This window comes from Dendropsophus ebraccatus, chromosome 2 (assembly GCF_027789765.1).
Source record: "Dendropsophus ebraccatus isolate aDenEbr1 chromosome 2, aDenEbr1.pat, whole genome shotgun sequence".
Classification (NCBI taxonomy): domain Eukaryota; kingdom Metazoa; phylum Chordata; class Amphibia; order Anura; family Hylidae; genus Dendropsophus; species Dendropsophus ebraccatus.
The window spans coordinates 210983415-211127593 of NC_091455.1; the positions used below are offsets into that span (position 1 = coordinate 210983415).

General features: G+C 45.6%; 5 protein-coding genes and 1 long non-coding RNA gene across 6 annotated transcripts; 2 read left to right on the top strand and 4 right to left on the bottom strand.

The window, feature by feature from the left end:
- Window positions 1-6578: 6578 nt before the first annotated feature.
- LOC138783982 (serum paraoxonase/arylesterase 2-like) lies at window positions 6579-20510 on the bottom strand. Its single transcript, XM_069959376.1, has 9 exons — window positions 20371-20510; window positions 18694-18764; window positions 18384-18439; window positions 16926-17094; window positions 15428-15554; window positions 13079-13279; window positions 10311-10392; window positions 7510-7638; window positions 6579-6823 (listed from the first exon to the last, which is right to left on the bottom strand). Exons 1-9 carry the CDS (start codon window positions 20442-20444, stop codon window positions 6662-6664), a joined length of 1071 nt encoding a protein of 356 aa, XP_069815477.1. The 5' UTR covers window positions 20445-20510; the 3' UTR covers window positions 6579-6661.
- Window positions 16369-17141, top strand: LOC138783988 (uncharacterized). The gene is made up of 2 exons (XR_011361781.1): window positions 16369-16457; window positions 16900-17141. It is a non-coding gene; the product is annotated as an uncharacterized lncRNA (long non-coding RNA).
- Window positions 20511-24362: 3852 nt separating the features above from the next.
- LOC138783984 (serum paraoxonase/arylesterase 2-like) lies at window positions 24363-41494 on the bottom strand. Its single transcript, XM_069959378.1, has 9 exons — window positions 41407-41494; window positions 40089-40159; window positions 39309-39364; window positions 29683-29848; window positions 28275-28401; window positions 27376-27576; window positions 26474-26555; window positions 25130-25258; window positions 24363-24612 (listed from the first exon to the last, which is right to left on the bottom strand). The coding sequence occupies exons 1-9, from the start codon at window positions 41454-41456 to the stop codon at window positions 24451-24453; spliced, it is 1044 nt and encodes a 347-aa protein (XP_069815479.1). The 5' UTR covers window positions 41457-41494; the 3' UTR covers window positions 24363-24450.
- Window positions 41495-44494: 3000 nt separating this feature from the next.
- LOC138783985 (serum paraoxonase/arylesterase 2-like) lies at window positions 44495-62401 on the bottom strand. Its single transcript, XM_069959379.1, has 9 exons — window positions 62334-62401; window positions 61304-61365; window positions 60442-60497; window positions 58603-58771; window positions 57184-57310; window positions 52969-53169; window positions 50571-50652; window positions 48349-48477; window positions 44495-44742 (listed from the first exon to the last, which is right to left on the bottom strand). The coding sequence occupies exons 1-9, from the start codon at window positions 62381-62383 to the stop codon at window positions 44581-44583; spliced, it is 1038 nt and encodes a 345-aa protein (XP_069815480.1). The 5' UTR covers window positions 62384-62401; the 3' UTR covers window positions 44495-44580.
- A 2181-nt stretch (window positions 62402-64582) lies between these two features.
- LOC138783986 (serum paraoxonase/arylesterase 2-like) lies at window positions 64583-90992 on the bottom strand. The gene is made up of 9 exons (XM_069959380.1): window positions 90882-90992; window positions 78185-78243; window positions 77368-77423; window positions 72665-72830; window positions 71600-71726; window positions 70042-70242; window positions 68587-68668; window positions 67138-67266; window positions 64583-64830 (listed from the first exon to the last, which is right to left on the bottom strand). The coding sequence occupies exons 1-9, from the start codon at window positions 90929-90931 to the stop codon at window positions 64669-64671; spliced, it is 1032 nt and encodes a 343-aa protein (XP_069815481.1). The 5' UTR covers window positions 90932-90992; the 3' UTR covers window positions 64583-64668.
- Window positions 90993-93361: 2369 nt separating this feature from the next.
- SDHAF3 (succinate dehydrogenase complex assembly factor 3) lies at window positions 93362-119246 on the top strand. The gene is made up of 3 exons (XM_069960623.1): window positions 93362-93538; window positions 94696-94879; window positions 118947-119246. Exons 2-3 carry the CDS (start codon window positions 94709-94711, stop codon window positions 119148-119150), a joined length of 375 nt encoding a protein of 124 aa, XP_069816724.1. The 5' UTR covers window positions 93362-93538; window positions 94696-94708; the 3' UTR covers window positions 119151-119246.
- The last annotated feature ends 24933 nt before the right edge of the window (window positions 119247-144179 follow it).

Consider the following 144179-nt stretch of genomic DNA (forward strand, 5'->3'; position numbering starts at 1 on the left):
CTCAGTGTAGGGAAATGTCCCCAGAACAAAGGAGCAGCTGGGGGTGGCGGGCACTGGGGGTGACAGAGGGAGCAGCTGGGGGTGACGGCTGGGATTGACACTGGGAGCAACCCAGGGGATCAGCTGGGGGTGGCAGGGGGAGCAACCCAGTGGAGCAGCTAGGGGTGACAGGGAAAGCAGCTGGGGGTGGCAGGGGGGAGTAGCTGGGGATGGCAGGGGGGAGCAGCTGGGGGTGGCAGGGGGGGAGCAGCTGGGGGTGACAGGGGGAGCAGCCATGGCGAACAGCTTGGGAGTGATAGGGGAGCAGCTGGGGGTGAACGGGGGAGCAGCTGGGGGTGACAGGGGAGCAGCCCAGGGGAGCCCCTGGGGTGGCTGAGGCATCAGTGACCCCCGCATCAGCTCCGGCAGACGTCTTTGGTTTTTGAGTGTGAGGAAGCTGCACAGGGACTGCTGCTTTGATCCTCTGTCCCGCCCTGATCCACAACCCCACGGAGCGCATGAGTGACGTTGCCAGTGGGAGCAGCCTCTTGTGGCCGAAGGCATAATGCTGCCTCCAGCTACAAGAATGATTGACACAGCGGGGAGCCTATAGCTTATGCTCCTCACTGGGAGCGCCTTAACACTAACACTGTTATCTGACTGGGTAAGTGAGAGCCCAGTCAGATGACAGCATTGATAGAGCACAGCACTATATCAATGTCTGGGGGCCCAGTCACCTGACAGTCAGTGTGCCGCATGCGTGCCGTGTTTAGCAGCAGAATAGGTGTCATTTTACATCAGTGATTCACCAGTGTCCACAGCTCTCCTGGGTGAAATTAACCCTGTTGGTCTCTTGTTAGGTTATGTTAGACGGCCTTTTCTAAAACAGTGTCTGGTAGTAGAATAAGTGTCATTGTCAATTAGTTATTCTGCTGCCAGACCCGGTTTTAGAACAGACCACCTGATGTAACCTGGCATGTGCTTCACACAGTTAACGTCACCCAGAAGAGCTGTGGACAGCAATGGATCACTGTAGTACAATGATCCACCAACGCCCACAGCTCTCCTGGGTTATGTTAACCCTGAGACCCTAAAAGAGTATGTTGACACACTAATAAAGTCTTGTCACAGGCCGGTTCCTTTAACTCTCCAGATATAACTCTCCAGATATAACTCTCCAGGTCCCAGCATAAAACCATTAGATAAAAGGAACCCAGCGCAGTAAATACTGACAAACGTCAAATAGTAATAATGATATAAAGTGATGTATATATTACTGCATGTAACATCGCTCACATGTAACCCCCCAGAAAAGTGAACTGTAATAGCCACAGTGCCAGTCACAGATCCCTTCCATAGTGCCTTCCACACATACCCCCTCAATGGTGCCTGCCACACATACCCCCTCAATGGTGCCTGCCACACATACCCTCTCCATGGTGCCTGCCACAGATGGATGCTCACCATATTGTCAGAAACAGATACCTACCATAATGCCATCTACAGACACCCTCCAGAATGCCAACCACAGGTCTCATCATAGTGCCAGCCACAATCCCCTCCATAGTGCTTGCCACAGATACCCCCTATGGTGGCAGCTTCAGATACCCCTTATAGTTTCAGCCAAAAAACCCCAAACATAGTGCCAGTCACAGAAAGATTACAAACAGTAGTGCCAACCACAAATATCTACATTGTGCCAGCCATGGGCAGCTACCCCCCTTTTAGAGAGTCAACCACAAATGTCCGGCTATCATGTCCACCCTAGACCTCATCTCTCTGCATTTAAAAAGTTGCCAGGTCATCACGTTCTGTAGTTTTAGCTTCTTGACCTGTTTCTGCAGCTATCCTAAAGGGAACTATTTTTCCCATCATCCACTGCTCCCTTGGGTGTTGTGAGCTGGACTGGGGTGCTGGGCTTCTCTCTATGTAAGACTGATTGTACCGTCTCTTTAAGGCTATGTTCACACTACGTAAAACAACAGCCATAGTTTTTTACCGCAAAACTACGGCCGTTGTTTTGAGGAAGATACAATATAGCAATTCGTACGAACTACGGTCATACAACACAGCATTTGAAGACTACGGCCGTAGTTCGTACGGACCTGTGAAAAATTAACATGTCATTTATTTGCAGCCAGTAATGTTACAACTACGGCCGTGAATTTCAATGCGGCCGCACGTGTAAAATTTATTTCGGACAAATTAAACTTGATTTTAGGGCTAGTCTCAGTATTTCAATTAAATGACATGTTTCAGCCCGCTTAAAAACATGCTAGGAGGCAATATTAAACAACGGCCGTTGTTTCACGACCAGCCCGTATACTCGTAATTCTATGGCCGTTATTTTGACCGCAAAATTCCGGCCGGTGAAAACAATGGCTGTTGTTTTACGTAGTGTGAACATAGCCTAAATGTGTGACTTTTGTTGTCTATCGATCATTGCCAGGGAGGGTGTGTCTGAACCCTCCACCTGAGATCACAACATCCATAGTCTGCTCTTAGATTTAACTCACCTTCAATCATCTCCTCTGTCATTGCATTTTCCTATGTAACAGTACAGTAGAGAAGAATCTAGTAGATTGGCCTTTTTCTCTTCCTCCTCCTCCCTTACAACCCGTTATTTCTGAAAAAGACTTAATTTCTTAGTAAACCATCAGGACAGGAAAGACAACCGTATCACCAAGGTTTTGACTTTAAGGCTATGTTTACACTACGTAAAAATAAGGCCGTAGTTCTCGCCGCAGAACTACGGCCATAGTTTTGAGGAGTTGAACATAGCCTTATGTGCAATGGGATCCCGGCCGGAGTGTACACACATCGTATGCACTCCCGTTGGGATCCTATGCGGCGCCGGAAAAAACTGACATGTCAGTTTTCTGCGGCCGGAATTCAGTGAATTGCGGCCGCAGAAAGACCTGTCAGTCACGCACTGTGTGCTATGGGAAGCTCTGATGCGGGCGCATGCTGATGCGCCCACATCAGAGCTCTGCGGCCGGACGGATCATCTGGCCGGTACTTAAGTACCGGCCGCGATGATCCGGGCACAGACCGGCCGTTCCGTGACCCAGCCGGGGTCACGGAACGGCCGTTCTGTTACGTAGTGTGAACATAGCCTAAAGAAGAATTGGAAACAGTTGTAACAAACGTTCAGCTGGGAACGCAGCTCTGCAAAGAAAACTTAAAGGGGATGCAGGTAAAAAGTGATGGTGCATCCAACAATATTCTGGTTATTCTGAATCCCCTTTAACTCTAGAGCCTGTAACCATACAGAGAGCGGGAGTGTTGTATTTTCCATGATGACTTCTCCATCACTATCCGGCCACAAGGTGTCACTAGAGATTTATATTTGACATTAGTGGCTATGTAAATGGTTTTGATTTTCTTTAAATCATTGAGTAATAATACGTTCTATAACTCTATAATATACTTTGTGTTTCATTTCCTGCTTTTTTTAAGATCTCTACTTGTTTCAAATGGGAACATAGTTTTTTTTACATCCAGAGATAGAAAACCTACACAGACCTACAGCAAAACTTCCTGAAGCTTATATCTTTCTGCTATTATTAGTCTAGACCAGTGCTTCCCAACCTTTTCCACCTCGGGGCGCCCCTACTAAATAATGTTCTACAAAATAAGAAAACCGTCATACAGTGACTCACAGGTGACGTCTTCTTTGATCTGAGGAGTCACTTTCCCTTTTCCTCTCCATCCGCCATGATGATTTCTTCCAGCTACTTTTCATCTCTTCAGAACCTGCGAGACAAACAATTTAGGCTCCGCACATTTATAGCAGCTTCCTATCCTTTCTCCCTCCTGTCGGCTCCCATAGTAACTGCGCTGTTTGGTGTTATGGCAGTAAAGCGACTAGGAATGTGGGATGCCCCCTGTATGTAGGATCCCCTGCTGTGCCCCCTGTATGTAGGATCCCCTGCTGTGCCCCCTGTATGTAGGATCCCCTGCTGTGCCCCCTGTATGTAGGATCCCCTGCTGTGCCCCCTGTATGTAGGATCCCCTGCTGTGATAAACTAATAATGCCCCCAGAGGTGCCCCCATATACTAATAATGCCCCCAGAGGTGCCCCCATATACTAATAATGCCCCCAAAGGTGCCCCCATATACTAATAATGCCCCAGAGGTGCCCCATATACTAATAATAACCTTAGAGGTGCCCCCATATACTAATAATGCCCTTAGAGGTGCCCCCATATACTAATAATGCCCCCAGAGGTGCCCCCCATATACTAATAATGCCCCCAGAGGTGCCCCCTATGAACTAATAATGCCCCCATGAACTAATAATGCCCCAGAGGTGCCCCCATATACTAATAATGCCCCCAAAGGTGCCCCCATATACTAATAATGCCCCAGAGGTGCCCCATATACTAATAATAACCTTAGAGGTGCCCCCATATACTAATAATGCCCCCAGAGATGCCCCCATATACTAATAATGCCCCCAGAGGTGCCCCCATATACTAATAATAACCTTAGAGGTGCCCCCATATACTAATAATGCCCCCAGAGATGCCCCCATATACTAATAATGCCCCCAGAGGTGCCCCCATGAACTAATAATGCCCCCAGATGTGCCCCCATATACTAATAATGCCCCCAGAGGTGCCCCCTATGAACTAATAATGCCCCCAGAGGTGCCCCCATATACTAATAATGCCCCAGAGGTGCCCTCATATACTAATAATACCCCCAGAGGTGCCCCCATATACTAATAATGCCCCCAGAGGTGCCCCCATATACTAATAATGCCCCCTGCTCTGCCCCTAAAAAAAAAAATATCCTACTCACCTAATCCGCGCTGTGGCTGCAGGAAGCAGCTCTCCTCCTCTTCGGGCTCCATCTTGCGAGCCACGGGGGCGGGACTTCCGGCAGGCGTGATGACGTCACATCATCACGCCTGCCGGAGAGGTCACGTCCCGGCCTCCCATAGGCTGCTGGCATGAAGTGCCAGCGGCCTATGGGAGTGAATATAGGAGCAGGACGCTGACACTTCCTGCTCCTATATTCTGCTTACTTTAATGTTCCGCCCGCTCATAGTGCGGGATGCTTAAAGGGATGCTTAAAGAGACAGCGCACATTTCCCACCGGGATCCTGCGGCACCCCTGGCGGGTTCTCTCGGCACACCAGTGTGCCGCGGCACCCCGGTTGGGAAACGCTGGTCTAGACAATGCTCTGTGAGCTAAACAGACTAGACTCCAGACTGATATATACACAGCTAGTCAGCTGAGAAGTGATACAGTTGTATCCAGTGTGGACAATGCTCTGTGAGCTAAACAGACAAGACTCCAGACTGATACATTGTACATAGCTAGTCCTGCTCTCAGCTGTATCCAGTGTAGACAATGCTCTGTGAGCTCCTTTTTTCTTCTGCTGTTCTGTTTCAATCCTTTTGTCCAATTACAGTAAATGATGGCCTATCAGCACGGATCAAAGAATCCTGAAGTCCTTTAGCTTCAAGAAGCACGGCATGGATCATAGGATAGCATGTAGTAGTATGATAGTATGAATTTGTCTTAAAGGGATATTCCACTCAAATGTTCCAATCAAATGTTATGTTGCTGCCCATGGTGAGACTAACAATTACTTCCATACTTGTTATTATCAATTCAGTCTTCTTCCCCCAGTTCTCAGCTGCTGCTTTCTGCTGAAAACACAAAAATCTGTGTGTGAGCTTTTCTCTCCGTCTCCCCCTCCTCCCCCCTTCCTTCTGCGACGGTTGATGTAAACAAGTCTTGTTAACATCAGCTGTTTTAGAAGGGAGGGAAGAAGAGGGGTAGACAGAGAGAAAAGCTCACACACAGAATTTTGGGATTTCAAGCAGAAAGCAGCAGCTGAGAACTGGGAGAAGGAGACTGAGTAGATAATAACAAGTATGGAAGTAATTGTTAGTCTCACCATGGGCAGCAACATATCAAAAGTTATGTTTGAGTGGAATACCCCTTTAATCCTTGAGTTAGAATAAAAGACTGAAACACGTCGGTCGTGTTGGGGATCTCTAATAGTTTTTATGACTTCTATACAATGTTTGAAGTTGGATGTTCCCTTGGTGCTGGACTTCACGTCATGTCCTTCCGATGTGTATTTTCCACGTATTTCTTCGGCATGGCCTCCTTCTCCTTATCTTAGCTCCTTAGCTGTATTGGGAGCTCTGGGAGTCAGGAAGTGACATTACCATGTTATCCAGGAAGTGACATCACTATGTTATCCAGGAAGTGACATCACCATGTTCTCTAGGAAGTGAATCCTTGATGGAGTAGTATGTGCATTTCCCGTAATAAGTGTATATTGGTGATTTGTATAACTTTTGGGGGCAATACAATACTTTAATAAAATTTTTGGCAGAACTTTTCCTTTAAATTGCAGTGAGCTCCCCCTACAGGTGTCTACAAGCAACACATTTTTAATGAATTCATATCTATTGTCTTTGTATTGCAGTAATTGCATATAACCTCCCCGACCTTTTCCATTGCATTCACCATTATGCTCTGTGATTTCTGTTTGGATAATAATGTGCGGTGCAGTAGAGTCTCAGGCAGTGCACCACCTCTGTCCATTGAGATGCATGGATGGCATAGAATCATTTTAGGAAGAAGAATTTATTTTGGTTTACAGTTCATAAAATTTTTTACAGCTTAGTATCCATCATGCACAAGGTGAGACGTCTCAGTGCAGCGGGCAGTGCAGGGCTCGATGGAATACTGTGCCCACCAGCAGCTGCCCCTTGTACACAGATGCACAGGACGACCCCTGGATCACTGACCGATTGTTTGCATAGACTCTGGTGATGACGGGGTTATCTGAGTGGATATTCTGAACACGGATCACCTGACATGGAAAATAATAGAAGAAATGTGAATAAAAAGCAGCACAAAGATCACATACAGCCCATATGGGGGGCAATAACATAGTGATGGGGTAATATACCTGTATCCATCTGGCTATACAGTATAGATGGGCTATAACCTCATATGTCTCCTGCACCACACATAGGGGGCAGCACAGAGCAGCACTGCAGGGGGCACTGGTGAGCGCTGAGGTAGGAATAGTGGCTGCCTCTGTTATGGGGGCACCTGTACCTGGCACTGGGACTGGCTCTGTTATTGGGCTCTGCCTATAGGTTTGTGTTGGGGGTACTGTGACTAACCCTAGGGGGCGCTGTAGTTGGTTCTGCAATAGAATAAAATACACTTTGCCCGGAGCTGCTCTCCTTGTACTGGTACAGACTATGGTGGTGGCTCAGTACACTATACAATAGTGGTGTTTGGGGTCTTCTGAGCAATGAGACATGTCAGACCGGCACCAGGTAACAGATTGGTGGTAAATAGATCAGACAGATCTCTCCAGCTCACTTATCTACCCTTCTCCCATTAGATGTGTCAGCCAACAGTGGTCACAGTAGCCCCTCTCCTGTGTGTTTCACTCAGGTTTCTTAGTAACTGTTGGACTTCCTGTCTGGGTGACCACCATTGGATTCCATGCACAATAGTATATATCATAGCTGATGGACTGACCTCTGAACCAGGGGGGTCTTCTGGATTGTATATGAAGAGTTTGTACAAGTTTGGATGACCGCCTGTCCAGATATCCCCAGTAACTGGATCCACAGACAGATTATCCACAAGGGTATTTACATCCACTGACTAGAAATAAATAAAAAAAAAAGATTGTGAGACTAATGCTGTGAAACAACATCATTTACTGTAGAGACCTGCACTGACTATTAGACTAAGGAGGAAATAAAAGATAGATAGATAGATAGATAGATAGATAGATAGATAGAAAACTAGATAGATAGAAAACTAGAAACATTTTTACATTAAAAGTGCAGGGTCGTTAACAGAATACAGACAGTGCAGCACAGCAAAACGCAACATTTTAGCGGCATTGCACCAACATTTTCTCACTTGAAAATGGCACATTGCCGCTGAAACATTGCGTTTTGCTGTGCTGCACTGTCTGTATTTTGTTAACGACCCTGCACTTTTAATGTAATAAATTTTCTACTTGGTTTTTTCACTAACCTTGGAGTGCTGTGGATAATCTGTGGAGTGGCTAAACAAGAGTCCGTGGTCGGGACTGACCCGCTGGGACCCATTCACATTACGGGAGTGCTGCTCACTTTCCAAGAACTAACTAGATAGATAGATAGATAGATAGATAGATAGGTAGGTGGTGTCCCACTGTTAAGTGCCTTGGGCACCTGTTACAAAGTTCTCACTCCAGGTTAAGTGGTGAATAAGGTAGTATTCTATAGTTTCACCACTAGGTGTCAGTGTTATTTATAAGTCTTGTTGTTCCATGCACAGCTGAAGTTAGCAATGGGTTAATGTTACTGTGTTCCAATGTGTTCTGTGATAGCCAATAGGAGATGCTCTCTCTTCTTCTACATATCCCTGCTCTCCACACACACTAGAACTGTAGGAGGAGTTAGTAAGCTCCGTGTGGGAGGAAGTCAGTTCAGTGTGGTCTAAGATGCGAGTGTGTACAGATGTGGTTAGAGATAACCAGTTCTTTCAGTCCTTATACTATATCTACTATACTGTGCTAAGCACTTTATGGGAGAGAAGTCCAGGGACACCCAAACCCACTTCATGAACCAGTCTATCAGGTGCAGGGCAGTATCCTGAGACACAGGAAGGAGACACAGGAAGGAGACACAGGAAGATCTACGTATCCTATCTCGCAGTGCAGGTAACTGGGACACCCCCGGAAACTTAGCTTCGCCCAGATAACCACGACTGGGGCTTGTATCACCCTATTAGGACGGGTTACTTGACACTGTAGGGCACAAGGTGGTCAGACACAGTCTAAACACAAGAACAAGTAAACGTCTCACTCTACAAGTATTCTCAACAGTTGCTACATTGGGTCAGGGCTCCCTCAACAAACTCTTCTCCTCTCTTCTGCTCAACTCTCCAAGCACTGCTACAACTACTTCTCTTCTACTCTACTTCTTAAGGCACCTCCTCAAGCATAAGCAAGTTTCAGCACTAAAGTCTGTGTGAAGATTTATCTATTTTACTAAAGTGTATTGTATTGCTGAGAGACTTTGTAGTAAAGCTGTTCTATTTTTGATATCACTGGAGCACTGAAGCACCTATACACACTAACGCACACCTTGGGTTATTTTTCCCCTTTCTGTGGGTGGCGATATCGATAGTCCGAGTGGGTCAGTTGCCACTCAGGACTACTGTGACAAGAGCCCAAGGAACCCATCACAACCCGGCAGGTCACCGACCATTTGGGGAACACTGCCAGCCACAACACAAAGCAGGTATCACCATCACACCTGTGTGCTGGACTAGCACTGGCCCTCTCTGGCTGAGCTGTCACAACAACACCTACACCTGTAACCTAACATAATACCACCACCAGGTACCTCACCACAGATGGATAGATAGATTAGATAGATAGATAGATAGATAGATAGATAGATAGATAGATAGATAGATAGATAGATAGATAGATAGATAGATAGGAGATAGATTAGATAGATAGATAGATAGATAGATAGATAGATAGATAGATAGATAGATAGATAGATAGATAGATAGATAGGAGATAGATTAGATAGATAGATAGATTAGATAGATAGATAGATAGATAGGAGATAGATAGATAGATAGATAGATAGATAGGAGATAGATAGATAGATAGATAGGAGATAGATAGATAGATAGATAGATAGATAGATAGATAGGAGATAGATTAGATAGATAGATAGATAGATAGATAGATAGATAGGAGATAGATTAGATAGATAGATAGATAGATAGATAGATAGATAGATAGGAGATAGATTAGATAGATAGATAGATAGATAGATAGGAGATAGATTAGATAGATAGATAGATTAGATAGATAGATAGATAGATAGATAGATAGATAGATAGATAGGAGATAGATAGATAGGAGATAGATAGATAGGAGATAGATAGATAGGAGATAGATAGATAGGAGATAGATAGATAGATAGGAGATAGATAGATAGGAGATAGATAGATAGATAGATAAATAGATAGATAGGAGATAGATTAGATAGATAGATAGATAGATAGATAGGAGATAGATAGAAAGATAGATAGATGATAGATAGGAGATAGATAGAAAGATAGATAGATAGGAGATAGATTAGATAGATAGATAGATAATAGATAGGAGATAGATAGATAGATAGGAGATAGATAGATAGGAGATAGATAGATAGATAGGAGATAGATAGATAGATAGATAGATAGATAGATAGATAGGAGATAGATTAGATAGATAGAGTAGATAGATAATAGTTTTGAGCTATAAACTACATTTTTACCTTTATTGGGGTGAGAGACCAATCTTCATTCTTTTTAAAGACATTTATTGTATGAGCCGTGATATCCGCAGCATAGATGTATCTACAAGACACAGTAGAACAGTGAAACCGAGGAGCAGAACAACTGCCTTAGCCGCCATTGTGTCTGTTACAGGGCCCGCTTCGTCAGGGGGCCCCACAGCCTGATCATGTAATAGACCGTTCCCCCTAAGCTGACGACTGAACAAACAGTTAATACATTACCTCTTCACACTCTGGGTCTCCTGCTCTCTGCTTGCTTCCTGTTCCTGTGGCTGCAGCTATAGAGCGGCCTGTCTGAGCTGACAGGCAGCGGCGGTCCCGGCCAGTGATTGACTGAGCGGGCTGTCAGCTGAGACAAGCCACTCTGAAGCTGTAGCCACAGGACTGGGAAGCATACAGCACCGTATATGGCAGCATGGTGGCTCAGTGGTTAGCACTGTATATGGCAGCATGGTGGCTCAGTGGTTAGCACTGTATATGGCAGCATGGTGGCTCAGTGGTTAGCACTGTATATGGCAGCATGGTGGCTCAGTCGTTAGCACTGTATATGGCAGCATGGTGGCTCAGTGGTTAGCACTGTATATGGCAACATGATGGTTTAGTGGTTAGCACTGTATATGGCAGCATGGTGACTCAGTGGTTAGCACTGTATATGGCAGCATGGTGACTCAGTGGTTAGCACTGTATATGGCAGCATGGTGGCTCAATGGTTAGCACTGTATATGGCGGCATGGTGGCTCAGTGGATACCACTGTATATGGCAGCATTGTTGGTCAGTAGTTTGCACTGTTTATGACAGCATGGTGGCTCAGTGGTTAGCACTGTATATGGCAGCATGGTGGCTCAGTGGTTAGCACTGTATATGGCAGCATGGTGGCTCAGTCATTAGCACTGTATATGGCAGCATGGTGGCTCAGTCATTAGCACTGTATATGGCAGCATGGTGGCTCAGTGGTTAGCACTGTATATGGCAGCATGGTGGTTTAGTTGTTAGCACTGTATATGGCAGCATTCTGGCTCAGTGGTTAGCACCGTATGTGGCAGCATGGTGGCTCAGTGGTTAGCACTGTATATGGCAGCATGGAGTCTCAGTGGTTAGCACTGTATATGGCAGCATGGTGGTTTAGTGGTTAGCACTATATGTGGCAGCATGGTGGCTCAGTGGTTAGCACTGTATATGGCAGCATGGTGGTTTAGTGGTTAGCACTGTATATGGCAGCATGGTGGCTCAGTGGTTAGCATTGTATATGGCAGCATGGTGACTCAGTGGATACCACTGTATATGGCAGCATGGTGGCTCAGTGGTTAGCACTGTATATGGCAGCATGGTGGCTCAGGGGTTAGCACCGTATATGGCAGCATGGTGGCTCAGTGGTTAGCACTGTATATGGCAGCATGGTGGCTCAATGGTTAGCACCGTATATGACAGCATGGTGGCTCAGTGGTTAGCATTGTATATGGCAGCATGGTGGCTCAGTGGTTAGCATTGTATATGGCAGCATGGTGGCTCAGTGGTTAGCACTGTACATGGTAGCATGGTGGCTCAGTAGTTAGCACTGTATATGGCAGCATGGTGGCTCAGTGGTTAGCACTGTACATGGCAGCATGGTGGCTCAGTGTTTAGCACTGTATATGACAGCATGGTGGCTCAATGGTTAGCACTTTATATGACAGCATGGTGGCTCAATGGTTAGCACTGTATATGACAGCATGGTGGCTCAATGGTTAGCACTGTATATGGCAGTAAAGTTTAGTTGGGGGGGGGGGGGAGCCAGTCAGAGTATTCCAGTCTGCATCTAACTGAGTATACCTACTAAAATTTTTCCCAGGACCCATTTATAAGACAATACCCTGAGTCAGGGTGTGTATTGAGATCCCCTTCTTCAGCACACTTATTCCCTAGCCATGTCGAGCTAGCGCTGTAAAAGGACACGGGTCAACCCTATCCATGCTGGGCACCTATCTTCTCTCAATAACTTGCCAGGAAGAAACAGACAGTGGCTAGGTAAGCTCAGTTGAAGTAAAAAAAAACACAAGTGTGAGGTCTCCCTAAGGGTCGCCCTGATAGCTAGCTGTACATAAGAGGTGGGGCCTATGTTCCTAATGTAGTGTCACTCGGTGGCCACAGACAGCAATAGGCTGAAGGTCATACCTGTGGGCGTAGGTTCTCTCTTCTAAAGCCTAACAGCTGAATAGAGCCCCAACTCTCCTCATCCTACTGGCAGTCCATCATCACCACTGCAGAGTAATAAACAAAGTAAAGTCTAAAGTGTTACAAAGATTTAGAGACTATTACAAAGATTTAGAGACTATTTCTATACCACCAGTGAGAGGTTGAGATATTGTCTATATTTCCAACTTTCAAAGTATTTCTATATATGCTGTGAATTGTCAGAGTATTATATAGCAACAGTAAAAAACCTATTTCTTGTATACCCTGCACTTTTGTAAAAGAGAGGGACTGTTATAGTGTGTACTGTGCCTTTAAGATGTCCTACAGTAAAGTGCAACTGTTTACGTTCACCTGAGACTCTATGATTGCTCACACCTACACCTGCACCACGGAAAATGTTCCACCTAAAAAGTGTGTGTTGGTACATCCAGGGGTGGGCACACACCATTCCTGGCCACCATGACAAGTGCCTAAGCCTTACCATCTTGCCCCCAGCTAAACACCACCTGGCTCCCCTGGGTTACCCCAGGTACAACTAGTCAGTGACAAAGAGACGTAGCAGCAGACCACTTACTGTTTGTCATTAGAAATGGTAATTCCATTGGCACCGTCAAATCCTTTGGCCACTTCCCTCACATCACCAGGGCTGTAATACACGACGCCCGTCCACCCGAGTCCAAGAAATAATTCCATAAAGCTCATGAACACACTGGAAAAGTAAGAATCGATGGTGGCGTAGAAGCTGTCAGGCCCAACGGCAACTATATCATTAACACTAAAGAAAGACAAAAGCAAAAAACAATATAAGTAATTTTGAAACAAACAAGATTCGCATGACATCACGGAACCTAACAGAAACAAGGAGACATGATGTCATCAGAATCGCAGAGCAGCCTCCACCTTGGATCGTATCTCAGTATTTCAGTTCTCTCAAGAGTCTTCAGGAAAAAGAGGAGACCCCCAGAAGAGCTGTTGGCCATCCCTAAATACCTCTTCACCCCCTGCACCATTGTAGGCAATAGGGGAGATTTGTGAAATTGTGTTCAAAGGAGCAATGTAGCAGTTGCCCATAGAAACAAATCAAATTGATTCTTTTGTCATGTCCCAGGACTAGGTTTCATTCACTGACATGTGTCTGTGTTATTTTACATTGCCTGTTATTAGTTTGTCCCTTCTGTCTTCCTGTACCCTATCTATAATGTTATAGCTCCTCCCCTCTCCCTCCTGTACCCTAGCTGTGATGTTATAGCTCCTCCCCTCTCCCTCCTGTACCCTAGCTGTGATGTTATAGCTCCTCCCCTCTCCCTCCTGTACTCTAGCTGTGATGTTATAGCTCCTCCCCTCTCCCTCCTGTACCTTAGCTGTGATGTTATAGCTCCTCCCCTCTCCCTCCTGTACCCTAGCTGTGATGTTATAGCTCCTCCCATCTCCTTCCTGTACCCTAGCTGTGATGTTATAGCTCCTCCCCTCTCCCACCTGTCTTCCTGTACCCTAGCTGTGATGTTATAGCTCCTCCCCTCTCCTTCCTGTACCCTAGCTGTGATGTTATAGCTCCTCCCCTCTCCCTCCTGTCTTCCTGTACCCTAGCTGTGATGTTATAGCTCCTCCCCTCTCCCTCCTGTACCCTAGCTGTGATGTTATAGCTCCTTCCCTCTCCCTCCTGTCTTCCTGTACCCTATCTGTGATGTTATAGCTCCTCCCCTCTCCCTCCTGTATCCTAGCTGTGATGTTATAGCTCCTCCCCTCTCCCTCCTGTACCCTAGCTGTGATGTTATAGCTCCTCCCCTCTCCCTCCTGTACCCTAGCTGTTATGTTATAGCTCCTCCCCTCTCCCACCTGTCTTCCTGTACCCTAGCTGTGATGTTATAGCTCCTCCCCTCTCCTTCCTGTACCCTAGCTGTGATGTTATAGCTCCTCCCCTCTCCCACCTGTCTTCCTGTACCCTAGCTGTGATGTTATAGCTCCTCCCCTCTCCTTCCTGTACCCTAGCTGTGATGTTATAGCTCCTCCCCTCTCCCTCCTGTACCTTAGCTGTGATGTAATAGCTCCTCCCCTCTCCCACCTGTCTTCTTGTACCCTAGCTGTGATGTTATAGCTCCTCCCCTCTCCTTCCTGTACCCTAGCTGTGATGTTATAGCTCCTCCCCTCTCCCTCCTGTACCCTAGCTGTGATGTTATAGCTCCTCCCCTCTCCCTCTTGTACCTTAGCTGTGATGTTATAGCTTCTCCCCTCTTCCTCCTGTCTTCCTGTACCCTAGCTGTGATGTTATAGCTCCTCCCCTCTCCCTCCTGTACCCTAGCTGTGATGTTATAGCTCCTCCCCTCTCCCTCCTGTACCCTAGCTGTGATGTTATAGCTCCTCCCCTCTCCTTCCTGTACCCTAGCTGTGATGTTATAGCTCCTCCCCTCTCCCTCCTGTACCCTAGCTGTGATGTTATAGCTCCTCCCCTCTCCCTCCTGTCTTCCTGTACCCTAGCTGTGATGTTATAGCTCCTCCCCTCTCCCTCCTGTACCCTAGCTGTGATGTTATAGCTCCTCCCCTCTCCCTCCTGTACCCTAGCTGTGATGTTATAGCTCCTCCCCTCTCCCTCCTGTACCCTAGCTGTGATGTTATAGCTCCTCCCCTCTCCCTCATGTTGCAGCCATTTCCTTCTACAGTTCAGTACAAGTTTTCTGTATCCTGCTGTAGACCTTGGTCATTATATATTCTTTTCACACCGTTGTAACCAGCATTTTGTACAAGATTTCTGCCTGGAATAAACTTGAAACCTTTGAAGTGCATGAAGATTAATTGCAAACCCCACCCGAACTGGAGACGACAAAAGTGGTGCTGTCTCTGGAAGAAAGTGGCCATGTTTTTCTAAGACTGGATAACCCCTTTAAGAAAATTATATAAGTCTACGAGGAGGGAAGATTTTCTGTACCTGGTGAAAAGTTTGTGTGTGACCGACTTCAGATGGACAAGTAACTTTTCTTCCTTTACAAATCTGAATATCTCAATAATTGATTGTAACTGTGGATGATTCACCACAAAGAGATAGACCGTACCATCTGCAAACAGAGGGGGACAAAGAGAACTAACAGACACAGCATAAGTGCACATCTACATAAATGGACACCATGACGGAAACCCAATGGATACCATTATAGTCAACGGGAGCTATTGGGGACTGCTGGTGCTTGTCATGTTTTGGATCTGGCACTGCTCCATTCATCTATTAGTGAGGAGGAATGGGGGGGGGGGGTGTTCAGGACATTTAGGTTTGAGTCCAAACTGGACCTCCATGATAAAACCTGAGAGATACTGGAAGGGGACATCATACAGTAGGAGATGTGCGACCAATGATATCTGCTTCATTTGATAAAAAATTAAATTCTTATGCAGACCTGTGTGTCTCTACGGTTACAGACTACAAACAAACCCTGTGTAGTCTGACCCTGCAGTCACGTATCTTTCCCTTCCATCTGTCATCTCTCCTATCATTTTCTGATGCCCATAAGAAGGAAGTAGAAGCAGAGTAACACGACTGTCGGATCAGACTACACAGGGTTTGTCTGTAGTCTGTAACCACGGAAACACATACTTCTACATCGTAACTGTATACACAAAACTGTAGAATATCTGTTTTAGCAATTGACAAGTAGTTGTAAAAGTTTATGTACTCTTTAAGCTTCACTTTTCGGCACTAATTAGAATGTTGAAAACTTGTTTGTCCTCATGCGGTCCTTAGTTTTTCCCCTCAGCTGAACTTTACCATGGCTGGTGTCCAGTATTTGATTGGCCGTTTTCGGTGACATTGATCTGTGTCCTGTGGTATAATGATCTCGGCCTTGTGCTTGGGACATCAACGTTTATTATGAGTGACCTTTACCATGTGCTGTGCTGGAGAACCTGGTGCAATACCTTTCTACAGGAGCTTCAGGATGCGTCTCCTCTTCTCCTCCTATCCCCAGGTATATATGTGATACTATGTGTAATGTCGGATATATCAGGCCTCGTCCTATAATGTCTCTTTGAATGCATTTTAGCCACAATAAGTGCAAATATAACACATGTAATGTATGTCCTATTATTATCAATGGGAACATGTAGTGTAGATGACAGAGCACACTGGGGCACCTGGTATACGGGGCAGATATATCACATATGCTGGAATAGGGGACGTGTCATGTACCTGCAGGAAACACTGTAAATCCAGGATGGGAATTTGTTCCATTGATTGGTTTCACACTGAGGACCTTGTAAGGTGGCGGCCATGGAAGTGAGTGACCGTCCCTATAGACATGAGAGTGTTGGTGGATCCTGTAACTCTCATATCTCAGGAGCTACAACCAGACTGGCCCCTATTCTCTTCCCATTTGCCCCAGTTCTGATCCCCCATGTTGTTTCTATTAGGAAGGAACCGATAATGAACGTCTCACCCTTCTCATCGATGTACGTGCTCAGCCCATGGGGGTTAAAGGAAGACGCATCAAATCCTTCACTGATGCTCAGAGGGGAGGGAATGAGGCCGCCATCTTCCAGGTCTAACAGGAGGATTTTTCCAGGTTCATCAGGTGCAAAGCTCTTCATTCCGGGATACTTCAAACCCTTAAATATGGAAGAAATAAGTATAAATACATAGAGATGTATACAGACAGGTTGTGTATTTCTGGCATCAGCTGAGAAGTTATACAGTTGTATCCAGTGTAGACAACGCTCTGTGAGCTCTACAGCCTGGACTCCAGACTGATACATTATAAATAGCTAAGATATATATATATATATTCTGTAAAATGAGCTCTTATAAGTCTCTGGAATATACACTAGTCCACAAAACCCTAAAAACTCCAGTAAAATCCCGGGGAAGGGCGTCACTGCTAGGGGAACATGTAATAAGAGCAAGGAAGATATAAAACTTATTCTGCAGTTTCTTAACCCATCAGCAGGGTTACATTAGATTATATATACATCCACCATTGTGTGTATATTCATTTGGGAAAACCTTTTAGACTCCACCCCTGATCCTTCCAGTAATTTTGAGGCATATTTGGGTGATTTTGTTTCCCACCATGAGATCTGATAGTTGGTGAGTTATGGATATGCCACAGATGTCATTTGCATAGGTAAATCAAGGCTTCCCTCTTTTCTCAGACCACCCATCTGGGGAGCTGTCCCTTGTGTTGCTCATTATCAGCAGCAGTGTAAGACTTAGGCTAGGGCTATTCATCCCCATTACATTGCCAGTCTGTTGAGTTCAGTTTTTGTGTTGTAATTGGCCAGAGAAGAAAAAGAAAGGATGGCCAGATGTAAGTACTGCCAGCAACCAACCCAGCCCTGGTCCTGGCACCTGAACAAGCAATAGCTGTGCACCATGGATGGGGCTCTCAGGGGCTCAATAACAGCAGTGACAGCCCTAACATCACCTGTCACCACTCTGAAGGGTTAAAGGGAATGTATAATTTCTCCTAAGGTATGTTTTCTATCACCTGGTCAGCATCGGCACGTAGAACCCGGCGGCGCAGTCCATTTACAAAACTGCCGCCCAGTTCCTGTGCTATGTGTGCTCTGCAATTAGGCCCGCTCGGTGCACTGGAGATGGGCCCAGCACCCCCAGTTCACCTATATGGGTACACTGGGCCCACCTCCAGTGCATCGAGTGGGCCTAATTGCAGATGGAGAAATCGGCACAGATGGCGTGGATCGGGCGTCGGTTTGTAAAATGGACCGCGTGACCGCTGACCAGGTGATATTAAAAAAATTCGGCAGGAGGAAAGGTACATTTGCTTTAATGTAAAAAAAAACAAAAAAAAAACAGGTTCTAAAAAAAGTCCATACACCGTACAGGTAACTAAGTCATAGTGGGGGAGTCTATGACTCCAGAAACCGCAAATACTCACTGTACTTATAAAGGCCAAACCATTAGGAAGAACATCGATATCCTCAGAACCGGCCTCTGTGATGGAGCAGAATAAAACATGAGGATTAAGGAGCTTTTATACTCCAGAGCTGCAATCACAATTCTGACGGCTGGAATCTCCCAGCATTCCTTGTATAAAGCCTGAGCTGGTGGTTTGTAGGTTGGGGCCTGTAGTCTTTGTATCGGACGCTGCAGTGGGATCTCATGTAGGAAAAACTACCTGCATTATAGGAGCTCATATATAACACACATAATAAATACATAGATAGTATTCCCATATAACAACGTACCTATCCCCTTCAGGAGCTGACAGCCCGGGAGGTCGACAGGCTCCACCTCATTGAAAATCAAGGCTCTATTGCTGCCAAAAAAAATTATGTTGGGTGAATGTACAATGGAAAATTACCGATAGTAAACTAATAACTTCTAGCACTCAATGCCAGTCTGCTGCATCAAAAGCCAATGCAATAGTCACCTGTACTATAAAGGTTAATATTGTAACACGGATCCTCTGTATATGTTACACTATGTTAGAGAAACCTTTACACCGGGCTTGAGCGGCCTGTGTGGGATTTGTACATATTACATAACGTTCTAATATTGTATGAAGCCTCATGATGTGTACAGGATAATATACTGTATGGCTGCAGTGTCCCATAGCGGGTGTCCACTGCTTTATCTATACATGTATAGGTCGGTACTGTATGTATTATATGCTCTGAGACTGAAGGTTGTAGTATGCTGCTCCCACCACTTGATGTCACTGTAACTTGTACCTTATATTGCAGAGCTGAAGTAGAAACTATTCTAAGGGTTAACTGTCCTATGTTTACTGTAGGTGTTTATGCCACTGTCTGATGACTCTAAGTTCCACCAATCCCTGAGTTAGCTACCTCAGAGGGTCTCCAGCCCTATCCTATGGGTTCTTTAGTTCTAATTAAACCCCCCCTGTAGGTGTATATATAGTGGGGTTGGGACTAGTTTAGGCAGATTTTCACATTCCAGTGATTCCAGATCCCTGATCCCAGAGTTTTCTAAGTAGACTCTTCCCGGGCCTGGCCTGGAGGCCAGGACCCATTCCTGGGCTACTACGCTGAATCAGAGTGTGTATGCAGAACTTTATTTAAAAGTTTCCTTAACACACCTGATTTCCTAGCCATGTACAGCTGGCTTGGGACAATCCCTATCCATACTGGGTGACATTCTCTCGGATGATCACCCTAGGACAAAGTCAGTAGCTAGGAAAGAGCTGATTGCCGAAAACTCTACTGCAAGTGCTAGGTTCCCTTAAGGTTTGATGAGGCGGCTAGCCTAGTTGGTGCAAGGAAAGATTTATTGTTTCTACTTGACAGATCTAAAGGCCAAGACCACTGATGCGTCTATCACTGAGGGTATCCAGACTGTAATATACAGTAATCCCAGTGCCCCCCACAGAGCCCTCAACAGGGGCAAATGCAGGAATTCTGAAAGGTCCATAGGTGCCCCTGCTGGAGATGCATAATGCCCCCCACTATACCGACAGTGCAGGAATGGAGGGGTGACTGGTGACCCCTTTATCTCATGCTGTAGTTATTTGTAGAGTTACAGTCTTTACCCGGTATTTATACCCTCGATGGATCACTATGGGGGGAATCACTGATGATATATAATGTAATAGTACTCAATGCCAGTCTGCTGCCGCTAAAGCTCACTGTGTTATCTTGTATTAAAGAAGTGATGGCTTCACAAGGAGGAACATATATCAGCTTCTCATCATGATGTAAGAATTATTATTACCCTAAAAGTAGGGAGGACACATGGGGGATATCCAGAACCCCATATACTGTCCTGTTATGTATATAAGAGGAGCTCAGATTACAGCGACCGGCGCTTCTCTGTGCTGGAATCCAGGAGAAAGGTCACTACTATAGAATCCCAGGAACCTACAAATCAAGGTTAGTGCAGAAGAGCGAGAACAAGACCCTTACCAGAAACTCATGAGCCTTTCCCCCAGGACGGCCAGGAAAACCACCAGGAGGGTCACCCTGCCCAGAGCCCCCATGTCTGCGGTGATGTCCCTGCTGTCCTGATGATGAGCGTGAGGTCTGTGATCACAGCAGCACAGGCTCCCAGCACTGAGGGTTGTGTAAGCGGCTGTGTCCTTCTGACCTGTTCCTATATACCTGTAAGAGGAGTCTGTATCTTCTGTTATCTATACGCTCCCAACACCCAGACCTGCTTAGTATACCATTTATGACTTATTGACCCCATAGCAGTCACATGCTCTGTCTTTATGATCGTTCTGTTAATGTAATTGCCATATAATAATGACTTGACAAAAAAAATTAAAGTATAAGCATCAAAATTTCTACCCTACAACTACTTTTACATGAAAACCAGCACAGATGATTCCACCCTACAACTACTCATACATGAACGCCAACAGCAATGTTTCCATCCTGTGACTACATATTTATAGATTGTTAGTAGAGATGAGCTTGCTTAAGTCCGATCGTTCAGAATTTTAATATCGGTGGCTGAAGAAGTTGGATGCAGCCATAAGCCATAGGCTGTATCCATGTTTTCCAGGACTGCCTAGGGCTGCATCCAACTTCTTTAGCCACCGGTAATCAAATACCAAACAATCAAGGCATGGTTGAGTTGCGCTTGTCTCTAATAAACATGAATACTTTTACATGAATGCCAGCAGAAATCCCTCCAACTACTTTTACATGAATGCCAGCAGAAATCCCTCCACCCTCCAACTACTTTTACATGAATGCCAGCAAAAATCAATCCACCCTCCAACTATCCAACTACTTTTACATGAATGCCAGCAGAAATCACTCCACCCTCCAACTACTTTTACATGAATCCCAGCAGAAATCTCTCCACCCTCCAACTACTTTTACAGAATGCCAGCAGAAATCACTCCACCCTCCAACTACTTTTACATGAATCCCAGCAGAAATCTCTCCACCCTTCAACTACTTTTACATGAATGCCAGCAGAAATCCCTCCACCCTCCAACTACTTTTACATGAATCCCAGCAGAAATCTCTCCACCCTCCAACTACTTTTACAGAATGCCAGCAGAAATCCCTCCACCCTCCAACTACTTTTACATGAATCCCAGCAGAAATCTCTCCACCCTCCAACTACTTTTACAGAATGCCAGCAGAAATCACTCCACCCTCCAACTACTTTTACATGAATGCCAGCAGAAATCACTCCACCCTCCAACTACTTTTACATGAATCCCAGCAGAAATCTCTCCACCCTTCAACTACTTTTACATGAATGCCAGCAGAAATCCCTCCACCCTCCAACTACTTTTACACGAATGTTGTAAAAACTCAACAATCAAGCATAAATATCATTATTTCCACCCCACAGCTACTTTTACATGGACAATTTAAAAAAATTAAGAGTAAATCAAAGAGAAGCATCTATATTTGTACCCCATACTGACAATAAGGACCATGCACCCCACAACTACTTTAACAGTAATGTAATAATAAATTACGAGTAAGTATGTAATGTAATAAGAATTACAAAGTATAGGCTTCCACCATATAACTACTCTTACATGGAAACCAGAAGCAGCAATCTTACAGCTACTTATACCTGAATACCAGCAGCGATGTTTCTGTAGTGTCCCGGAACCAATGTGACCCTACAATTTTCCAAACTGCACCTTTACTTTTTGGTGAGTAGCGCACTACCATCCGGCACATGGATCCACAAAGCAGTATAATATATAAATATATATATAGTAATACTTACCCATGCTTCCCCAGTGTCCTGGTGCTTTTTCCCCTCGTTTCCTGCTCTCCGCAGCCACCGCTAACACTTCTGGCCCCGTCTCTTCAATGGCAGGCTTGTCATTACACATACGGGGCCAGAAGTGTCAGAGGTGGCTGCAGAGCAGGAAACACAAGGTTATGGCTGGAGGGCCCCCGGGGAAGCCTGGACAGGTAAGTATAAAGTTTATTATCTTCCTTACAGGGTCATCAGCCGTCAGACACGCATCACTATTACACATAGAGCACGGTTGGCAGACGATGATTAAGAATGAAAGACTCAAACCTGTCAGTCATGTTGGTGATCTCTAATATTTTTTATTACTACTATACGATGCTTGAAGCTGGACGTCCCCTTGTCCCCTGCAGGACTTCACATGTCATGTCATTCTGATGTGTATTTTCCGCTTACTTCTTTGCATGACCTCCTTCTCCTCAGCTGCCATGGATTATGTAATAACACGGGATAGAATATCCGTGCTCACCAGCAGCTATTGTGTCCTGTACAGTTATCCAGCCCGTAATATTGTCATGACCCGGAGAGACCGGGAGAATTTATCCTATTGGCAGAAAGTTATCGGAGGACGATAGAGAAGAATGGAGAAGAACGCCAGCGCCCACTATATACTGATCTTACCCTCAGCTTCAAGCCGGTGGTCTCCCATCTCTACTGCTGGATATGCCCCCCTGATTGTTATACTCTATTATTAGACCATTATATTCACCATCATTCCTTCTCTTAGTGTTTTTGGCCACGTATCTTGTTGTGTCCTTTGATACGTTTCCCGATGTTCACAAACACCTGACATTTTTTGTCGCTCGCTGCTGGATTGTGTCATCACACACCTGGCTGCATTGGTCAGCACAGGAAAATCTTCAAATGCAGAGAGGAGAAGGGCTGTCACAGTGTGTAAGTGCCGGCACCCCCTCTGATGTCTGTATTGCGTAGGTGGTCTGATTCTGAGGTCTGTATTGTGCAGGGGGTCCGATTCTGGTGTCTGTAACCTTTAGCCATTTTAATTTTGACTCCTAAATTGCAGTGAGCTCCCCCTACAGGTGTCTGCAAGCAACACATTTTTAATGAATTTATATCTAATGTCTTTTTATTGCAGTAATTGCATACTTTCCCACTTTTATCAATGCATTCACTATTATGGTGGACTCTAAAGAGACTCTGTCAGCAGGTCTATGGTGTCCTATTTCAGGGTAGTATAAACTAGTGACAGAGGAGCTGAACAGAATGATGTATCACTTACAGTGTTCTGTGCAGCTGATCCAGAGATCTCCTCCTGAATAACATGGACAATAGGTAGTCCTCTCCATTATGTGCATGAGCTCAGCAGTCCTGGATATTCATGAGAAGCAGAAAACTCCACCCACCAGCTGCTGATTGGCAGTTATCTATCCATGCTGTGTATAGGCAGTCAGCTGACAATTAGCAGCCGGAGGGCGGGGGGAGGGGTGTGGCAAGAATCTTTTTCTCCTGCATATTAGGAGAACGGCTGAACAGAATGATGGAAGTAATACACAGATCTGTTCAGCATTTCTGTCACTAGTTTATACTGCCCTCATTTAAGGTGGAATAAACCTAGTGACAGATTTCCTTTAATTCTCAGCAGAGGGCATTCTCAGTGGAGCTCACTGTAATCTGTCTAGATGATATGGCCTGTGCAGTAGGGTCTTAGGCAATGATGAGACCTATAGGATGAAGCTATCAGTGCACCACCTCTATAGAGATACATGGATACCATAGAACCTTTACAGCTTTGTTTTTAAGGGTGTATATGTGGTGTCCCACCATGGATGTTTCTTGTAATTCACCTGTTGCAAAAGCCCTTTTTTCAAAGGCAGGTGGTGATGAAGGTATTTATTGGTTTCACCACTAGATGTCAGTATTTTGTATGTAAGCTCTTACTTATTGCACAGCTGTAGTGAACAAAGGGTTACTGCTCCTTCTGTATTATGTATTTTGTTGTTCAATGGAGAAACTCCTTCTCTCTAATCTATCACTTTCTCTCTCTCTTCTTATACACATTCTTCTCCACCACTCACAGGGCCCCGTACACACCCCTGTAGGAAGTAGTCACTTGGTTGGAGAAAGTGTGTCTTACACAGATTCTCGTGGGAGGAAGACACACAGAGTAGACATCTCCGCTGTAGTTAAGCCAGGGCCTGGGTTTTAGGTAGAAGATTTTATTTGGGTTTATAGTCTGAATAGAATTCACAAATTAGTCTCCAGTTCCATCATGCACAAAGTAAGACGCCTCAATGCAGCGGGCAGTGCAGGGTTCGATGGAATACTGTGCCCACCAGCAGCTGACCCTTGTACACAGATGCACAGGATGACGCTTGAATCACAGACCCGTCGTTTGCATAGACTTTGGTGACGATGGGGTTATCTGAGTGGATATTCTGTACACGGATTACCTGACATGGAAAATAATAGAAGAAATGTCAATTAATAGTAGCATAAAGACCAAATACAGCCCATATGGGGCACAATAACATAGTGATGGGGTATTATACCTGTATCCTACTAGCTATACAGAATAAAAGGGCTATCACCTCATCTGTCTCCTGCACCACACATAGGGGGCAGCACAGAGCAGCACTGCGGGGAGCTCTGAGGTAGGGATAGTGGCTGTTATGGGAGCACCTGTACCTGGCACTGCTATTGGGACACTGGGGCTGGCTTTGTTATTGGGCTCTGCATATAGGTTTGTGGTGGCAGCGGGGGGGGGGGGGGGTACTGTGGTTGGTTCTGCAATATAATACAATACACCTTGCCTGGAGCTGCTCTCGTACATTATACAATACTGGTGTTTGGGGGTGTTCTGTGTGTTTTACTTGTCTTTCTGAGCAACTGTTGGACTTCGTGTCTGGGTGACCACCACTGGATTCCATGTCGTTACGTAATAGTATATATCATTACTAATAGACTGACCTCTGAACCAGGGGGGTCTTCTGGATTGTATACGAAGACTTTGTACAAGTTTGGATGACCTCCTGTCCAGATATCCCCAGTGACTGGATCCACAGACAGATTATCCACAAGGGTATTTACATCCACCGACTTGTATAGAAATGAAGAAAAAATAAAAGATTGTGAAGACGAATGCTGTAAACTTCCATCATTTACTGTAGAGACCTATACTCACTATGAGAAAGAAGACGGATAGATAGATAGCTAGATAGATAAATAGGAGATAGATAGGAGATAGATAAATAGGAGATAGATAGGAGATAGATAGATAGATAGATAGATAGATAGATAGATAGATAGATAGATAGGAGATAGACAGATAGATAGATAGATAGATAGATAGATAGATAGATAGGAGATAGGAGAGATAGATAGATAGATAGATAGATAGGAGATAGATAGATAGATAGATAGATAGATAGATAGATAGATAGGAGATAGATAGATAGATAGATAGGAGATAGATAGATAGATAGATAGATAGATAGATAGATAGGAGATAGATAGATAGATAGATAGATAGATAGATAGATAGATAGATAGATAGGAGATAGATAGGAGATAGATAGATAGATAGATAGATAGATAGATAGATAGATAGATAGAAGATAGATAGATAGATAGATAGATAGGAGATAGATAGATAGATAGATAGATAGATAGATAGATAGATAGATAGGAGATAGATAGATAATAGGAGATAGATAGGAGATAGATAGGTAGATAGATAGATAGATAGATAGATAGGAGATAGATAGATAGATAGATAGATAGGAGATAGATAGATAGATAGATAGATAGGAGATAGATAGATAGGAGATAGATAGGAGATAGATAGATAGATAGATAGATAGATAGATAGATAGATAGATAGATAGATAGGAGATAGATAGGAGATAGATAGATAGATAGATAGATAGATAGATAGATAGATAGAAGATAGATAGATAGATAGATAGATAGATAGGAGATAGATAGATAGATAGATAGATAGGAGATAGATAGGAGATAGATAGGAGATAGATAGATAGATAGATAGGAGATAGATAGATAGATAGATAGATAGATAGATAGATAGATAGATAGATAGATAGGAGATAGATAGATAGATAGATAGATAGATAGATAGATAGATAGATAGATAATAGGAGATAGATAGATAGAAGATAGATAGATAGATAGATAGATAGATAATAGATAGATAGATAGATAGATAGGAGATAGATAGATAGATAGATAGATAGATAGATAGATAGATAGATAGATAGATAGATAATAGTTTTGAGCTATAAGCTATATTTTTACCTTTATTGGGGTGAGAGACCAATCTTCATTCTTTTTAAAGACATTTATTGTATGAGCTGTGAGATCTGCAGCATAGATGTATCTACAAGACACAGTAGAACAGTGAAGCCTATGGGCAGTATCTGTGGTAAGAACTGATATGTACTTTGTGTTGGTAGTAAATTTTGGTCAATACTATATATTTGAGAAAAACTCTAAAATGTCATAAAGAATGGAAAAACTTTGCCTTTTTCTAGGTTTCAAATTCTCTGTGTGTTACAAATATATCACGCAACACAAATGAGATAATGATTCACACTTGCAATATGTCCACTTTGTGTCAGAATTATTTGGTAAAGGTCCTATCTTTTTTTAGAATGTTATAGGGCTTAGAAGTTTGGCAGCAATTTTTTTCAAATTTTACATACAGCGGCGACAATCAGGTACAGTAACAGGAGCGAAGATCAGGTACGTCAACAGGGAACATGAACCACTATCCAGTACAGTAACAGGGGTGACTATATGTACAGTAATGGGGGATAATGGAAAGTATCAGGTACAGAAAAAGGGAACAGAGACAACTAGGTATAGTAATAGGCATAAGGGAGACTATGAGGTGCAACAATAGGAGATAAAGGAGACTATTAAGTACAGGGACAGGGACTACTATCAGATACAGTAACAGGGTTCACTATAGGTACAGTTATGCGGGATAAAGGAAACTATCAGGAAGAGCAAAAGGGGACAGTATAAAGTATTAATCACAGCAACAGGGGGAAGGGACCACTATGAGGTACTGTAATGAGAGATAGGGGAGAATATCATGTACAGCAATGGGACAGAGACCACTATCAGGTACAGTAACAGAGGATGGGGAGACTATCAGAAACATCTAGTCAGTGACGTAGCAGTAGACCACTTACTGTTTGTCATTGGAAATGGTAATTCCATTGGCACTGTGAAATTCTTTGGCTACTTCTCTGACATCACCAGGGCTGTAATAGATGACGCCTGTCCATCTCAGTCCAAGAATTAATTCCATATATTTCATGTATATATTGGAAAAGTAAAAATCAATGGTGGCGTAGAAGCTGTCAGGCCCAACAGCAACTATATCATTAACACTAAAGAAAGACAAAAGGAGAGGACAATATAAGAGGCGGAGAACATCTGACAGAAGCTAGGAGTGTTATGACCTGGTGGTACCACTCACTCAGACAAGGGGCAGGGAAGACACAAACAGTGGACCCTGCACTAATCCCCGCCCAATGTCCCTGCCTACTTGCCACAATCAGTCCTAAGCGGCTGTGGACAACTTGGCAACAGTCCCTAACTTAGAGTATGCGGCACACTAAACACAAACAAGACACATTCACAATAAAGAAGTATCAGAAAGCTGAGGTCACAACAAGAGGACAGCAGAGTTCAAGAGGATAGTTGGTTCACAAAGCCAAAAGGTCAGGGCAGGTAGAAAACCAAAGTAGTCACAATACAGATACAGAAATCAGATAAGCCAAAAAACCAACACAAGATAGATACAAGGACCACCGAGCTTGCTAGAGAAGTAGATAGTAGGTGAATACATTGGAGATGTTTTATAGGAGATCAGGGGTCTGTTGTCTGCAGGACAGGGTGGAGGTTCAAGGACAGGTGAGTATCTGCAGAGTCTAGTCTGGAGCCTGAATTTAGTTTAGGGGTCTGTCCTAGTGATCTGTATTAATTTAGAGGTTCTAGTCTGAAGACTGCAATCATTTAGGGGGTCTGTTCTCGCAGAAGGGTCTTCTATACATTTCACCTTTTAAAAAGAAGACATTTTCTGTACCTGGTCAGAAGTTTGTGGGTAACCGACTTCAGATGGACAAGTAACTTTTCCTCCTTTACAAATCTGAAAATCTCAATGATGGATATTGGCCCCGGATGATTCACCACAAAGAGATAGACCGTACCATCTGCAAATAGGGGGACAAAGAAAACTCACAGTGCACATCTATAATAATGGACACCATGATAGAAACCCAATGGATATCGATATAGTCAACGGGAGCTGTTGGGTACTGCTGGTGCTCGTCATGTGTTGGATCTGGCACCGCTGAATTAATCGATCAGTGAGAAGAAATGGGGGGGGGGGGGGGAGGGGGAGGGGGTTCAGGACATTCAGGTGAATAATGGTCCAAACTGGACCTCCATGATAAAACCTGAGAGATACCGGAAGGGGACATGATACAGTAGGAGATGTGCGACCAATGATATCTACTTCATTTAATAAAAAAATTAAGCCCTTATGCAGATCTATGTGTCTCCACGGTTACAGACTACAAACAAACCCTGGTGTAGTTGGACCCTGTATTAACGTATCATTCCATCTGTCATCTCTTTTTTCACCTGATCCCGATAACAAGGATTAGAGTAACACACGACTGTTGGATCAGACTACACAGAGTTTATTATAGTCTGTAACCATGGAGACACATAGGTCTACATTGTAGCTGTATACAGAAAACAGAATATTTGTTGGAGAAATTGACCAGAATTTACAAAACTGTTTGTACCCATAAAGCTTCACCTTTACCATGGCTGGTCTCCAGTATTTGATTGGCCGTTTTCGGTGACATTGATCTGTGTCCTGTGGTATAATGATCTCGGCCTTGTCTTTGGGACATCAACGTTTATTATGAGTGACCTTTACCATGTGCTGTGCTGGAGAACCTGGTGCAATACCTTTCTACAGGAGCTTCAGGATGCGTCTCCTCTTCTCCTCCTATCCCCAGGTATATATGTGATACTATGTGTAATGTCGGATATATCAGGCCTCGTCCTATAATGTCTCTTTGAATGCATTTTGGCCACAATAAGTGCAAATATAACACATGTAATGTATGTCCTATTATTATCAATGGGAATATGTAGTGTAGATGACAGAGCACACTGGGGCACCTGGTATACGGGGCAGATATATCACATATGCTGGAATAGGGGACGTGTCATGTACCTGCAGGAAACACTGTAAATCCAGGATGGGAATTTGCTCCATTGATTGGTTTCCCACTGAGGACCTTGTAAGGTGGCGGCCATGGAAGTGAGTGACCGTCCCTATAGACATGAGAGTGTTGGTGGATCCTGTAACTCTTATATCTCAGGAGCTACAACCAGACTGGCCCCTATTCTCTTCCCATTTGCCCCAGTTCTGATCCCCCATGTTGTTTCTAAGGAACCAATAATGAAGGTCTCACCTTTCTCATCGATGTACGTGCTCAGCCCATGGGGGTTAAAGGAAGACGCATCAAACCCTTCACTGAAGCTCAGAGGGGAGGGAATGAGGCCGCCATCTTCCAGGTCTAACAGGAGGATTCTTGCAGGTTCAGATGCATCGCTCTTTATTCCGGGAACCTTCAGGCCCTTAAATTTGGAAGGAAAAAGTAGAAATACATAAAGATTAGTGATGAGCGAGCATGCTCGTCCGAGCTTGGTACTCGATGGAGTATTAGGGTACTCGATGGTACTCGTTACTCGGACGAGCATCTCGCGATACTCGAGAAAATCTCATCATCCGTTTCCTGTAAGTTTTGGCGCTATTTCTCAGCCAATAAACATGCAGGAGACTCTTTGGTACATCCTGCGATGACGTGGGACCCGTACATGTCGATAGCAGCGATTGGTTGGCCAGATCAGATGACCCTGCCATATAAAACTCGGCGCCGGCAGTACTTGCTTCAGACGCATGCTGTGAGAGATCAGGGACAGAGCTGCTGCTGGTCAGGGAGAGTGTCAGTGTAGGATTTAGCGTTCCAGTAGGCAGGGTATATACTAGCAATACAAACAAACAGACCTTTTCAGGGCTTAAAAGCTTTTATTAATACTATTACTACAGACTGCTGGCTGGGAGTTGCAGTGCTGCTACCGCAATTTAACCAGCACACTGTGGTGACCGGCTGCTGGCAGAAAGGGGACATTAGGTGTTGCATACAGACCCCTAAGAAGTGCTCAGTGTACCCCTTTTTGATTTTGGGGCTGGTGGTCCTGCTGTACTACACTGTATAGCTGGGATTTGTAGTACATCCTGCATAGAACTTCACTGCTCATTGTATAGGGGTGACAGAGAGTGTGTCTAGTTCCGGTGAATCCCAGATTGTACTGTACAGCCCCCCCTAAACTAGTGGGTACTACACTGTATTGCTGGGACTTGTAGTACATCCTGCATAGAACTTCACTGCTCATTGTAAGGGGGTATCCCAGCATGTGTCTAGGTCCAGCCACTACCAGATTGTACCGTACAGCCCCCCCTAAACTAGTGGGTACTAAACTGTAGAGGTGGGGGAGAGGTGGTGAGTCACATTATGCAGGGAATGTTACCCCAACTGCTGCAGTCAAATTGAAAATCGAAAGGGTGCTGGGGGTAGAAGGCTACTTGTTGGCCACTGCTGGCCCTTTACTGGCATCCATGTTGACTACTGCTGTGCCTGCCCTTGCCCCCATTTTGGCTACTACAGGGCCTTCACTGGCATCCATATTGACTACTGCTGGGCCTTTACTGGCATCCATGTTGACTACTGCTGTGCCTGCCCTTACCTTCCTTGTCTTGTCCATTTCAAACCATATTATCTGTGGATGTCATCTTATCTTACGGGTGTCCTATGCCATTCTTTCACCAGTACCTTCTACCTTTTTTTCAATGTTGTAGCCGTTTTTAAGGCAGGATTGACCAGACCAGTAATGGACATCCATGTTGACTACTGCTGTGCCTGTCCTTGCCTCCATGTTGGCTATTGCTGGGCCTTCACTGGCATCCATGTTGACTACTGCTGGGCCTTTACTGGCATCCATGTTGACTACTGGTGTGCCTGCCCTTGCCTCCATGTTGGCTACTTCTGGGCCTTAACTGGCATCCCGGGTTTGTGTGTAATTAGCAGTAAGCTAGGTTGCGTGTGACAAGGGGCGGAACCTGGTGGCGGCTCTGCAACTCGGCAGCCTCACACATGTACCATTAACACCTATATTTTCCACCCCCACAAGAATAATAAAAACAACATACAGAGATATATATCAAATATACATTTTATTAACACAAAAATCCATAATAATTAAAAACACCCATTAAAATACGGATAGGGGGGACTAGGTACCTGTATATACAGGGAAAGTAGGACAGACTAGATAAGTAAAATTGTCCAATATTAATTTAACTAATAATATTTTATATAGATGGGGTCTGAGAAAATACCTAAAAGTTATAATATCATACAAAAATACAGATATCTATAAGCTGTGCCACACAACCTGTAAAAATATATATACAGAGAGCAACCTCAGAGCTCACCATATATCCTAAAGTACAAATAAAGTGCAAGTGCAATGAGGTAGAACAACTATATATAGAGGTAAGTAGCGATAGGTAGCAATATACAGGTTAGATAAACAGAATTAGGCACACAAATATTAAATCCAACTACAGACCCAAGTCATATGCCCTGTGCCGGACCAATGTCAGAAACCCCCATTACCGTGTGCGCCTCGACGCACGTTTCGCTGCTTGCTTTGTCAAGAGGCTGAGCCTGGCCCACGTCTTCAACCTAGTGTTGCTGCGGTTCCTTAAAACTTACCCCAATGTGGCTGACTTGCTCACCAAGGTGCACCGCATATGTGCGCATTTCCGCAAGTCAACCAGTTAAACTAACCCCAACTGCTACAGTCAAATTCAAACTCAAAACAACGGTGGGGGGGAGAAGTGGGGAGTCACATCATGCAGGGAATGTTACCCCAACTGCTACAGTCAAATTCAAAGTCAAATTCAAACTCAAAACAACGGTGGGGGGAGAAATGGGGAGTCACATCATGCAGGGAATGTTACCCCAACTGCTAGAGTCAAATTCATAGTCAAATTCAATTTACCTTCCTTGTCTTGTCCATTTGAACCATATTATCTGTGGATGTAATCTTATCTTAGGGGTGTCCTCTGCCATCCTTTCACCAGTACCTTCTACCTTTTTTGGAAGTTGTAGCCGTTTTGAAGGCAGGATTGGCCAGGCCTTTCACCAGTAGCTTCTATCCTTCTTTGGATGTTGTAGTAGCCTTTTTGAAGGCGGGATTGACTGGGCCTTTCAACAGTACCGTCTACCTTCCTTGGATGTTGTAGCCTTTTCGAAGGCAGGATTGACCAGGTCTTTTTAATAGACACTTGCCCTCTCTTAGAGACTCTTTAAAGGATTGAAAGTCAAAAAGACAGAAATGGCTGCACATCGCACCCATGGCTGACACGAAAGCTTGCTCAGCTACATTTAAAACCAACATCAGAAGTTAGTATATAATTTGGCCAAACCATATTGCCTCATGTACCACGTGCAGGTCTTCTGATACACATGAGTCCCTAACCAAACATCGTCACTGTGCCGGTCAGCGACCACAATCCCCGCAAAACGTGCGCAAGCAGAGAAGAGGGGCCACGGAATGGCCCTGCAACCCCATTGTCACAGGACCAGACCCAAAAGGGCACCCCAAACCCCGCAGGCGCCACCGGCGGAAAAAGTGGACGCCAAGCAACACAAGTGTGAACAAGCTGTTACCTCTCTCCATTCCTCTGCAGGTAGAATGGGAAAATACTAGGAGATCCTCCCCTTATGTACACAGGTGCTTCCTGCTAATTTGGATCACATGGGTCTTACACAGCACGAGTGCTAGCCACAATGAAAAAAGGGACAGAATACATAAAATATGCACAAGCCAAAAAGACAGAAATGGCTGCACATCGCACCCATGGCTGACACGAAAGCTTGTTCAGCTACATTTAAAACCAACATCAGAAGTTAGTATATAATTTGGCCAAACCATATTGCCTCATGTACCACGGGGTCGCAGGGCCGTCCCATGGCCCCCGTTCCCTGACTGTGCACGCCTGCAGGGTTGGTGGCCACTGACTGGCACGGTGTGGACTTAGTGTAGGGACCCATGTGTATCAGATACCTGCACGATGGTACATGGGGCAGTATGGCTTGATCAATTCATACACAAAATTCTGATGTGTTTTTTATTTAGCCTAGGGGCACTAGTATCAGCCATAGGTGTGAGGTGCAGCACTCTTTTTCTTCCCTGAACCGCATTTTGTTTATCTCTTTTCTCCGTGTTTTGCACTCCTCCTGGTGAGACCCACATGACCGCAATTAGCAGGAGACACCTGAGTGCACATGGTTTTAATCCCTCCTGTCTTTTCCCATTCTGTCTGCAGCAGCTATGGTGAGCGCAATACCTCATCCAGACTTGTGCTGTTTGGGGGCGGCCTTCTCCGCCGGCGGTGCTGGCCGGGTTCCGGTGTGGTGTTTTTGGGTCTGGTCCTGTGGCATGGGGGTCGCAGGGCCGTCCCATGGCCCCGTTCCCTGACTGTGCACGCCTGCGGGGTTGGTGGCCACTGACTGGCACGGTGTGGACTTAGTGTAGGGACCCATGTGTATCAGATACCTGCACGATGGTACATGGGGCAGTATGGCTTGATCAATTCATACACAAAATTCTGATGTGTTTTTTATTTAGCCTAGGGGCACTAGTATCAGCCATAGGTGTGAGGTGCAGCACTCTTTTTCTTCCCTGAACCGCAAGGATTGAAAGTGTTTTCATTCATTCAAATCAAATTCCGGGGCCTCTTAAGAAAACTGTATTGTTATTCTTCGTCCCTACCTCCAAAGATATGCCTCTCACGCACAACTGCATGTGGGTGTGAGGCTAAATCTAGCCATAATTGTATTGTCTTGGTCTGGGTCTGTGGTGTCAGGCTAAGTTTTTGGGTGATCCATATGCTATCGGTGTTTGAATGGTTCCATGTGTTCTCACCGCCATGCTGTGTCAGGCAAAATTTTGGGTTGATTCAAATGGTAACTCTGCTTTAATTAAACTCTGTGTCCTCACTGCCATGCTCTGACGTCACACTACGTCTGCTGAGGAGTGGGACTGGTTGCCGGGGGCCCAGCCAGCTGTTTTATTATTATTTTTTTTTATTCTTACTCTACTGTGTTAGGCCTAATTTTTGTGAGGTTCCACGCCTGTCTCATCTAAAGGCCGGTAATAGCCACTTCATGTTTTTTATTTTCTAACCTTCAATTTAAATTTTAAAATCAAATCGACTTCAATTCAAGTGCAATTTTGCAGGGCAAATCTGGTCATCTATTGTATCTCCAAGATACACGCCACTGTTTAAAGGAACAGACAGTGATAATGGTGGATCCTAATTTAGCATCCTTGTGTTGTCCATTTCGTACCATATAATCTGTGAATGTCAACTTGCGGGTGTTCTCTGCCGTCCTTTCATTTTTTAGCTCGAGGCCTCTTAAGAAGACTGTATTGTTATTCTTTGTCCCTACCTCCAAAGAGATGCCTATCACGCACAACTGCATGAGGGTGTGAGGCTAAATCTAGCCTTTTGAAGGCAGGATTGACCAGGTCTTTTTAATACACAGGCTTACGCACTTGCCGTTTCTTAGAGACTCTTTAAAGGATTGAAAGTGTATTCGTTCAAATTCTGGGGCCTCTTAAAAAGACTGTATTGTTCTCTGTGTCCTCACTGCCATGCTCTGACGTCACACTACGTCTGTGGAGGAGCGGGACTGGTTGCCTGGGGCCCGCTGATTGCGCCCCCACCAACCAGCCAGCTGTTTTATTTTATTTTTTTGGTCAAGCCGTGGCCGGGGCCTCACCACCCCGGTCGAGAGGCATCAAGTGTACCCTTGATGGTCAGTGGTGACTGACAGCTGGCCTAGCCAGTTAGCTGTCAACACCCGGGTTCATGTCCACTACATATCCCAGCCCCTGGACTCACTCCAATTTTTTGGTGGGCTCACTTGCTTCCTCACTTACTTGTAATGGTTCTCTGTGTGCTCAATGTGCTGCAGTGTCTGGCCTAATTTTGTGGAGGTTCAGTTGCTTCCTCACTTACTTGTAATGGTTCTTTGTGTCCTCACTGCCATGCTGTGTCTGGTCTAATTTTTGGGAGGCTCACTTGCTTCCTCACTCACTTGTAATGGTTCTCTGTGTGTTCAATACCCTGCAGTGTCTGGCCTAATTTTAGGGAGGCTCAGTTGCTTCCTCACTCACTTGTAATGGTTCTCTGTGTGTCCAATGCCATGCTGTGTCTGTCCTAATTTTGGGGAGGCTGACTGGCTACCGCTTCTACCTTGTTCACTCTGTCCTCACCGCCATGCTGTGTCAGGCTGAATTTTTGGCTGGTTCATGATATGCTACCTCTGTTTTAATGGTTCCCCGTGTTCTTAAATTCCAGGGCCTCTTAAGAAGACTGTATTGTTCTATGTGTCCTCACTGCCTGACGTCACACTATGTCTGCGGAGGAGCTGGACTGGTTGCCGGGGGCCCGCTGATCGCGCCCCCTGCCAACCGGCTAGCTGTTTTAGTTTATTTTTTTGGTCTAGCCGTGGCCTGGGCTTTACCACCCCTGGTCGAGAGGCATCAAGTGTACCCTTGATGGTTAGTGGTGACTGACAGCTGGCCTAGCCAGCTAGCTGTCAGCACCCGGGTTCGTGTCCACTAAATATCCCAGTCCCTGGACTCACTCCAATTTTTGGGTGGGCTCACTTGCTTCCTCACTCACTTTTAATGGTTCTCTGTGTGCTCAATGCGCTGCAGTGTCTGGCCTAATTTTGTGGAGGTTCAGTTGCTTCCTCACTCACTTGTAATGGTTCTCTGTGTCCTCACTGCCATGCTGTGTCTGGCCTAATTTTTGGGAGGCTCACTTGCTTCCTCACTCACTTGTAATGGTTCTCTGTGTGTTCAATACACTGCAGTGTCTGGCCTAATTTTGGGGAGGCTCAGTTGCTTCCTCACTCACTTGTAATGGTTCTCTGTGTGTTCAGTGCCATGCTGTGTCTGGCCTAATTTTGGGGAGGCTGACTGGCTACCGCTTCTACCTTGTTCACTCTGTCCTCACCGCCATGCTGTGTCAGGCTGAATTTTTGGCTGGTTCATGATATGCTACCTCTGTTTTAATGGTTCCCCGTGTTCTTAAATTCCAGGGCCTCTTAAGAAGACTGTACTGTTCTATGTGTCCTCACTGCCTGACGTCACACTACGTCTGCGGAGGAGCTAAACTGGTTGCCGGGGGCCTGCTGATCGCGCCCCGCCAACCGGCTAGCTGTTTTATTTTATTTTTTTGGTCTAGCCGTGGCCTGGGCCTTACCACCCCTTGTCAAGAGGTATCAAGTGTACCCTTGATGGTTAGTGGTGACTGACAGCTGGCCTAGCCAGTTAGCTGTCAGCACCCGGGTTCGTGTCCACTAAATATCCCAGTCCCTGGACTCACTCCAATTTTTGGGTGGGCTCACTTGCTTCCTCACTCACTTTTAATGGTTCTCTGTGTGCTCAATGCGCTGCAGTGTCTGGCCTAATTTTGTGGAGGTTCAGTTGCTTCCTCACTCACTTGTAATGGTTCTCTGTGTCCTCACTGCCATGCTGTGTCTGGCCTAATTTTTGGGAGGCTCACTTGCTTCCTCACTCACTTGTAATGGTTCTCTGTGTGTTCAATACACTGCAGTGTCTGGCCTAATTTTGGGGAGGCTCAGTTGCTTCCTCACTCACTTGTAATGGTTCTCTGTGTGTTCAGTGCCATGCTGTGTCTGGCCTAATTTTGGGGAGGCTGACTGGCTACCGCTTCTACCTTGTTCACTCTGTCCTCACCGCCATGCTGTGTCAGGCTGAATTTTTGGCTGGTTCATGATATGCTACCTCTGTTTTAATGGTTCCCCGTGTTCTTAAATTCCAGGGCCTCTTAAGAAGACTGTATTGTTCTATGTGTCCTCACTGCCTGACGTCACACTACGTCTGCGGAGGAGCTAAACTGGTTGCCGGGGGCCTGCTGATCGCGCCCCGCCAACCGGCTAGCTGTTTTATTTTATTTTTTTGGTCTAGCCGTGGCCTGGGCCTTACCACCCCTGGTCAAGAGGTATCAAGTGTACCCTTGATGGTGAGTGGCGACTGACAGCTGGCCTAGCCAGTTAGCTGTCAGCACCCGGGTTCGTGTCCACTAAATATCCCAGTCCCTGGACTCACTCCAATTTTTGGGTGGGCTCACTTGCTTCCTCACTCACTTTTAATGGTTCTCTGTGTGCTCAATGCGCTGCAGTGTCTGGCCTAATTTTGTGGAGGTTCAGTTGCTTCCTCACTCACTTGTAATGCTGTGTCTGGCTTAATTTTTGGGTGGACTCACTTGCTTCCTTACTCATTTTTAATGGTTCTCTGTGTGCTCACTGCCATGCTAGGTCTGGTATATTTTTTGGAAGGCTCACTGGCTACCGCTTCTACCTTGTTCACTCTGTCCTTACCGCCATGCTGTGTAAGGCTAAATTTTGGGGTGTTTCTTCATATGCTACCTCTGTTTTAATTGTTCCCTGTGTTCTCACTGCCATGCTGTGTCAGGCTGAGTTTTTGGGTGGTCCATATGCCTACCTCTGTTTTAACCAGGCTGTTGCACAGACTTAGGCATAATGGTGCCATTAGGCAGCCTCAGAGGCGTGCATATATGCTGCCCCTGCTGTTTCCTGTCCATTTCCGTGGTGTTTCCATCCATTTTCTGAGGTTGACAGGTTTTCACACGACCTCCCCCCTACCGAACTTGGGTCCCCTGCAAAAAAGCTTGAGTCTCCCATTGACTTCAATGGGGTTCGTTACTCGAAACGAGCACTCGAGTATCGGGAGATATTCGTTTTGAGTAACGAGCACCCGAGCATTTTAGTACTTGCTCATCACTAATAAAGATGTATACAGACAGGTTGTTATTATTCTGCCCTCAGCTGAGAAGTAATACAATTGTATCCAGTCTTAGACAATGCTCTGTGAGCTCTACAGCCTGGACTCCAGACTGATACATTGTACATAGCTAGTCCTGCTCTCAGCTGTATCCAGTGTAGACAATGCTCTGTGAGCTCTACAGCCTGGACCCTATACTGATACATTGTATATAGCTAGTCCTGCTGTCAGCTGAGAAGTGATACATGTGAAGGAACATGTTAGGCTCCACCTCTGATCCACCCAGTAATCCTGGAGCCTATTTGGGTGATTATTTCCCTACATGAGGTCTTGATGGTTTGGGGAGTGATGTATATGCCACAGATGTAATTTGTGGTAATCCTTTAAATGGACACTAACTTTTCACACAACGTATCCTCATCTGATGAAAAAACTAGTTTATTCTCTTTAAAAGGGTTAATTCTTCCCCTTAAATGTTTTTAAAGCTTCAGCAACTAGGGGTGAACCTTTTACTGAATTTGCTGTTTACTGCCTAACAGGCTCTAGTAAAAGAGATACCAAGCTAGAACACAGGAAGTGGGGCGGGGCTTAGCTAGTGCCATGTGCAGGAGGAAGCTCAGACCTTGTGCATGCAAACCAAGCCTGTCTGCCTCCTGCAGGGGGTCCACACTGTGCCCAAAAGGCAAATAAAAACTTCCCACTTATTTCTAACCAACTATAAAATTCTGGGTAGCTCTCCTTTGTGTTGGTTTCACCAGTAGCAGTTAAAGACTTTAGGGCTTAGACCAGAGCTGCATATATATAAAGTAAACCTCTCTCTTGCTGTGATAGTTTAGCTGTCTCACTTTCTGCTCACATAGCACCTTGCAGAGCCAGTGCATCAATAACCCCCTTCTCCCCTGACATGTCATCTGTAGTAATGTACTCTAACTCATCCCCCAGCGCATCGCCAGTCTGCCCGGTCCACCTCACTGTCACTACACTATATCATAGCATAGCTAAGAGGAGTAGATGGTGTATTTCAAAATTTGGCAAGTGATATGCATGCTGTGAAGCTGATGTCTTCCCTCTATTTGCTGAAGTCATTCTTAATGACATTTATCCAGAAACGGCAAATACTCACTGTGCTTATAAAGGCCAAACCATTAGGAAGAACATCAATATCCTCAGACCCGACCTCTGTGAAGGAGAAGAATAAAACATGAGGATTAAATAGATTCTATACTTCAGAGCTGCAATCACTATTCTAAAGGCTGGAATCTGCCAGCTTTTCTTATTGTATAAAGCCTGAGCTGGTGTTTTGCAGTTTGGGGCGGCACATGTAGTCTTTGCATTAGACACTGCAGTGTGATCTCATGTAGGTAAAACTACCTGCATTATGGGAGCTCAGGTAAATTTAGAAAATTGGGATCCATAATGGTTTACATTGGGACAGAGTTACTAAAACTAATTCCTGTCCAGTAAACTTAGACTAGACAGGTTTATCAATGTAGAGGGATTTGGAGAAGCTGGAGGCTTGGGCAGATAAATAGCAAATGAAGTTTTCTCCCTGTTATGCGTCAATTGTCATCATTGTCATTGTCGGCAATTGTCATTTCTCTAGGTTGAACTTGATAGGCTCTTTTTTTCTTCAAACCTTATTAACTATGTAACTATGTAATGTAGCTCAGCCTCTCTGTCTGGTTTAGTTCATCTTTAGTCCATCTGGTCCAGGTTTAGACCAACTATTGTAAAGCTTATATTATACCAAATGTGTCAACGTTCTAGCATGCTAAGTTTGCACGGAAGCACACCCCCTTGTTCACAAACCACGCCCCCTTTTTACACCCCCTTACCAAGCATGACGCAAAACGCCTAAAACACAAAATAAATACATAGATATTATTGCCATGTAACAACGTACCCATCCCTTTCACGAGCTGACAGCCCGGGAGGTCTACAGGCTGCACCTCATTGAAGAGGAAGGCTCTATGGCTGCAAAAATAAAAAATCATGAATGGAGAAGCGAAACTACAAGGACTGATGGTAAAGTAATAACTTTTAGCACTCAATGCCAGTCTGCTGCATCAAAGCCAATGGAACAGTGACCTGTGATAGAAAAGTCATGGATCCTGTGTAATAGCCGCAGGTGCCTCATTGCTCTGGAGCAGTGGCGTCCTGGTCTGGACCAGACATCGGCCATGAACCTGGACTCCTGGGCTTTGGCTCTGATGCATCTATGGCCACAATCCATGATTTGCTCCTCAGTATGTTACACAATGTTAGAGGCACCTTCACCCCGGGCGGCTTTGCAGAGTTTGTGGAGAGGTTTGTACATATTACACAACGTCCTAATACTGTCATGTGTCCGGGATAGTATACAATCATTATAGTTTCTCCTCACTGGGCTGGAATCACTTTGGGTTATTCTGCTGCAATTATTGATCACAATAAATTCCCTACATTAGTACATTGTAATATACTGCGTCTGCGTAAGTAGATCTATAAGTATGTGTTTTCCTAATACTGGACAATTCCTTTAAGTGATTGCTATATATAGTGCACAATGTCTGGGATAGCTGGCTGACTTTTAGGCACCTGTGATTCCTGTGTTAAAGCTGAGACACAGTAACAAACCCTCAGTTCTGAGAACGATCTTTTGTATTGTGCCAATCCAGTTTATAGGACCCTAAACTTACATTCATTTAAAGGGAATCTCCATCTTTTGACACTATTATTTTAGCTCCAATGCTTTGTACTGGTTAACTTTTATAGCATGTTGAGTTATGTTTCTTCTATGGCGCTCCACATATCTCTTCTATATACATTCAGCTCCATGATACAATTCTGCCTGCAGCCACCAGTAGGGGGAGCTGAGGAGCTTACTGTATACTATTTCATCACTCATTACAATGTATAGACTGTATACAGTAAGATCTCTGTGTCAGAACATGTACCTAATAATACCATAGAGTTTGAGACCTATAAATGTGGACATTCACCCTTCTACAATGGATCCTATTCCTTGAAGCTCCCCAGACATGGGACTGTCCACAACCCCCTGCACAGTTCTGTCATGTATATAACATGCAATTCAGATAGTAGTGACTGACGCTTTACTGTGCTGGAATCCAGGACACCGATCACTATATATATATATATATATATATATATATATATATATATATTATAATCCTATAAATTGATGTTAATGAAGAACAAAAAAAAATCAAGGCACTTACTAGAAATTCAGGATCGCCCCTATAAAGGTTATTACACGCAGAGCCCCCATGTCTGCAGTGCTGTCCCTGGTTTCTTGGCTGGACTTTATAATAGATGGGAAGGGGGGGGGGGGTCTGTGGGTGCTAAAGCTTGTGTAAATCGATTGTACTTCGGAACCTGCCTGTTACTATATACCTGTAAGAGGAGTCTGTATCCCCTGCTATCACACTGATGTTGGCTTTATATGGCAGCAATGCACCCTCAATGAATTAAAGCATAAGCGATATTTCTACCCTACAACTACTTTGACATGAGTGCCTGCACAGGGGATTCCACCACACAACTATTTTTTACATTCCAGAAGCAATTTTTCCACCCTACAGCTACTTGCCCATTAATGCCATAAGAAACTATTAATAAAGTATCAGCATTTATATTTCCACCCTACAACTACTTTTACATGAAGGCCAACAGCAATGTCCCCACCCTATGAATAAGGTAAGCATCAAGTATCAAGGTTTGTACCCTACCCTAATAATTATTCTAATGGTGGAGGAGGAAGAGAAAAAGGCCAATCTACTAGATTCCTCTCTGCTGTGTTTACATAGGAAAAGCTTAAAAAGTTTGTACCCTACAACTACTTTTATATGAAAGCCATAAGAATGTATAAATAAGTAAAACATATGTGTAGCCCCTGCAGGAGGAGTTGGTACTGTTAACTACAGACAGGGATTTACAGCTGCAGACATTGGTGCTGAGGAGAGTTGGACTACATATGCCATGAATACTGACTCTTTTCTGTTCCCTCAGCACCTTGTGCAACAGCCAAGAGACCACATCATGCAGTAAGAAGAGAGAGCTTAGTGTGGGGTCCCACCACTGGTGTTTCTTTCTCTCCTGTGCACCTGTCAAAAAGCTTTTTTCTCTCAGGTTGTAGTGGATAAAGTATTGAGTTTCCCCACTAGGTGTCAGAGTTTTGTATCCTTATTTATGCTTATATGTATTGCCCAGCTGAAGTAAGTCATGGGTTAATGTTTTATGTTGTACCATGTGTTCAATGCTGACCACTAGGAGGTGCTCTTTCTTAATCTATGCTTTTTTTTTATGTCTTTCTCCTACATACAATCATCCCCACCACTCACAGGCAGGCATACAGAAGGCCCCTGTAGGAGGAGTTTTAGTGCTGGAGGAAGTACACTTCAGTCTTATCCAGATTCTCAGAGAGGACGGACACGAAGAAAGCAGCCCCTGCAGAAGTTAAGCCAGTGCCTGGCTAATGCCAGGACCCCTTTCAGGGACAGGAGTTGAGTTGAGTCTAGCCACGAGTGTGAACAGATGCAGTTAGAGACCAACGCTTCTTTTATAACTGCTACTACTATATTTACTATGCAGTAGTCACCAAGGAACACCCTGACCCACACGAGGAACACATCTAAACAGAGTAGGGCAGTATCCTGAGCAAGATAGGAACTAGCCTCAGTAGGACAAAGCAATCGGTATATGAAGGTCTACGTATCCTACTGCGCAGTGCAGGTAACTGGGAAACCTCGGACACCTAGCTGCACCCAGATAACCATGGCTGGGGCTTATACTACCCTACTGAGACGGGTTCTATGCTACTAGAGGGCAGAAGGCGGTCAGACATTGTCTATATGTGAGTACGAGTATCACTTCACTCAAGATATATCTAATAAAAGGTTTCGGCAGAGTACACAGCTACACTGGGTTAGAGCTCCTCTGGCAAACCTTTCTCCTCTGCTCTACTCTTCACTCTACAAGCACAGCTACAACTTCCTCTCTTATGTCTCTTAATTACCTCCGCCAAGCATTCAAGTGTGCCAAGATTTATTACTTGTGAAACTATGTTCTATAACCTGCAAAGTTCTACAGTAAAGCTCTTATATTTTTATACTAATGGGACTCTGTAATCCTCTGTCTGCACCGACACCTATAAACACACCACCATAGACCTTGGGTTATGTTTTCCCCTTCTGTGGGTGGCAGTACCAACAGTCCGGGTGGGTCATATGCAGGGGGTCTGATTCTGAGGTCTGTATTGTGCAGAGGATCTTATTCTGGGGTCTGTATTATACAGGGGGTCTAATTCTGGGGTCTGTATTATACAGGGGGTCTGATTCTGGGGTCTGTATTATACAGGGGGTCTGATTCTGGGGTCTGTATTATACAGGGGGTCTGATTCTGGGGTCTGTATTATACAGGGGGTCTGATTCTGGGGTCTGTATTATACAGGGGGTCTGATTCTGGGGTCTGTATTATACAGGGGGGTCTGATTCTGGGGTCTGTATTATACAGGGGGTCTGATTCTGAGGTCTGTATTGTGCAGATGATCTTATTCTGGGGTCTGTATGATGCAGGGGGTCTGATTTGGGGGTCTCTATTATACAGGGGGTCTGATTTGGGGGTCTCTATTATACAGGGGGTCTGATTCTGGGGTCTTTATTATACAGGAGGTCTAATTCTGGGGTCTGTATGATGCAGGGGGTCTGATTCTGGGGGCTGTATTATACAGGGGGTCTGATTCTGGGGTCTGTATGATGCAGGGGGTCTGATTTGGGGGTCTCTATTATACAGGGGGTCTAATTCTGGGGTCTGTATGATGCAGGGGGTCTGATTCTGGGGTCTGTATGATACAGGGGGTCTGATTCTGGGGTCTGTATGATGCAGGGGGTCTGATTTGGGGGTCTCTATTATACAGGGGGTCTGATTCTGGGGTCTGTATTATACAGGGGGTCTGATTCTGAGGTCTGTATTATACAGGGGGTCTAATTCTGGGGTCTGTATGATGCAGGGGGGCTGATTCTGGGGTCTGTATTATACAGGGGGTCTGATTCTGGGGTCTGTATGATGCAGGGGGTCTGATTTGGGGGTCTCTATTATACAGGGGGTCTGATTCTGGGGTCTGTATGATGCAGGGGGTCTCATTCTGAGGTGTGCTGCGACCTATAGGATGACGCTATCTACAGTGCACCACCTTTATCCATTGAGATGCAGGGATACAATAGAACCTTTACAGCTTTGTTTATAAGGGTGTACAGACCCTAGAGGCAGCACAGGTGACAGATCAGAGACCATAACAGAAGACCCCAATCAGGTAGAAGAATTTATTTGGTTTTATTGTTTGTAAAGAATTCAAAGCTTAGTCTCCAGTTCCATCCTGCACAAGGGGAAACGTCTCAGTGCAGCGGGCAGTGCAGGGCTCGATGGAATATTGTGCCCACCAGCAGCTGCCCCTTGTACACGGATGCACAGGACGATCCCTGGATCACCGACCCGTTGTTTGCATAGACTCTGGTGATGACGGGGTTATCTGAGTGGATATTCTGTACACGGATCACCTGACATGGAAAATAATAGAAGAAATGTGAATAGATAGTAGCACGAAGACCACATACAGCCCACATGGGGCGCAATAACATAGTGATGGGGTATTATACCTGTATCCTCCTGGCTATACAGTATAGAAGGGCTCTTACCTCATGTTTTTCAGCACCACACATAGGGGGCAGCACACAGCAAGGCGCGGGAGGCACTGTGGTCAACTGTGAGGTAGGGATAGTGGCCGAGCACCTGTACCTGGCACTGCTATGAGGACACTGGGACTGGCTTTGTTAATGGGCTCTGTGTCGTGTACCCCTGGTGATGTTAGTTGGAGGAGCGGCCGGTCACCTGCCAGATGTTGTAGTGTGACACCACTTCTATGGTGGATGGCCGAGACACAGCCAGACCTGGAGGTGTTGTCACATAACGCCAGTGCCTGGTGGGCACACAGGTGTGATGGCACGCCTGCTTTTATCAGGTCGCTTGTACCCTTTTCCCCTGTGGTCAGTGTCCTGCCGGGTTGCTACTGGATCCCTTGGGGTTTTGTCACGGATGATGTAGTCACAGGTGGCCAGAGTGGTATATGTCATTAGACACTTGATAAAGAGACCGGACTGGTCTCGAAAAGCGATGTGTCGCTGGCATAATTCTTTTAATAAATTTTATGATATTTTATATCACTATTACCCCTTGGACCTGCGCCTGTTTTACCCGCCTTGGAGTGGAGGAGGATACAGAGTGGTATAATGACCGTCCCGGATAGTAGGACCCGCCACCCACAGAAAGGGAAGAATGTCCCAAGGTTGCGGTGTGTGCTGTGTCGGTGGTTGCGAATAATCACAGAGTCTTGAAATAAATTTGAGTTGGTTTACTACTTGTAAATGTGCAGCAGGTAATACAGAAAGTCTCTGAGACACACTTGACAAAGTTCCAATAAAACACTTGATAAGAGAACGACCAGATCTGTAGGATAAGTGTGGTGTAGGATATAGTCGTGTTTGTTGAGTTGTGCTGAGTGAGAGTAGCAGAGAGGAGGATGCCGTGAGAGTCTCAACCCATGTAATACTGTGCTCTGCCGGGATGTTGGAGGATGAGGTAGAATACTTGTAGAAGAAGAAGAACACCTGTGCCCGAGTATTGACCTTTGCTTCAGTCTTCACGCCACCTTATGCCCACTAGACTCGGCTGAACCTTCCTAATGGGTGACACAGGCCCCAGACCTTGTTACCTGCGATGAGCAGAGTGCTGAGGGTTCACGTGATGACACCCTAGGCTACTTGCAACTTTGCTCTGTCCGGATCAGTTCCCGGCTCTGTGGCTCTTGTATGGATACTGTCCTGCTCTGTGACTTCTCCTTGTCCTCAGTGTGGGTTGAGGTTATCTCTGGCTAGTCCTCTCCTACGAGGAGCTTAACAGTGCATAGTGCTTTATATCAGTGCTTCTCAATTCCAGTCCTCAGGCCTCACCAACAGGTCATGTGTTGAGGATATCCCATACAAAGCACACCTGTGATAATACCTGATGAGTATAATTGTATCACCTATGAAATACTAAGGAAATCCTCAAAACATGGCCTGTTGGTGAGGCCTGAGGACTGGAATTGAGAAGCACTGATTTAGAGTGTAACTAGTGAAGGAGTGCGTAGCAGTGTAGTGTCTTGCATCCTTCCCATGCGGGGTACTGACTTGTTGGTACGGGAACCTGGCAGAGGGCCAGGGCCCGGATAGGACCACTGTGGAGAGCTGTCTGGCTTGCGTCCTCCCTCCACAATGTCCAGAATGAACGACTCTGCCCCTCCCCCACCAATGGGACTAACTTTCTCTACAGCATGTGTGGTGCGCTGCGATTGGATGAAAGAGTGCAATAGAAGAACAAAGGAGGCAGATGATAGGAAAGAAGTAAGCAGAAATCCTACTGGTCTACAGATTCTGGCGACACACAAACACTAACCCTTTGCTATCTCTTAGCTGTGCAGCTTCCATATATACATACATAATACAGCAACATCAAGTGGCTAACTTTCAGTACTACTTTTACCACAATTAAAATACAAAAAGAAAAGATTTTTGCGAAGGGTGTATACAATAGTGACACCCCTAGTGGGAGACCACACTCTGCATATAGGTTTGTGTTGGGGGATACTGTGACTAACCCTAGGGGGCACTGTAATTGGTCTACCCGCCTCCCATAAGATGTGTTAGCAAAGAGTGATCACAGTATCCCACTGGCGTAGCTACCATGGGGGCAGGGTACGGCGTCGCTATGGGGCCCGGGGGTTTAGGGGGCCCGGGGGGCCCGGGCCCCCGCGTTAAAGTATGCCCCCGCCCCCTGTATTGCCGCTCACTATGCATATGCATAGTGAGCGACCCTGAGCCATCCCCTCCGCCCGCCCCTTCTATCGCTGCTCAGCTGAGCCGATCAGAAGCCCGGAAAAGTGCAATGAGCAGCACTTTCCTGGGCTCCTGATTGGCTAAGCGGCGATGGAGGGGGCGGGCTGGGCGTGCGGAGGGGATCGCTGTCCTACTCACCTGTCCGCCGGCCCCAGCAGCTCCTCTCCCGACACTCCGGTCTCCCGTCATCCTCCGGGCACAGGCAGCGGGGTACAGAGACGCTGCCTGTGTCCCGGAAGTGTTCTGCAGCGGCAGTCTCTCTGTCCCCCGCTGCCTGTGCCCGGAGGATGATGGGAGACCGGAGTGTCAGGAGAGGAGCTGCTGGGGCCGGCGGACAGGTGAGTAACCTGTTTGTTGTTTTTCTGGTCGCAGGGGGGATTGGCTACTATGGGGGGCACTGTATGGGGCATTGGCTACTATGGGGGCACTGTATGGGGCATTGGCTACTATGGGGGCACTGTATGGGGCATTGACTACTATTGGGGGCACTGTATGGGGCATTGGCTACTATGGGGGCACTGTATGGGGCATTGGCTACTATATGGGGGCACTGGCTATGATGGGGGCACTGTCTGGGGGCATTGGCTACTATATGGGGGCACTGTATGGGGGCATTGGCTACTATATGGGGGCACTGGCTACTATATGGGGGCATTGGCTACTATATGGGGGCACTTGCTACTATATGGGGGAACTGTATGGGGGCATTGGCTACTATATGGGGGCACTGTATGGGGGCATTGGCTACTATGGAGGGCACTGGCTACAATGGGGGCACTGTATGGGGGCATTGGCTACTATATGGGGGCATTGGCTACTATGGGGGCACTGGTTACTATATGGGGGCACTGTATGGGGGCATTGGCTACTATATGGGGGCATTGGCTACTATGGGGGGCACTATATGGGGGCATTGGCTTCTATGTGGGGGCATTGGATACTATATGGGGGCACTGGCTACTATATGGGGGCACTGGCTACTATATGGGGGCACTGTATGGGGGCATTGGCTACTATATGGGGGCATTGGCTACTATGGACGGCACTGGGGGGCGGGGGGGGGGGGCCCAAATCAAAAGTTTGCTATGGGGCCCAGCTAGTTCTAGTTACGCCCCTGCAGTATCCCCTCCCCAGTGTGTTTTACTCAGGTTTTTTAGAAACTTCCTTTCTGGGTGACCACCATTGGATTCCATGCGGTTACATAATAGTATATATCATAGCTGCTAGACTGACCTCCGAACCAGGGGGGGTTTCTGGATTATATGCGAAGATTCTTTGCAAGTTTGGATGAGCTCCTGTCCAGATATCTCCAGTGACTGGATCCACAGACAGATTATCCACGGAAGAATTTACATCCACCGTCTTAAAGAAAAATAAAAGATTGTGAAGACTAAAGCTGTGAACTTCTATCATTTACTGTAGAGATCGACATTCACTACGAGAGAGAGAGAGGACAGAGGTAGACATGTGTCACTGCCGGTTCTGTGTAAGGTCAGCACTGAAGGTAGATATGTGATTGGGTATCCTGTGGATGGAGTCTTGTATTACTGCATTTTGGTCACTAGATGTCTCCCTGTATTTCCTAAAAGCACAGCCGAAGGTACATGTGAAAAGGGATAATGGTGTACGTGCCTAGACATATGGTTCTTACCTGTCTGCCACCAGCTGAGATTTTGCCTGCTATCCAATCCCTGCAGAGATCACCTCACAAAAGTTACTTATTGTGTTAAGCCTATCAGAAGCCAGGCTCACTGTCTTCCTGTGCTCCCTTCACCAATAGCTGAGTACTCAAAATCCATAATCAAAGGTGCAGTGGGCCATGTGCTTCAGTTTTTTTTTGTCTAGGCAGTCCAGTGGTGGCTTAAATGTACCTTCCCCCCTCTCTCCCCCAGTGCTGTAGCTTGGTCCCCCCTCCGCCCCCAGTGTGCTGATGTGGGACCCTAGAGGGACTGCGCCACCTCCCTAGCAATGGCAAGACTCGTTCGGTGAATAACACATAATCAAGCCCAGGGGTGTTACTGAAATGCAAAGAAGCAAAGAGGAAGCAGTCCCCCTAAAGTGGATGGCCCTCTGTATAGTCCCCCTACTAAAGTAGATGGTTCCCTGTATAGTCCCCCTATAGTAGATGGCCCCCTGTATAGTCCCCCTATAGTAGATGGTCCCCTGTGTTGTCTCCCTATAGTATATGTCACACTATGTAGTCCCCTATAGTAGATAACCCCCAGTGTAGACCCCCTATAGTAGATGGTTACCTGTGTTGGTTCCCCTACAGTAGATGGCCCCCTGGTTATTCCCTTTATAGTAGATGGCCCTGTGTAGGTCCCCCTTTAGTATATGCCCACATGTCGTCCCCCCTTAATTAGCTGGCCCCCTGTGCAGCTCTACTTAATTAGATTAACCCCCATGATGGCAAGAAATGTTCCCCTGTTGCTGCAGCTCTCTCAGCATGCATTCTCCTATGTTACGGATGGTGCCTGTGCCGGAAGTCCTGTCCCCCTATCAGTATAGTACAATTGATAGAGCACTGACAGGCAGGTGGCACTTTCGTTGCAGGCAGCGTCAGTAAAGCACGCCGTCTGTGCTGGAAGACCGAAGAGGACAGCATGCACTGGGAAAGCTGCAGCAATGGGGGTGCGTGGAAGGTGAAATGTTTTTGTTTCGCTTTTTTCCCCCCTATTTTATGTGAGCGGATTGGACGGCCAGGGTCCCCAGGAGCCTCAGACCATGGGCAGCTGCCCAAACCGCCCACAATATAATCCGCCACTGAGTCAATCTTAGAGCACGAGAGCTGGTAATCTAAGAGACTTTCCTGGGCCTGGTCAGCAGGCCAGGGCCCTATGCTAGGTCCAATGAGTGTATTCTGACGTTCTGTTTCCAGTGTTCCTGTATACTCGCCGTGTCGAGCTATTATACCTCACGTGCGACTTCTGTTAACATGGGAATATGAGAACATATCCATGGCTATCCTGATCTATGATAGATAGATAGATAATAGATAGATAGATACAGGAGAAAGCCGCACGTCCAATTCCTCATGAAGCGGATGCTGTACAAAGTCAGTCCCCCGGCTTGGGGATCCCCAATAGTATGCAAAGATATTTCGCAGCACACCAGCATACGTGGAAAAGGTAATTATTTATTGCAAAAAGTGCAGAAAGTACAAAAATGCGACGTTTCGACCCTCTCACAGGGTCATTATCAAGCATAAAGCATCATGCTTGATAATGACCCTGTGAGAGGGTCGAAACGTCACATCTTTGTATTTTCTGCACTTTTTGCAATAAATAATCAGCTTTTACACTTATGCTGGTGTGCTGCGAAATATCTTTGCATAGATAGATAGATAGATAGATAGGAGATAGATAGATAGATAGATAGATAGATAGATAGATAGATAGATAGATAAATAGATAGATAGATAGATAACAGTTTTGAGCTAGAAACTAAATTTTTACCTTCACTCGGGTGAGAGACCAATCTTCATTCTTTTTAAAGACATAAATTATTTTACCTGGGAAATCTGCAGCGTAGATGTATCTACAAAACACAGTAGAACAGTAAAGTCTATGTACAGTATCTGTTCTGTGTTAAGCCCTCTAAAGGGAATCTGTCAGCTCCTGGGCCCTACCTGAGGTACTGACAGTGTGCTGTAGCTGGCAGCCCCCTAGTGAGCATGGTGACTTCTGGTAACTTGTCAGTGCAGTGGATTATGCACAATCTCAGGTCTCCTACTGTAATGAAGTGTCAAAGAAGAGTTGAGGCTCAGTGTTTGTGCCGCACTCTAGCACACTTCACCACTCCATCCTCCTCCCTTTTCTTCATGAACAATGCTGCCTGGCCTCCTGCTTGCTCAGCTGTCAGCCAGTGTCTCAGATTGCAGATTGGAAATGAAATATAGTTATTTTTTAATTTTTTTCTCATTACTGTATCATTTTATAGGTGCAAAGAATTCCCAATCAGGTCCAAATTTATTTTAAAATTTAAAAAGTTTGATTAACTTTTAAAAATGATACATGAATGATAAATAAATAAAAAATAATAACTATATTTTATTTCCATCAGCAGAATCAAACCAAGGATTAAACAGCTGGTGGTCTCTAGACAGATGAGCTACCCCTAGACTACAGCTCCTACAAAGGTTAGGTGATTCAACTATATCTGATTGCAGATCAGTCCTCTGTTGGTAGATACTGACTGACAGCTGAGCAAGCAGGAGGCCGGGCAGCATTGATTATTCCTCAAGAGAAGGGAAGAGGAAGGAGGGGTGAGGTGTGCCAGAGTGTGGCACAGACAACACCTCTTTGATTTGAGATTGTGAATAATCCACGGCACAGACAAATTACCAAAAGGCACCATGCTCACTAGGGGACTGCCAGCTACAGCACACTGTCAGCACCAGTGGTAGGGCCTGGGAGCTGACAGATGCCCTTTTACTTTGCAGCCAGTTTTGGCATTAAAGGGGTTATCCAGTGTTGGGGCACTTTTTTACTGGGACCGGGGAGGAGGTGGCTGAGGAAAAAGACGTCCACTCACCTCCCCAGTTCCAGCGGCGGGTCCCGCACCGCATTAGACACCCGGAATGGCCGGGAACAGGGCACCGGAGCGCCGCAATGCGGGACCCGCCACTGGAACTGGGGAGGTGAGTGGACGTCTTTTTCCTCGGCCACCTCCTCCCCGCTCCCAGTAAAAAAGTGCCCCAACACTGGAGTACCCCTTTAAGGAGCGGTCCCTATTTTTCTATTTTTCTCCTTTTATGAGCTGATAACTTTGTGGAGCTCAAACTTATCCAAGTGATTCTGAGATTATGAGTGACAAAATGTTAAAGGGGTTAAACATTAAAGGGGTTATCCAGATAGGGAAAACTATATATAGATTGTTTCAGGTGTATGTAAAATAATAAAGAGCCTATGCTTACTTCTCTGCACTCCCCTGAGGAGTCTCCAGGTCCTCCACTGAACAATTCCGCCTCCATTTCCGAGACTCTTCTTGGGGGTGACAGCCTGCTCAGCCAAAGTAATTGGTTGAGCAGGCTGTCACCACCGAGATGAGTCCGAGAAGTGGAGGCTGGATTGTTCAGTAGGGACATCGGGGGGAGCACGGAGAGGTAAGCACTTAAATATATCTGCACAATCTATATATATAGTTTTCCCAAGCCAGATAACCACTCTTTCTTTGTGAAAAACTCTAAAATGTCATATATTTATTTTTTATTGTATTATTCTAGGTTTGAAATTCTCTGCTGTAACAAAGATAGTCACGCAACACAAACAAGATAATTCCTAATAATTTTTCTTTTTAAGATGTTATACGGCTTATAAGTTTAGCAGCAAATTTTTCAATTTGTACACTCATAGGAGCGATGACCACATACACTAACAGGAGCGACAATCAGGTACAGTAACAGGAGCAAAGATTAGGTACAGCAACAGGAGACATAAACCACTATCCAGTACAGTAACAGGGGTGACTATAGGTAGCGTAATGGGGGATAATGTAAACTATTAGGTACAGTAAAATGGGACAGGGACAACTATCAGATACTGCAACAGGGGACAAAGGAGACTATTAGGTACAGGTACATGAATAATTATCAGGTACAGTAACAGAGTTGACTATAGGTACAGTAATGGGGATAATGGAAACTATAGGGTACAGCAACAGTTGAAAGGGATGACTATCATGTACAGTAATGAAGGATAGGGAAGACCATCATGTACAGCAACAGGGGACAGGGATGGCTATCAGGTACAGTAACGGGGTATGGGGTGATTATCACGTACCACAACAGGGGACAAAGGAGACTATTAGGTACATCTGGTCAGTGACGAGAAGACATGGCAGTAGACCACTTACTGTTTGTCATTGGAAATAGTAATTCCATTGGCACTCTGAAATCCTTTGGCCACTTGTCGGACATCACCAGGGCTGTAATACAAAATACCTGTCCACACTTTTCTCTGAAATAATTGCGCAGCGTTCTTAAACGTATAGGAAAGGTAAAATTCGATGGTGGCGTAGAAGCTGTCAGGCCCAACGGCAACTATATCTTCAACGCTAAGGAAAGACAAAAGAAGACAACAATATAGGAGGCTGACTAGGATTAGAATGAAGGATCTGCATTTTTTCAGAAACAGACCCACTCTTGTTGATTCTTTTTGTTTTAATGCGGACAACCCTTTTATCAGCCATATTATTGAAACGCACATGTCTCCAATCCACCAGATCATAAAATGCTACTGGCGGCTCCCGAATAACAAAGCTAAAGCTGTTTTATAAGGCGGCTCCAGTATAATAATTGGTTACTTTCAACGTACAGAAAAATGTAATCAACCCAATGTCGTGTATGGTAAAAAAAAAGCATCCATTTCTATATGTTTCTTTTTTTTTTTTTTTTAATAATGGAAGTTAATAGAAAAACAGATCTAAACGGATGGCGCACAATTTCATCTGTTTTTTTTTTCATAAAATGTATATGTTAAACGGATAGGAAAATCACAGTGTGAACCCAGCCTTACAGGATCTGTCTCTGACCTTGGACATGTAACTGTACCTCGGCATACATGTGAACTCTCCCAAGAAACCCCCAAAAAGAGAGGAGACCCCCAGAAGAGCAGGTAGAGTTTTATCAAATCTTGTTCCAAGGAGCAGTGGAGCCCATATCCCATAGCAACCAATCACATTGCTTCTTTCATTTTTGAAAAGGCAATTGAGAAATGAAAGCTGGTATGTGATTGGTTGCTAGGGGCAACTGCTCCACTGCTCCTTGGAACAAGATGTGATATTACTCCCCCATTGTCCTGACATGGACATGGGCATTGTGGGGTCTAGTCTGAAGCCTGAATTTAGTTAAGGGGGTCTATTCTGGGGGTCTGTATTTGTTTATTGGCCTAAATCCAATCTGTGTTTTTTAGGGAGTGTAGTCTGGGGTCTATATTTTTTTAGGGGTCTGGGCTGAAGTCTGTATTAATTTAGTGTGTTAGTTCTGGGATCGGCCGGTCACTTGCTAGGTGGTGAGGTGTGACGCCACGCCGGAGGTACAGCCGGAACCTTGGAGTGTTGTTTGGTGACGCCAGTGCCAGTGAGGCACACAGGTGTAATGGCACACCTGCTTTTAGTGTTGAAGGCTGGTTGTACCCTTTTCCCCTGTGGTCAGTGTCCTGCCGGGCTGCTACTGGGTCCCTTGGGTTAGAGTGATCACGGATGGCCAGAGTGGGGTTGTGACCCTCCCGGACTATAGGACCCGCCACGCACAGAAAGTGGAAGTATCCCAAGGTTGCGGTGTGTGCTGTGTCGGTGGATTTTGAGAAATCACAGAGTCTCTTTAATGTAAGGAAGGCTGGTTTACTAGTTGCAAATGTGCAGCAGGTCATACAGAATCAACAGAATGAGTTTCCTCTGGATAAAGCACTGGATAACACACTTGACAATAGTTCCCAATAAATACTGGACAATACAGCAATTTGATCTGTAGTAGAAGTGCAGTGTAGGATATAGTCATGCTGACTGGATAGTGCGTTGAGTGATATGAAGAAGCAGAGCAGTAGAGAGGAGGATGCCTTGAGAGTCCCAACCCAGGTAGTACTGTGCTCTGTCTGGATGTTGGAGGATGAGGTAGAATACTTAGAAGAAAAAGAATAAGAACACCTGTGCCCGTGTATTAACCTTTACTTAGTCTTCACACCACCTTATGCCCACTAGACTTGGCTTAAAGGGAACCTGTCACCCCCCGTGCCGGGGTGACAGGCTCCCGACCCTTCATTAGAGCCCCCTATACTCACCTAATCCCGCCGGGTCCCGCTTCTGGAGGTGGTCGGGTGATGAAGATCTCAGCCGCTGCAGCCCGGCGCGCACGCTGAGAGATGAGTCCAACACTCATAGAGAATGACGGAGTGCTGGATTAGGTGAGTATAGGGGGCTCTAACGGGGGTTCGGGAGCCTGTCACCCCGGCACGGGGGGTGACAGGTTCCCTTTAACCTTCCTAGAGGATGACCCAGGCCCCAGACCTTGTTACCTGGGATGAGAGGAATGCTGAGGGTTCCTTGCTGACAACAGTGCTGCGAGGTAGAGTTCATAGGCTTACTGCAACTATGCTCTATCTAGATCAGTTCCTAGCTCTTTGGCTTTCGTGGATACTGTCCTGCTGTTAGGACTCCGGCTGTGCGTTCAGCTCAGCGTCCATAGCAGCTGGACTGCTTCTCAGGTTTTGCACCTCTCTGCTATTCCTTGTTGTAGGAGTGGCCAGTGTGTTACTCCCTGACAGATCAGCACAAGGTGTAGTGAACTCACTGATTGTTGATTGACAACTGACTCTCCCAATAAGCAGTCAGTGTCTGGGCTGGGCTGGGACTTCTAGTCCTATAAGTACTTTCACTTGTCTCAACTTCCTTGCCTGTGAAAGAGCCTCACTTGTGAGAGTATCTTGAACTAGCATGTTATTCTGACTTATTCTCTGGTATTGGATTTCTGGCTTGGACTTAGACTACTCTCTGGACTTTGCTTCTGTACCTCGCTGACCGGCTGTTACTGACTTGGACAGTTTACTTCCCCTTATTGTGTTCGCACGTCTGTCTTTGTTTTTTGTATTGCACTTGCTCAGGTTAGGGAACGCCTCCTAGTTGTCCGCTGCCATTTTAAGGCTGTTGTGGCGAGTACGTAGGGACAGCTGGGGCGGGTGCAAGTTCTAGGGCTGCACTTGTCCATTGTCTAACCTGGTCCCAACCTGACACCTGCTCTGTTACTTCTCCTAGTCCACAGCGTGAGTTGAGGTTGTTTCAGGCTTGTCCTCTCCTAAGAAGGGTTTAACAGTGCATAGTGCTTGTAAGAAGGTTGGTGGAGGTGTACTGTCTTGCGTCTTTCCCATATGGGGTTCTGACTAAAACTCCGCTTGAGGTACGGGGACCTGGCAGAGGGCCAGGGCCCGGATAGGACCACTGTGGAGAGCTATCTAGCTTGCTTCCTTCCTCCACAATGCCCAACATGAAAAGCCTTTGCTCCTCCTCCACCCATGTGACTTACTTCCCCAGCGTGACTAACATGCACTGTGAGTGGGTGAACAGTGCAACAGAAGATATAAGGAGAGAGGTGATAGGAAAGAAGAAAACAAGACTCCTACTAGTCTACAGATTCAGGCGACACATAGAGAAAGAATAACCCTTTACATCCTTCAGCTGAGCGGCTTCCAAATACACATATATAATACAGTGACATCTAGTGGCGAACTTTAGTACTACTTTCATCACTAGACAAGTACAATAAGTACAGACCTTACGTGTATAGAACTGCAACACCCGTGGTAGGATACCACACATTAATATTAGGAGGTCTTGCCTGGGTTTTTTATTTATTTAGGGTTTTGGTCTGTGGTCTGCACTAATTTATGGGGTCTGGGGTCTTTATTAATTTAGGGATCTTGTCTGGGGTCTGCATTAATTGAGGGGATCTGGTCTTACATCTGTGTTTATTTAGGGGTCTAGGGTGTGTGCTAATTTAGGGGGTCTAGTAAGGCCCTGTGTTGATTTAGGGAGTCTGGGGTCTGCATTTATTAAGGAGTCTGGTCTATATTAGCTTAGGGGTTCTGGGGTCTGTATTCATTCAAGGCTTCTGGACTGGGGGTCGATATCTATTTAGGGGTCTGGTCTGGGGTCTTTCCTTATTAGGAGTATGGACTGGGGTTTATATTTATTTAGGGGGTCTAATAATATAGGGGGTCAGGTTTCTGGTTAGTATTTGTTTATGGTCTGGTCTAGAATTTGCAATTTTTTTTGCGAATCTGGTCTAAAACAGATCAGGAGATATGGTCTATACAATACCCGTGGTACAAATGGCCTAGGATGGGGCTGTGTCCTATACATCAGGGTTATTGTGCTGCCACTTTTTTTTTGTCTCCCTTCCCCCTTCAATATTCCTCCACAACGGATGGAAAAAACATGGATAGATGGAAAGAATCTCAACATAGAATAGATTCTGCATTTTTGATCTGCACTGAAGGGTCTTCTGAACATTTTCTCTGGTCACTCTCCTTTAAGAAGAAGTAATAATATTCAACGAGGAGGGAAGATTTTTTGTACCTGTTGAGAAGTTCGTGTGTGACCGACTTCAGATGGACAAGTAACTTTTCTTCCTTTACGAATCTGAATATCTCAACAATGTATTGTTCCTCTAGATGATTCACCACAAAGAGATAGACCGTACCATCTGCAAACAGAGGGGGACAAAGAGAACTTACAGACCCACATAAGTAAACATCTACATTGAGGGAAACCATGATGGAAACCCAATGGATACTATTATAGTCTACGGGATCTGTTGGGCACTGTGGGTGTTTGTCTTGTGTTGCACCTGGCACCGCTCCATTCAATCTTTGTGAAGTAAGGGTATTTGCACACCGAGGAAAACACGCAGAGGACTCCGCCACTCGTCCCCGCACGCTCCCGCCTCACTTTCCGCTTTACTCTCTGCCTGTGCCATAGAATCCATTCTATGTTCAGGCAGATTCTGCCGTCCATCCGAAGAATGAATGTTGTACTGTCAAGTTATGTATGGATACTGTATTATTTATTCGGTGCTGCATCACAGTACATGGTACATATGTTTGGTGAGGACTGATTATATTTAAGTTATTTTCAATAAAGCCTCCCTGCAACCCTGGGTCTCCTTCGGGAGATAGCCACTCCGTTGATATGGTTGCTTATCGGCAAACGCTAGGGCTGACACTCAGGTGGTGGCTATGAGCAACATTGGTAGTCCCTCGGCTTCGGCAGAGAGAGGATATTTGTCCTGGAGCCTTCTGGCCCGGAGAGGGAGGGTGTCAGGTTACAGGACAGAAAGACACAAGACAGGAGAGGCCCTTACGCTGGCACCCGCCCCACTGTCCCTGCCTAGTTACCACAACAGTCCTAGGCGGCAGCAGGTAACTAAGCGACGGTCCCTAACCTGTAAAGATTGAAACAACGCAGACAAGACAAACAAGGCTGAGTGAGGCTCTATCGTTGGCGAGGAAGGACAGACAATGGCGTGTATTTATGGAGACTGGAGTCCCAGCCCCAGGCTGTGATTGGGGCTGAGATTCCAGCTCCAAAAAACCTTACTTAGCTGACAGATGCCAGTCAGTTCAGATATATGGCAAACACCTTAGCCGATCGTCCAGGGGTGGTAAAGCCCCAGCCCCGGCAACATCAGAAAAGAAATTGCTGCGCCCCTAGCAACCGGCCAGGCTGGTCGGCAAGGACACCGTCAGCGCGCTTCCCGCACCCGGCGGGGCCAATTGCCAGGGGGGAGGCTGCACCCTCCGGCAGTGCCAGAGGAAATGGGGCTAGTTGGGGGTCCATCTCTTTTTAGAGTAGGCTTATGATAGACCACATCCTTGTTGCACTTTCACATATTTCAGGAGCTACAACCAGACTGGCCCCTTATTCTTTTCCTATTTGCCCCAGTTCTCATCGCCCATGATGTTTTTATTGGCAAGGAACCGATAATAAACATCTCACCCTTTTCATCGATGTACGTGCTCAGCCCATGAGGGTTAAAGGTTGACATGTTAAACCCTTCACTGATGTTCAGAGGGGATGGAATGAGGCCACCATCTTCCAGGTCTAACAGGAGGATTCTTGCAGGTTCATCAGATGCATTGCTTTTTATTCCAGGATACTTCAAACCCTTAAATATGGAAGAAATAATTAGAAATACATTTCATACAGATCTCCACATTATTAAAATGGTGACATTGTGTTGTGTTTTTCTGGCAACCCTTTTTTTCAGCTGACGTTGTTATGATCCTGCTCTCAGCTGAGAAGTTGTGGTGTCCCACAATTAAGTGATTTAGACACCTGTCGCAAAGTTATCCCTTCAGTGGTAATAAAGCTGCATTCTCTAGTTTTACCACAAGGTTATAGAGTTATATTTAAGCTTTGTTATGTGTTGCACTGCTGTAGTCATTCAAGGGTTACTGTTGTATTTTGTGATTCTGTGCACCAATAAGAGAGACTCTTTTTTCCCTACCTATCTATATTCTCTTCTCTTCTATACACTCTATTCTCCACCATTCACAGAGGCTGTTACACACACCCTGTAGGAAGTAGTCACATAGGGAGAGCAAGTGTAGGACCACTTTTAGTTAGTTCTTCTCTGATTCTGAGTGGAGCAAGACACACAGATCAGGCATCCCTGCTGAACTTAGCCATGCTCTGCCAGGAAAGACCAGCTGTGATAGTGGACACACGTAAGGAGAACGCAGAGACTTTCTTTTCCAAAGTTACACTTTGCAAGATGCAGTGCTAAACACTTAAGGAGGACAAGTCAGAGAACACCCCAACCCACGCCTTGAACATCTCTATACAGTTCAGAGGGGTATCTTATGGCAGACAAACTGACCCCGATAGAGCAAAGCAGCTATAGCCAAGGCCTACGTACTTTATATTGCACCGCAGGTGACACCGAGACACGTTCGGACCCTTTGCTCAACTCAGGTAACCAAGACTGGGGCTTCTGTCACCCTCGTAGGACAGATACCCGACACTGTTATTCTACCTCGCCAGCATCTCTCAGCACAGATTCAGTAAACTCAAGTCTGTACCTCCGAAACCACTTGTTACTTTATCAGTTTATCAGTTTATTTATTTCTCTGGGACTCATTGCACCAGCACCTACACAGCTTGGTGTAGGGTGGTTACTTGAGGGAAGGGGCTTATCCAGACCTGAAGGCTCTCAAGAAGGACCACTTTGAGCATGACAGTAGAAATTTACCTGCTTCCACGGGGATGAACGTCCGCCTGGGCTATCTTGTGGGCAGTGAGTGACATACAATCAGGGATGCAGGCCCCAAACCTGGGTAAGCTATTTTTCTGGGCGACCCTCTAGGAACACTAGCGACTTGCAACAGAGTCTTGGCTTGAATAGTGCACTTAGCCAACTGTTGGCTCGACTTGGCTTATCTTTAAACAATGCTCCTCTTTACTCCTCTGATAGTCCCTCTGTGTGCTTATGTTGTCCCTATCTCTTTTACTTAGTATTCTAGCCAGACATGGCTTACTCTGGAACTCTTTTATAATCACTAGATAACTCACTAACTGGATACCTGACTAGTCTACACTCTCTCCTACTCAGACTAGGCAGAACTAACTGAGACTGAAACTACTACTTCTCTTACATCCCCTTTGGGCAAAACCCAACCCTGTACCTGAGTAGTTTACTGTAGAACAGTGACACCAAGTGGCGGCAGTTGCATACTACAGCCCTAAGTCTCAGAGCTTATACATATACAGGATACCGATCTATGCCTGCTAGAAAAGGACAGTGGACCCCGCTATCCAGAAACAGCAAATACTCACTGTAATTATAAAGGCCAAACCATTAGGAAGAACATCGATATCCTCAGAACCGGCCTCTGTGATGGAGCAGAATAAAACATGAGGATTAAAGAGAGACTATACTTCAGAGCTGCATTCGCTGTTCTAAGGCCGGAATCTCCCAGCATTCCTTGCTTGTATAAAGCCTGAGCTGGTGATGTGTCGTATAGTGTAATCCCATGTAGGAAAAACTACCTGCATTACGGGAGCTCGGGTTAAGCGTTCGGGATCGTGTTCTCCCTGTGGTCTAGAAAGTTGGAATCCTCAATGATTTACATTGGGGCAGAGTTACTAAAACTAATTCCTGTCCAGTAAACTAAGGACCCTATTCCACATCATTCCTTCTTTTGCTTGTATCAGAGTAGACAATCATAGTAACGACTATCGTTCTGTGTAATACGGTGAACGATTTCAGGTTAACGATAAACAATCTCGTTTGTGAACTTTTATTGTTAAAAATCGCTTCATCTAATAGGACCCTTAAGCCCCTATTACACAGGGCGATTGTTCATGATGGCTGATTGTTGCCTTTTATTACAAAAATCCGATTATCGGCTGTAATGGCCCATAATCAGCCAAATACGGCCGATAATCGCTTCCTGTAATAGGTCCTTTAGACTAGACAGATTTATCTTTAGTTTATCTAGTCCAAGTTTAGACCAGCTATTACACGGCCTTCATTATACCAAACATGTGCGCCAAAGTTCTAGAATACTTTTTGGCATGAAAGTTCACACTAAAGCCCTCCCCCTCTAATATAAACCACACCCCATTGCCAAGCATGACCCAAAATACCTATAACACACAATAAACAAATGGATATTATTCCCATGTAACAACGTACCTATCCCTTTCACAAGTTGACAGCCCGGGAGGTCCACCTCGTTGAAAATCCAGGGTATATCTCTGCAAAAAAAAAAATCATGAGAAGGACTGATGGAAGTAATAACTTGTAGCGCTCAATGCCAGTCTGCTGCAACAAAAGCCAATGTAATAGTGACCTGTATTATAAAGGTTATATAACAATCACAACTCTAAACATCTTATAGCGTATTTCACCTCCAGTCCTGCTGTGCTCCATGGGTGTATATTGCAGTAAACTAGACCGTCCCACAGAGCTGAGGTTTGTTACAATGTACCAGAACAGGTCAGAGCTGTAATCCTGAGCCTGTAGACTAGGACAGCACAGAGCTGAGGTTTGTTACAATGTATCAGTACAGGTCCGAGCTGTAATCCTGTGCCAGTGTGAGTAGATCTATAAATGATTCCACCTCTGACAAGCTAACATTAATTTAAAGAAAGTCTCCACCTTTAGAAACGGTATCATTTTTAGCTCCAATACTTTGCACTGGTAATTTTTATATTATTTGCAGTTTTTGATACAGAGCAGAAAACATAGCTCACTATATACATACAGCTACATACAGTTCTGTCTGGAGTCTCCAGTAGGGGGAGCTGAGGAGCTTACCGTATACTATTTTATCACTCACTACAATGTGTAGACAGTATACAGTAAGCTTCTTAGCTCCCCCTAGTGGCTCTTGCATGCAGAAAGACTTTTATCTGGTAACTTCACACATATATATAGGCAATATGGAGCTCTGTGTAAGAACATATACCTAATAATACCATAGAATATCAGACCTATAAATTTGGACATTCACCCTTCTACAATGGATCCTATTCCTTCTAGTGACATCTCTCAGCACTATGGTCACTATGAAGCTCCACAGATATGGGACAGCCCAGAATCCTGTATACAGTCCTATCATGTATATAAGATGTGATCATAGTGACTGAGGCTTCACTATAATATATTCCCATAAACCTATAAAGTCAATGTAAATGAAGACTAGAGAAATCAAGACACTTACAAGAAGCCCAGGATCGTTCCTATAACAGATACTACTTGCAGAACCCCCATGTCCGCAGTGCTGTCCCTGTCCTGTTATTTGGCTGAACTTTATAACATATGGGGGAGGGGGGTATGTGAGCGCTGCAGTGGAGGCAATCAATGCTGGAGATTGTGTAACTTCTGAACATACATTGCCTGTTTATGTTAGAGGTGTCTGTATCCTCTGTTATCACACTAAAGGGGGAGGGGGGCTGGTTCCTGCTATAGCCGTAATACACCCCCAACCCCCAGACCTGCTTATTATAGAATATTTCAGTTATGGCCCCTATGGGGGGGCGCTATCTACTGGGGGGGGATACCAGGGGAGATACCTAACATATGCTTCCTGCTGGGCGGAGGGCAAACAGAAAGGAGGCTCCACACCATGGTTTTGCAATCTGTTTTTTCCGAAAATAGGATGAAAAAAAACCGGATGCATTTGTGTATGCATTATTAAAAAAAAACCTGGATCAAAACAGGTTTTTTAACCTACACAAAAACGTAGTCAACCTAATTTTTTCGTCCGTTAAATAAAACAGGTCCGTTTTTTTTATAATGGAAGTCAACGGAAAAACTGATCAAAACGGATCAGTTTTATTTAACGGACGAAAAAATTAGGTTGACTACGTTTTTGTGTAAGTAAAAAAAAAAACGGATCCGTTTTGATCCACGTTTTTTTTTTTTAATAATGGAAGTCAATGGAAAAACGGATCAAAGCGTGTGCACACAAATGCATCAGTTTTTTTCATCTTAGTACCTAAGTTTTGCCACAAGATGTCGCTATTGTATGTAACTGTACTTGTATTTTGCACAGCTGCAGGTAACTAAAGGGTCATTGTTTGGTGTAATCTGTGCACCAATGAGAACCCTCTCTTCTTCTCTGCCTATCTTCATACTCCTTTCTTTCTATGCTTTCTTCTCCACCACTCACAGAGGACATTACACCTCCTGTAGGAATTTGTCACATGGAGAGAGGAAGTATACACCCACTCTTCATCAGTCTTAGTCTGGTTGCTGAGCAGAGAAGACGCAACAAAAGTTGGTCCCTGCTGTGGCTTTGCCAGGTCCCCACTCCAGAACTAGCCCACAGTCTTAGTCAGGTCCATAGTGCGGTCTAATCGGTGGTAGTGAACAGACGCACATGGGATACGCAGACACCAGTTTCTTGAAAGCAGCACTTCTACACACTATGCAGTGTTAAACATCTCCAAGGAGAGGACAAGTCAGAGACAACTTTAACCCACGCCGAGAACAAGTCTAAAAGTGCAGGACAGTATCCTAACAAAAGGAACTGATCCGGATAGAGCAAAGTTGCTAGAAGTCTACCTATTCTATCTCGCAGTGCTGGTGTAACCAGGAAATCTTGGCCACTCTGCCTCAACCCAGGTAACAAGGTCTAAGGCTTGTGTCACCCTCCTAGGGCGGGTCACCCGACACTGATGGGCAAAAGGTGGTATAGCGACAAAGGTCGAAACACGGGCGCAAGTAAAGTTTTATTTTCAAGTCTTCAGTATTCTACTACTACTTCTTCTTCTTCTAAAGTTCCGGCAGAGCACATTACTACTTGGGTTGGGACTCTCGGTACAAACTCCTCTCTACTACTCTTAGCTCTACTACCCTGAAGGTTCTCAGCACAGATTCTGTACCGTCAAGTCTACAGTCTGCTATCAGCTATTGTATAAAGTATTTCTACAAGTAAAGAAGATCTATTTATGATAACTGGATTCAGTGATTATTACTCAGGCACCTACACAGTAGATACCACATCCACATCCCCTTTCTGTGGGTGGCGATACCGATAGTCCGGGTGGGTCGCAACTCCACTCCAGACCGCCGAGATAAGTACCCAAGGGACCCCCTCCTAGCCCGGCAGGTCACCAACCACAGGGGGAAGGGTATAGCCAGCTACTCTAAACTAAAAGCAGGTGTGCCTCCATACCTGTGTGCCTCTTTGGCACTGGCATCACGACAGTACAACATCTGGCTGAGCTATACTTCGACCAACCACCACAGTGGTGGCGTCACACAGTATCATCTGGCAAGTGACCGGTTGAGCCTCACAGGAGTGCACCACACTGAGACCTATAGGATGAAGCTATCTACAGTGCACAACCTGAATCCATTGAGATGCAGGGATACAATAGAACCTTTACAGCTTTGTTTATAAGGGTGTACAGACCCTAGAGGCAGCACAGGTGACAGATCAGAGACCATAACAGAAGACCCCAATCAGGTAGAAGAATTTATTTGGTTTTATTGTTTGTAAAGAATTCGAAGCTTAGTCTCCAGTTCCATCCTGCACAAGGGGAGACGTCTCAGTGCAGCGGGCAGTGCAGGGCTCGATGGAATATTGTGCCCACCAGCAGCTGCCCCTTGTACACAGATGCACAGGACGATCCCTGGATCACCGTCCCATTGTTTGCATAGACTCTGGTGATGACGGGGTTATCTGAGTGGATATTCTGTATACGGATCACCTGACATGGAAAATAATAGAAGAAATGTGAATAAAAAGCAGCATAAAGACAACATACTGCCCGCATTGGGCGCAATAACATAGTGATGGGGTATTATACCTGTATCCTCCTGGCTATACAGTATAGAAGGGCTATCACCTCATCTGTCTCCTGCACCACACATAGGGGGCAGCACACAGCAAGATGCGGGAGGCACTGTGGTCAGATGTGGAGTAGGGATACTCTGTGAGGTGGCTGACTCTGTTTTGGGAGAACCTGTACCTGGCACTGCTATGGGGACACTGGGACTGGATATGTTAATGGGCTCTGCCTATAGGTTTCTGTTGGGGGATACTGTGACTAGCCCTAGGGGGCACTGTAATTGGTCTACCCGCCTCCCAGTGGCGTAGCTACCAGGGTCGCAGCGGTCACCGATGCGACCCGGCCCGCTACGAGGGGGGCCCGCGAGGGCCCCCCCTTGCCACTGCACTGCTCCCCCCTTAAATTACTCTTGTGACCGCAAGCATTGATTTGCTTGCGGTCACAAGAGCATGCTCGTCCGGGCCCCCGGCTGATGCGCGGCTGCCGGGGGAGTCCCATCCTGGGGCCCTGACTGCCTGGGGCCCTGACTTCCAGCACAGGAAGCGCACGTCAGAGACGCTTCCTGTGTCAGAAGTCACAGCCCCGGCGTACAGGGAGGTCACTGATGCGCCGCGCTGCCGGGGATAGGATGGGACACCCCAGGCAGCCGCGTATTAGCCGGGGACAGCGCCTGAAGAAGAAGAGGATCACCGGGGGAGCGGGTTGTCAGGTGAGTTTGTGTGTGTTTTTTTTTTTTAAATACTGCTTAGCATAGAGGAAAGGGGGGGCATCTATAATGGGGGAAGAGAAGGGGGGGGGGGCATCTATAATGGGGGAAAGAGAACAGGGGGGCATCTATAATGGGGGGAGAGGGGGGCATCTATAAGGGGGGAAAGAACAGGGGGGCATCTATAATGGGGGGAGAGGGGGGGGCATCTATAAGGGGGGAAGAGAAGAGGGGGCATCTATAATGGGGGAGAGGGGGGCATCTATGGGGGGGAGAAGAGGGGCCATCTTCAAGGGGGGGAGAGGGGGCCATCTATAAGGGGAGGGGGTATCTATAATGTGGGGGAGAGAGGGGGCATCTATAATGGGGGTAGAGGGGGTCATCTATAAGGGGAGGGGGGCATCTATAATGGGGGGGAGAGGGGGCATCTATAATGGGGGGAGAGGGGGTCATCTATAAGGGGAGGGGGTCATCTATAAGGGGAGGGAGCCATCTATAAGGGAAGGGGGGTGCAACATGCAGTGGGGGCCATCTATATATACTATAAGGGGGTCACATAGAGTCAGGGCTACCCACCAAATGAGGGTGTAAAGGGGCCAATACAGATGTGCAGTGTGTATAGAGATGAGGATGGTGTCAGTGTGAGAAGACTAATATGTCTGTCTGGCAGATTCTGTGGATTCGTGGCTCGGAGAAGTTCTCATAACGGCCCAGGGCAGATGGAGAAGATGAAAAGGAAAGAACTTCGATCAGAGAAGACGTCTCCTGTGAGTCACCTGATATATCTGCGCTGTAATTTATATGGTGTATACAACCTGTGTGGAGCTGCTTCCACCTCTATATGACTGTATGAGGTTATAGTGATCTGTGTACAGTGGATCTTATTCAGTAGCAGAGGTAGTGTTAGTCAGTATGTGGCGGTGTAAGTCGGTATGTGGCGGTGTTAGTCGGTATGTGGCGGTGTTAGTCGGTATGTGGCGGTGTTAGTCGGTATGTGGTGGTAATATTTGTTACTTGTTATCCGGTACTGTGTTTTATTGGTCTCAGTATACTGGTTTTGGTCAGTAACAATGTGGTGGTGATGGTAGTGGTTGTGGTGTGGCGTTAATATTTGCCCTTTGTATACTTATTATTGGCAATATTGGTCTCAGTATACAGTAACAGTATGGCGGTAATATATATGGTGATAATATTTTCACTTCCTATATGCTGGTGTTATTGGTAATATCTGTCTTGGAGTGTGTGTATATATATATATATATATATACACACATACACCTACCAGTAGCATCACTTGGTCGTGAAAGGGGGGGGGGGCCCAAGTTGACCTCTCGAGACATTAGCTATGCCCCTGCCGCCTCCCATAAGATGTGTCAGCAAAGAGTGATCACAGTATCCTCTCCCCTGTGTGTTTTACTCAGGTTTTTTTAGACACCATTGGACTTCCTGTCTGGGTAACCACCATTGGATTCCATGCAGTTACACAATAGTATACAGTATATCATAGCTGCTAGACTGACCTCTGAACCAGGGGGTTTTTCTGGATTATATTCAAAGATTCTTTGCAAGTTTGGATGAGCTCCTGTCCAGATATCCCCAGTGACTGGATCCACAGACAGATTATCCACGGAAGAATTTACATCCACCGTCTTAAAGAAAAATAAAAGATTGTGAAGACTAAAGCTGTGAACTTCTATTACTTACTGTAGAGATCAACATTTACTATGAGAGAGAGAGAGAGAGAGAGAAAGAATAGAGCTAGACATGCAGTGTCCTAGAACCCATGTGCCACTGCCGGTTCTGTGTAAGGTCAGCACTGAAGGTAGATATGTGATTGGGTATCCTGTGGATGGAGTCTTGTATTACCTCATTTTGGTCACTAGATGTCTCCCTGTATTTCCTAAAAGCACAGCTGAAGGTACAAGGGATAATGGTGTACGTGCCTAGACATATGGTTCTCTTCTGTCTGCCACCAGCTGAGATTTTGCCTGCTATCCAATCCCTGCAGAGATCACCTCACAAAAGTTACTTATTGTGTTAAGCCTATCAGAAGCCAGGCTCACTGTCTCCCTGCCCTCCCTCCACCAATAGCTGAGTTCTCAAAAGCCATAAGCAAAGGTTAAGTGGTCCATGTGCTTCAGTTTTTTTTGTCTAGGCAGTCCAGTGGCGGCCCCCTGTATAGTCCCCTATAGTATATGGCACCCTGTGTAGCCTCCATATAGTAGATTGCACTATGTCTAGTCCCGGATAGTAGATGACCCCCTGTGTAGATCCCCTATAGTAGATTGCCCCCTGTGTAGTCTCCATATAATAGATCACACTATGTCTAGTCCCCCTCTGTGTAGTCTCCCTATAGTATATGGCACCCTATGTAGTCCTCTATTGTAGATGACTCCCTGTGTAGCCCCCTATAGTAGATGGTTCCCTGTGTAGGTCCCCCTACAGTAGATGGCCCCTGTGTAGCCCCCCCCTTAGTATATGCCCCCCATGTCATTCCCCCTTAATAAGCTGGCTCCCTGTGCAGCTCCCCTTAATGGCATTGCCCCAATGATGGCAAGAAATGATGGGGAAAAAAACTCATGCTCCCACCATTGCTGCAGCTCTCCCAGCGCGCATTTTCCTCTTCTGTCTTTTGGCACATGCAGAGTATGTTACAGATATTGCCTGCGTGGGAAGTCCCGTCCCCATATCAGCGCTGTGCTGACAGGCAGGTGGCACTTCTGTTGCAGGCAGTGTCTGTAACGCTAGCTGCCTGTGCCTGAAGAGGACAGCGTGCACTGGGAAAGCTGCAGCAACAGGGGAGCGCACGGAAGATGAAATGTTTTTGTTTTGCTTTTTTCCCCTTTGTTTCATGTGAGTGGATTGGACGGCCGCCCAAACCACCCACCATATAACACACCGTCTTATATAGATAGATAGATAGATAGATAGATAGATAGATAGATAGATGATAGAAACTAAATTTTTACCTTTACTCGGGTGAGAGACCAATCTTCATTCTTTTTAAAGACATAAATTTTATCACCTGGGAAATCTGCAGCATAGATGTATCTACAAAACACAGTAGAACAGTAATACCTATGCTGGGGGCCCCCCCCCCCCCCCCCATGCTCACTAGGGGACTGCCAGCTACAGCACACTGTCAGCACCAGTGGTAGGGATTTGGTGCTGACGGATTCTGGAGCGGTCCCTATTTTTTAAATTGTCTTCTTTTATGAGCTGATGACTTTGTGGAGCTCAAACGTATTCAAGTGATTCTGAGATTATGAGTTTTCTTGTGACAACTTCTTGTTAGTAGTAAATTATGGTGATACATTAAAGGGGTTATCCGGATAGGGAAAACTTTATATAGATTGTTGCAGGTGTATATAAAATAATAAAGAGCCTATGCTTACCTCTCCACACTCCCCTGATGTCCTCCTACAGGTCTCCAGGTCCTCCACTGAACAATCCCGCCTCCATTTCTGAGACTCATCTTGGGGGGTGACAGCCTGCTCAGCCAATCACTGACTGAGACTGGACAACACAGCTGGCAGTGATTGGCTGAGCAGGCTGTCACCACCGAGATGAGTCTGTCTCAGAAGCAGAGGCGGGATTGTTCAGTGGGGGACCTAGAGACCCATAGGAGTACATCGGGGGGTGGAGTGCAGAGAGGTAAGAAACTATATATACTTGCAATGATAGATAAATTATATATACACTTTAATTCTTTCTTTGTGAAAAACTCTAAAATGTCATACATTATTTTTTTTTTAAATTGCATTATTCTAGGTTTGAAAGTCTCTGCTTGTATCAAAGAGAGTCACGCAACACAGATGACATAATAATGACTTTTTCATTTTAGAATGTTATACGGCTTAGAAGTTTAGCAGCAAATGTTTCAATTTGTACACTAATAGGAGTGATGACCACATACACTAATAGGGGCGACAATCAGGTACAGTAACAGGAGCATAGAGTAGGTACAGCAACAGGAGACATAAACCACTATCCAGTACAGTAACAGGGGGGGGGGGGGGGGCTATAGGCAGAATAATGGGGGATAATATAAAATATCAGGTACAGAAAAATGGGACAGGGACAACTATTAGGTACAACAACTGGGGGACAAAGGAGACTATTAGGTACAGGGACATGGATAATTATCAGGTACAGTAGAGTTGACTATAGGTACAGTAATGGGGATAATGGAAACTATAGGGTACAGCAACAGGGGACAGGGATGACTATCAGGTACAATAATGAGGGATAGGGAAGACATTCATGTACAGTGACAGGGGTGGCTATCAGGCACAATAACGGGGTATGGGGAAATTATCAGGTAACAAGGTATGGGGAGATTGTCAGGTACTGCAACAGGGGACAAATGAGACTATTAGGTACATCTGGTCAGTGACGAGAAGACATGGCAGTAGACCACTTACTGTTTGTCATTGGAAATAGTAATTCCATTGGCACTCTGAAATCCTTTGGCCACTTGTCGGACATCACCAGGGCTGTAATACAAAATACCTGTCCACATTTTTCCCTGAATTATTTGTATCATTTTCTTCAGCGTAGGGGACAAGAGAAGTTCGATGGTGGCGTAGAAGCTCTCAGGCCCAACGGCAACTATATCTTCAACGCTAAGGAAAGATAAAAGCACAGACAAAAGTTGACTAGGATTAGAATGAAGGATCTGCATTTATCAGAAACAGCCCCACTCTTGTTGATAGGCCGTGTCTGGTATTACAGCTCACTCTCCTTTATCATAAATGTTAGTTGCAATACCAGACGCCCACTGTCGACAATAATAGCTCTGTTTCTAGCAAATTCTTTTTGTTTTTAAACGGACAACCCTTTTATCAGCCATATTATTGAAACGCACATGTCTCCAATCCACCAGATCATAAAATGCTACTGCTGGCTCCCGAATAACAATGCTAAAGCTGTTTTATAAGGACCCAGTATAATCCCAGCTTTATAAATGGTGGTTTTGAGGCACACAAGATTTGCATTATATTCTTGTCTGGGGTCTGCATTAATTGAGGGGGTCTGGTCTTAGATCTGTGTTTATTTACGGATCTTGTCTAGCGTGTGTGCTAATTTATGGGGTCTGGTAAGGCCCTGTGTTTATTTAGGGAGTCTGGGGTCTGTATTAGTTTAGAGGTTCTGGTCTGGGGTCTGCATTTATTGAGGGGATCTGGTCTTAGATCTGTGTTTATTTAGGGGTCTTGTCTAGGGTCTGTGCTGATTTAGGGGGTCTGGAAGGGCCCTGTGTTTATTTAGGGAGTCTGGGGTCTGTATTTATTAAGTAATCTGGTCTATATTAGTTTAAAGGTTCTGGTTTGGGGTCTGCATTAATTTAAGATGTCTGGGCTGGGGGTCTATATTTATTTAGGGGTCTGGTCTGGAGTTCATATTAGTTTAGGGGGTCTGGTCTGGGGTCTGTCCTTATTAGGAGTATGGTCTGGGGTTTATTTTTATGTAGGGGGTCTGGTGTGGGGTCTAATAATATAAGGGGTCGGGTTTTTGGTTTGTATTTGTTTATGGTCTGGTCTAGAATTTGCAATTATTTAGTGAATCTGGTCTAAAACAGATCAGGAGATATGGCCTTGGGTCTGTATTAATTTAGAGGGTCTGGGGTCTGAATTTGTTTTTGGTGTCTGGACTAGAATCAAGTCACTTGATAGGTCTGTGCTGGGGCCTGTATTTATTTTGGGGTGTGATAAAGGGGTCATATACAATACCCGTGGTACAAATGGCCTAGGATGGGGCTGTGTCCTATACATCAGGGTTATTGTGCTGCAACTTTTCTTTTGTCTCCCCTCCTCCTTCAATATTCCTCCACATTGGATGGAAAAAACATGAAAAGATGGAAAGAATCTCAACATAGAATGGATTCTGCATTTTTGATCTGCACCGAAGGGTCTTCTGTACATTTCCTCTGTCTCCTTTAAGAGGAGGAAATAATATTCTACGAGGAGGGAAGATTTTCTGTACCTGGTGAGAAGTTCGTGTGTGACCGACTTCAGATGGACAAGTAACTTTTCTCCCTTTACAAATCTGAATATCTCAACAATGTATTGTTCCTCTAGATGATTCACCACAAAGAGATAGACCGTACCATCTGCAAAGAGGGGGACAAAGAACTTACAGACCCACATAAGTGCACATCTACATTGATGGAAACCATGATGGAAACCCAATGGATACTATTATAGTCTACGGGATCTGTTGGGCACTGTGGGTGTTTGTCTTGTGTTGCACTTGGCACCGCTCCATTCAGTGCAGTAAGGGTATGTGCACACCGAGGAAAACATGTGGAGGACTTGCAACAGATTCTGCCGCTCGTCCCCGCTTCACTCTCTGCCTGTGCCATAGACTCCATTCTATGGTCAGGCAAATGTAACCATGGAGACACATAGGTCTGCATTGTAGCTATATACACAAAAAGTAGACAGTGGTATAATGATCTCGGCCTTGTGTTTGGGACATCAACGTTTATTATGAGTGACCTTTACCATGTGCTGTGCTGGAGAACCTGGTGCAATACCTTTCTACAGGAGCTTCAGGATGCGTCTCCTCTTCTCCTCCTATCCCCAGGTATATATGTGATACTATGTGTAATGTCGGATATATCAGGCCTCGTCCTATAATGTCTCTTTGAATGCATTTTAGCCACAATAAGTGCAAATATAACACATGTAATGTATGTCCTATTATTATCAATGGGAACATGTAGTGTAGATGACAGAGCACACTGGGGCACCTGGTATACGGGGCAGATATATCACATATGCTGGAATAGGGGACGTGTCATGTACCTGCAGGAAACACTGTAAATCCAGGATGGGAATTTGCTTCATTGATTGGTTTCCCACTGAGGACCTTGTAAGGTGGCGGCCATGGAAGTGAGTGACCGTCCCTATAGACATGAGAGTGTTGGTGGATCCTGTAACTCTCATATCTCAGGAGCTACAACCAGACTGGCCCCTATTCTCTTCCCATTTGCCCCAGTTCTGATCCCCCATGTTGTTTCTAAGGAACCAATAATGAACGTCTCACCTTTCTCATCGATGTACGTGCTCAGCCCATGGGGGTTAAAGGTTGACGTGTTAAACCCTTCACTGAAGCTCAGAGGGGAGGGAATGAGGCCGCCATCTTCCAGGTCTAACAGGAGGATTCTTGCAGGTTCAGATGCATCGCTCTTTATTCCAGGATACTTCAAACCCTTAAATATGGAAGAAATAAGTAGAAATACATTACATATAGATCCACTTCACACAAAATGGTGACATTGTGTTGTGTTTTTCTGGCAACCCTTTTTTAGCTGAAGTTGTTATTATACTGCTCTTAGCTGAGAAGTGATACAATTATATCCAGTGTAGACAATGCTCTGCGAGTTCTACAGCCTGGACTACAGACTGATACATTGTACATAGCTAGTCCTGCTCTCAGCTGTATCCAGTGTAGACAATGCTCTGTGAGCTCCAAACTGATACATTTTACATAGCTAGCCCTGCTCCCAGCTGTATCCAGTGTAGACAATGCTCTGTGAGCTCTAGACTGATACATTGTACATAGCTAGCCCTGCTCTCAGCTGTATCCAGTGTAGACAATGCTCTGTGAGCTCCAAACTGATACATTGTACATAGCTAGCCCTGCTCCCAGCTGTATCCAGTGTAGACAATGCTCTGTGAGCTCTACAGCCTGGACTCCAGACCAGGGCCGGCCTTAGGGGTGTGTGACCAGTGCCACTGCACAGGGCGCCTAACTCCAGTAAACAAAGGGGGGCGCTGGGGCCGGCTGCTGTGCTGACCCTGTTAACAAGAAGCATGAGGAAAAGGTAGATCCATGAAGGCAAAGCTGGTCTGCCTCCATAGATCTGGCTTTGATAGCAGGGCAGTATAAGCTGTTGGGCTGTCAGGGCGCTGCTGCCTTTCACAGTTCATTAATATTCATTAAAAGATGGGGTCCTTTGCAGGGCAGCTCTTTGCCTGAACTAAAATCCGGGGGCCTGTCCCTCCTCTGCAGTCTCTGTGCACAGGTCGTTATTACCGCACAGGCTGGGAACAAACAGGCTTAGGGCCCTTTTACACAGAAAGATTATCTGACAGATTATCTGCCAAAAATTTGAAGCCAAAACCAGGAACAGACAATAAACAGAGATCAGGTCATAAAGGAAAGCCTGAGATTTCTCCTCTTCTCAAATCCAGTCCTGGCTTTGGCTTCACATTTTTGGCAGATAATCTGTCAGATAATCTTTCTGTGTAAAAGGGCCCTTAGCTGTATTCCTGTTAGCTGGTGCTCCCTCCACACAGAACAGGCAGGTAGATTGAGAGCATCAGCAGGGCCACCTCCTCTCTCCTGATCCCCCTTCCCCTGCAGTGACCCCTCCGGTATACAGCTCTGCAGTCGGTGAGGGGGGGGGGGGGGGGCTGCACGGTCCAGGCTGGAAGAAGAGGAGATGTGAAGATCCCCTGGAGTTCCCTGTTCTGGATAAAAAGTCAGCCTGTGAGTGTGCATATCTGTGTAATGTCTGTGTGTTGGTGCATGTGTGTCATCATGTGTCTGAGTGTTAGTACGATAGATGTGTGTATACTTATATGTAATCTGCATATGTTATATCTGTGTAATTTTTGTGTGTTTGCATACTTCTGCATTGATGTTATATGTTTGTGCACCCATCTATTGTGTATTTATGTAATGTGTCTAGTATGTTAGTATGATTGGCTGTATATACTGTATGTAAAGTCTATTGTGTGTGCATATTTGTGTGTCTCTAATATGCCTTTGTGTGGGTGTATACAATGGTGGAATATTTGTGCAGTTTCAGTGTCAGCCCAGGCTTTGGGGGGTTGTCTGACACCTTGTTCTAGCTCACTTTGGGACTTCAGAGCTACATGCCCCAGATCCAAGCCTCCCCATGCACATACGTACTCACTTGGCCCAGCGCAGTCCTCTGGCGTTTTTTCTCCTAGCTCCCTGGCGTGACAGCACTTCTGTGCTGGGGAGCTGGGAGAATGAAGGAACGTCGGGGGACTGTGCGAGGCCAAGTGAGTATGTGTATTGGGAGGGGGGGCCTACAAGATTTATAGGACCCCATCATTTTTATTATTTATGGGGCCCCCATGAATCCTAGCTACTTTCCTGGCTCTCTGATTAGCCTCTGGGGACCGGAGCTCAGGGAAAAAAAAGTATCTGCTGGGGAGTGAGTATTTTTTTTTCTCTTTCTATTTCTCTTTTTATGGGGGACACTGCATGGGTGGGTGGGATTCACTATATGGGGATGCTGCACAAGGGGGGGCTATATTACAGAGAGTTTACAGAGTAGTCTATACTGTATAGGAGAACTAGAACAAGGAGCCTAAACTATTTCTCTGGCAGATTCTGGAGAGAGACTTTATAGCGAGGAGAAAAATTTAAGATGGCCTGGGCTGGATGGAGAGGAAAACGAAAAGGGAAGACGTCAGAGTCACTGGATGCAACTGCACTCTGTTATAGGGTCTGTAGAGGTAGAGATAGTGGTCATGGTGTGGCGGCATTATGTAGTGGTATCATTGGTAATGTTCAGCTGTAGTATGGAGGCAATACGTATTCACTGTGTAGTGGTAATAGTTTTGGCAACTATATTATAACTATGTATTTATTGGGATTGGGGGTACTTGAGGGGGGGGGAGGGGGGCGCTGAAAGCAAATTTCGCACAGGGCGCCATCTACCCTAAGGCCGGCCCTGCTCCAGACTGATACATTGTACATAGCTAGTCCTGCTCTCAGCTGTATCCAGTGTAGACAATGCTCTGTGAGCTCCAGACTGATACATTGTACATAGCTAGTCCTGCTCTCAGCTGTATCCAGTGTAGACAATGCTCTGTGAGCTCCAGACTGATACATTGTACATAGCTAGTCCTGCTCTCAGCTGAGAAGTGATACAATTGTATCCATTTTCAGCATCATTTTCCTTTGACTCATTTCAGATTACAGATTCAGTGGTTATGGGTGAAATATATGTGTGTAATCTGTATAGCTCTTCCTATAAGTTCCTATAAGTCTGACCCTGCTGGAACATATACTAAAGTCTATATTATATATGTATATCCCGCATCCTCTGAATTGCCATTTAACGGAACTTTTAAAGCTCCACCACTGATCCACCCAGAAATGCCTCCAAGATTCCCAGAAATGCCTATTTTCAGGCATATTTGGGTGATTCTTGCCTTCCATGAGGTCTGGATGGTTTGGGGAGTAATGAATATGTCCCAGACATAATTTGTGGGAATCCACTTCATATGAACGCTTATCACACAATGTATCCTCATCTGATAACAGGAGTGATCACTGGAAAACCTCTAGTTGCTTTTTTACCCTCTAAAATGTGTCTAAATCTTCAGCCACTAGGGGTCTTACTCCCACTGTGCATTCACCTTACTGCCTAACAGGCTTATTCTGTAATAACAGAGACACCAAGATAGAACACAGGAAGTGGGGGTGGGGCTTAGCTAGTGATATGTGCAGGGAAAGAGCTCCACTCTCTGCCTGAAAGGTAAATCAAGGCTTTCCTGGTATATATGTTACACTGTCTGCTCACTCAGCACATTGCCAGTCTGTAATGAGCATTATATAATTAATTAATATTTTTGCCACAATGCATGCTGAAAAGCAAGAGGCAGTACTATGCTAAGAAACCACCACGAGTACTAGGAGTCGCAGTTACTGCAGTTAGGTAGAGTAGTGAGTGTTATAGGTTGTGCAGGATTGAAGACACGCACCAGTTCTTTAACAGTTAAAGCTTACAGTAGATAGGTGACTTGCTATCCAAGATCTGTAGTGTGCTTGAATAGGTTTTGTAGAGTAGGTGGCAGCTAAAAGCTGATATATATATATATATATATATATATATATATATATATATATTATTTTTTTTTTACTTGACTTTAGCTTGCTGTAGGATGGTTACTTGAGGGAAGGGGCTTATCCAGCCCTGAAGGCTCTCAACAAGAGGGACCAATTTGAGGATGGCAGTAGAAATTTACCTGCTTCCACAGGGAAGAACGTCCGCCTGGGATATCTTGTGGGCACTGAGTGACACACAATCAGGGATGCAGGCCATAAATCTGGGGGAGCTAGTTTTCCGGTTGACCCTCTAGAAACACTAGCAGAGTCTTGGCTTGAATATTGCACTTAGCTAACTGCTGGTCTTTAGACAATCCTCCTCTTTACTCCTCTGATAGACCTTCTGTGTGGACAATTTGTCCCTATGTCTTTTACTCCCCTATAAGTATTTTAGCCAGACATGGAACTCTTTTATAATCACTAGATAACTCACACACTGGATACCTGACTAGTCTACACTTTCTCCTCAGATTAGGCAGAACTAACTGAAACCGAAAATACTTCTTCTCTTACATCTGCAGGAAGTTGTAGGTTTGGGAAAAACCCACCCTGTGCCTTGATCTGAGGCCTCTGATAGGCTGTGTGTGAGGGGAGGGTGCTGTGTGAGGTACCCTCGACAAGGATTGGATCTTGGATAGCTTACAAATAAGCCTTGTGATAGGCCAAAACACATAATCAATGCAAAACAGTTAACCCATTACATAGCTTTGACTTTCAGGTGTACCTGATTAGTCTACTGTAGAACAGTGACACCAAGTGGCAGGAGTTGCCTACTACAGCCCTAAGTCTCAGAGCTTATACATATACAGGATACCGACCTATATCTGGTAGAAACAGACAGTGGACCCCGCTATCCAGAAATAGCAAATACTCACTGTAATTATAAAGGCCAAACCATTAGGAAGAACATCGATATCCTCAGAACCGGCCTCTGAGAAGGAGAAGAATAAAACATGAGGATTAAAGAGAGACTATACTTCAGAGCTGCAATCACTGTTCTGAAGGCTGTAATCTCCCAGCATTCTTTGCTTGTATAAAGCCTGAGCTGGTGATTTGTGTCTCGTATAGTGTAATCCCATGTAGGAAAAACTACCTGCATTACGGGAGCTCGGGTAAAGTGTTCGGGATCGTGTTCTCCCTGTGGTCTAGAGAGTTGGAATCCTCAGTGATTTACATTGGGGCAGAGTTACTAAAACTAATTCCTGGCCAGTAAACTAAGGACCCTATTCCACATCATTCCTTCTTTTGCTGAGATCAGATGGAGTAAACAATCATAGTATCAACTATTGTTCTGTGTAATACGGTGAACAATTTCAGGTTAACGATAAACAATCTTGTTTTTCGTAAATCGTTTAAAATAGCCTTGTCTAATAGGGCAATCTCAGAGAGCAAGCGAGTGCCGACCTGTCAGGCCAGAGGTCTCCTCGGGTCAGCGCTCGCTTGCTCCTGTTACATGCACCGACAGCGAGCAGGTAAGTGTGGGGGGGGGGGGGGCTTTTGGGGAAGGGAGCTGCGGTGTGGGCTCCCCAGACGATTTTTAGATTATACCATGCATGTGCGCCAAAGTTCTATAATACTTTTCGGCGTGAAAGTTCACACTTTTATATAAACCACACCCCCTTGCCAAGCATGACCCAAAATACCTGTAACACACAACAAACACATAAATGTTATTCCCATGTAACAACGTACCTATCCCTTTCACAAGTTGACAGCCCGGGAGGTCTACAGGCTCCATCAAGGGTCTATCACTGCAAAAAAAAATCATGAATGGAGCAGAAGGACTGATGGTAAAGTTATAACTTCTAGCACTCAATGCCAGTCTGCTGCATCAAAAGCCAATGGAATGGTGACCTGTATTATAAAGGTTTTTCTTCTAGTCTTGTTGATATATGGAAGATCTATTGATTTCTAAGAGCAATGACCACTGATTCGTCCATCACTGAGGGTCTCCACACAAGTCCCACATTGCCCCCATAATAATATTAAGGGCTCCCAGTGTAATCTACAGTGTTCCCAGTGCCCCCCAGAGCCAGTCTGCTGCCGCTAAAGCTCACAGTGTTATCTCGTGTTTAAGGAGCGACGGCTTCACAAGGAAGAACATATATCAGCTTCTCATCAAGATGTAAGAATTAGGGAGGACACATGGGACATATAATATCTGTATATAATGAGGTTAACGGGTAATAGCCAACAATATAACAATTCTCTTGCACTTCATCCCCTTCCAGTCCTGTGCTCCATAGGTGCCTGTTGCTGTAAACTGGACTGTCCCACAGAGCTGAGGTTTGTTACAATGTATCCGTACAGGTCAGAGCTGTAATATAAAAGGACAGCCCAGAGCTGAGGTTTAAAGGAAGTCTCCACCTTTAGACACTGTATCATTTTTAGCTCCAATACTTTGCACTGGTCATTTTTATAGTTTTTGCAGTTTCTGATACAGAGCAGAAAACATAGCTCACTATATACATACAGTTCTGTCTAGAGCCACCACTAGGGGGAGCTGAGGAGCTTACAGTATACTATTTTATCACTCACTACAATGTGTAGACAGTATGCAGTAAGCTTCTTAGCTCCCCCTAGTGGCTTGTGCATGCAGAAATAATTTTATCTTGTACCTCCACATATATGTAGGGAATATGGATCTCTGTGTCAGAACATATACCTACTAATACCATAGTATTTCAGACCTATAAATGGACATTCACCCTTCTACAATGGATCCTATTCCTTCTAGTGACATCTCTCAGCATTACAGTTACTATGAAGCTCCACAGATATGGGACAGTTCAGAATCCTACAGTATATAAAGTCCTGTCATGTACGAGAGGCAGCTGATAAGTTTTTGGCTTTGTGTTTTTTTTTTGTTTCTATGGTAATGAATGTTACATCACATGAAAGCCTTATGTGTCTAATATATGTTTTCCAAATTTTGTGTTTGTAGCTTATGGCAACAGTGATCTAGGCGGGCAGAAAAACAAAATGGCGGAGTTCCACCATCAATGCAAGGTATTACATTGAACTTTTGGACCAATTGAAGGCAGCTCTGAAGACCAAAAGGCGCGGCAATCTGTCCAAAGGAACCTTGTTACTGCACGACAACGTCTCCGCTCACACTGCAGGCTGCGGTGCTTGATTCCATCTGTGTAGCTAAGTACAAATTTATCCACTGTTATGGGGTTATTTTCCTGTTTTTTGTCACCATATCGAGTACCAGCTAATTATCTTTATCATTACACATTTCCATCCCAAAAGGTCCATAAGTATTTTTTGTGATGAGAGAACATCCCTCACAGCAGGAATTTGTTTAAGCACATCCTGTGGAGTGCTACTTGTGTTCCCTGATGAATCCGTCCATAATTGGGACGGTTGAAACGCGTCGATCTGGGTGCTGTGCACATGCAACTATATCCTTTGCTGTTTGTTTTTATAGGTGTTATTGGGTTTACACTGTTTTTTTCACTCTTTTCTGTCTTCTGTGTTCCTTGTTTCCTTCTGGGCACGTGCAATAAGGAAGGGACTGTCATCGTGGTTGGGGCCACCCTATTAAGGAGGTGGGTTCCCCAAAAGGCAGGGCAAGAAGTTATTAGGGCTAAGAGTAGGGTGCACTACCACTCTTTTCCTTTTCTTTCCCGTACTCTTAGTATATATACTTTGATACCTGGCCTACAGTCTCAAATTATCTATTATCGTCCCTTTGGGGACTAGGGATTTTCTCCCTGATGTGCATATTTGTCCTTTAGGTTACTTCACTGTATATAGAGCACGTTAGTGGATGTTTTTTGGTTATCTATGTGGACCTGTCTTGTATATTTTTTAATGCATAATTAAAAGTTAAGTATTAGTCAGTCCTAAGTGGTCTATGTATGCCGGTGATTACTTTAGTTCTTTTCTTACCACTGGACCCCATTTGATGACGGTGTGACGGCACCCATATTTCCGTTACTTGGAGTTTTCGTACTTACGTTGTTTTACACTGATTATACAGTGTGTTGTATTTACATTGGGCATGGCAAGTTATCTGTCCAGTTGTCTTAATACAGACACATGGACGGAGGAGGCACGTGAAGTTTTTTCAGATAAAAATATTAATCTGGTTAACCAGGCGACACCGACCCTACATAGTGTGTTCAAAGATCTGGAAAAGAATTATAAGGATAACATCAAGTCGTGGTGGGAGGTGAAATCACTTGAAAGCTATATCTCGCACAATATAGTCCCTAAGGGCCTTAGGATTGGCATTATCCCAGCTGAGAGATCACAGACCCCTGAGTTTATGCGCAAATGGGAACAGGAGGCTACTATCAGTTCACTTAGATTTATGAATCTCCTATTGGATCAGGAGAAAAAAATCCTTAGCAATACTACCACTAAACTACAGGAAACGATTAATCTAGCTACTAGCCTTAGAGACACCCAGGACTTCTCCAAGAAGGAGACTGAATTACAAAATAAGATTGAGAAATTCAAATACACATTGAAGGAAAGAAAGCATCGGCATTTTATTAAAGATATCACTGAATTTAAAGAAAATAGGGCCTATACCCATCTCCTACAATCCAAACCAAAAAGGGGGACTGACACCGATTACACCTCTTCGGATACAGACACCTCAGACTCCGAATCGAGGAGAGAAAATCGAGGGAATAAGAAGCATACACATTACAATAGAAGCAGAGGGTCTGGAACATGGAGGGGAAATACATATCGAGGAAGGGGGTACAACACACGATCCTTTGCCAGTGTTTCCTCCTCTGCTTCTACTGTGCCTTTTTTGGACAGGGGCCCACTCCCACCCACACAGGGGTAAATCATGTAGGGACTCTAACTGACAACCAAATCATCAACTTATCACATCATAACCTGTCTGGAGCAGAGACCTCCCTGTTACTGAGGGGACTGTCCTTTATCCCGACCAACAAGAGGGATACATTTGGCTGGATAAAGGATCTTCACCTATTTAGCAGGTCACTCAGGTGGAAAAAATTCTTCCTCATGAGAAACCAACGGATCCATCAGGATCCGACACTAGACATGGTGGATTTAGCTAGTATTGATGCGCTGTCCTCCCTTCTCTGTGAGCAAGATAGGGCCCCGGGGACGGGTCCCTTTACTGATCTCAGACCTAGGAGCACTAGAATGCCACCAATGGGAGACCATGATGCTATTGACGCATTTTTACAGGTCGTTATCCAGGCCATTGAACAACTGGACACAAGTCCCCCTAACATCAGACATAATTTGTCCCCGGAGGAGATAAAGGCCCTGGTCTCATTGGAGAGAGATAGGTCCCTGGTCATCAAGCCCTCGGACAAAGGGGGCAATTTGGTGATCATGGACCATACTGATTATGCCATGATGTGCCAACAGGTCCTTAAGGATAGGTCTAATTACACACTATTACGATCTGACCCTACCCCACTATTCCAAAAGGAACTTAAAAATATACTGGATCAAGCGAAGAATGATAAACTTATCGATCAGAATGAGTTTAATTTTATGTACCCGGCCTCCCCACAGGTGGCAACCTTTTATGGACTCCCCAAGGTCCATAAGGGATTGACACCTTTAAAGTGCCGCCCCATCGTTTCGGGTGTAGACAATCTAACCCAGAATGTGGGGATTTATCTGGATAAAATTCTTAGACCTTTTGTTCTCTCTTTGCCCTCCTACTTGCGCGATACCACCGACCTGCTGCTACGCACTCAAGATGTTTTCCTAGAAAAAAATCACTTGCTCTGCTCTATAGATGTGGAGGCCCTTTATAGTTCTATCCACCATGAACTAGGACTTAAAGCGGTGGGTCATTTTTTAGGCAGCAGAAGTACCCATGATAGACCGCATAATGCATTTATTTTACAACTTTTGGAATTTGTTCTAACCAAGAACTATTTCCTTTTTGCTTCCCATATCTTCCACCAGCTCAGGGGCACGGCAATGGGCGCCCCGGTGGCGCCTACATATGCCAATTTGTTCCTGGGCTGGTGGGAGGAAACTATGGTCTTTGGCGATCATTTGTCGGAATACCAGCAGCATATCCAATTATGGGCCAGGTATATTGATGATGTGGCGGTAATCTGGTCGGGTACGCGCAGTGAGTTCGTGGATTTCATGCAGTACCTCAATACCAATAACATCGGGATGAGGTTTACTTACGAAATCCAGGAACAAGAATTGTGTTTCCTGGATGTTACCCTGAATAAAGGGAATGATGGTAGGCTAAATACGGCCATTTATCGAAAACCTACAGCGGGTAACTGTCTGTTACGTTGGGACAGTTACCACCCATTACCACTCCGCCGAGGTATCCCGAAGGGGCAATACCTCAGGGCTCGGCGCAATTGCTCCTCCCCAAATGCGTTCAAACAAGAAGCGGAAACGCTGTATAAGCGATTCCGCGACCGAGGATACCCTGACCATGTACTTAAAACCGCCTATAGAGAAGCTAAACAACGAGACAGACGGACTTTATTGGTACCCAGGGATATACCTATAGATGGACTGTCTAAGACGAGAATCATAGGGACCTATGACTCGTCAGCGACCCAGATTAGGGACATACTCAATCGCTTTTGGCCAATCCTTAAATCTGACCCTGTGGTCTCCCAGTTAGTGGATGACAAACCGTCTATTACCTATAGGCGGGGTAGAAACTTAGGCGATCGCCTTGTGCACAGTCACTATTCCCCTCCATCTACGCATATGTGGCTGAGACAGGCCCGAAAAGAGGGCACATATAAGTGTGGGGCCTGTAAGGCCTGCAAGTACATACTACCAGCACGTTCCTTCTGTGGGGCAGACGATAAGTACTATACCAACCGGGAATTTGCTAACTGTAGGACCTCAGGGGTCGTGTACTTGGCTAGCTGTCCGTGCCCCCTTCGTTATGTCGGCAAAACGAAGCGGGAATTACGCAGACGTATATTAGAACACGTAGGTGACATCTCACACAGTCGAGATAAACCTCTCGCCAAACACATGCGATCGGCCCATCAGGATGATCCATGGAAGGTTCAGTTTCAGGTGATTGAGGTGTTACGACCCTCACCTAGGGGGGGTGACCTGGATAAACGCCTCCTCCAAAAAGAGGCCCAGTGGATTTACAGACTGGGGACTGTGAGTCCAAGGGGCCTCAATGAAGCACTTGTGTTTTCATCTTTTATTGGTTAAAAATGCCCGTATCACCGTTTACTCTTGGTGACACCCTCAGGTTATTACCTATAATTGTGGATATTTAATGATACCGTGAGCTTATTATTAACATCTTGCACAATTGTAACCCTACTTAGCGATTTCGCTATCCTTTATATTATCCTGTCTTGGTAGGGGTAGCCTGTAAATAACTTCTTGCTACTGTAATTATACCTGATTATCTTGCTGCCCATACTACTATCATGTTTCTGTGGGAGTAGCGTGTGTTTGTTTATTGTTTATTATTTATTTATTATTTTTTATTTATTTTTATTTTTATTTATTTTTCTTTATTTATGAATTATTGTGATTGATTTTTCGGCATCTCTGAATTATTATTTATTCCAGCAACAGCTTCAGGTTATTAATTATCTGTATCTTTATGCATTGCCTTCGTATATTATTAGGTGCAATCACTCATCAATCATATTTGTTATGGCTTCCCTGTCCAGATAGCTGCTTGGGGTGTTGGTGTCATGTCCTTATTATTAATAAAGATTCGGGTGGAACGCATTTTGCGCTCCACTCAGTGCTCTTCCATCTGGTGCATGACGTACTTCCGCCTTATGGAACGCATTTGCGTTCCAATTACCGGAAGTGGCCGCGGAACATGTTTGTATGAGCTACCATTGGTATTTTCTGGTGTCCTTGTTGCCTGTGTCACCTGTATTGCTGGGTTAGCGTTGTTTGTGTGTTTGGTGTGGCTACAGTAGTGATCCGAGATGTATCTAGCCAGCAATGTAGCCTGGTCACGTGACCGCATCCGGGTCACGTGAACGCATGAACACATCAGCCACAACCCGGAAGTACTATACGAGCCGGTATATAAGCCTGGCCTGCATTCCATTCAGTGTCACCCTCTCATCGTGGGGTGAACATGGACCTTCGCAGGCTGCGGTGCTTGATTCCATCTGTGTAGCTAAGTACAAATTTATCCACTGTTATGGGGTTATTTTCCTGTTTTTTGTCACCATATCGAGTACCAGCTAATTATCTTTATCATTACACATTTCCATCCCAAAAGGTCCATAAGTATTTTTTGCGATGAGAGAACATCCCTCACAGCAGGAATTTGTTTAAGCACATCCTGTGGAGTGCTACTTGTGTTCCCTGATGAATCCGTCCATAATTGGGACGGTTGAAACGCGTCGGAACGAGCACAGCGTATGAACGCATGTGCTGTATAGAAACGAGCACAGCCTATGATCTGGGTGCTGTGCACATGCAACTATATCCTTTGCTGTTTGTTTTTATAGGTGTTATTGGGTTTACACTGTTTTTTTCACTCTTTTCTGTCTTCTGTGTTCCTTGTTTCCTTCTGGGCACGTGCAATAAGGAAGGGACTGTCATCGTGGTTGGGGCCACCCTATTAAGGAGGTGGGTTCCCCAAAAGGCAGGGCAAGAAGTTATTAGGGCTAAGAGTAGGGTGCACTACCACTCTTTTCCTTTTCTTTCCCGTACTCTTAGTATATATACTTTGATACCTGGCCTACAGTCTCAAATTATCTATTATCGTCCCTTTGGGGACTAGGGATTTTCTCCCTGATGTGCATATTTGTCCTTTAGGTTACTTCACTGTATATAGAGCACGTTAGTGGATGTTTTTTGGTTATCTATGTGGACCTGTCTTGTATATTTTTTAATGCATAATTAAAAGTTAAGTATTAGTCAGTCCTAAGTGGTCTATGTATGCCGGTGATTACTTTAGTTCTTTTCTTACCACTGGACCCCATTTGATGACGGTGTGACGGCACCCATATTTCCGTTACTTGGAGTTTTCGTACTTACGTTGTTTTACACTGATTATACAGTGTGTTGTATTTACATTGGGCATGGCAAGTTATCTGTCCAGTTGTCTTAATACAGACACATGGACGGAGGAGGCACGTGAAGTTTTTTCAGATAAAAATATTAATCTGGTTAACCAGGCGACACCGACCCTACATAGTGTGTTCAAAGATCTGGAAAAGAATTATAAGGATAACATCAAGTCGTGGTGGGAGGTGAAATCACTTGAAAGCTATATCTCGCACAATATAGTCCCTAAGGGCCTTAGGATTGGCATTATCCCAGCTGAGAGATCACAGACCCCTGAGTTTATGCGCAAATGGGAACAGGAGGCTACTATCAGTTCACTTAGATTTATGAATCTCCTATTGGATCAGGAGAAAAAAATCCTTAGCAATACTACCACTAAACTACAGGAAACGATTAATCTAGCTACTAGCCTTAGAGACACCCAGGACTTCTCCAAGAAGGAGACTGAATTACAAAATAAGATTGAGAAATTCAAATACACATTGAAGGAAAGAAAGCATCGGCATTTTATTAAAGATATCACTGAATTTAAAGAAAATAGGGCCTATACCCATCTCCTACAATCCAAACCAAAAAGGGGGACTGACACCGATTACACCTCTTCGGATACAGACACCTCAGACTCCGAATCGAGGAGAGAAAATCGAGGGAATAAGAAGCATACACATTACAATAGAAGCAGAGGGTCTGGAACATGGAGGGGAAATACATATCGAGGAAGGGGGTACAACACACGATCCTTTGCCAGTGTTTCCTCCTCTGCTTCTACTGTGCCTTTTTTGGACAGGGGCCCACTCCCACCCACACAGGGGTAAATCATGTAGGGACTCTAACTGACAACCAAATCATCAACTTATCACATCATAACCTGTCTGGAGCAGAGACCTCCCTGTTACTGAGGGGACTGTCCTTTATCCCGACCAACAAGAGGGATACATTTGGCTGGATAAAGGATCTTCACCTATTTAGCAGGTCACTCAGGTGGAAAAAATTCTTCCTCATGAGAAACCAACGGATCCATCAGGATCCGACACTAGACATGGTGGATTTAGCTAGTATTGATGCGCTGTCCTCCCTTCTCTGTGAGCAAGATAGGGCCCCGGGGACGGGTCCCTTTACTGATCTCAGACCTAGGAGCACTAGAATGCCACCAATGGGAGACCATGATGCTATTGACGCATTTTTACAGGTCGTTATCCAGGCCATTGAACAACTGGACACAAGTCCCCCTAACATCAGACATAATTTGTCCCCGGAGGAGATAAAGGCCCTGGTCTCATTGGAGAGAGATAGGTCCCTGGTCATCAAGCCCTCGGACAAAGGGGGCAATTTGGTGATCATGGACCATACTGATTATGTCATGATGTGCCAACAGGTCCTTAAGGATAGGTCTAATTACACACTATTACGATCTGACCCTACCCCACTATTCCAAAAGGAACTTAAAAATATACTGGATCAAGCGAAGAATGATAAACTTATCGATCAGAATGAGTTTAATTTTATGTACCCGGCCTCCCCACAGGTGGCAACCTTTTATGGACTCCCCAAGGTCCATAAGGGATTGACACCTTTAAAGTGCCGCCCCATCGTTTCGGGTGTAGACAATCTAACCCAGAATGTGGGGATTTATCTGGATAAAATTCTTAGACCTTTTGTTCTCTCTTTGCCCTCCTACTTGCGCGATACCACCGACCTGCTGCTACGCACTCAAGATGTTTTCCTAGAAAAAAATCACTTGCTCTGCTCTATAGATGTGGAGGCCCTTTATAGTTCTATCCACCATGAACTAGGACTTAAAGCGGTGGGTCATTTTTTAGGCAGCAGAAGTACCCATGATAGACCGCATAATGCATTTATTTTACAACTTTTGGAATTTGTTCTAACCAAGAACTATTTCCTTTTTGCTTCCCATATCTTCCACCAGCTCAGGGGCACGGCAATGGGCGCCCCGGTGGCGCCTACATATGCCAATTTGTTCCTGGGCTGGTGGGAGGAAACTATGGTCTTTGGCGATCATTTGTCGGAATACCAGCAGCATATCCAATTATGGGCCAGGTATATTGATGATGTGGCGGTAATCTGGTCGGGTACGCGCAGTGAGTTCGTGGATTTCATGCAGTACCTCAATACCAATAACATCGGGATGAGGTTTACTTACGAAATCCAGGAACAAGAATTGTGTTTCCTGGATGTTACCCTGAATAAAGGGAATGATGGTAGGCTAAATACGGCCATTTATCGAAAACCTACAGCGGGTAACTGTCTGTTACGTTGGGACAGTTACCACCCATTACCACTCCGCCGAGGTATCCCGAAGGGGCAATACCTCAGGGCTCGGCGCAATTGCTCCTCCCCAAATGCGTTCAAACAAGAAGCGGAAACGCTGTATAAGCGATTCCGCGACCGAGGATACCCTGACCATGTACTTAAAACCGCCTATAGAGAAGCTAAACAACGAGACAGACGGACTTTATTGGTACCCAGGGATATACCTATAGATGGACTGTCTAAGACGAGAATCATAGGGACCTATGACTCATCAGCGACCCAGATTAGGGACATACTCAATCGCTTTTGGCCAATCCTTAAATCTGACCCTGTGGTCTCCCAGTTAGTGGATGACAAACCGTCTATTACCTATAGGCGGGGTAGAAACTTAGGCGATCGCCTTGTGCACAGTCACTATTCCCCTCCATCTACGCATATGTGGCTGAGACAGGCCCGAAAAGAGGGCACATATAAGTGTGGGGCCTGTAAGGCCTGCAAGTACATACTACCAGCACGTTCCTTCTGTGGGGCAGACGATAAGTACTATACCAACCGGGAATTTGCTAACTGTAGGACCTCAGGGGTCGTGTACTTGGCTAGCTGTCCGTGCCCCCTTCGTTATGTCGGCAAAACGAAGCGGGAATTACGCAGACGTATATTAGAACACGTAGGTGACATCTCACACAGTCGAGATAAACCTCTCGCCAAACACATGCGATCGGCCCATCAGGATGATCCATGGAAGGTTCAGTTTCAGGTGATTGAGGTGTTACGACCCTCACCTAGGGGGGGTGACCTGGATAAACGCCTCCTCCAAAAAGAAGCCCAGTGGATTTACAGACTGGGGACTGTGAGTCCAAGGGGCCTCAATGAAGCACTTGTGTTTTCATCTTTTATTGGTTAAAAATGCCCGTATCACCGTTTACTCTTGGTGACACCCTCAGGTTATTACCTATAATTGTGGATATTTAATGATACCGTGAGCTTATTATTAACATCTTGCACAATTGTAACCCTACTTAGCGATTTCGCTATCCTTTATATTATCCTGTCTTGGTAGGGGTAGCCTGTAAATAACTTCTTGCTACTGTAATTATACCTGATTATCTTGCTGCCCATACTACTATCATGTTTCTGTGGGAGTAGCGTGTGTTTGTTTATTGTTTATTATTTATTTATTATTTTTTATTTATTTTTATTTTTATTTTTATTTATTTTTCTTTATTTATGAATTATTGTGATTGATTTTTCGGCATCTCTGAATTATTATTTATTCCAGCAACAGCTTCAGGTTATTAATTATCTGTATCTTTATGCATTGCCTTCGTATATTATTAGGTGCAATCACTCATCAATCATATTTGTTATGGCTTCCCTGTCCAGATAGCTGCTTGGGGTGTTGGTGTCATGTCCTTATTATTAATAAAGATTCGGGTGGAACGCATTTTGCGCTCCACTCAGTGCTCTTCCATCTGGTGCATGACGTACTTCCGCCTTATGGAACGCATTTGCGTTCCAATTACCGGAAGTGGCCGCGGAACATGTTTGTATGAGCTACCATTGGTATTTTCTGGTGTCCTTGTTGCCTGTGTCACCTGTATTGCTGGGTTAGCGTTGTTTGTGTGTTTGGTGTGGCTACAGTAGTGATCCGAGATGTATCTAGCCAGCAATGTAGCCTGGTCACGTGACCGCATCCGGGTCACGTGAACGCATGAACACATCAGCCACAACCCGGAAGTACTATACGAGCCGGTATATAAGCCTGGCCTGCATTCCATTCAGTGTCACCCTCTCATCGTGGGGTGAACATGGACCTTCGCAAGGCTGCGGTGCTTGATTCCATCTGTGTAGCTAAGTACAAATTTATCCACTGTTATGGGGTTATTTTCCTGTTTTTTGTCACCATATCGAGTACCAGCTAATTATCTTTATCATTACACATTTCCATCCCAAAAGGTCCATAAGTATTTTTTGTGATGAGAGAACATCCCTCACAGCAGGAATTTGTTTAAGCACATCCTGTGGAGTGCTACTTGTGTTCCCTGATGAATCCGTCCATAATTGGGACGGTTGAAACGCGTCGGAACGAGCACAGCGTATGAACGCATGTGCTGTATAGAAACGAGCACAGCCTATGATCTGGGTGCTGTGCACATGCAACTATATCCTTTGCTGTTTGTTTTTATAGGTGTTATTGGGTTTACACTGTTTTTTTCACTCTTTTCTGTCTTCTGTGTTCCTTGTTTCCTTCTGGGCACGTGCAATAAGGAAGGGACTGTCATCGTGGTTGGGGCCACCCTATTAAGGAGGTGGGTTCCCCAAAAGGCAGGGCAAGAAGTTATTAGGGCTAAGAGTAGGGTGCACTACCACTCTTTTCCTTTTCTTTCCCGTACTCTTAGTATATATACTTTGATACCTGGCCTACAGTCTCAAATTATCTATTATCGTCCCTTTGGGGACTAGGGATTTTCTCCCTGATGTGCATATTTGTCCTTTAGGTTACTTCACTGTATATAGAGCACGTTAGTGGATGTTTTTTGGTTATCTATGTGGACCTGTCTTGTATATTTTTTAATGCATAATTAAAAGTTAAGTATTAGTCAGTCCTAAGTGGTCTATGTATGCCGGTGATTACACTGCACAAGCGACCACGGCAAAACTGGTGGAGCTAGGCGTCCCGCTGGTTGACCACCATCCTTATTCACCAGATCTAGCTCCCCCTTACTATCATCTGTTTCCAAACCTGAAGAAACACCTTAAGGGAACCAAATTTACCCCATTCCTGATGCCATGGCTGCTGTGGGTTACTGGTTTGGGGCACAACCGAAATATCAGGGGAGAGTATGTGGAATAAATGTAAAATTCCATCTTCCTATCTTGTTTCTTTCTGGGTAAAGACAAAGACTTATCAGCAGCCCCTCATAAGATGTGATTCAGATAATAGTGACTGACGGTTCTCTGTGCTGGAATCCAGGACACCAGTATATATATATATATATATATACTGTATATATATATATATATATATATATATATATATATATATAAAATAATCCTGTAAACCTGTAAAGTCAATGTAAATGAAGGACAGAGAAATTAAGACACTTACGAGAAGCCCAGGATCGTTCCTACAATGGATATAACTTGCAGAACCCCCATGTCCGCAGTGCTGTCCCTGTCCTGTTATTTGGCTGGCCTTTATAACAAATGGGAGAGGGGGTGGGTCTGTGAGCGCAGCAGCCGAGGCAATGAACGCTGGAGATTGTGTACTTCTGAACATACACTGACTGTTCCTATTTATTTTTTAGAGGTGTCTGTATCCTCTGTTATCACACTAAAGGGGGGAGGGGGGCAGGTTCCTGCTATAGCCGTAATACACCCCCAACCCCCAGACCTGCTTATTATATTAAAAGACAGGCGGATTACTCTATTGAGATGGGGGGGAGAGGGGCCCAATCAAAAGTTTGCTATGGGGTCCAGCCCTTTCTAGTTACTGGATGCCACCCTACAACTACTGATACATGAATACCAGCACAGATGATTCCACCCAACAACTACTAATACAGTGGTGCCTTGGATTACGAGCATATTTCCTTCCGGGACCGTTCTTGTAATCCAAATATACTCTTAGACCAAAGCAAATTTTTCAATAAGAAATCACTGATAAACAGACAATTGGTTTTACACCCCAAAAATAATGATTTTTTTTTTTTTCTGAATAAAAGTTACTGTACAGTATAACAATCAGCATGTGGAGTATAATGTATAGTAACTGTATAACCCTGATAACACATCAGCTGGATATGTGATATATAAGTTACTGTACAGTATAGCAATCAGCATGTGGTGTATAATGTATAGTAACTGCATAACCCTGATAACACAGCAGCTGGATATGTGATATATAAGTTACTGTACAGTATAGCAGCATGTGGTATATAATGTATAGTAACTGTATAACCTTGATAACACAGCAGCTGGATATGTGATATATAAGTACTATACAGTATAGCAGCATGTGGTGTATAATGTATAGTAACTGTATAACCCTGATAACACAGCAGCAGCTGGATATGTGATATATAAGTTACTGTACAGTATAGCAATCAGCATGTGGTGTATAATGTATAGTAACTGTATAACCCTGATAACACAGCAGCTGGATATGTGATATATAAGTACTATACAGTATAGCAGCATGTGGTGTATAATGTATAGTAACTGTATAACCCTGATAACAATGCAGCAGCTGGATATGTGATATATAAGTTACTGTACAGTATAGCAGCATGTGGTGTATAATGTATAGTAACTGTATAACCCTGATAACACAACAGCAGCTGGATATGTGATATATAAGTTACTGTACAGTATAGCAATCAGCATGTGGTGTATAATGTATAGTAACTGTATAACCCTGATAACACAGCAGCAGCTGGATATGTGATATATAAGTTACTGTACAGTATAGCAGCATGTGGTATATAATGTATAGTAACTGTATAACCCTGATAACACTGCAGCTGGATATGTGATATATAAGTTACAGTACAGTATAGCAGCATGTGGTGTATAATGTATAGTAACTGTATAACCCTGATAACACAGCAGCAGTTTGTAGATACAGGATGAAGCTGTAGATCCCCATAATGCAGTAGTGTAGTACAATAGGCTAGAATAGAGAAGCAGGGCTGATGTCAGGGGTCTGTGTGGTCACATGACAGCAATAAGGAAGGGGGTGTGTTCAGCCTGGACCAATCAGGAAGAGAGAATCACAGAGCTGTGCAGGAGGACAGTGACAGAAACTTTATATACAGCAGTGTGTATAGCTGAGTGTGAGTGCAGGCACATTATAGCAGGAATGCAGAGGATGGGAAACACAAGGAATGATCAGGACAGATGTGGGCACATACATGCAGCGCTCTCTGTCCGGGGAGAGAGGGGTTACTGATATGGAGAGATGACCTCCACGGTCCTGTCCCCTGATCTAAGCCCCAGCCTGAAGGGGATCTTGCATACACTGTGTTATAACTGCTTTATATTTGCCGCACCCAGTGGTCACATGTCACGGAAGAAAGCAGTTTGGTCGCATGACCTTCCCACAGGCGGCCTCAACCTGAAGTGAGGTCAGAGGGAGGAGTCTCTTGGGTTCAGCCCATTTCTGGGTTATTACCTCTCCTGTCCTTTGATCTGGTTGGACCAGGAGAATGTGACCAGCCGTCCATGTCTCCATCTGTTTACTACCCCTACACAAAGCCTGGGGCCTAGTCAGTATTCTGGTCCCTGATGGCAAGAAACTAAGGACTATTACCTATGGGAGTATACATGCTTTCCAGGCTACATCCATTTTCAATGCACTACTACTCCCAGCTAGCCCTCAGCATAACACACATCATCCCCATTGGTATACTTTATTTCCTAGCCCGTCTAAGATGTGCAAAAGGTAGTAAAACAATATGGTGAGCAAGCACTGCCTTTCCTCAGGGAACTACAAGTCCCAGCATCTCATAAGGATGTCTCAGGATATCTAGGAGTAGCTAATGTAAGGATGACTGGCTTGGCTTCTGCAGTACTATCTGCTGCCCTAGAGACATCTAGTGCCCAATGCCGGTATTACACCCTGTTACCTATTATTCTGCCCACTGTAAAGATGGCGCCTCGGCTACTTCCGCTCTTCGCGTTGATCACGTGACCTGCCGCAGCCGGAGGTACAGTGTCCGCAAAGGTCAAAACTAAGGAGAGAGGTGAAAATCGCGTTAAGCCCTGGTGAGTTGTTACTTTGTATCAGTTGCTTGTTGTATCGGCCTCGTGTAATGTATCCAGTGCTATTATATTACATTACACTGTGCGGGCAGCAAGTCCAGGATAGGGATGATCTCACCCGGATATAAGGACAGACGCCCTCTATAATGCCAGCCACCCCTCCCCCATAGTGCCAGCCACAGATCCCCTCATAGTGCCAGCCACCCTCCCCCATAGTGCCAGCCACAGATCCCCTCATAGTGCCAGCCACCCCTCCCCCATAGTGCCAGCCACATACTCCTCCATAGTGCCAGCCACAGATCCCCTCATGGTGCCAGCCACATACTCCTCCATAGTGCCAGCCACAGATCCCCTCATAGTGCCAGCCACAGATCCCCTCATAGTGCCAGCCACAGATCCCCTCATAGTGCCAGCCACAGACCCCTCCATAGTGCCAGCCACAGATCCCCTCACAGTGCCATCCACAGATCCCCCCCATAGTGCCAGCCACAGATCCCCCCCATAGTGCCAGCCACATACCCAGCTACATACCCCTTCCATAGTGCCAGCTACAGACCCCTCCATAGTGCCAGCTACAGATCCCCTCATAGTGCCAGCCACAGATCCCCTCATAGTGCCAGCCACAGATCCCCTCATAGTGCCAGCCACAGATCCCCTCATAGTGCCAGCCACAGATCCCCCTCCATAGTGCCAGCCACAGATCCCCCTCCATAGTGCCAGCCACAGATCCCCTCATAGTGCCAGCCACAGATCCCCTCATAGTGCCAGCCACAGATCCCCCCATAGTGCCAGCCACATACCCCTCCATAGTGCCAGCCACATACCCCTCCATAGTGCCAGCCACAGATCCCCCTCCATAGTGCCAGCCACAGATCCCCCTCCACAGTGCCAGCCACAGATCCCCTCCATAGTGCCAGCCACAGATCCCCTCATAGTGCCAGCCACAGATCCCCTCATAGTGCCAGCCACAGATCCCCCCATAGTGCCAGCCACAGACCCCCATAGTGCCAGCCACATACCCCTTCATAGTGCCAGCCACAGATCCCCTCATAGTGCCAGCCACAGATCCCCCCATAGTGCCAGCCACAGACCCCCCCATAGTGCCAGCCACAGATCCCCCTCTATCTGTTGTCTCTTCTCTCATCGCTCTGTCTCTGTAGATCGGCGGCCGGGATGGCGTCTCACGTTTCCCAGGTTCGGTCGCTGTATAAGAAGATCCTCCTGCTGCACCGGACGTTACCGCTCCACCTGAGAGCGCTGGGAGATCAGTATGTGAGGGACGAGTTCAGGAGACACAAGAACGTCCCCCAGGCCGAGGCCAAAGTCTTCATGAAGGAATGGGAGGTACCGAGCTTCTGGCTTCTTCAATTTTCCTCAGAAATTCCCAGTCCCCTGTGTGTACCAGACGCTGAGCAGCCGCAACGGCTGTGGGGGGGGGGGGGGGGAGGGGGCTTTCTTCTGCCGTCTGGATATTTATAACATCATCTGCAGGTCATGCTAAATGTATGAATGGTGGGGGTTGTAATCCATGTGAATTAGGTCCCAAGCAGATAGAACCCCCAGGGAGATACTACCAGCAAGTAGATAGATCCCCCAGGTAAGTAGACAACTACCCCCCCAATTAGGGATATGCACCCAATGGGTATCTAAATACCCCCCCCTCCCCCATGCCCCCCCTCTTCACTAGGTAGATTCCCCCAGTAGGTATAGGTAGGTTGTTTTACCACACTGCTCCTGCATCTCCTCTTCTGCAGGCTGTGTGCAATGGAATGACAGAGCGGGGAGCCCCCACAAGACTGGTGTCCCTGCTCCTATGTGCACATAGCAGGCTAAGCCATTGGCCGCACCACTCCAGGGTCTCCTATTCTCCACCCAACCCCCTGTTCTTGTACTGTACTGAATCGGGCTGTGTACATTAGTCACATGACCACTGTTTATGTTCCTAGGATCAGTGCCGTGGTCTGGAGCAGGCACTGTATTACATGGGGCAGACCCTGACAGGGACCTGTCGATTCCTCACCCCTGCTGTTTCTATTTCCATATTTCCAGAGCCATTCTGTCAGCTCAGGTGTCTCTGCTCCATCTCCTATTTCCCTCTTGTGCTGTTTCATAGCTGCAGCTGCATCCCCCTCCTCTCCCTCTCCCTATTTTCCTAGCTTCTGTACAGGATGCCCCCTTGTCATGGTTACAGGCCGAGGTCACTAGAAAGATCTCTGTACTGTTTGTTTATGTATGTGTACACTGCGATTAGGTCGCCCCTAAAATAGGTAAATGCCGCCCCTGGTTGTATCTAGGCTACATACAGTAGTACCTCAGAAGCGAAAGAGTCTCAGCAGGTGACATTTACTGGAGAATGGATGTTGTCTTCCCATCTGTCATTGTATTTACCTATGTAAATACAATTGAGAAGAAAACTTTAAATAGATTGGCCTTTTTCCCTTCCTCCTCTCTCATTACATCCTGATTCTTTCTGAAAAATAGTAAATTTGCTCCAGTTGTACCCAGTGGTGAGATTCGGCTGGTTCTATCCCAGTTTATGTGATCCAGTTCTTAAAGTGACAGCCGAATTACTAAATCAGAGGAATATTTCAGTGCCAGTTTATTGAGGGGAAGAGTCAGCAGCACAGCGATGTCCCCACTTTCTTCTCTTCCTCTAACATAATGGTTGTAGATGTGAATGCTGCCTCTGCTGGTTGTATCCAGTCCAGACCGTACCGGCACCTTTGCTCCAGATGTCCCTATTCACTCACTGCAAACGATGTGAAATTGTAAACTAAAAAAGGTATTAGAAAGGGAAGAAACTTAGTTAAAAGTGTAATTACAGAGTCCCACCACAAGATGGCAGCAAAGCAGCATCAAAAAATAGAAGCTGTAAGTGAAAAAGGTTGATAAGCTGTATACTGGTCTCTGAATATAGGGCTGAGCTGTATACTGGTCTCTGTATATAGGGATGAGCTATATACTGATCTCTGTATACAGGGCTGAGCTGTATATTTGTCTCTGTATATAGGGCTGAGCTGTATACTGGTCTCTGTATATAGGGCTGAGCTGTATACTGGTCTCTGTATACAGGGCTGAGCTATATACTGATCTCTGAATATAGGGCTGAGCTGTATACTGGTCTCTGTATATAGGGCTGAGCTATATACTGATCTCTGAATATAGGGCTGAGCTGTATACTGGTCTCTGTATATAGGGCTGAGCTGTATACTGGTCTCTGTATACAGGGCTGAGCCGTATACTGGTGTCTGTATATAGGGCTGAGCTGTATACTGGTCTCTGTATACAGGGCTGAGCTATATACTGATCTCTGAATATAGGGCTGAGCTGTGTACTGGTCTCTGTATATAGGGCTGAGCTGTATACTGGTCTCTGTATACAGGGCTGAGCCGTATACTGGTCTCTGTATATAGGGCTGAGCTGTATACTGGTCTCTGAATATAGGGCTGAGCTGTATACCGGTCTCTGAATATAGGGCTGAGCTATATACTGGTCTCTGTATATAGGGCTGAGCTGTATACTGGTCTTTGTATATAGGGCTGAGCTGTATACTGGTCTCTGTATATAGGGCTGAGCCGTATACAGGTCTCTGTATATAGGGCTGAGCTGTATACTGGTCTCTGTATACAGGGCTGAGCTGTATACTGGTCTCTGTATATAGGGCTGAGCTGTATACTGGTCTCTGTATATAGAGCTGGGCTGTATACTGGTCTCTGTATATAGGGCTGAGCCGTATACTGGTCTCTGTATATAGGGCTGAGCTGTATACTGGTCTCTGTATATAGGGCTGAGCTGTATACTGGTCTCTGTATATAGAGCTGGGCTGTATACTGGTCTCTGTATATAGGGCTGAGCTGTATACTGGTCTCTGAATATAGGGCTGAGCTGTATACCGGTCTCTGAATATAGGGCTGAGCTATATACTGGTCTCTGTATATAGGGCTGAGCTGTATACTGGTCTTTGTATATAGGGCTGAGCTGTATACTGGTCTCTGTATATAGGGCTGAGCCGTATACTGGTCTCTGTATATAGGGCTGAGCTGTATATTTGTCTCTGTATATAGGGCTGAGCTGTATACTGGTCTCTGTATATAGGGCTGAGCTGTATACTGGTCTCTGTATACAGGGCTGAGCTGTATACTGGTCTCTGAATATAGGGCTGAGCTGTATACTGGTCTCTGTTTATAGAGCTGGGCTGTATACTGGTCTCTGTATATAGGGCTGAGCCGTATACTGGTCTCTGTATATAGGGCTGAGCTGTATACTGGTCTCTGTATATAGGGCTGAGCTGTATACTGGTCTCTGTATATAGAGCTGGGCTGTATACTGGTCTCTGTATATAGGGCTGAGCTGTATACTGGTCTCTGAATATAGGGCTGAGTTGTATACTGGTCTCTGTATATAGAGCTGGGCTGTATACTGGTCTCTGTATATAGGGCTGAGCTGTATACTGGGAAGCTCTAGTCTGGGGTCTGTAGTCCCCTGGGAGCGCAGCTCTGCACAGAAAACTTTAAAGGAAGTGCAGCCCCTTCTTTCTCATGTATAGTGATGGTAATATGGTGGATAATCAGGATAACTATAAAGAGAGAACAACAGGCACCAGAATGTTGTAGCATCATATTACTGTCCAGCCACAAGGTGGCGCCAGTGATTTATATTAGAGATTGGAAACTGGATCACTAATGTAATGTATGTACACAGTGACCCCACCAGCAGAATAGTGAGTGCAGCTCTGGAGCATAATACAGGATGTAACTCAGGCTCAGTATAGGATCAGTAATGTAATGTATGTACACAGTGACCCCACCAGCAGAATAGTGAGTGCAGCTCTGGGGTATAATACAGGATGTAACTCAGGATCAGTAATGTATGTGTACAGTGACCCCACCAGCAGAATAGTGAGTGCAGCTCTGGAGTATATTACAGCAGTCAGCTTCTATCTAGCTGTAGATGGCTGATAACAGAGAGTAATAGCTTGTATTTATGTGCACATAAGCTGTGAGTTGTTCCCCGGTGTCCTTGTCGCCCGGGTGTCTGGTCTCTTCCGGTCCGGTTCCGTCTCTGTATGAGGTGACGGGGGAGGCGAGGAGCCTCGGGATATGCAGATGCCTCTTGTTCTCGCACGACATCAGTGACAGAAAGTAAGCGGCAATGTGATTAGGAGGATTCTCCGGGCCGCGGCAGGTCACATGACACAGATGGCTCTGAGCGGGCTCCCCACACTTCACGCCTGCTTTATTATGCTTTTTGTGGATTGTGAATATATGAATATTACTTTAATCCATTTATTCTAATGACCTTCAGGAGACGTCTCCTACATTGTGGCAGAATGCGGAGGTTGTGGTGGAGTTACACGGAGCGTTCTATACACCGCTGATTATCAAAGGGGAGTCTTAATTTAAAGGGGAACTCTTTTTTTTTTTTTCTCAAATCAACTGGTGTCAAAAAGTTATACAGATTTGTAATTTACCTCTATTTAGAAATCTCCAGTCTTCCAGTACTTATCATCTGCTGTATGTCCTGCAGGAAGTGGTGTATTCTTTCCAGTCTGATACACTGCTCTCTGCTGCCACCTCTGTCCATGTCGGGAACTGTCCAGAGCAGCAGCAAATCCCCATAGAAAACCTCTCCTGCTCTGGACAGTTCCTGACATGGACAGAGGTGGCAGCAGAGAGCACTGTGTCAGGCTGGAGAGAATACACCACTTCATGCAGGACAATACAGCAGCTGATAAGTACTGGAAGAATTTTGACATAGTAGGAAGTTACAAATCTGTAAAACCTTTGAAAACCAATGGATTTAAAAGAAAAAAGAAATTCATGTAAGAAATCCATGTAATTCCCAATTTCCCCTGTGGGGGTGCCGTAGGCCACCTGAACATCTACTCATAGCTTCTTCTACAGATCACAGCTGGTCGTTGGGGGACAACCATTAGTCATCTAACTTTAAACATCCCCTTTAAGTAATTATTATTATTTTTTTTTTCATTTACTTCTAGAACAGTGTACAACAGTTCCGTATCTTGCAGACTTTCTTAGTGTGGTGGATTTGGGAGGTCAGATCCTGGGGGAGCGAATATAGTTGTATCAGTAGGATCATGGCGGAATAGTGAGTGTGCTGGAGGACACTGTGTGGGTATAACCGTGCCGCTCCCGGAGGACCCCGCTCCCCGCTGCTCGCTCACACCTTCTTACCTCTTGTTATTCACAACTTTCCTATTTATTTACTTGTTACCACATATTCAGCTGATAGAGCGCCCCCTGGAGCCCGGTGAGGGGTCATGTATAGATATCAGTGGGTGAGGGGGCAGCAGGAACCCCATAAATATTCATGGTCCTGTAATGGGAGTCGGAGGGGGACGTTCTCTTATAGAGGAGTATAAGGGACTAATGGGAGGCAGCGCTGAGGTCTCAGTATCATATAGACAGTATATATTCTATATATTCTGCTTTACAGGTAAGCATCCCCCTGCAGTGCCCAGGGCGGCCTCTAGGTGGCGCTCTCAGCTACAGCAGTCACTCTCCCACTAATAAAAGTTAAGAGTAGAAAAAATCTCCTATCTATCTATCTATCTATCTATCTATCTATCTATCTATCTATCTCCTATCTATCTATCTATCTATCTATCTATCTATCTATCTATCTATCTCCTATCTATCTATCTATTATCTATCTCCTATCTATCTATCTATCTATCTATCTATCTATCTCCTATCTATCTCCTATCTATTTATCTATCTCCTATCTATCTCTCTCTCTATCTATCTATCTCTCTCTCTATCTATCAATCTATCTATCTCCTATCTATCTATCTATCTATCTATCTATCTATCTATCTATCTATTATGTATTTCTCTCCATTACACCTAGATCCGGATTTCCGTACATTCCCTGGATAATATTTCCTTATGATATTAGTTATTAGTCCTCAGTCCTGTGAAGCGGCTGTGGATATAGTATAATCTTGTACCTGGGATACAATATTACAATGAGTATATATATATATATGAGTGTATAGATCGGATCCCCTGATGCTGCTGCATATATTGCATTTTCCAGCATAAGTAGAATTCAATAAGCGTCTCCTACAGGTTTCATTGTTTGTGACCTTTCCAGCCGCCCCTGTGCTTTGTATAGCCGCCGCCATCACTGTGTGCCCGCCGCACATCCCCACCATGGCTTCCTATGGGTCTGGATTATTCCGGCCGTTCTCCATGCGGGGGTCTCGCTTACTCCAGCACATTTGGTCAATTTCCTTTTCATTTTAGTTTCTTCCGATATTAGATAGAATAGTGAAGACAATGGCCGTCTTCTCTGATCTGTAACCCGCAGCTTCCCCTCTCCACTTGGGGAATATATATATATATGTATATATCCAGGATGGGGGAGGGGCTATTGTCTTCTTTGCTTGGGGTCTATGAAGTGAAAGGGCTATTGTCTTCTAGGATCCTGAATGGCCTAAGATAGTAGAGGAATAATTTTCTACTTACCATATAGTGTAAAAGGGGTGATTTCAGTATCCCTGGTGGTCTAGGGTAGTGAAGGGTTAATGGTAGTGTCCTTGATGTTCTAGCACAGTAAAGAGGTTAGGCCTTCATGGCCTAAGCAGGTAATGTAGCTTATTCCAGTGTTGCCCTTCAGCCAGCTGAACAGTAAGTGTTCAGCTGCCTCTTATTTCCCTGTATTGATCTTATTGCCGAGTGTAGAGAGGGGATAGAGAGGACTGTGCAGCTGTATCTGTAGGATCCCACAGTTCTGTCTGTGTTCATAGAGATGAGTGCAGGGAGGGGATAGAGAGGACTGTGCAGCTGTATCTGTAGGACCACACAGCTCTCTTTATGATCATAGAGATGAGTGCAGGGAGGGGATAGAGAGGACTGTGCCGCTGTATCTGTAGGATCCCACAGTTCTGTCTGTGTTCATAGAGATGAGTGCAGGGAGGGGATAGAGAGGACTGTGCCGCTGTATCTGTAGGACCACACAGCTCTCTTTATGATCATAGAGATGAGTGCAGGGAGGGGATAGAGAGGACTGTGCAGCTGTATCTGTAGGATCCCACAGTTCTGTCTGTGTTCATAGAGATGAGTGCAGGGAGGGGATAGAGAGGACTGTGCAGCTGTATCTGTAGGACCACACAGCTCTCTTTATGATCATAGAGATGAGTGCAGGGAGGGGATAGAGAGGACTGTGCCGCTGTATCTGTAGGATCCCACAGTTCTGTCTGTGTTCATAGAGATGAGTGCAGGGAGGGGATAGAGAGGACTGTGCCGCTGTATCTGTAGGACCACACAGCTCTCTTTATGATCATAGAGATGAGTGCAGGGAGGGGATAGAGAGGACTGTGCAGCTGTATCTGTATGACCACACAGTTCTCTATATGATCATAGAGATGAGTGCAGGGAGGGGATAGAGAGGACTGTGCAGCTGTATCTGTATGACCACACAGCTCTCTTTATGATCATAGAGATGAGTGCAGGGAGGGGATAGAGAGGACTGTGCAGCTGTATCTGTATGACCACACAGTTCTCTATATGATCATAGAGATGAGTGCAGGGAGGGGATAGAGAGGACTGTGCAGCTGTATCTGTATGACCACACAGTTCTCTATATGATCATAGAGATGAGTGCAGGGAGGAGATAGAGAGGACTGTGCAGCTGTAACTGAATGGCCACACTGTTCTTTTTGTGATTGGGTAGAGCATTTTGGGAGTGCCCAGGGATACCATTTAGACTGAGCTCAGACAGTCCAGCACAGACTTTCAGTTGAAGGGGGAAGCTGAGTAAGGGCCCTATGCCACGGGACGATTATCGTTTGCATAATCGTTAACGATAAACGATCCAAACTACGCTATTACGAAAGACCTGAAATTGTTCACCCCTATACATATGAAGATAATCGTTACTTATGATCGTTCTTGCGGTCGTCTTGTCGTCGCTATTGCGTTCGTCACTACTGTGAACGACCGAACGACTTCTTATTCAATGCGAACGAGCAACAATAAAAATGGGTCGTTCGGTCGTTAGTCGTTAACTGCTATTCAAACGAACAATTATCGTTTAGATTCGAACGATTTAACGACAATCTGAACGATAATCGTCCGGTGGAATAGGGCCCTAAGTTATTGGTGGACAATAGTGGTTGTTTATTTTTTTTGTTTTTTAGCTTTTCGGACTCTCTGAGCTGTAGGGGGGCGTCCACCTTCAGGACCTCCATCCATGAGCCGGGGGAGGGATTGGCACTGTGTAATACCTCACCTCTCCTGTGGTGGCGCTGTAGGATTCCCTCCTACATTACAGCCGATCACATTCTTATTTTTGTTGGGTCCTTGTAACAGAAATGTAAAAAATAAATAAATATTCCTGTAAATGATTTTTTTTTCCCCCTTTCGCTTTGGAACGTCACCAAGAGAAGATGAAATGTGTCCTGATTGATTCTGATAAATTGTATCATCCAATTAGATGGGAAGAGTCATTAGGATTAAAAGCATTTAAGAGGCAAACAAGGCTGCCCCTCCGTCTGGGCCGTGTTTGTGCCGCTGTCTGGCAGCCATGATGAAGTGACTTAATTACAGAGAGTTATGGCGGGGGATGGGCGTGCGGGACTGGTATGTAACCGCCGAGCCTCTTCATTCCCGTCATAGATCCTCGGCGTGTAGCTGGAATGTTCCGGATCTGCAGGCGTTCTGGCCGACGCTCCACAAGTTAGAAGATTTTTTCACTGGGAAAAATTAAACATGAAGTGAATGACCCCCCCGGGGAGATAACGTATTTATAGTGTAATCTAATGGAACTCGCATTTTATCGGGAGGCGCAGCTTTTCGTAGTTTACAGTGAGCCCCTTATGGGCCGTTAGCGGACGTAATCTATCGCTTTAAAGGATTTGTTCCCCAAAATTTTTTTCTTTCAAATCAACTGGAGCCAGAGATTTGTAATTTACTTCTATTACAAATCTCCAGTCTTCCAGTACTTATCAGCTGCTGTATGTGCTGCAGGAAGTGGTGTATTCTTTCCAGTCTGACACAGTGCTGCCACCTCTGTCCATGTCAGGAACTGTCCAGAGCAGCAGCAAATCCCCATAGAAAACCTCTCCTGCTCTCCAGACTGGAGAGAACACATCACTTCCTGTGATTGGCCACAGCAGTGATCCGCCTCAGCTGGTGATTGGCCGCAGAAGTGATCCGCCTCAGCTTGTGATTGGCCACAGCAGTGATCTGCATCAGCCAGTTCCCAAAGAGCTTCAGAATAGCTCCATTAACATTAGAACTGCAGTGCCCGATGAGCGTGAGAACGTCAGCGCCCGGTGAGCGTGAGAACGTCAGCGCCCGGTGAGCGTGAGAACGTCAGCGCCCGGTGAGCGTGAGAACGTCAGCGCCCGGTGAGCGTGAGAACGTCAGCGCCCGGTGAGCGTGAGAACGTCAGCGCCCGGTGAGCGTGAGAACGTCAGCGCCCGGTGAGCGTGAGAACGTCAGCGCCCGGTGAGCGTGAGAACGTCAGCGCCCGGTGAGCGTGAGAACGTCAGCGCCCGGTGAGCGTGAGAACGTCAGCGCCCGGTGAGCGTGAGAACGTCAGCGCCCGGTGAGCGTGAGAACGTCAGCGCCCGGTGAGCGTGAGAACGTCAGCGCCCGGTGAGCGTTAGAACAGCAGCGCCCAATGGTTGTCAGAACAGCAGCGCCCGATGAGCGTCAGAACAGCAGAGCCCGAAGAGCGTCAGAACAGCAGTGCCCAAGGGCATTACGATCCCCATACACCTCATTCTTTTGTCGGCTGCTCACGGCGGGTTCAGTCATTGGTGTAAGGTGTAAGGGGCTCTCCTGACCATCCACCGATAGATGGAAAAATCACCTCCTGACCCCTTTGTTCTGGGAGGGATAAGCCACCAACAAAATAGTCTGCTCCCCCCTCTCCTTCCCATAGGGAACACAGGAACTCTCAGCTTTTCGGCCATCATGTATTACTACCTTTTCCTTGCAGACGCCGAACCCTTGGCCAGTTGCCATAAGTGAAGTGTGCGTTCGGCTCTGCTGTGCTGCCTTGCATAGTGTTTGCACAGTGCGTTGCAATTAGCCTTCATTACAGCACAGGAGTCAGGGAGTGTGAGCGCACATGGGGGGGGTGACCTGTCAGTGATGAACGCGTCCTCCGCCCTCGCCTGTGAATAGCCTCGCGCTCCCGGTACACACTTAGCGGCCCACCCTCATGCCGCCCACCACTAATTGCTCTAATTGCTGCCTGAGCGATCGCTTTACCTCTATTGATTTCCTGCCTCTCGTTTTTTTTGGCCTTCACCTCTGGAACGTGAGTGATTTGCAGCCGAGCGTCCAGAAGGGACAACCTTACAACGTCCCGGCTAATTGATGCTTCTAGTACAGGGCTCGAATTAGAAGGTTTTTCTTTTTACTTTTGAAATCTGACCAAGTATAAGAGCTTAAAGGGATTATCCAGGATTGGAGAAACATGGCGGCTTTCTTCTAAAAGATTCACCACCTTTGTCCCCAGGTTGTGTGTGCTAGTCATGTGATGTGCGGGACACAACTCCCATCACTGTACTGTAACAGGTCCGACACCTGCAGGGCCACACATGCAGAATCCCTTTAAAGCCACTATTCCACAGGGCGACTAGAGGAGCAAGCTATCAGGGCTCGTTTGCTTCTCATTCCCCGCTCGCTGCCGCCACCAATACACGCCGCGGCAGCGAGCGGGTGAGTACAGGGGGCCACGGGGAGCTGCTCGGGTGACCGCTGGATCGTCCGGGCAGCCCATAGCATATAGCAGCGGTCTGCTGACGCCGCTCCTGTGATGTGTCGGATCGCTGCTATATTAGTCGTTTGTTTTTTAACATGTTGAAAGACAAACGACTGCGACGATCAGCCGACATCATTCATGTAAGCTGATCGTTGGCTTCTATTATGGTGCGTTTACACGAAACGATAATTGGCCCGATCGTACGATTAACGATGTCGGAGTAACAATTTTTTTTCATAACGATCAGCGTTTATACGGTACGATATATCGTACGGAAAATTCGTTTTGCGATCGTTTTGCGATCCTTAAGCCTATCTCACACATTGGTTAAATCGGCGAACGACTGTTCACACGGAACGATCTGCGAATTTTTTTGCGAACGACGATTTGATAACATGTTGAAAGATCAAAATGAACGATTTCTCGTTCGTCGTTTGATCGTTCGCTGCGTTTACACGTACGATTATCGTTCGAATTCGATCGTTATCGCGCAAATTAGCACGATAATCGTTACGTGTAAACGCACCATTACACGGGATGATTATCAGCCAATATCACCCAAATATGGCCAATAATCGTTGTAATAGGGCCGTAAGTGAGAACAATTAGTATTGGCACATATTGTATACTGAGGGAGAACTTTTATCACTGTCCTTTTAGCTTAAAAAACGATTAAAAAAGTAACATTTATTTGTCCAAGTATAATTGTGTCTGATCTCACAGAAATCAAATTTTGTGGTTCTTCAAGTTTGATCTTCTGAGTCGCAGCGAAGAAGGAAAACAAATCAGTATAGGATCAGTAATGTAATGTATGTACACAGTGACCTCACCAGCAGAATAGTGAGTGCAGCTCTGGAGTATAATACAGGATGTAACTCAGGATTAGTACAGGATCAGTAATGTAATGTATGTACACAGTGACCTCACCAGCAGAATAGTGAGTGCAGCTCTAGAGTATAATACAGGATGTAACTCAGGATCAGTAATGTAATGTATGTACACAGTGACCCCACCAACAGAATAGTGAGTGCATCTCTGGGGTATAATACAGGATGTAACTCAGGATCAGTAATGTAATGTATGTACACAGTGACCTCACCAGCAGAATAGTGAGTGCAGCTCTGGAGTATAATACAAGATGTAACTCAGGATCAGTAATGTAATGTATGTACACAGTGACCCCACCAGCAGAATAGTGAGTGCAGCTCTGGGGTATAATACAGGATGTAACTCAGGATCAGTAATGTAATGTATATACACAGTGACCCCACCAGCAGAATAGTGAGTGCAGCTCTGGGGTATAATACAGGATGTAACTCAGGATCAGTAATGTATGTACACAGTGACCCCACCAGCAGAATAGTGAGTGCAGCTCTGGAGTATAATACAAGATGTAACTCAGGATCAGTAATGTAATGTATGTACACAGTGACCCCACCAGCAGAATAGTGAGTACAGCTCTGGGGTATAATACAGGATGTAACTCAGGATCAGTAATGTAATGTATATACACAGTGACCCCACCAGCAGAATAGTGAGTGCAGCTCTGGGGTATAATACAGGATGTAACTCAGGATCAGTAATGTAATGTATATACACAGTGACCCCACCAGCAGAATAGTGAGTGCAGCTCCGGGGTATAATACAGGATGTAAGTCAGGATCAGTACAGGATCAGTCATGTAATGTATGTACACAGTGACCCCACCAGCAGAATAGTGAGTGCAGCTCTGGGGTATAATACAGGATGTAACTCAGGATTAGTAAAGTAATGTATGTACACAGTGTCCTCACCAGCAGAATAATGAGTGCAGCTCTGGCGTATAATACAGGATGTAACTCAGGATCAGTAATCTAATGTATGTACACAGTGACCCCACCAGCAGAATTGTGAGTGCAGCTCTGGGGTATAATACAGGATGTAACTCAGGATCAGTAATGTAATGTATGTACACAGTGACCCCACCAGCAGAATAGTGAGTGCAGCTCTGGGGTATAATACAGGATGTAACTCAGGATCAGTAATGTAATGTATGTACACAGTGACCCCACCAGCAGAATAGTGAGTACAGCTCTGGGGTATAATACAGGATGTAACTCAGGATCAGTAATGTAATGTATATACACAGTGACCCCACCAGCAGAATAGTGAGTGCAGCTCTGGGGTATAATACAGGATGTAACTCAGGATCAGTAATGTAATGTATATACACAGTGACCCCACCAGCAGAATAGTGAGTGCAGCTCTGGAGGGCGTGGTGAGCAGACGTACCTGTGTGAGCTCCTGAGAACCAGAGCAGAGCAGAGAGGGTGAATTCCATCTGCCTTTCCCAGGAAGGTGGCAGGTTCCTGGGAGGGGGCCCCCACTATGGAGTCCCGGACTCCCACTCTCCGGTCCAGGCTGGCGGAGAGTGGGGAGAATCATCCATTACCAGCCAGTGCTCCTGAGGTGCCTTCGGTAAGAAGATCTAGCCGCACTCCCAGCAATGTGGGTCTGGCTCCGTCGGCACCAGTCGGAAGACAAAAGGCTTCACAAAGTAAAGGAGGGAGGAAGAAAGAGGAGCAATGTGGCCCTAATCCATCTAGGGCCCAAGCAAGTGTTGTGGAGTGGGGGGTTTCAGGCCCCAAGGAGTCTATGGACACCTTCACCTCCAGGATTGTGGCCAAGCTCCAGGAATACCAGCACCTGGGGAAACAGCTGAGAGAGCTGCGGGTGGAGCACAGGTTCCTGAGAAGCAATGCAGGTACAGCCAGCAAGAGGAGCAAGCCTGTGCTCTCCCAGCGTATACAGGCCCTGAGAGCTGAGATCCAGAGGCTGGAGGGTGAGCGGCAGATCCTTCTGGAAGGTGCTGGGCCTTTCCAAGAGAAAATGCTCAATGAGGAAAGGTTTGAGCAGATGAGAAGAAAGAGCGCTAATCTGGACTATGAGGCAAGTGATGAAGAGAGTGAGGGAGAGGAAGAAGCTGAAGCGGGAGAAGTGGCAGAAATGTCGCAGTGCGTTTCCCAAAGCGCTTCCCAGGATCCCCCAGTGATGTCTTCCAGGAGTGCGGGTGAGGAGATGGCTGAGGCGGGAGATACAGAGAGGTCCCAAAGCCAGGAGACTGCACCCAGGAGAAATACTGTGCATGAGAGCAGCGTTCCAGAGAGCCAGGCGAGTGACTACATCCAGGCTGCTCAGGTGGCCTTACCTGAGTCTGCTGAGTCTGAGGAGGAGATGGATGGAGGCCTGCTGAAAGCCATTATCCAGCAGGAGTCTCCAACAAGACTGGAGAATTTCTCCTTTGGAGAGGAGCTGGGGGAAGACTCCTCTGGAAGGAAGAAAAAGAGGAAGAAGAGGAAGAAAAGTAAAGAGGAGCAAGTAAGCTTTGTATTTTCTCCTTTCCAGCAGTCTGGGGGGGCTGAGAAGTCAGTCCAGTCTGCTGGCTCCTCTAACCTGCCAGTCCCCGTTTCTGATGTGGAGCGGGGCCAGCAAAGAGGAGAGATAGATGGCAAGATGGTGGCGGGCATCGCTTCCACTGGTATCTGTAGTGGGAGCAGTGTTAGTAAAGCAAGTAAGGGGCCGAACATGAAGGTGCAGGGCGATTCGAGAAGCTCCAGTGTTGGGGGACGCTCCTCTGTGGGGCACGTCCGGGCACTGGAGGCTGGTGAAGGGCTCGGGCGGCCGAGCAGTGGCAGGGCAGCGGGCTCTGCTGTGTCAGGACACATGTCCGGTGTGGATGCCTGTGCCCCTGCTGATCCTGCAGGTGGCATAAGAGAAGAGGTGGCACTAGAAGTTGCGTCTGTTGTTGTGCCCACCTCTAAGAGGAAAGACAATAAGACTGTAAATACATCAAAATCTGCTAAAGACATTTTAAAACCAGCCATCCTGGTGTACAAGGCCAGCCCAGCTAATACTGCAGAAGCTATGGAAGTGGTGATGGCTGATGAGAGAGGTGGTAGTGGTGTGCATGAAGGTGGTAGTAGTGGTGTGGATGGAGGTGGTAGTAGTGGTGTGGATGGAGGTGGTAGTAGTGGTGTGCATGGAGGTGGTAGTAGTGGTGTGCATGGAGGTGGTAGTAGTGGTGTGCATGGAGGTGGTAGTAGTGGTGTGCATGGAGGTGGTAGTAGTAGTATGCAAGTTGGGAGGGGTGGTGTTGTGCATGATCAGAATGATGGTTTGCAGGATGAGAATGGTAGTCCCTGTATTTCTGTAAATGCTGATGGTACCATGGTTAATGGCAGTAATGTTGGGAATACTGTGGGTAATGTTGCTAGTGAGGCAGGGACTGGTCCGGCTGCCCCCCCAGCTGCTACTAGGAGTTATGCAAGTGTGGCGGCTGGGGCATCGGGGAGATCCTCACCTCCAGGCCCAAATGGGGAAGGTCACTTGCAACGGCGCCTCCTGGAGGCATTGCGGAGAGGAGAGAGAACACTCCAAGTAGAGGGAAGGGAGGTCGACCTGTCTTTCTACATAGAGAGACATGGTTTAGGGGCCTTCCGAGAGCATAATGGAGGGGTGGTCTGGTCCCTCCAAACACCCGGGCAGGAGACTGGCCGTAGGAATGTGGCCCGTCTGGTATGGAGAGGCAGTGATGCGTGCCCACAGAGAGGGAAGGTGGTGGAGCTTCTCTTCCAGATGGGCTTCAGGGCGAGTGACATCTTTGCCCTGATTCACCCCTACGGCACCTCCGAATTTGACATCAGCTTTGTTAGACCAGAGGGGCTGGAGGTGTTCTGGTCTAACTACGAGTTGGTGAAAGATGCGCCCGGATGGCGAGATTTTGCCGTAAAGGCGGTATCTCGCCAAAGTGCTGTGAAGAAAGTGACCGTTCTCACACGTAACGAGTCACTTTCTTGTTATGACATAATGACCTGGCTGAGCAGGTACGGGGAGGTGACGGACGTCCCCCGAAAAAACTGTGATGAGCATGGCATTTGGTCTGGGGCCTGGACGTTTTCCGTTCGTCTCAAACGTTCAGGGAACACGGTCGCCCACATACCATCAGCTGCCTTTCTTGGCCGTGATAGGATCCAGGTTTTCTACCAGGGGCAACCGAAGCTGTGCCACAGGTGCGGCGATCCCACACACTTTAGTGCAAACTGTACCAAGCTGGTGTGTGCACTGTGTGGTGAGGAGGGTCATCTGGCTGCCTCCTGTGGCCGGATTAGGTGTAACCTGTGTGGTGACTTAGGTCACCCATTTAGCCGGTGTCCACGTTCCTTCTCCAATGCTGTAGCCGCCCAGGCTGGGGAGAGCCGTGAGGTTGCCACGGGGGAGGGGACCAGCAAAGGTGAAGGGGCATCGGGGCCAGTGAAGAAAAAGCATAAGAGCCCCTCTCAACTAAAGCGAGAGGAAAGGCGCAGAAGTAGCAGGGACCCTGGAAGTTCCCAGGTGGCAGTAGTAGTTCAGGGTCCTGCTGCTGGCGCTGGCTCAGATGGTCAGGCTGAGGCTCTGGAGGACACTGAGTTAAATGAGGAGATCAGGAGACTTCACCGAGAGGAAGGTCAGGATGCCATTTCCTCTAGTTCTTCCCAGTATGAGAGTCTGGATGAAGGTGGGAGGAAGTGGCCAAAAGAGAAAAAGGGCAGCAAAGGGAAGAGTGGGAAGAGGCCTAAGGCAACTTTACCCTCTAAACCCGGTGTTACAGGCCAAATGTCAAAGGAAACCCCGGCCAATCCCCCTCTGATTGTTCTCTCTAATAGGTATCAGTCCCTTGATGGTTCCCCTTCCTTTTCTTCTTCAGAGGAGGGAGGGGAGGCGGTAGAGCCTCCAGGAGACGTTGAGCCTGCCCCTGTTGAGGCTGGTTCTTTGAGGGGGCAGGTGGCCCCTGGGTCTGGAGATGAGGATCAGAGTATGGATATGACTGCTACACTAAAGAGGTCTAAAGAAGAAGCTAAGGGGTCTTCCTCTGATTTAGAAGGGGGAGGGAAGAAGGGAAAGAAATAGGTGAGTTAGGCCGTCCAACTCGATCACCCATGATGGCGGCACTCACCCCATTGACGCTGGCATCCATTAACTGTGCCAGCATTAAGTCTGATACGGCTAGATTTGCAGCCTTTGATTTTCTCGGTCGTATTAACGCCGACATTTTGTTTTTGCAGGAGACCAGGTTGACAGATCAAGCCTTGCTAGTAAAAGCTAAGCGAGAGTGGAGGCATGGGCCTTCACACTGGTCTCTTGCGGCTGAGCCGTATAGTGGGGTGGCGGTCCTTTTTACCGCTCCTGTAGAATGCAGACGGGTTATTGAGTTGGAAATGGGGAGGTGCCTGATCTTGGATGTCCTCATGAAGGGGCAAGAGCTCAGGCTCATTAACATCTATGCCCCACAAACTAAGTGGGACCGTAAAAGCCTTTTTATGAGGATTAAGCCCTTTCTTTTTACGAGTCGGCAGGTGGTCTTTGGTGGAGACTTCAATACTATCACAAGGTCTCAGGACAGGAGAGGCGCCAAAAACAAGCTGGCTTATGATAGCATGGCCCTGATTAGTATAGTTAGGGAAGCTCGCCTAGAGGATGCCCACATCCGGACCCCCTCAGGCCACGCGGGTTTCACCTATCATCGAGGTAGCTGCAGGTCTAGATTAGACAGGTTTTATTTAAAGGAGGAAGCTGTCTCTTCCGCAGTGTTCGTGGTTGAGGTGGAGTTCTCCGATCACTGTTTAATTTTGTTTTCCCTGAATGTTTCAGAGACCCCCCGGATGGGTAGAGGCTACTGGAGGCTGAATTCGTCCCTCCTGGAAGAAGCAGAGGTAAGACAATCCTTTGAGGATTTTCTTCAGAGTCAGGTACCTCTGCTGGGCCTATGTAGTAGTAAGTCAGAGTGGTGGGAGATATTCAAGAAGCGGGTTGCGAGGTTCTTCCGCCAGCTCTCAAGCCTCAGGTCCCTGAATAGGTATCGTGTGTATCAGGGCTTGAGGAGGAAACTCGAGCATCTCGTCTCGACTGGAGGTAGTAGAGAGGAGATCTCCAGAGTGAAAGCCTTGCTCATGAGGTGTCAGTATGATAGGCACGCATCTTTAGTTTTTGAGAGGGATTTCGGGAGGTACCGCTCGCCCGACCCTTACAGAAACTGTAAGATGTCAGTGAGTAGTAAGATTGTGACTGGACTGGTTGATAGTACGGGATCTCTGAACCGGTCCAGATCAGGGATCCTGGAGGTCGTCAGATCCTTTTACTCACACCTCTTGGGGAGGAAGGATCTAGATCGGGATGTGATGTCGGGTTTCCTGGCTGAAGCCATTCCTGAGCCAGGGGTAGACCTCTCTCTTGATGTTTTGGCAGAAGAGATCAGGGAAGAGGAAGTTAGACTGGCGATTGAAGGGCTTGCCCTGAAGAAGTCGCCAGGTCCAGATGGCTTAACATCTGAGTGGTATAAGACCTTCAGGGATCTCTTGGTTCCCCTCTTGACCGAGGTCTTCAATGAGTGTCTTTCCTCGGGCACTCTGCCGAGGTCAATGAGGAGGTCAGCCCTGATTCTTCTGTCAAAGGGTAAAGATTCGAGCCGTATTGAGAATTGGAGGCCCATAGCTCTTCTCAATACGGACAGGAAGATTCTGGCCAAGATACTGTTTAATCGGCTGGTGAAGTTTGCACCCCGGCTCCTTTCGGGGGCTCAGCACTGCTCTGTTCCAGGCCGAAGCACCTTAAGTGCTGTCCTTAGTGTCAGGGAGGCAGTGGAGCGGAGTAGTGCGGGTCTTTGGAAGGGGTACTTGCTGTCCCTGGATCAGGCCAAGGCATTTGATCGGGTGAACCACAAGTACCTCTGGTCTGTCCTTCTGAGATATGGCCTACCAGATACTTTTGTCAATTGGCTTAAGACCTTGTATGCAGGGGCAGAGAGTTTCCCGCTGGTGAACGGTTGGTCTGGCCGCTCTTTTGAGGTTGGGTCTGGTGTTCGCCAGGGCTGTCCTTTGAGCCCACTGTTGTATGTGTTCGCGATCGACCCTTTCATTAGGAGGGTTGGTTGTGGACCATTGGCAGGGGTCGGGATGAGCCTGGAGGAGCCAGAAGCCACCCTGAGAGTGGTAGCGTACGCTGATGATGTCACTATCTTCGTATCCTCGAGAGAGGAGGTCGATGTGGTGATGTCGGAGGTGGACCGCTACTCAGAGGCATCTGGGTCCAGCATCAACCCGGATAAGTGTGAAAGTCTCTGGCTGGGAGGGGGAGATCCCGAGTTTGATCTCCCGGACACCCTTCCAGGGCCCCAAGACTCTGCAAAAATCCTAGGCATTACATTCGGTCAGGGTGATTACCCCACTAAAAACTGGGATGGTAGGCTCCAGGATGCCACTCGGAAGGTGGACCAGTGGAAGGGTTGGTCCTTAACCTTAAGGGAAAGGGTACACCTGATCAAATCGTACCTGCTCCCTTTGTTCATCTACCTGGGCAGTGTATGTATCTTGCCAGAGGCTTCCTATACTAGGATCTACAGCCTGTTCTTCCAGCTGTTATGGGGGAATAGGCTGAACCTGGTCAAGAGAGAGGTTACGTACCGCATGAGGAGACTAGGGGGTTTGTCTATGGTGAACCCTGTGGTGTTCTTAGTGAACACCTTCTTGAAAGCTAACATCGCAAACCTCTGGAAAGAGAGGGCTCCTCCGTGGGTACTCTCCTGCAGGGAATGGTTTCGGCCTTTCTTCCAGGAATGGGAGACAGGAGGGCGAGTGAAGGACCTTCGTACACCCCATGGGTATCTTCCGGCTTACGCTACCCCGACTCTGAAGATGATACGCCGATGGGGTCTGGGAATGTGGGAAATCAGGACTCAGTCGAGGAAATTCCTTGACCAAAGGGTTCTGTTGACCCATTTCCAGAAGCCCTTGGCGCTCAGGGATTGCCCAGGTCGGGATCTAGAGGTTGGGCTTAGTCTTTTAAATTCGAAACGGATCCCTCAGAAGTTTTGGGATTTGGCCTGGCGCTGCTTCCAGGGGAAGCTATATGTGAGGGACAATTTGAAGTGCAGGAGCTCCGATGATCGGGGGTGTCCCCGTGAGGAGTGTGGTAATACGCTGGAAAGCATGGATCATTTCCTGCTTCATTGTCCCTTCAATATAGGGGTTTACACCAGGGTGGGCGCCTCCATAGGTTGGAGTCAGTTAGTCAGTCTCACCTATCCGGAGTGGGCTTATGGAGCATTCAGGAACCTGGGTGGCCGAGATCGCTGCACGTTATTTTTAGTCAGCATAGTAGTTAGGTACCACACGTGGAACGCACGGTGTCTAGTATCTACACAGCGTAGAGTCCTCTCCGAGGTGGAGGTCTGTAGGAACATCACTGGTGACCTCGGGAAGATCAGGTCTTTGGAGTATGGCAGGCTGGGTACCAGTAGGGCTTCTCTCCTGTGGAGAGGTTTTTCTTTCGCTGTGCCCTAGGTACTGAGCCCACTGGGTGAGGGACAATAATTATGGTTAGGGAGAGATTAGGTAGGGACAGCCGTAGGGAAAGCTTGTAGGGTCAGTTTAAACTTAGGGTTAGAGGTAGGGGGAGAGCAGGGTAAGATAGTAAGGGATAGTTTATAAATTTCTTGTACCCGGTCTGCCATCCTCCGATCCCGGTGGAGGGTTGGTGCATGCCACTTTAGATTTTTGTTTTGTTTTTCTGGTCAGCAGTAGGTATAAAGGGCTTACAGGCTACTGAACTTGGGCCTTATTATAATTGTGTATTGTTATGTTATTATGGTGTGCTATGTTTATGTTTATATATGTTTATATATGTTATGTGATAAGTGTTGGCAGGTTATGGCTGAATAAGTCATATGAACTTTATTGACATTATAGTCATTGTATATATTGTATATATGAGGGGATACAGAATAGGTTGGGAGGGGGGAGGGGGTCTGTGGGCAGCTGAGAACTGAATGGAGCTGATGTTAAAAATGGACTGAACTTTGACTCCATGAACTGAGCTCACACTGGGGTCTAAGGGTAGGTGGTGGGGCACGTGGGTAATAGATAAGAGTTGTGTGTTCTGTTTTGCTGTTATTAGTGTTGTATAGGTTCTGTGTTAATTTTACAGGGCAGCCGGGCTTATGTGTTGTGCTGGAGTAACCAGTTAGTTAGTTTTTTTTTTTTTTTTTTTTTTTTTTTTTTTTTTTTTTGTCCCCCCCCCCCCCTTATTGATTTATGTTTTTACAATATCTGTGGTTATATGATTATATGTTATGTGCTTTATTTGGTTACGCCTGGATGGCTTTTTTTTTTTTTTTTTTTTTTTTTTTTTTGTGTGTGTGTATATACAGTATGTGTGTGTATATATGTATAGTTTTGTTTATTTACTTTTAACCCAGGTTTGGGAGTTTTGGTTTTGTTCTTTCTCTAGCCAGGGCGGCTTCTCTTTATTTAAGATTACAGCCGAGGATGGCTTTGTAGTTTACGTTTTATGGCTTAAATTGTCTGGATTGACTTTTTTTTTTTTTTTTTTTTTTTTTTTTTATGTATGAATAGTTACTATTAATGCTGGGCTGGCTTGGTGGCAAAAATGTAATGGTGATTTTGTTTTGCTTTTATACTGTAATAATGGTTATTTAATGTCATTTAATTATGTAATTTACTGATATGTTTAAGTTATGGCGAGATATGCCTTGTTTGTTAATTTTTATATTTTTCTAATAAAAGAATTACAGGATGTAACTCAGGATCAGTAATGTATGTACACAGTGACCCCACCAGCAGAATAGTGAGTGCAGCTCTGGAGTATAATACAAGATGTAACTCAGGATCAGTAATGTAATGTATGTACACAGTGACCCCACCAGCAGAATAGTGAGTACAGCTCTGGGGTATAATACAGGATGTAACTCAGGATCAGTAATGTAATGTATATACACAGTGACCCCACCAGCAGAATAGTGAGTGCAGCTCTGGGGTATAATACAGGATGTAACTCAGGATCAGTAATGTAATGTATATACACAGTGACCCCACCAGCAGAATAGTGAGTGCAGCTCCGGGGTATAATACAGGATGTAAGTCAGGATCAGTACAGGATCAGTCATGTAATGTATGTACACAGTGACCCCACCAGCAGAATAGTGAGTGCAGCTCTTGCGTATAATACAGGATGTAACTCAGGATCAGTAATCTAATGTATGTACACAGTGACCCCACCAGCAGAATTGTGAGTGCAGCTCTGGGGTATAATACAGGATGTAACTCAGGATCAGTAATGTAATGTATGTACACAGTGACCCCACCAGCAGAATAGTGAGTGCAGCTCTGGGGTATAATACAGGATGTAACTCAGGATCAGTAATGTAATGTATGTACACAGTGACCCCACCAGCAGAATAGTGAGTGCAGCTCTGGGGTATAATACAGGATGTAACTCAGGATTAGTAATGTAATGTATGTACACAGTGACCCCACCAGCAGAATTGTGAGTGCAGCTCTGGGGTATAATACAGGATGTAACTCAGGATCAGTAATGTAATGTATGTACACAGTGACCCCACCAGCAGAATAGTGAGTGCAGCTCTGGGGTATAATACAGGATGTAACTGAGGATCAGTAATGTAATGTATGTACACAGTGACCTCACTAGCAGAATAGTGAGTGCAGCTCTGGAGTATAATACAGGATGTAACTCAGGATCAGTAATGTAATGTGTATACACAGTACATTACAATCCCAGGGGTCCCCTCATCTTCTGGTCATTGCAGTGATCCCCGGCTGCCTGGAAAGAGGTGGTAGCAGAGAGCACTGTGTCAGACTGGAAAGAATACACCACTTTGTGCAGGACATACTGCAGATCATAAGTACTGGAAGACTAGAGATTCATTTTAAACAGAAATAATTTACAAACATATACGTATATTTATCCATCTATATATTTAAAAACAGTTCCCCTTTAAAGTTAGTAAAACCATGATATACTGTATACGCAGCAGTTCCTGAATAGTTGTTTTGCTTAATCTCAGGGAGCCAGATAGGAGACTGAGAGGAGTAGTAGCTGCTTTTCATGGGGTTGCAGAGGTTATGTAGCAGTCACTATGATATCCTGACTTATTTCATGTTGATCTGCGGGCAGCGTATGGAGGCCAGGATTTCATCATGCTGTAATGTAAGAATAAAAGCCATCCTAGCAATGTAATAGTGAAATTGTGCACTCCGAATCAGGCTGAGAATCTTCCATTGCACGCATCACTTTTACACCTTCAGTGATCCCCAGTAATTTTTACCTTGAAAACACCTGGAGCGTTGGTTTACCCAATAGACATGGTCACCCTGACTAATATAAATAATGCCGCCATTACATGAGCAGTTTCTGGTACCACATATTGGACAGGTGAATCCTCTAGTCATTGGCTTCTACCAGCTATGCCGTACTCCTGAAGAGCCTTTCAGTGTTGAGTGGAGATGTTGGACTGTTCAGGTTCTGCAACGTTCTCCTAACACAAAATCAAATCCGAAATCAAATCCTCCTGTTGATGGGAGTCAAAGGCCGATTGTTCAGGTTCAGATAATGTTGCAGAACTTGAACAGTTCACCATCAAAGCTCAACATTCTTCACCATGACAGTCGCCATGCCCCAATGCAACCATAATGCTATGCTTGGTGCCCATAATGGCCTCATGATACTAGTTCTGGGTCTTTTTCTATTCTATGGAGTATGAGGCCAGTTGACTAGACCCATCTGGTGGCCCAATGTGTATATCCCCATGGTCTTAGCTTTCATAGACCTTAGACCAGGGATGGGAAACCTTTGGTTCTCCAGCTGTTGGAAAACAGTTCCCATCATGCCTGGACATAACAAAAGTTTGTGATCCAACGGCACCATGGAACAAGGTCCGGAGAGAGCAGGGATGCACACTATAGTATCAGTTATTCTGGGAACCGACCAAATAACATAAAATAAAATAAGAAGGAGTCCAACAGTATCTGAGTTCAGTCTGAGATCTTCAGTTTATGGCAAATCCATGCGATACAAGCGATGTTTCAACCTTAGTGGGTCTGAGGTGCTTGATAAAGACCCCCTGAGGTTAGGGCCGTATTTACCACTAGACCCCCGTGATCCGGTGCCTAGGGCAGCACCTTGCAGGGGGGCAGCACCAGGGAGCAGGGGACAGAAAAAAATTTTTTTTTTGTTTTTATTTTTTTATTTCCCTCCTCCCGTTCAGACTTGCCAGTAAATCTGGTGTCTTTTCCAGGGGGGGGTGGGGAGTATGGTGATATTGTCAGGTCTGGTATCGCCAATAGGTGCGTGAAGATGGGGCGTCTTCAGGTTTAGTGCCTAGGGCAGCAGCAGCTGGTAATACAGCCCTGCCTGAGGTCGAAACATCGCTAGTCTGCTCATAGATTTGCTATAAACTGAAGATTTCAGACTGAACTTGGATGCTGTCAGACTCCTCCTTAATCGGTCAAAGGTCGGTTGTCCAGGCATATTGGGAGTTGTAGTTTTCCAACGTCCCAAGGTTCCCTCATCTCTACTTTAGATGTTTAACTTTTTGGCATTTTTCCATTCTGAACAGCAGCCACTATTAGAAGGGTCTGATCTGTGGTCACAATTTCTCACGTTTCAGGACATGGTGTTCCATAAAACCCCCAGTCTATGGCCAAATACAGCAGATTGCTAGAACGTGCCTGCACTGAGTGAATATAGACAGGCCCAGTAATACGCGAGGTTTTTGGAAGAAACTAGATTCTTTTTGTTTCTTAGTCACTAACGTGATGTGACCTCTCGTCTTCTCCAGGGCTATGCCGCCATGCTTTGGGACCAAGCCAGGCAAGGGATCCAACAATCCCAGGACAGAGGACAGTATGGCGCTCCTCTAACCCAAGATAAACTGGACTTGTTCAATGAGGAGCAGATCGGACAACTACATGAACTAATGCAAGAAGCCACCAAACCCAAAATGCAGTTTGATGTGGTTGAAGATGCCGAGCAAAAGCGATAGAACTTCTACAATGAGAATTCACTGGAAAATATTTATTTTTATCAAATTTTTTAAAGTTTTGCTGGATGAAATTCGAAAAGTAAAATGTTATAGATATCTGTGACTTGGTTGTCTTCTGTGTGTGGTTCCAGGTACAGTCTCTGAGATACACCGCCCGAAGTGTCTGGGGAGGAACCGGGATTAATGTGTTCCTTTAATGAATTAAAGGAAATTAAAAAAAAAAAACCTGTGGAACATTTTACTGTTTCAACCAACGAGTCTACCTGATTTTAATAATATACGCTGTCATATTGTTGCGAAAAAATTGATCATTTTGAATTACCAGAAATAATGCTAAAATTAGAAAACTACTATAATGCTGCCCCCAGTGTACAAGAATATAACTACTGTAATACTGGTCCTATATACAAGAATATAACTACTGTAATACTGGTCCTATATACAAGAATATAACTACTATAATACTGCCCCCTATATACAGGGATATAACTACTATAATACTTCTCCCATATACAGGAATATAACTGCTATAATACACGAACTGGAGAGAGTGGAACGGCTGCACATCCCTTCTATGGCTGATACTAATGCCGCTAGGCCTATATTAAAAATCAACACCAGAGTGTCTGTATATGAATTGATCAAGCCATATTGCCCCGTGTACCAACGCGCAGGTCCTCTGGTCCACACGGGGCAATATGGCTTGATCAATTCATATACAGACACTCTGGTGTTGATTTTTAATATAGGCCTAGCGGCATTAGTATCAGCCATAGATGGGATGTGCAGCCGTTCCATTCTCTCCAGTTCGTGTTTCACAGTTCTCCCTCTCTGAACAGCTAGCACTCCTTTATAAGACCCACATGACCAAAATTAGCAGGATATGTCTGTGCTCACATGTCTGGACCCTATGTCTTCCCCATTCTGTGAGAGCAGCAATGGTAAGTGTAATACCATATCCATACTTGTGTCGTTTGGGGGCGGCCTTCCCTGCCGGTGGTGCTGGCTGGGTTTTGGTGGGGCTTTTTGGGTCTGGTCCTGTGACATTGGGGTTGCAGGGCCGTTCCATGGCCTCCCTTCCCTGCATGTGCACGCTTTGCGGGGTTGGCGGTCGCTGACCGACACGGTGTGGAGTTAGCGTAGGGACCCGTGTGGACCAGAGGACCTGCGCGGTGGTACACGGGGCAATATGGCTTGATCAATTCATATACAGACACTCTGGTGTTGATTTTTAATATAGGCCTAGCGGCATTAGTATCAGCCATAGATGGGATGTGCAGCCGTTCCATTCTCTCCAGTTCGTATAACTTCTATAATACTGCTCCTATATACAAGAATATAACTACTGTAATACTTACCCTATATACAGGAATATAACTACTATAATACTGCTCCTATATACAAGAATATAACTACTATAATACTGGTCCTATATACAGGAATATAACTACTATAATACTGCTCCTATATACAGGAATATAACTACTATAATACTGCCCCTATATACAGGAATATAACTGCTATAATACTGCCCCCTATATACAGGAATATAACCACTATAATACTGCTCCTATATACAAGAATATAACTACTATAATACTGCCCCTATATACAGGGATATAACTACTATAATACTGCCCCCTATATACAGGAATATAACTACTATAATACTGCTCCTATATACAAGAATATAACTACTATAATACTGCTCCTATATACAGGAATATAACCACTATAATACTGCTCCTATATACAAGAATATAACTACTATAATACTGCCCCTATATACAGGGATATAACTACTATAATACTGCCCCTATATACAGGGATATAACTACTATAATACTGCTCCTATATACAGGAATATAACTACTATAATACTGCCCCCTATATACAGGAATATAACTACTATAATACTGGTCCTATATACAGGAATATAACTACTATAATGCAATGGTAGAGTGCGGTCGGCACTGCCGGCGATAATAGCGTTGTGGAGCTGACTGCCAGAAAACAGACCTGTGTGTGCTGGTGCGAAGGGGTGCTCCCAGGGAGACAGGACAGCGTATACAATGCAGGTAGTAGAAAAGAGAGACTGGGGCACTCACCAAGCTTCCAGGCTGAGTTTATTACGACTTCAATCCATAGGTGAGGGAGGACAGATGGACTAGCGGGCGCTTACACCCCCGGGACGACGTTTCACGCCCACTCGGCGCTTCTTCCTGCCGGGGAATATATACAAGTCCCTAACTCTGCTTGCGCACGTCTTGCGGGGATTGTGGTCGCTGACCGGCACAGTGATGTTTTTTAGTTAGGGACTCATGTGTATTAGAAGACCTGCACGTGGTACATGAGGCAATATGGTTTGGCCAAATTATATACTAACTTCTGATGTTGTTTTTAAATGTAGCTGAATAAGCTTTTGTGTCAGCCATGGGTGCGATGTGCAGCCATTTCTGTCTTTTTGGCTTGTGCATATTTTATGTATTCTGTCCCTTTTTTCATTGTGGCTAGCACTCGTGCTTTGTAAGACCCATGTGATCCAAATTATCAGGAAGCACCTGTGTACATAAGGGGAGGATCTCCTAGTATTCTCCCATTCTACCTGCAGAGGAATGGAGAGAGGTAAGAGCTTGTTCACACTTGTGTTGCTTGGCGTCCACTTTTTCCGCTGGTGGCGCCTGCGGGGTTCGGGGGGGCCCTTTAGGGTCTGGTCCTGTGACAATGGGGTTGCAGGGCCATTCCATGGCCCCCCTTCTCTGCTTGCGCACGTTTTTCGGGGATTGTGGTCGCTGACCGGCACAGTGATGTTTTTTGGTTAGGGACTCATGTGTATCAGAAGACCTGCACGTGGTACATGAGGCAATATGGTTTGGCCAAATTTATATACTAACTTCTGATGTTGGTTTTAAATGTAGCTGAATAAGCTTTCGTGTCAGCCATGGGTGCGATGTGCAGCCATTTCTGTCTTTTTGGCTTGTGCATATAACTACTATAACACTGCTCCTATATACAGGAATATAACTACTATAATACTGCCTGCTATATACAAGAATATAACTACTATATTACTGCTCCTATATACAGGGATATAACTACTATATTACTGCTCCTATATACAGGAATATAATTACTATAATACTGTCCCTACATACAAGAATATAACTACTATAATACTGCTCCTATATACAGGAATATAACTACTATAATACTGTCCCTATATACAAGAATATAACTACTATAATACTGCTCCTATATACAGGAATATAACTACTATAATACTGCTCCTATATACAGGAATATAACTACTATAATACTGCTCCCTATATACAGGAATATACTACTATAATACTGCCCCCAGTGTACAAGAATATAACTACTATAATACTGCCTCCTATATACAAGAATATAACTACTATAATACTGCTCCTATATACAGGAATTTAACTACTATAATACTGCTCCTATATACAGGAATATAACTTCTATAATACTGCCCCCTATATACAGGAATATAACTACTATAATACTGCTTCTTATGTACAAGAATATAACTACTATAATACTGCTTCTTATGTACAAGAATATAACTACTATAATACTGCTCCTATATACAGGAATATAACTACTATAATACTGCCCCCTATGCTAAGGAACATAATATGGATAGATATACATGTATAATATACACATTATCTCCACTATACTGTGAGGCAGGACTGTTATTATACAGAGAAGAGTGAGGGAAGGGAAGACAAAATCTCTCTTCTTAACACAAATACATTTATATTGATATATTTTTATGAAACAACACGATGTGATGGATAATGTCAGATAATATTGCGGTATTTCTGGATATTGTGACAATCCGCCGGGATACAACCAATTACACCGTCAGATCTGGGTAATCACATTATCTCATCATGAAGTTTGATGTTTTTTATTTCTCTAAATCATAATTTCACTTTTCATCTTTTAGATCTTTTACCACTCTTCCATTACTTATCAGTTGCTGTATGCCCTGCAGGAAGTGGTGTATTCACTCCAGTCTGACACGGTGCTCTCTGCTGCCACCTCTGTCCATGTCAGGAACTGTCCAGAGCAGCAGCAAATCCCCATAGAAAACCTCTCCTGCTCTGGACAGTTCCTGACATGGACAGAGGAGGCAGCAGAGAGCACTCTGTCAGACTGGAGAGAATACACCACTTCCTGTAAGACATACAGCAGCTGATAAGTACTTGAAGAACTGAGATATTTTAATAGAAGTAAATTACAAATCTATTTTTCTATTATCAATCTGAAAAGAAAAGAGTTCGCTCTCCATTTTATCTTTTTTCTTGCATAATTTCTATTTTTTGTAGGATTTTTCTACAGATGTTGCAAATCTTCGACCCCCTAATGTCTCGGAACCCTGCCAGGCAGTATAATTGTTGTCGTTTTCACCATCTGTGGAAGCACAGGTTGGAGAACACTGTCTTATAGCCCGTGGACACCTTTAGTTATTTCCTTTGTCTCCTGAATGCAAAATGAAGCAACTTTCTAAATAATCTCCATGAAAAGCTTCCTCCAAATTTACCGATCAGAGAAAGAATAATCTGTCTGTTTTCCTGCTGCTCCCCAATCTCAGAGATACCAGCAGTAGGCACAGTGAGTTGCACACATCAGCTTAGAGTGGGGAGAGTAAGCATGGAGGGCAGCTCACACCGGCTGTAGATAGAGAGGAAAGCAGCTACAAGGCAGTTTTCGGGGCTCTGTAAAGAAAAAGTATAGCTCATATGGCAAACTCTATAGATACCCTGATTTAATATTCAGCATGTAGGAGGACACAGATGAGAATAATCTGAACCTAGGGGCAGCAATACACTGTATATCAGGGCGGGAAATAATTTTTCTACGTACATTTTGTCCATAGTTTGTTGGCCCTTGATACGGCATCTTTATACTGGTATCATTTATCCATGGGTCGTGTCGTCCGCCACCTCTTGAGTTTTACCTAATTTTCTATTGGAATAAATCTTTGTATTGTGAGAATGATTGGTTTGTGGTTGTGCCCCCCCCCCCCCCCCCATTATTCAGATGTCTCCAATTATCTGCCAGTAACATCCGGCGGCAGGGCGGCGATCGATCCTGCTCCTTCTTATAATTACTCAGCTCAGAAATTAATTTATTTAAACGTCAATAGAAGCTGCTCACGTTTTATAAGATACAAAGCTCAGGACGTGAGTCTGTTCCTAATGGGCCGGGATGTAATATATAATGACCGGAGGTATTAGGGGTCACAGCCCCCCTAGAGGTCACAGTAATGGGGAATATTAATTTATGGAATTATTAATGATCATGAAGTGAAAACTATCTCTTGAAATAATGTTCTATTACCTGCTGTATATACCCTGCTCTAGGTATATATTCATATATAGTCCATACCTACAGTACTTATCATATTTCATACAAGTGTACAATTGCAATCCACTGTGTGTTTATACACAATATGTACAGAAAAACTTGTCACTTTGTAAAAACATTAGATTATTTATCCTGTAATTCTTTTTATTAGAAAAATATAAAACTTAACAAGTAACAACATAAACATAAACGCGGCTCCATCAGCCAGAACAAAAACAAATACAAAGCTTTCTGCTTATAACAAAAACAACATATTCTGAAATAATAATCATATTTTCTATAAGGAAATCCTCCCTCACACCTGCCTCACCCGGCCAGTCCAGCTTCATAATAAAACACTACCCCCCCCCCCCCAACTTACCCTTACTACTACTATTACTACCACCACCACTACTACCTACCCCACACTCACACCTCACAGCACACAGAAATAATATAGTAAAGACACTCTGTCTAGACCAAACCAAGAATCTATAACATGCTCTGAGCCATTCTCGGCTCTAACTCAACATAGTCCCAGTCTGGACTTTTTTTTTTTTTTTTTCCCTTTAAAACACGCACACACACACACACACCTTACCCTGCAAACCCAACACAAAAAGCCCCCCCCCCCACACACACACACACACCAGCATAATTCACCCAACAAGCCCCCCCCTTCCAGATACTTAACTCTCATCCAACCACCACACACACTATAAAACTTTAACAGAAAAGAAAATATCCCAATACCAACTTAATAATATGAGGTCCGGCTGCCTTATAGGACACAAATAAATAAAAAAAAAATAAATAAATAAATACAAAAAAAAAAAAAAAAAAAAAAATATATATATATATATATATATATATATATATATATAATAATAATAATAATAATATAATAATACAAATCATAAAAGTACATCAACCATATCACACACAAACCTAACTATAAGCCCCACTTCCCACACCCCAAATCTGGACATGAGTCTGGGTCCATCAGTTCAGTTCTTGTCCCTCAGTGACCCATGCCAGAACTCCAAGTATCCATCCAGGGAAAAAACAACCCCCCCCCTCCCCATCAACCCACCCAACCTATCCTATACCCCAGAACTTAAACAATAACTATAATTGTCCATAAGGCTTATCCAGCCCCCAACTTACCAATGTTCCTAAAAATAAAGTATACACCATAACAATATCCCATAACACCAACACATTATGACATAACAGCAAGGCTCAAGTTCGGTAGCCTGTAAGCCCTTTACTGTTTATTACTTGTTAGAAAACAAAAAGCTAAAGTGTCATGCATAGCCCCCCACCGGGATCGAAGGATGGCAGACCGGGTACCATAATAATTTATAACCTATCCCTGACTATTCTCCCTACCCTCTCCCTACTACTATCCCTAAATATTAATCTAACCCTCACACTCTCCCTACCTCTGTCCCTACCTACTCTGTCCCTAACCAGAATTATGGTCCCTCACCCAGTGGGCTCAGTACCTAGGGCACAGCGAAGGAAAAACCTCTCCACAGGAGAGAAGCCCTACTTGTACCCAGCCTGCCATACTCCAAAGACCTGATCTTCCCAAGGTCACCAGTGATGTTCCTACAGACCTCCACCTCGGAGAGGACTCTACGCTGTGTAGATACTAGACACCGTGCGTTCCACGTGTGGTACCTAACCACTAAGCTGACTAAGAATAACGTGCAGCGATCTCGGCCACCCAGGTTCCTGAATACTCCATAAGCCCACTCCGGATAGGTGAGACTGACTAACTGATTCCAACCTATGGAGGCGCCCACCCTGGTGTAAACCCCTATATTGAAGGGACAATGAAGCAGGAAATGATCCATGCTTTCCAGCGTATTACCACACTCCTCTCGGGGACACCCCCGATCATCGGAGCTCCTGCACTTCAAATTGTCCCTCACATATAGCTTCCCCTGGAAGCAGCGCCAGGCCAAGTCCCAAAACTTCTGGGGGATCCTCTTTGAGTTCAAAAGACTTAACCCAACCCTCAGATCCCGACCTGGGCAATCCCTGAGCGCCAGGGGCTTCTGGAAATGGGTCAACAGAACCCTTTGGTCAAGGAATTTCCTCGACTGAGTCCTGATCTCCCACATTCCCAGACCCCACCGACGTATCATCTTCAGAGTCGGGGTAGCGTAAGCCGGAAGATATCCATGGGGTGTACGAAGGTCCTTCACTCGCCCTCCTGTCTCCCATTCCTGGAAGAAAGGCCGAAACCATTCCCTGCAGGAGAGTACCCACGGAGGAGCCCTCTCTTTCCAGAGGTTTGCGATGTTAGCTTTCAAGAAGGTGTTCACTAAGAACACCACAGGGTTCACCATAGACAAACCCCCAAGTCTCCTCGTACGGTACGTAACCTCTCTCTTGACCAGGTTCAGCCTATTCCCCCATAACAGCTGGAAGAACAGGCTGTAGATCCTAGTATAGGAAGCCTCTGGCAAGATACATACACTGCCCAGGTAGATGAACAAAGGGAGCAGGTACGATTTGATCAGGTGTACCCTTTCCCTCAGGGTCAAAGACCAACCCTTCCACTGGTCCACCTTCCGTGTGGCATCCTGGAGCCTACCATCCCAGTTTTTAGTGGGGTAATCACCCTGGCCAAATGTGATGCCCAATACTTTTGCTGACTCTTGGGGCTCTGGAAGGGTGTCCGGGAGATCAAACCTGGGATCTCCCCCTCCCAGCCAGAGACTCTCACACTTGTCCCGGTTGATCTTGGACCCGGATGCCTCCGAGTAGCGCTCCACTTCAGACATCACCATATCTGCCTCCCCTCTCGAGGATACAAAAACAGTGACATCATCAGCGTACGCCACCACTCTCAGGGTGGCTTCTGGTTCCTCCAGGCTCATCCCGACCCCTGCCAACGGTCCACAACCAACCCTCCTAAGGAAAGGGTCGATCGCGAACACATACAACAGTGGGCTCAAAGGACAGCCCTGGCGAACACCAGACCCAACCTCAAAAGAGCGGCCAGACCAACCGTTCACCAGCGGGAAACCCTCTGCCCCTGCATACAAGGTCTTAAGCCAATTGACAAAACTAGCTGGTAGGCCATATCTCAGAAGGACAGACCAGAGGTACTCGTGGTTCACCCGATCAAATGCTTTGGCCTGATCCAAGGACAGCAAGTAGGCCTTCCAAAGACCCGCACCACTCCGCTCCACTGCCTCCCTGACACTAAGGACAGCACTTAAGGTGCTTCGGCCTGGAACAGAGCAGTGCTGAGCCTCCGAAAGGAGCCGGGGTGCAAACTTCACCAGCCGATTAAACAGTATCTTGGCCAGAATCTTCCTGTCCGCATTGAGAAGAGCTATGGGCCTCCAATTCTCAATACGGCTCGAATCTTTACCCTTTGACAGAAGAATCAGGGCTGACCTCCTCATTGACCTTGGCAGAGTGCCCGAGGAAAGACACTCATTGAAGACCTCGGTCAAGAGGGGAACCAAGAGGTCCCTGAAGGTCTTATACCACTCAGATGTTAAGCCATCTGGACCTGGCGACTTCTTCAGGGCAAGCCCTTCAATCGCCAGTCTAACTTCCTCTTCCCTGATCTCTTCTGCCAAAACATCAAGAGAGGGGTCTACCCCTGGCTCAGGAACGGTCTCAGCCAGGAAACCCGACATCACATCCCAATCTAGATCCTTCCTCCCCAAGAGGTAAAAGGTAGAGTAAAAGGATCTGACGACCTCCAGGATCCCTGATCTGGACCGGTTCAGAGATCCCGTACTATCAACCAGTCCAGTCACGATCTTACTACTCACTGACATCTTACAGTTTCTGTAGGGGTCGGGCGAGCGGTACCTTCCGAAATCCCTCTCAAAAACTAAAGATGTGTGCCTATCATACTGACACCTCATGAGCAAGGCTTTCACTCTGGAGATCTCCTCTCTACTACCTCCAGTCGAGACAAGATGCTCGAGTTTCCTCCTCAGGCCTTGATACACACGATACCTATTCAGGGACCTGAGGCTTGAGAGCTGGCGGAAGAACCTCGCAACCCGCTTCTTGAATATCTCCCACCACTCTGACTTACTACTACATAGGCCCAGTAGAGGTACCTGACTCTGAAGAAAATCCTCAAAGGATTGTCTTACCTCTGCTTCTTCCAGGAGGGACGAATTCAGCCTCCAGTAGCCTCTACCCATCCGGGGGGTCTCTGAAACATTCAGGGAAAACAAAATTAGACAGTGGTCGGAGAACTCCACCTCAACCACGGACACTGCGGAAGAGACGGCTTCCTCCTTTAAATAAAACCTGTCTAATCTAGACCTGCAGCTACCTCGATGATAGGTGAAACCCACGTGGCCCGAGGGTGTCCGGATGTGGGCATCCTCTAGGAGAGCTTCCCTAACTATACTAATCAGGGCCATGCTATCATAAGCCAGCTTGTCTTTGGCGCCTCTCCTGTCCTGAGACCTCGTGATAGTGTTGAAGTCTCCACCAAAGATCACTTGCCGACTCGTAAAAAGAAAGGGCTTAATCCTCATAAAAAGGCTTTTACGGTCCCACTTAGTCTGTGGGGCATAGATGTTAATGAGCCTGAGCTCTTGCCCCTTCATGAGGACATCCAAGATCAGGCACCTCCCCATTTCTAACTCAATAACCCGTCTGCATTCTACAGGAGCGGTAAAAAGGACCGCCACCCCACTATACGGCTCAGCCGCAAGAGACCAGTGTGAAGGCCCATGCCACCACTCTCGCTTGGCTTTTACTAGCAAGGCTTGGTCTGTCAACCTGGTCTCCTGCAAAAACAAAATGTCGGCGTTAATACGACCGAGAAAATCAAAGGCTGCAAATCTAGCCGTATCCGACTTAATGCTGGCACAGTTAATGGATGCCAGAGTCAATGGGGTGAGTGCCGCCATCATGGGTGATTGAGTTAAACAGCCTTACTTATTTACTTTTTCCCTTTCTTCTTACCCCCCTCCCCATCAGAGGATGACCCTTTGGACTTTTCTTTAATCCTTTTTAAGGATGTAGACAAATCCATCCCTGGATCCTCATCTCCAGACCCTGGGGCCACCTGACCTCCCGAGGAAACTGCCTCTGGAGAAGCAGGCTCGGCGCCCCCTGGTAGCTCCTCCACCTCCAAACCCCCTTCTCCAAGGGTCTGGTACCTATTGGATAGAACGATCAGAGGGGGGTTAGTCGGGTCTTCCTTAGACACATGGCCCGTAACACCAGAGGAGGATTTAGAGGAAGCACCAGACTTCCCTTGACCCTGCCTCCTTTTGCCACACTTAGGTCTTTCATCTTGCCCTTTCCCACCATCCTCATCCAAACTTTCATATTGGGAGGAACTTGAGGAAATGGCCCTCTTGGCTTCTTCCTTACGAAGTCTCCTCATCTCTTCGCCTAACTCGGTATCCCCCAGAGCCTCAGCTGTTCTCTCTGAGCCAGCGCCAGGAGCAGGACCACTGACTACTCCTGCCACCAGGGAACTTCCAAGGTCCCTGCTCCTTCTGCGCTTCTCCTCTCGCCTTAGCTTAGAGAGGGTCTTGTTTTTCACCTTCTTCACTGGCCCTGGTGCCCCTTCTCCTTTGCTGGTTCCCTCCCCAGGAGAGGCAATTTCAAGGCTCTCCCCATCCCGGGCGGCCACAGCATTGGAAAATGAGCGGGGACACCGGCTAAACGGGTGACCAAGGTCACCACACAGGTTACAGCGAATCCGGCCACAGCTGGCAGCCAGATGACCCTCCGCACCGCACAATGCACAAATCAGTTTAATACAATTTGCGCTAAAGTGGGTGGGATCACCACACCTGTGGCACAGCTTCGGCTGCCCCTGGTAAAAGACTTGGATTCTGTCGTGACCCAAGAAAGCAGCCGATGGTATGTGTGTGACAGTGTTCCCTGAACGACGGAGACGGACGGAAAACGTCCAGGCCCCAGACCATATGCCATGCTCATCCAGATTTTTCTTGGGGACATCCGTCACTTCCCCAAACCTGCCTAGCCAGGTCATGATGTCATAACAAGAAAGTGACTCGTTACGTGTCAGAACGGTCACCTTCTTGACAGAACTCTGACGGGATACCGCCTTTACAGCGAAATCCCGCCACATGGGCTCATCCTTCACCAGCTCGTGATTAGACCAGAAGAGCTCAAGTCCCTCTGGCTTCACAAAGCTGATGTCGAATTCAGAGGTACCGTAGGGGTGGATCAGGGCAAAGATGTCATTCGCCCTGAATCTCATCTGGAAGAGAAGCTCCACCACCTTTGCCCTGGATGGGCACGCATCACTGCCTCTCCATACCAGACGGACCACATTCCTACGGCCCACCTCCTGCCCATTTGTAGGGAGGGACCAGGTTACCTCCCCATTTTGCTCTCGGAAAGCCCCAAGCCCATGTCTTTCTATATAGAAGGACAGGTCGACCTCCCGCCCCTCTACTTGGAGCGTTCTATCCCCTTTACGCAAAGCCTCCAGGAGGCGTCGTTGTAAGTTACCTTCCCCAGGGTTTAGAGATGAGGATCCCCTAGGACCCCCAGCAGTGACATTTGCATAGCTCCTGGAAGGAGCGGCCACCGCTGGGGGGGCAGCCGGACCACCCCCACCCCCCACAGAAACATTAGCAGAAATAATATTTACATTTACAGAATCAGAACCATCAGTAAACACATTAGAAGTGATCTCCTCCTGACTAGCTATACTGGACTGACCCGGGTGTAATCTGGCTGGCTTTAGTATATTTCTGCTGCTGCTGGCTGTCACGCTGGCATCCCTGGCATCCTTGGACTCATGGGACTTTGCAGCAGTCCTCCCTTTGGGAATGTGGGAGGAAGCTACTTTGTCACCGTGTTTGCCCTCAGCCTCAGCCAATACCCCTGCTTCAATTTCTTTAACAGCCAGCAGCATTGCTAGGTTGGTATCATCCGCACTCTTATGTCCATGTTCCTGCTGTACCCGTCCGGTACCTGCCGAGGTGTTTTCATGTGAAACGCCAACAGTTTTTATCTTATCTTTAGCTCCGCCCCCAACAGCCCCACCGCAGCACTGCAACTGAGCAGGGACAGGTACCGCGGATGAAGCTGCTGAGAGCGTCGCACCAGACGCCTGGATACTCCCCCCTCCGCCTGCAGAGGAGCATCTCTCAGCAACAGACCCGCTATGGGAGCCGCCCGCTCCTTTGTCTCCACTGCTGCCCGCCTGCCCGAGCTCCACACCAGCCCTTGGTGCCTGGGCACTCCCCCCCTTGCCTGCAGAGGAGTGCCGTACACCACCAAAGCCCCCTGGTTGGAGGCATGCCACCTTGTCCGCTACATTGTCCGGCCCCTCGGCCGCCCCTACACTTGCACCAGCCTCACTACCTTGACAAGTGGGGCTGGCGCTCTCCGCCATCTTTACTGTTTTCTTCCCGGTATTCTGGCCCCACTCCACATTTGTAGAAACAGGGACGGGCAGACCACCGGGGGCTGCTCCCCGAACTGACTTTGCAGTCGGCTCAGAGGGCACAAAAGGGACATAAACAAGATTTACTTGCTGTGATGGTTTTCTTGGTATTTTCTTCTTTGCAATTTTGTCTTCTCCCAAGTCGTCTCCAAAACTGAAATTATCCAGGTGCACCGGTGACTCCATGCTGATAATTTGGGCCATCAGCGCACCTCCGCCATCCTCCTCCTCACCAGCACTTTCATCGGATGATGGTAGCGCCACCTGTGCTGCAGGAATGCTGGATTGGGACGTGTTCACACTCTGTATTGGCTGTGATTCAGCTTCCACAGCTTCCCCACTTGCCGCCACAGAGACCTCAGCTGATTCAGCTTCCATGTCTTGCTCATCATCATCATCATCATCATCATCATCACTGCTCTCTTCATCCGCTGAGCAATCACTCTCATCCTCCTCTTTTTTTGGGGACTTCATTTTAGTAAACCTGTCCTCATTCAGTAGTTTTTCCCTGAAGACATCGCTGCCCTCCAGGATGGTCATCCTCTGCAGCTCCAGCTCTCTCACCTCCTGCTGCAGAGACTTCACCTTGGCTGTGAGTCCAGGCTTCTGTTTCTTTGGGGCTGTGCTGACTCTGTGTTTAGCAAAGCTCAGGTCCTCTCTTAGACCTTTCAGTCTCTTTCCCAGCTGCTCATACTCTGCAAGCTTTGCAGCTATCCTGGAGCCATAGGTGGCTGCAGACTCCCTGGGCCCCCTGAGACCCCACTGCTCCACCACCTGACTCTCCTGGGAGCCCCTCCGTGCAGCTGCACCTGCACCCCGTCTTCCGCTCACCTTGCTTGCAGGCTTTTCCTCCACATTAGAAGCCTTGCGGCTTCCACCCGTCGCTGGAAGGGCTGGGTCCACATTGCTGCGAACCCTACTGGATCTTCTTACCCCTCCAGCCGGAGCGCTGGCCGGTAACTTACTCTCTACACCCCCCGCCGGCCTTGACCGGGAGGTGGAGGTCAGGGGATCCATGCTGAAGACTCTCCCAGGAAGCTGCCACCTTCCTGGGGAAGCAGGTGGTAAATCAGCCTCTCTCCTCCTGGAAGTCTGGAAGTGTGGAACTCAGCAGCAAACACAGACACACCCAGTAACCACACCCTCCAGAGCTGCACTCAGTATTCTGCTGATGGGGTCACTGCGTACATACATTACATTACTGATCGTGAGTTACATCCTGTATTATACTCCAGAGCTGCACTCACTATTCTGCTAGTGGGGTCACTGTGTACATACATTACATTACTGATCCTGAGTTACATCTTGTATTATACTCCAGAGCTGCACTCACTATTCTGCTGGGGCGGTCACTGTGTACATACATTACATTACTGATCCTGAGTTACATCCTGTATTATACTCCAGAGCTGCACTCACTATTCTGCTGGTGGGGTCACTGTGTACATACATTACATTACTGATCCTGAGTTACATCTTGTATTATACTCCAGAGCTGCACTCACTATTCTGCTGGTGGGGTCACTGTGTACATGCATTACTGATCTTAAATTACATCCTGCATTATACCCCAGAGCTGCACTCACTATTCTGCTGGTGGGGTTCCTGTGTACATACATTACATTACTGATCCTGAGTTACATCCTGTATTATACTCTAGAGCTGAACTCACTATTCTGCTGGTGGGGTCACTGTGTACATACATTACTGATCTTGAGTTACATTCTGTAGTATACTCCAGAGCTGCACTCACTATTCTGCTGGGGCGGTCACTGTGTACATACATTACATTACTGATCCTGAGTTACATCCTATATTATACCCCAGAGCTGCACTCACTATTCTGCTGGTGGGGTCACTGTGTACATACTGATCCTGAGTTGCATCCTATATTATGCTATATACTAAACACAATTTCGTTAGTTTTCTCAACTTTAATTGCAGATGCGACCATGTGCTTTAGTATTCTGTTACACAACTGTTGGTCAATAGTGCACATTCTCTTACAACACACCGTATTGATCGCGCATCCTCAGGTAGGAGAAGGGTTGGATATATAGATCAGCGCTGTATCTAACCTGTTGGGCAAAACTGAATATTTTTGCTTTTAAAATGGAAATGGATAATGAGGAAGATTGAAGCAGAACAGAAATCATTACAATTGAGTCATGAACAGGTTTAACCTGTTCATGTAGATACAATGATGAGACCCTGACTGCTCGCTGGTTCTCAAGACTTTTTTTTTATCTTTCTGTCAAGAACACGAGTCCTCGCAGTCTATCAGCATGGATTGCTTTTCCTTTTGATGCTGTACAGAATTGCCTCCAGTTACCAGTCAGATTTACAAGGCCTTTGAAACCAAGTGAGTCCATAATCCCTCATCCAAATCTTCCTGACCACAAAACATACTAACACCAAGCTCTGTGACATCGCATGCAGTGCTTCATAGCATAGCCGTATCTTATACTATATCCAGACTATAATACTGATTCACAATACTGGTCTCCATGTACAGGAAGAAAACCAATATAATACTGCTCCTATGTACAATAATATAACTACTATAATACTGCTCCTATATACAGGAATATAACTACTATAATACTGCTCCTATATACAGGAATATAACTACTATAATACTGCTCCTATATACAGGAATATAACTACTATAATACTGCTCCTATATACAGGAATATACCTACTATAATACTGCCTCCTATATACAGGAATATTACTACTATAACACTGCTCCTATATACAGGAATATAACTACAATAATACTGCCTTCTATATACAAGAATATAACTACTATAATACTGCTCCTATATACAGGAATATAACTACTATAATACTGCTCCTATATACAAGAATACAACTACTATAATACTGACCCTATATACAAGAATATAACTACTATAATACTGCTCCTATATACAAGAATATAACTACTATAATACTGCTCCTATATACAGGAATATAACTACTATAATACTACCTCCTATATACAAGAATATAACTACTATAATACTGCTCCTATATACAGGGATATAACTACTATAATACTTCTCCTATATACAGGAATATAACTACTATAATAGTGCTCCTATATACAAGAATATAACTACTATAATACTACCTCCTATATACAAGAATACAACTACTATAATACTGCTCCCTATATACAAGAGTATAACTACTATAATGCTGCTCCTATATACAGGAATATAACTACTATAATACTGCTCCTATATACAATATAGCTACTATAATACTGCTCCTATATACAGGAATATAACTACTATAATACTGCTCCTATATACAAGAATATAACTACTATAATACTGCTCCTATATACAGGAATATAACTACTATAATACTGCTCCTATATACAAGAACATAACTACTATAATACTGCTCCTATATACAGGAATATAACTACTATAATACTGCTACTGTATACAAGAATATAACTACTATAATACTGCTCCTATATACAAGAATATAACTACTATAATACTGCTCCTATATACAAGAATATAACTACTATAATACTGCTCCCTATATACAGGAATATAACTACTATAATACTGCCCCCTATATACAGGAATATAACTACTATAATACTGCTCCTATATACAAGAATATAACTACTATAATACTGCCCCCTATATACAGGAATATAACTACTATAATACTGCTCCTATATACAAGAATATAACTACTATAATACTGCTCCTATATACAGGAATATAACTACTATAATACTGCTCCTATATACAAGAATATAACTACTATAGGAGAAGAAATAGAAGCTTTATTTTTTAGGAAACAATCAGACGCCATCTGGCAGGTAGCAGAGCGGTATGTGCGCAGCCTGGGAGGGAAGGAGCGTCACTGGGTAATCTGCATACTACTATGTCTATACAATCTCTAGTTAACACTGGATCTCCACTGTGATATTTATTTAGGGATATGATGATGGGTCCTGCGGCCGTCCGCACAGCTTGTATTCTTCCGTACGTATTTCTTTTTTTTCCTGCTCTCTGTGTATCCTGCTTTTATGCCGTTACTTTGTCTTCAGACCATAGCAACACATTGAGTTTGTATAGTTATGTAGTGTCCCAGCACAGGTGTGCCACTAAGTTTAATACAGATGGGTAAAGTAACTCACTCAGGTTCACACGAAAGGAGATTAAACAGTCTGTATTGTGTATTTTCCCCACTAGATGTCGCTGTATTTATTGTATGTTCCGCACTATGCACAGCTGAAGATTTCTTAGGTTAACTACTGTTTGTCACATGTTGTGTTTCCTCCTATCACAGGTGCAGTTTCCCCCACTTCTCCTCCTATCCTATGTATTTTCTCTTATCCACACACAGCCCCACCAATCCGTTAGCTTGCAGTGCTAGAAGCCTAAGGAGGAAGTGACGTCCTCTGAGGAGAACCTTGTCCATGCCAGGGATACCTTCTGCAACACACAGGGCAGTCACCTGGAGTTAGGTACTGACCCCAGTAGGACAAAGAGCGTGTATGCAGATGTATCCTACTGTAATGCACGGCTGTTCTGGGAAGTTACGGAAACTCTGCTCAACCCAGAGCAGGGACCTGTGACCTTGTACTACCCTAGCAGGACGGGTACCCCAACACTATAGGGCAAAAGGCGGTCAAAATCTATACGTGAGTACGAGTATCTTCTTCTACTACTATTTTCTACTACTCTATCCCGGGAGTGTACATTGCTACATTGGACAGGGTCCTCAAGACGCTCCTCTACTCTACCCTGTTCCTACATCTCTTACTATTACCTCCTGCCTGCACCTGCAGTTACTAAAAGTGTACCTAACGAGTATTGCACTGACGTTTCTACAAGCAAACCAAGTTATCCTGGTTAAGTCTTTGGACTCTTGTCTATTCTTCTGTAACTGCACCTATACACCTGTTCACACTTGGGTTATCCAAATCTTGAGCGCAGTGCCTATTTGTCCGGGGGTTTCAAGTACCCAATTGACCCTACACCCACAGAGCTGCAACAACACCGCACAGCTGCCCCGGCATACAGCAGTTATACGGAGTATAAGATAAGCAAAAAGGAGCCCATGTCTGCACCGTATCTTCTGCCCCAATAGCCCCAGCAGGTTTGAATGAGTTATACAGAAACATAAAAACATGGACGCTTTCTTAAGATGTAGCACCTTGGCTGTCCCCAGGTTGTGCGTGGTATTGCAGCCTAACTCCAAATCAACTCACTCAAATCAATCAAATCAATTCACTAAGTTATATTGATTTGAGATTTACTTCTCTTTAAAAATCTCCAGTCTTCGAGTACTTATCAGCTGCTGTATGTCCTGCAGGAAGTGGTGTATTCTCTCCAGTCTGACACAGTGCTCTCTGCTGCCACCTCTGTCCACGTCAGGAACTGTCCAGAGCAGGAGAGGTTTTCTATGGGGATTTGCTACTGCTCTGGACAGTTCCTGACATGGACAGAGGTGGCAGCAGAGAGCACTGTGTCAGACTGGAAAGAATACACCACTTCCTGCAGGACATACAGCAGCTGATACGTACTGGAAGACTAAATAATAAAAAATAAAGCAAATATCTTACAAAACTGTTTTTAATCACAAACATTGTGACAGGTTTAAGGGGGCTGATTTCATCCCCAATCTTTGTATCACCCTCTTCCGATGGAGAAGATGAGCTCCAACTATAATGACTCCCAGTGACCTACGATATTATAGAGATGGATTATAAGCGAAGTCATTAGACCCAATTACCGGCACTGTGCACGCGTTTCATCACATTTAGATGGGGCTTCCTTTGAATCCATTATACAGGGCACAAAGTTTCCGAAGACTCTGAGAAGTTTCACCGATCTTACGGATGATGATGATGATGATGTTGATGATGATGATGGCTATTTGGCAACACAATTCTCAGCCTCTCTCCATCTGGATGAACACCCAGTGACACGCAACCTTCCCGAGGACGCACTACTAATTAGATTTCCTAACAGGTGTTCGAGTCTTTTTGGTGGCGGGTTCGTCGGGGGCCCCGTTTAATTTTCCTCCTCGGTCCCTCAGCAGGATTACATTACTTGCCTATGATCAGGCCAGGGAGCCGGGGCGGCTCTTTACAAAATCAATTTCTCCTTCATGTCGGCCTTCCAGCCAGAATTTCTGCCGCGGTCGTCTGGATGATTACAGTCTTGTGCTCGTCCGCCTGGTAAAGAAGCCGACCCAGAATCCCCCTCTCTCTCCATGAGACGGCAGCTGAAGAGCAGGATGAAATCACATTCGGATAAAATTACAGGATTCTCGGTATCAGACAAGGTTGTGATTATCCCGGAGACTGGCGGGGCACCGGCTTCTTATACAAAGTAATGGCACAATTTTCCGATTCGGGAGCGAGGGGTCCGCCATTAGTATTCCTCATAGGGCTCTTAGGTGTAGTCATTATTATTATTTTTTTTACCATTGCACTAAAGGTTCATAGTCTGAATTTTTACAATGCTGGAAGTTTATAGCCCAGTCCGCCCATCACCGCAGCCGACCATTCTGGGTAATGTGTTATTTCAGAGCAATTCCAGACAAATTAGACTTTAAGGCAATAATAGAGTGATATAGAGATATGTCTAAGACACCGTAACCCCCCGGGAGGAGATTTACTCATTGTTACCCGACCAATAATTATTATAATGCCCGCCCCTTTGGATAAAAATATACAATACTGCCCCCCTGTGGATAAAAGTATACAGTGCTGCCCCCTGTGGAGGGGTGTATAACTACTGTTATTCTGATCAGAATACAACTACTATAATACTGGACAAGACTATGACTAGTTGTCTCATTCTGCCTTTCAGGTCCCCTGTGGTCTCCATCCTGCTGGCTGTGGCCACTCTTCTGCTAGGACCCCTAATCCTGTTTTGTAGGTGTGATTGCTCTCACAAATGGATTCCTAAAGGGCCGGTGTGTCTGCGTACTCCATCTCTGGCCAATCATTGCAGTTATGTCCTTTAGGTTTTTGTACCGTGCAAGTTTTCCTGCCCCATCCTTCTGCCTGACCAATACTGAATCCTGACGCCTGCCTTGGTGCGGTGAAACTGAGTTTTCTATCCATTCCTGGCACTGTCAGAGCGGTGTGCGGTGTACCTAGCACTGTCAGAGCAGCATGTGGCATTCCTGGCACTATCAGAGCGCTCTGTGGCATTCCTGGCATTGTCAGAGCAGTGTGTGGCATTCCTGGCACTGTCAGAGCGCTCTGTGGCATTCCTGGCATTGTCAGAGCAGTGTGTGGTATTCCTGGCACTGTCAGAGCAGTGAGCAGTGTTCCTGGCACTGTCAGAGCAGTGTGTGGTATTCCTGGCACTGTCAGAGCGCTCTGTGGCATTCCTGGCACTGTCCTGGTACCACTGTGCACCTCCCATCTTAAATGATATCATAAATTGCCATGACATAAGAAGGATATAGCATATGAAGGTGGTAGAGAGAAGGGTGAAGGACAGTTTAGGAAGGTAAGTGTTCACGTCATGGCTGCACTTACCACCCATAACTCACGTACCACTGCAGCCTAGTATGCTGGACCTTATGGCAGGAAGCTTCCTCCTTTCTATCACCTCCTACCCACCTATATACAAGCTCCCTATCCCTAGTGCTCAAATGGTAATAATCCCCTCCATAGCCCATGCAGTATTAATTCCCTTAATAGCCCCCTAATACTGCCCCAAGTAGTTGCCCCTATTATTTTCTCCTCACAGTAGGTAATCCCATAATAGTGCCCTATATAGTAAATTCCTCTATCAGTTCCTCCTTCAGTAGTTTATTGCCCCAACAATACTTAAAGCGTAACTGTCATGTTTTTTTTATTGCAGAAATCAGCAGTATAAGCGATTTTAAGAAACTCTGTAATAGGTTTTATCAGCCAAAAAAGCCTCCTTCTGTACTCAAGAAGCAATCTCCCAGCCTCCCCCCCCGACTTCTTATCTGTGCATTATCAGGCAAACACGTCTTCATTACAGAGAAGCCAGTGAAGACGGGTTCTGCTCTCTCCATTGTAAGCCTATGAAGGGGGGAGGGGCCGAGGGAGATGAGGGAGCATGAAGAGGTGACATGAAGGTCAGCTGTTTGTAGACTCTCTGGGCACCTAAAACGCTGGATTCAGGGGTCAGAAAGGTCAGTGCTTATCTATGAACTTGCTGAGAGAAGATTGCAGGGTGTTGTGCTGTGCAGGACTGCTCCGTGTTCAGTCACTCCTAACAGCCCCTCCCCTCTCCATAGCCACACAATGGAGACAGAAATCCTGCTTCATCTGATGTGAGGGGGGAGGCTGGGAGATTGCTTTTTCACTACAGAAGGAAACTCTTTTAGTACATAAAACCTATTGCAGAGTTTCTTAAAATCGCTTGTACTGTTGATATTTAATGTTTTCAGAAAAATGACCCTGAAATGACAGTTACGCTTTAAAGAGATTGTCCAGGGAAAATTAAATCCTGTGGATAGGGGACAAGTAAGAGATCACGTGGGGGTATGGGAGTTCCAATGTCCATATCCACCATCCATCTGAATAGAGCCACGAGTACCGCACATGGCTCGCAGCCTTATTCATTCCCATGGAACCATTGGAAAAAGCAGAGTCAGCCGGAACAGCGGTATTCAATACGGTATTATTTCTGTATATGTGTTTTGTTTGGAATTATTTTTTTACCTGAACCCTTCATTATAGTTTATTCTCTGTTTATGCCGGGAACGTTGTAAGTTTTGTTTTTTTGTGAAGTTGAGCGGGAGCCTTGGCTACGGCATCCAGGGGTGAGGCGGAAACACAATATAAGAGCAAGGTTCCGCTCCCTAATGCACAGTACTTGAGCGTTAATAGACTGAGTTATTTTGTACCCCGGCCGGGGGTCAGTACTTTACAATAGTGGGAATGCAGATGGGGTTATAAATTACCCGGCTCCTTATAAAATGATTTGACCCCAGCTTTGTGAGAGGTCTAGGTAAGCGCGAGCGTGGATTTTTCTGGTAAATAGCTGGCTGGGAAATCATGCGGCGGATACATAGTGTAACCGGGATTGTGTGCTCTACTATAGGCTTCATATTGCAAGAAAGATGCCGATCGGAGCGGGAGATGGGGGATTCTGTAAAATAGTAATCTGGGAAATGGGGAGATTGTTCTTTCTGTATTAAATAAATTATAGTTTTAGTTGCATACATATATGAAGCCAAGATTTAATGGGGTATAACTAACCATGAGCGATGAACCCGAGCGTGTGGCATGTGATTACCAGTGGCTAAAATAGTTGGATGCAACACTAAGGCTGCCTGGAAAACATGGATACGGCCATAAGCCATAGGTTGTTTCCATGTTTTCTAAGACTTCCTAGAGCTGCATCCAACTTCTGCAGCCACCAGTAATCGAATGCTCCTCACTGAGGTTCAGACCAATATCTTTAGGTATGACCACATCTAGAAGTTATCCCCTCTGCATAGGATTGGTTGAGATCAAACTGTCAGGACCCTTATCAAACCCAAGCACAGGGTAAAAACTTTCCTCTGCACATAGACAGCCAGCACTCCATTCATTCTTTAACAGGCTCGGCTCTTGGCCATGCTCAGAATCTCCGTAAAGAATGAATAGAAAACTGGCTGTACATATGTGATGCTTTCTGCTCATTTCGAGGGAACATTTCTAGAGATGAGCAAATTTTTGAAAAGTTCTGCAGGTTTGTTGAACTTTAACATAAAGTTCAGGTTCGTCTGAACCAAACCTTAAAGAGGACCTGTCACCCCCCGTGCCGGGGTGACAGGCTCCCGACCCCCCGTTAGAGCACCCTATACTCACCTAATCCCGCCTCAGATGAGTCCTAATCCCCTCCTCAGATGAGTCCAACACTTATAGAGAATGACAGGCGAGTCCGACGCTCCGTCATTCTCTATGAGCGTTGGACTCATCTGAGGAGCGCGCGCATCGGGCTGCAGCGGCTGATATCTCCGTCACCCGACCATCTCCAGAAGCGGGACCCGGCGGGATCACGTGAGTATAGGGGGCTCTAACGGGGGGTCGGGAGCCTGTCATCCCGGCACGGGGGGTGACAGGTTCCCTTTAAATGAACTTTACACGATTGCAGGTATTTAGCTGTTTTAGTGCGGTTTAAAAAATTTGCTCATCTATACTTATCTGTCTGCGCTCCCCTGGTGGCCTTCTTCTTTGGTGTTCCCTGCAGCCACCAAAAACCTGTTCAGCCAATCACTGACTGAGAAGGGACAGCGCCACGGCCAGTGGTTGGATAAGCAGGCTGTCACTCTTGTCTCGAGAGTGACAGCCCCCTCAGCCAATCCCTTACTGACTGAGATGGGACAGTGCCGAGGCCAGTGATTGACTAATGGTGGTTTTACACGGAACGATGTATCGTTCGAATTAAGCAGCGAACGATTAAGCGATGAGTTCTCAAATCGTCGTTGAGCGTTCGCAAAAAATTCGCAGATCATTCCATGTAAACAGTCTTTAAACGATTTCACCTATGTGTGAGATAGGCTGATCGTTATAAAAAAACATTGTTCATTCATTCAAAATCGTTAATCGTGCCATTGGGCGAATTATCGCTCTGTGTAAAACCACCATTAGTGGGCTGTTGGCTGGTGACACTGGAGACTCAAAGGAGGACAATGGGGGAGTGCGGACAGGTGAGAAAAACATTATTATTATTATTTTTTTAGATCTTTCCGAACTTGTTCTGAACTTTGCAAAAAGTTGGGTTTGGTACCAAACTGAACTTTTTGCAAAGTTCAGAACCAATCTCGGTTCGGGAAGTTCGGTTCGCTCATCTCTAAACATTTCTCCTTGACTCTCCTTGACTAAGGGCCCTATTCCACCAGACAATTATCGTTTGCATAATCGTTAACGATTAACGATCTCAAACGACCGCTATTGCGAAAGACCTGAAAACGTTCACTCATTTCCATGGAACGATAATCGTTACTTACGATCGTAATTGCGATAGTTTTTTTCTTCGCTATTTATTCGTATCTATTGCGAACGACCAAACGATGTCTTATTCAATGCGAACGATTTACGAACGTTTTGCGAACGAGCAACGATACAAATAGGTCCAGGTCTTATAAAGCGATCAACGATTTCTCGTTCGGTCGTTAATCGTTAACTGCATTTCAACCGAACGATTATCGTTTAGATTCGAACGATTTAACGATAATCTGAACGATAATCGTCCGGTGGAATAGGGCCCTTAGATGAGAAATCTAATCAATCCCTCCATTCTTTACCTTTCATCCCCGCAAGGAAGTAAGGATTGTCCAGATTCCTAGGTCACAATCCTTGGAGTGTACTGATACTCTGGGGAATAGAAGAAATTAAGGGGAGTCAATGGTTAAAACCAAGAGAGTAGTTTTGATACAACAAGCCAAGTCAGGTCAAGGATGAGAACCAATAGAAGAATTACAGGCACCAGGAAGAAACTCTAGACAGCAAGGCAAGAATGGAAGCCCAAATAAGTGTCAAGGTCTTGGGCAGGTTCAGGCCTCACATCATTAGTAGACACCGGCTATAATGTCAACCCAACGTGGCGTGTATCTGGATGCTGGCAGCTGCAAATGGCGGCATTGCTGGAGTGAAGACGGGGTGAGCTGAAGACAAGAGAACCAAGGCCACCACTGTCTTCTGGAAAGGTTAGAGGTCAACGACAATATAAAAAAATTGGCAAAAATAGCAAGGTTTGTAATATATTTATATAGTAGTTACTCCTGGTTTGAATTTATATAACTTTTTCTTATACTTGGATGCAGTCACCCACCTTGGGCCAGCTCATAGGAGGCAGCGGGCAAGTCAATTATTTTCTTCACTTCACCTAAAGCAAACTTAAAATCAATACGGCAAATGTAGCCCAATGGCAAGTTAGGGTTAAATGTAAATCAGGTCGATCAATTCTACTATCCTCAGTGTAAATTCTGCAAAAGATCGACCCAAGCATCTTGTACTGGGTGTGCTCGGACATGGAGGGTGAAGATGCCCAGTTATGGCTCATTATATATTGCTTCTGCTGTGCCCAGTATGATGAATTGCCTCTAATGCGGTATGCATCTCTAAGGTCCTGTTCCCTTAAAGCAGAAGTCTGGCCAAAACAACAAATACATAGCAGGCTGGGGGTGCGGTTGGAGAGCTGGTGACGTAGCACTGCGGGGCACGGAGATGGGTAAGTATTGAT

What these genes read in the sequence shown, in the direction of transcription:
- LOC138783982 (XM_069959376.1), bottom strand. Translation starts at nt 20,444, where the DNA reads ATGGGGGCTCTGGGCAGGGTGACCCTCCTGGTGGTTTTCCTGGCCGTC. An exon ending in GAAAGGCTCATGAGTTTCTG is followed by an intron (nt 18,765 to 20,370) that starts GTAAGGGTCTTG and finishes TTTTTTTGGCAG; the next exon opens with CAATAGAGCCTTGATTTTCA. An exon ending in GGTCTCTCACCCCAATAAAG is followed by an intron (nt 7,639 to 10,310) that starts GTAAAAATGTAG and finishes ATTTATTTCTAG; the next exon opens with TCAGTGGATGTAAATACCCT.
- SDHAF3 (XM_069960623.1), top strand. Translation starts at nt 94,709, where the DNA reads ATGGCGTCTCACGTTTCCCAGGTTCGGTCGCTGTATAAGAAGATCCTC. An exon ending in TCTTCATGAAGGAATGGGAG is followed by an intron (nt 94,880 to 118,946) that starts GTACCGAGCTTC and finishes CGTCTTCTCCAG; the next exon opens with GGCTATGCCGCCATGCTTTG.
- LOC138783984 (XM_069959378.1), bottom strand. Translation starts at nt 41,456, where the DNA reads ATGGGGGCTCTGCGTGTAATAACCTTTATAGGGGCGATCCTGAATTTC. An exon ending in CACGTACATCGATGAGAAAG is followed by an intron (nt 28,402 to 29,682) that starts GTGAGACCTTCA and finishes CCCTATTTGCAG; the next exon opens with ATGGTACGGTCTATCTCTTT. An exon ending in GGTCTCTCACCCCAATAAAG is followed by an intron (nt 25,259 to 26,473) that starts GTAAAAATATAG and finishes TTTCTATACAAG; the next exon opens with TCGGTGGATGTAAATACCCT.
- LOC138783986 (XM_069959380.1), bottom strand. Translation starts at nt 90,931, where the DNA reads ATGGGGGTTCTGCAAGTTATATCCATTGTAGGAACGATCCTGGGCTTC. An exon ending in CACGTACATCGATGAGAAAG is followed by an intron (nt 71,727 to 72,664) that starts GTGAGACGTTCA and finishes CCCTCTTTGCAG; the next exon opens with ATGGTACGGTCTATCTCTTT. An exon ending in ACACACGAACTTCTCACCAG is followed by an intron (nt 70,243 to 71,599) that starts GTACAGAAAATC and finishes ATCTTTCCTTAG; the next exon opens with CGTTGAAGATATAGTTGCCG.
- LOC138783985 (XM_069959379.1), bottom strand. Translation starts at nt 62,383, where the DNA reads ATGGGGGTTCTGCAAGTAGTATCTGTTATAGGAACGATCCTGGGCTTC. An exon ending in GTTTGGCCTTTATAATTACA is followed by an intron (nt 58,772 to 60,441) that starts GTGAGTATTTGC and finishes TCCATATTTAAG; the next exon opens with GGTTTGAAGTATCCTGGAAT. An exon ending in GGTCTCTCACCCGAGTGAAG is followed by an intron (nt 48,478 to 50,570) that starts GTAAAAATTTAG and finishes TTTTTCTTTAAG; the next exon opens with ACGGTGGATGTAAATTCTTC.